This window comes from Rhinolophus ferrumequinum, chromosome 14, assembly GCF_004115265.2.
Source record: "Rhinolophus ferrumequinum isolate MPI-CBG mRhiFer1 chromosome 14, mRhiFer1_v1.p, whole genome shotgun sequence".
In the NCBI taxonomy this organism is placed as follows: Eukaryota; Metazoa; Chordata; class Mammalia; order Chiroptera; family Rhinolophidae; genus Rhinolophus; species Rhinolophus ferrumequinum.
In genome coordinates this window covers 60,518,231-60,662,409 of record NC_046297.1, presented here as the reverse complement: position 1 = coordinate 60,662,409, position 144,179 = coordinate 60,518,231, and the positions used below count along the sequence as shown (strand labels likewise).

Below are 144,179 nucleotides of genomic sequence, written 5' to 3'. Positions count from 1 at the left end.
GACACTAGAGGCAAGAGGCGGGGTGACGGTTGACAGGTCGTGAGGTTTGGGGCTAGAATCGAGACGGGCCTCAGGAAGGCGGGGCTTCTATTGACAGAGGGCGGGGCTTCCGTTGAAACAGGGCGGGGTTTGGACAGAACTGCCACCTGGAAATGGGGCTTACGATGAGAAGGGGCATTTCTCAAGACCCGGCGGTGACAATAAGAAGGCGGAGCGCTCAATGGGCGGGGCCACAGTGACAGAAGGCGGAGCTGCCTTCAGGATAGACCTGAGTGAAGACTAGGCTTCTGTTGGTAGAGGGCGGAGCTATCGCCCGCAAGGGGCGGGACCGCTCTGAGACTTGGAGAAGGCGGGGCTTCGGTTGATGGGGGCGGGGCCTCCGTAAACAGAGGCGGGGCTTCTGTTGACAGCGGGGCGGGGCAGCTCCTTACCTCCCGCGGTGCGCCAATTCAGGGGGTAGAGGCCGCGGTCGAACCCCACCGCAGCAGCAGGGTCCGGGAGTGAAGAACCCGGCGCGCAGCGGGGTGGGGGCGCGCAGAGGGCGCGCGCGCGGGCGGGCCCCGCCTCGGCCGGCACTTCTAGCTCCACACCCGCAGCCGGCCGCTGGGGCGCGCGCCTCGCCTCGCCCCCCACCCCCGACCCCCGACCCTCCGGTTCCACGGGGCCCGCTGAGCTCGGAGGCCGTGTGCTGGCCCGCCGAGCGGTTCCGGGTGTAAGGTTCACAGGTCAGAGTTGACTCCCTGAAAAGTGCAGCCGCTTTGAAATGCAAGATGGCGGCGGCGGGGCGCTGAGAGGCGCGGCGGCCCCTGCAGGTAGCCGGCTCGGCGACGAGTCGGCCGGGGTTCACCGGGGCTGCGGGTGGGAACCGGAAGCTCAGAGCCCTCGGCCGGCACGGCGGCCGGGGAAAGCGAGTGGCGCGCGGACCGGATGGAGGAGGGCGGCCCCAGGGTAGAGACCCCGGGGGGACTGAGCGTGCTCCGGGCTGCGCGTGGCGGGGCGGACCCGGCGCTGGGCGTCCGAAGGGGAGGGACCGGGCCTGCCTGGGCCGGGCATCGCCACCGGCCGCAGACCCTGAGCTTCCTTCGCATATGCGGGGTCTCTGCGGCCGGGGAAGGAGCTGGGGAGTGGGCTCTGTAAGGGAAAATCTCAGCCTCCCCCAGCCTACGAGAGGGCTGAGCAACTTGGGATTGCTGAGGAGTGTGAAGACTGGGTCTCCCGGGGGGAGGACGCCGCAGGGATGGAGGACCCCAGTAATGTTTAGGGTCCTAAGGGAGATCGGGAGCCCTGCACTGCTGGGGGGCGTGTGGCCTGGTGAGGACTCAGTCTCCCTGAAAGTAAGGAGAGATTCTCTTGCTGGAGCTGAGCGCACTGGCATTTGGGTTGGAGCCCTGGGAAACAATTCGGGGAAAGCTGTACCCGACTCTGGGGCCAGACCGTGCCCCCGCTTTGGGGCAAGACTCAGAGTTGAGTCCTTAAGAACTGTATTGCGTTTTAAGGAAGCCCTGGGACTTAGGGTGAAGTTAATTACAGAGAATGGAATTGTTACCGGTCCCTTTCAGGAGGGAAACAAGGAGGCTGACCAAGGACTGCTCCAAGCTTAGGGCCTAAAGGAAACAATCGCCTCATCCTTGCGGGGAATGAAGGGCTGGGAAGGAGATAGGAGAGGAAACTGGTTTAATGGCAGGAAAGAAGAGCCCCGAGGGATGCCCTGTCCCCGTGTATTTCCACCAAAGTTCTTGGTACAAGAGACTTGAAATTCTTTGTTTCATGCGTGTCCCCCCCCTCTCCCCTCTTTGGCTAACGGTAAGGAAAAAGCAAAACCCCAGAGAAAGAACGGGTACCCCTTAATATCCTTAGCTTAGGTTAGTGAAGGATGAAGCTCTGGCAAGGATTCCATGCGAGACTCGGGTAGGAGTATTAGGAAGCGGGAAAGGGGATGGATAGAGGAGGGATATAGGGAAGAGATTGGTCAGAGCGGGAATTCACAGAGGTGCCCTCTCATCTCTCGCCCCAGCTCTAAAGAAAAACAAGAGAAGAGGCTAATCTTGGCGGGGTGGGGTGGGGTGGGGGGCGATGATGTAAGCAAAGGCTCATTGATCGAGAAATCGTAATGTGATTAGGTTGGGATTCCATGTAACTTGAAAGGAAGAAGCAGTTCCCTTGGAGGTGAAGAGGATAGCAGCAGAAAAGGGAAAATCACAGGACTGGGAAATAGAATGGTTCACAGTTAGGGAGGAAGAAGCAGCTTTCCCCCAGGAATGGTGACTGCTTGGAGTGTATGTGTGTAGGTACCTACACAAATGCACGTTTAGATTTGTTGGTATTGGTCATTGCTTCTCAGTCTTTGTCTGAAAGCTTTAAATTAACTTGTGTTATGTGGTGCTACGTGAATGATCTTAGCTTTTGACAAATTATCCTGCAGACGTTTGTTTTTATGCCAACAGTGAGGATGAACAGAAGTTGGTTCTAACAGGGATATTGGCCTTAGTATATCCATAGATTTTTTGAAATTTCTCAAGTAGCAGTTTGGACTCTTGATTATAAGCAAAAGCAATGTTGAGTTCTGCCAAAGACAATAATGCGGTAACAGGATGTATAAAAGAGAAAGGGCTGTCATGAATATTTTTCCTCTCACTTTTTCTCTGCTTACTCTAAGCATTTTAGGGCTAAGCTGACTAATTTTATGCAAGATAAAATGTAAATTCTTGGATCCTTTCAACACAGAAGTGATAGCATTTCATGTATCAATGAATCTTTTTGTAAAAGAACCTCTTCAAATGCTTTATTTAATAATCAGGATGAAAATGAGAAAAAAAGAATTAAGACTTGGGTAACTGATGACAGCTATGATTCATGCAGATTTCTTGAACCATTCTACTATTTTTAAGAGCGCTTTAACATCTTCAATGGAAATTTTTTTAAAAACACATTTCAAGTATAAACTAGTTTCGAGCTGCACATTTGGAACATTATTTTACATGTGTGCTGTTCTTTGGTTTCCCCAAAGTGCATGTAGCTTTAGTTTTATATTCAATTCTGAACAGATTAGGCTGGGTGATCCAGAGTGGTATTGATGCCAGATGGTTTGAAAATATGCTAAGGCTGAAAACATAAATGTGCCTGTGCTGGGAACACTCATTAGTAGGTGTCTTTCCCTTATAGCAAGTTGATTATTTCCTTGAATTTGGAGGACAGCTCATGAATGATGTAGCAATTATTTTTTACCTTTAATGATACTCATATTTCAATAAATGCGAATTAAGTTTTATAATTATTTTATTAATGAACTTAATAGAATAGGTGAGGTAGTTTATTTTGGAAATTTTCTCCCCTTTTGTATTATATTTCACATTAAGACTGAAAGTTGATGTTATGATGTATTATACATTTTCTTTCTTGTAATGTTAGTTGGGCACAATAATGTGATATTTGGGACTAGTTTGCTTTAAATTATAGCTTTGTACTTAAACGGAAGTACTCTTAAAGTTGTTAAAATGATTACAAATGTAGCAGAGGAAATAATCTTTTTATGTACATTGTGGCATTGTGGATTTGTGCTCAAAAGACTTTACTTATTTGAATATTAACAGTGTTGAAAGCTCAGTGCCTAAGCTGGTTTCCAATCATACATCATTTCAATACATTCAGGGAAGTGTTTGGAAATATCTATTGCACTATTTATGGTAATAGCCAGTATACCACAGTCACTTTTACATCTAAGTTTTTTCTAAATTAAAATCCTTTAAATCATCCTATAGCATTTCAAAAGTAATTTAAATTACATTTCTTTGAAGGGAAAAAACTGTGATACCAGTCTTGAATAATAGCCAATGTTTCCATAATATTACTGATATACTTTATTATATCCTTTGATATATTTGTAGCTGTGACTAACCAGATTTGCATGACGGAAGCTGCTGATTTAAATTACTAATCAGGATATATACATACTTGAGTTTACATTTTTGATATCTGTATTTTACACAGTTAATTTTTAAAGTAAATAGTTATGTTTTTTTTGGTTTGTTTTTGGTTTTTTTTGCGTTTTTTTTTAATGTAGTTGCCAGGTTTTGGTCTTAAAGAATACTTAATCTTTGTAGTTTGTATCATCAGTATCCCCTAAGGTATTTAAGAGGTATAAAGATGGTCTTATATACATTTGGCCTAAACAACTATGATGATATACTTTGGAAAAGAAGTATATGTGAGCAGGTTAAGAATGACATTTACTCAAGGGAGTCAAAATTGAGTAACTCATTTTTTTATGCAGGATTTTTGTTTTCAGTTTTTAGATTTTGATTTTTAAAAAATCATCTTATCAAAGCTTATCTAAGAAAATTGAAACATTAAAGTGGTAGGCATATCCTATACATATTTATAATTTTAAATAACAACTTTGTCCTTAAATTTTAGTGATTTTTGTATTTCTCATAGGATTTCTGACTCCCTTTTCCCCCTTCCTAAAAGTCTTTCTCTTTTCGATTGTTGTGAAGAATGAAAGAAGACAGAAAGACTGATGTTTCTAAGCATTTCACTCACAATTGTGTTTTTCTTCTATGTGAGTCTGTTTCCTTTTACCTTCTATTATTGTCAAAAAGAAGTTTGTTAAAACTTTGCTGGGCATGGACTGTACTTGGGAGTGGGGAGTATGGTGAGAAGAGAACAACTTCTCTCCGTTATTATGACAAGGTTATTTATATCAGAGGTTTTTTAGTTCTATGATCCACCCCTTAAAATGTGTCATAGATAAATGATTCATCTTGAAGCTCAGGTCAGAGAAAGTATGTGCATTTTGGAGTAGGGGGTGTAAAGTGTGATTGATTAATGTCTACCTGTTAAAGCCAATGTGTTCTACCATTGCTTAATACTAGGGGTGCCAAAACAATATATACAAGTGGACACTTTGGTCAACGTTGCTCAAGTGGTAGTTCGCTGTCATCAGAAGTGTCTGGACGCTGACGGTAACCACTTTGAGCATCTCTTCTAATTGCAGAAGGCAAACGTGACTTGTATTCATTTTTTGTTATCGGTATATATTGCGTATTCCAATTTTAATACAGTTTTCCTTTCTTAAAATGTGTATACATTTTTTGGCACCCTCTGTATATATACTCAAGGGTATGAAATGGAAAATAAAATTGCTTATTGCCTGAACTTTTAAAATATTTTATATTGTTTCAATATTTAGCAAATTTTAAACAAAGACTTCATTTGTTGTATAGCTTAAAGTTGATACCTTAAATGAAAGTCAGTAAAATCCAGTGTGGACTTACTAAGTGCTAGGAAATAGTCTAAACACTTTACATGTGTTATTTTCTTTCAATCCTCATAGCAACCCTATTAAACAGGTACTATCATTAGCCCCATTTTAACGATGAGGGGGCTATAGCACAGATAGGCTAAGTCACTTGTCTGGGGTCACACAGCTAGTAAATGACAGCTGGAATTTGAACCCATGCAGTCTAGTTCCAGAGCCCAAGCTCTGCACCTTTATTTACAATCCATCTTCTGCCAAAACAACACGTTTGTTTTATTATAGAATCTAAATGGTTAAGATGACTTCTGTAATTTTTGCAATTCACTTTAATCCTAAATTTTAAAAAGATACTGTGAATTAGAGAGAAGTGTTCTAAATTACTCCTGATAATACCAGTATCAGGAACTGAAATAACATCAGGCAAGTATGCTTTTCATCCAGAAGTTATTGAGGAGCTCATTTGTTGCTCATCTAGTTGCCTCGTGCCTTTGCATGTCTTAGTGGCTCTTCTCAGGAGACTCTCATTTAGGTAAAACGTCTTGCAATTACTGTGCAATTTCAGAATGGATTCAAATAGGTTACGATTTTCCTGTAATATTAATAATTCATTTTGGAAAATAATCTCCCCTCCTTGGCAGCTGTTTGCTGTCTTCTCTTCTAGTCCACATCCTGTAGATGGGTGGCTAGGGGGTGGCGGAACAAGGAGATACCAGGAAATGAAATTGTAGAATCCCAGGCCGCAAACATAACAGGATGCTCCACTGAGCCTACAGAAAATGCTCTTTTGCTTTTCGTGAAAGTAGTGTAACTATTCAGCCCAAGCTTTAGTTTAACCTAGAAGCATTTTACTAAAGGATTGGTGCATTTATATTATTTCTTGACTTAAGAGCGCTCTTTGTAAACTTGTATATAATAATATACAAGTAATTCCTATAATAATAACAGGAATCAAAGGACACAGTTTTTGGGGGGAATGATCTTCCTTAATATTCATTCACTCTGATTTACAGAGTTTCAGGGCTTCAAGAACAACAACAAAAATGACTCAACCCTTCAAAAAAATCCCATTATTTACTGTTATTTAATAAGAGAAACAATTAGTTTTTATTAAATTCTTCTGATTGGTTTAACTCTGAGTAATATACCACAACATTTTTGGACACAAATCTGAGTTTTCAGAGAATGCTTGTCAGTTTGATTGTATAGTTTAATGTTTCCAAGTGCACTGATTGAAAAGCCATTTGGTAGTACCGTAAGGTACTTTCTTGCAAAAACGAAAATAGTTACACACCAGTCATTCTATTAGATACCATGTGTTCAGGGGTAGAATACTGCTAGTTTAGTTAAGTAGTATTGACTTGTCGCCAGCATTAATAATCCACTCCATTCTAATTAATACATAGTAAATTAGGATACAAATATCAGTAGGTTTATGTGTAAACATAGAAACACACACCTCTTCCCAACTCTTAGTTTAACTAAGTTATCTTTCGTAATTTTTGTGTAGTAATTTTTTACAATTCCCAATATCTTCATCTTAGCTTTCCTATGATATTCTGCATATATTCACATTTTGAACATTTTTATTGAAAATAGTGTAATAGTGATTTGGTTGTTTTACATAATATAAATAGAATTTTTTAAAGTGTAGTTTTCAATTTTTGTGTTTCTTACTAATACTGGGTTTGGCATTTAGATGATTCTTTTAAAGTTGTTTTCTAAATGACATTTATTTTTAAAAAGCCAAAGCATAAACTTTGAAGTTTCCTGACTAACACTGAATCATATCTAGAATAATAAAGTGCTTTTCCTTTTTTTTTTTTTTTTATAGGAGATGGCAGATAGGTACTTGAGACCTGTTGGCAATGATGGCCTGAGCTAAACACCTCCTAATTTGAAGGAACACCCTTCAGTCTCAAAGGACAGAATGCTGAGAAAGCTATGGCAGGTATGTGTGTGTTGTTCTGCTAAGGTAAAACTCAGATACTGAATGTGCTCACTTTAGATCTCCTGATACTATATTTAGCTACAGTTTTAAAACCTTTTGTTTGAAAAGCAGCGGATATATTCCTAACACTTTTTAAAGAAATGTACTTTCAAACTCTAAAAATATAGGAGTATTGGCTGCTTTAATGTTAAAGGAAACACCATCACACTTCATAGTAAATCTATGAGGTATATTTATAATTGATTTTTCAATGGATACTTGCTGAAATCCTTTATGTGTCAGGTACTATATACCAGGTGCTATGGTAACAGTGGTAAACAAGACAAATGAAGGTCACGACGAGGAGACCTTTAGTGTAGGGAAACTGATCGAGAAATCTTACTCTTCTTTTGCCTATATCCAGAAAGACGCTTCCAGAACAATTCCTGAAAATATATTTTCAATATATAGTCTACTATATATTGTAGAACTATAATAGTAGTTCATTATAATTATAAAATTAAGGTGTTAATAATGAAATACTTTGATTTAGGTTAAGCATACCATTATTTAAATATCTGAATATATTTTTACGTAATCGCTTTTATATTTTATTTACCTGATATCTATTGGCTTTTATAAGAAGCATTAGATTACATCCTATAGTGTTTGAAATATTTATACTTTAGTCCAATTGTTATTTTAGATGATTCCAGAAAGTAGTCAGCAAGATTACATAACAATTAATATGGTGATTCACTTTTTTAAAAAAAGTTTTCCTTACAACTTGACATTACCAATCTAATTACTATTATCTTTCAAAGTATTTAACATTTTAAAAAAATGAGTATATCCTGAGTAAAATAGGTAATAATTACTTCATTTTATAAAGGGGGAAGATGAATGGTTTTTCAGTGTCTCAGTGATAATCTCACTTGGAATCAAGAATAGCTTTCTTGCGTTAGACTGTGAAAGACTTACCACAGCTCCTTGAGAAAAGTCGGGGAAAACTATTTTCAGCAGAAAATTACTTTTGGATCATAAAAACTTTAATAACAAATAGTAGTACTATTCTCTGTGTCACTCAATGTGTTACATACCTACTGACGTATGCCAGCAGAAGGTAGAAAACCAGGATGTTAGTGTCCTAGAGACCTTTCAAAGACATTTCACTCCTCAAATCTGGGGGCAGAGCTTGCCAGGAGAAATCTGTCCAACTTGGATTCTTCTTTTAATCTTCAGCAGTATTAAGGTCAGCTTTCTCAGGTGGAAAAAAACAGGAGAGAGGATAGAGTTTCTAAACCTTTAAGCCTTAATTAGCATTAACAAAGGGATCTTCTGAAATTAGATTATCTTTGGCCGGAGTTTCCTAGATGCTTTCACTTGCATCACATTCATTCCTGTCTGTAGTCACCTTAATACTTGAAGTTTGTTTTGAGACCACTTGGGCAATTTTCTTGAGATTTATCTCTCAGGTAATGATCCTAGGTTACAGTCATTTTTAAAAATATTTGTCGTGGGTACAAATTTGGGTTGTCAAATTTCTCATTTAATGTTTTTCAAGAACTTGACTGTTGTTTCGAAATATTTTCACATTTTAGCTTTGAAAAATGCCTCAAGTGTGTAAAGGCCAAAATGGTTTTGTTTGTTTTTTAATTTAAAAAGTACCCTCTTGGGCATCTTTGTTTATTTTTTTACATAGTGGATATCCTTTGTTTTAATTTGATCCTTTGTTCCTACATACTATTTCGGGCAGTCTGTGATTTTGGTGGATTTGTAACTTTTAGTTTGAATACAAACATGTAAAAATAAATATTTTCAGCTGGCTAAACAGAACTCTGACTCAGAGAGGGAGAAGTGAAACTAAAAAGAATACAGAGTGCAAAGAATTCTCAGTATATGTATGAATACATATTCCGAAGGAGTCTCAGTTCATATTTTACCTACCCGAAGAACAGTTTTATTTAGTTGGTACTAGGTCAACGCTAACATGATCCGTAAAAATTATCGTTATCTTCTAAACGCTCTTATTTGACCCAGAATTGGTGTAAAAAACAAAGTTTGTTTTATTCACATAAAATCTTACCAAAATAACATGCTTTTGTGGCTAGCTAGGCCAATACACTGCTATCTGTTAATCATTTAATTTGAAATATAAGACAGCCAAAAAATAGAGGCTTGGAAATTCAGTGTAGTTATGGCTCTGCTTAAGTATAAAACTTATTTGGACCTTTTTTTTTTTTCCCCTAGCACTAAGCATAGAAATTGAAACAATCTACTAAATTTCAAAGTGCATTACATTGAGAACTTTATTTTAATCGCTTTAAAAATGTTATACCATTAAAATATAGTTCTCTCTTGGAACAGAGAAATAATAATTATAAGTTCAAATTTGCATTTGCGATCCTTTCAAGAACTATGCCCTTTTCTCCGGAATTTCATTGCAGGACTAATCTTGGGATGAATTTGTCTCCCTTGTTTCATTCTTATGTACTCTACAAATCTAGATATACACTGTTCATACATAAAGCTGATTTGTTACAACAGAATTATAGATGTTGGTCAATATTTGTTGAATGCTGTATTTTAAGAAGTAGAATGTTTTCTATTCAAGGATATTTTAATATTCTAATGATTAAGGTAATTTTATTAGTAAGGATTTTACCACTGAAAGTAATCTACCATAAAGCAAGCACAGTTCTTTATAGCTCCTCTATAAATGAGTGTTTAATGAAGTAAAGTGTACGTTATAATACACAACACAGATATATTTTAAAGTTTTGTTTTTGTTTTTTTTTCCAGCAGATATTTCTGGGGCCTTAATAGGCACTGTGTTGGGCCCTGGGGAAAGCTAAACAGACATTCTTTCTGACCATGTAAGAAGAACTGCTATTAGAACTGTCCCCAATTTTTATACTGTGATGAAATAAATTTTGCTTTCATTAAATGCTTTTCTGGAGAGAAACTTTGTGGTAATTATTTTGATGAGTTAAGAATCATGAATTCATTGAGATGCAACCTACCGTGAAGGAGAAGAGTCAGCATGCAGGTAGAACCATGGCTTGGTCTAGATCTACACCATGGAGATTATGGAGGCTCTTGAGTGTTCTTAGAACCAGTCTGACTTCTGAAACCTTGGAGCAGCAGCTCCAAAAACGTCTCTGCAACACTCCCGAATGCTACGCATTCTCAGGGATTCCTGCTCCCTCTGAGAAAACCTTTATGTAGCACCTGTTCTTATCTTAACAATAGAAAGCAAACTTTGTTTCCAGCTTGAGACAAATGACCATAGAAATATTTTAGTCTATTTGCAATCTTAAGGCCTTGAAACTATTGTTTGTTGTATTTTATACTAAAGCAATGTTATAACAATATTAAAGAAAACTTGTAAATACCATACAAAAATTTCACTCACGTGAAAAATTCATTTTTTTATATTCTCATCTAGTCTTTGTCCACATGCATACATATTCTCCCATAATTACTTTATTTTTATAATTATTCAAATTCTGTTTTGATTTTTAAAAATTCAACAGTAAATGGATATTTTGCATAATCCTAATTACTCTTTTAATATAAAAATTATCATTTTAATAGCGGTATAACAGTTGATTTGGTCAGTTATTTTTTTAAACAAATTTCTTTACTGAAAGATTAACTGAATTACAGTGCTGATGCATTTAGAGCATATTTTTTCCTTTACTGGCAGACTTTACTTTAATTTTAATTGCAAAGCCACTTCGCTACTCAGTTGTGCAATTGAACTCTAACCCCCTTTTATAGGTAAATAGTGCAAGGTTCCCCAGATTGATTTTGAGCTTTGTTTCTAGCTGACTTTCAAATAGAGGACAAGATGTCTGTCAGCTAACAGGGATTTCTGTATGGCAGTTTTCCTGTGCCAGCCCCACTGCACTTTATTGACAAAGAAGATGAATTGGAACCACACCATAGCAATTCTTATTCTGTATTTTTACCCCTTCTGCTTTTTCATTCAACTTGTGTCTTGTCAGCTGATTAAGTTTCTTGAGAGAGAAAATTGTATAAATAATATTTCTAAATATTATTTATTAGTAAATAATATTTCTTCACCTCCTAAAAGAATTTTACAGGGACTGGACAACACCATCAATTAATTACCTACTGTGTATCAGAGTGTATGAAGCATTTTAATTGGAACACCCTCTAAGGTAGATACCACTATTCTTAATTTCTCCAAGACAGTCTTCTTTTCTAGAAGCCCCTGCAATGTGCTCATATAGTTCCCGGTAACTTCCTCTCATTGCATTGATCATAGTATTCTAAGTAATTGCTTACTGCCTGTTTTCCTTGCTCAACTGCTAGTACCTGACAGACTAGGGAGAATTTGTCTTGGTCACTGCTGTTATCTCTAGTGCCTAAAACAGTGCCTGGCATGTGGTTGACATTCAACGAATAGTTGTTGAATGAAATTGTTGAATTGTAGAATCTTGGTTTTATAGGTGCAAAAACTGAAGTTGACATTGAGAAACTTTTTCGATCATCTAACTACCAACTGCCAGAGGAGACTCCAAAACCTGTAGTTTTGCCCTATATTTGGGTCTGGGTCTCTTCTTCCATTAAAAACGGGGTGATTGTACTTGAGGTCCTTGCTTCCCTCCAAATTATGATTATAAGAATGCCGAGGATGTCTTTGTTAGTGCTTTGGTCTACTTTTAGGCTATATACTATATATTAGAGTAGAATTGAGCCATTGGACCAAATCTTGAGGCTCTTTGGGGAATTCTCAGTATCCCTTTCGAAATCTGTTAAATAATATACTGACTCTGGTTTTGTTAGCAAAATGTGAGCAACAGTTTTAGGAGTAAAGAGGAAAGAGTCTATAGAGTTGGGTATAGAAGTAACCTGAGGTTGAGGCAATCACATTTTTAGGCTTTTACATTACTGAAGATATTTTTTTTTAAAGCCTCTCTTTTAAGGAGCTTATTTAAATTTAATTATATTGCCAAGACCAATGCTTTCAGCAGAAAAAGCACAATTGCATGTATGCATCATTAGATTGTAATATAACATATGGATGTTTTGTAATTTTCATGACTTTAGCAAAAAATATTTAAGCTTTTAAATTTTGTTTATATCTGCTTAAATTCTTATGAACTGACCAATTCTGAGTTAGTGAGCTATAAGGAAGAGGAATAAAATTAATAATTTGGTAGCACATTCTTATTTTTATGCTAGATAAGATTAGCCCGAGCTAGAGAACCAGGATAATAAAGAGCTCTTAGCTCCTCAAGCGTCTCTTGTCTATCTCTTGTTAGTACTGGCTTCTCAGTACTACCCCTGGGTACCCCAGGCCTGCCTTCTGTAGTGACATAACCTGAAAGGACACATTAAATTCACTTTAGTTTTCAAGATTTCATGGCTCGGCAGTGGCAAGTTGAGAAGGGTTTTGATGAAACTGATATTTTGTCTTGAAAGTGTTTACATTTTTAAGGCAAAGGCTTTCAAACATATCTCAGATCCCATCGGAGGTAGAAGTAGGGATTGTGGGATCCATGGGATGGGATCAGGAAGTCGTTCAGACTCTTTACTTCTCCAACCAGACAGCTATTTTATCTGTTTTGCAGCAGGGCTTCTCATAGAATTTTGTTAGCAGAAAAGGCTCCCCGGCTTACAATAAAAAGTTTGAAAACCACCACTTTCAGGAAAAGTAGTTTCAGGAAAAAACCCTCTATCTTTGACTTTTAGCTACTAGTATACTCATATTAAATAGAACCTAAGATTCTAGGAGAATAACAGTCATAAAATAGCTTAGTCCCCTGTCTTTCAGCAGTTCTCCTTCACTGTCAAAGATGTGGATTCCGCTCATTTGTACTCCAATTACTTATAGCTGTTTGAGGAATTCCCTGTTTTTAATGACAAAAAATTATCAAACAGCTACTCATATGCTAATCCTTCAACAAAACAGTAGTGTCCCTGTTGAATTGAATAAGAGAAATGGCATTAGCTTATTAGTTTATAACATTTAAACAGTTTTCAATGTCAGATTTCTTTATATTCCCTTAGAAATCAAAGACATTTTATAGAAGAAAAAGTAACCCATCTTTGAGAGTGGGGTTTGGACTATTAACACACTTATTACTAAGCTGATGGTCTTTATTTTATAATAGGGGAAATCGGGAAACAAGGGTCATTTAGTCCGGCTTTCCATCTGTTGCTTGGAGCCATCAAATGGGTATGTAGTATGTATTTGAATAATCCCAGTGAGGGGGCTATCCTACCACCTTCAAAGGCAGGGCATTCTCCTTTTACTGAGAATCAATGTATCTTCCCATAGACACCCGGTTTTGCTTTATAATCTTTGAAGTGAACTTTTTCTCCTTAGTTCAGCTACGACAAGGATTATGCTAGTAAATGAGTAGTTCTAATTTGTGGTAGAGAATAAGTGAGACCACTTAGTAATTGTAGTTATTTTTACTTCATTTAGAAACACATCAACTTTAACTGACTTAGCATCAAAATTTTATTTTAAATATTTTACGTATAAAATTATTAAAATGTATTTGTATGAATATAATGCACTTTTTCTTGGTGATTCAAGGTCATACTTATGAATTTCAGCTATGGTTCCCTATAGTGATGCCCTTAGGGCATGTTGAGTTTTGTAGGACTGTTTTCCTGTACGTTCTAGTTCAAGTTAATAAACATTTAGTGAGTCCCTACTTCCAGGCTTCTTGTATGCAAAGGGAATAGAGAAATGAATGAGAAGTCAACCAAGAGCTCAGCTAGGAGAGCGTTTGGTTAAAGATATAAAGGTCCTTGGTCCGATCCAGAGTTTCGGGAGCTTTGCTATATATCTCAGAACGCTATTACTTAAAAAAAGAAGAGGAAAAAGAATGAAACACACACCTGCAATGAGGAGACCTGGGGTTTGGATAAGTTATGGGACAGGAATGTAACTGTACTACAATATATTCTAGTCAATACTAGACTAGAAAATAAACCGGGGAGGAGGCCAGGCCACGTTAAAGGGAGAAGGAGAAGGTGACCTGTAAGGCAGACAGAGAGGTCATCACACCAAGTGCTCAAACACGTGCCCTGGCCTAAGAAATGGCATGCATTGCGTGTCTCATTTCTGCTGTGTTAAAGCATAAGGAAATAGGAGTCAGGAGAGAGGTGGTAGGAAATGCAAGTGAGGGCTAGGTTGTGAAGGGAACTACCGTATGTATGGCTGTAGGAGATGGGACTTGATTCTTTCAGCATTGGTGACTCATCATACACTTTTAAGTCAGGAGACTGATGTGATCAGGTATGTTTTGTAAATTCTGGTAGCATTATAGAAAACGATTAAGAATAATGTTTCCGAAACTTGGCTCATTCTTATTCCATCTTTGCTGTTTTTGCCATATTTGGGCATGCTTTTGGGATGAAAACATAGACTAGTAGGAAGAAGCGGGCATAACTGATGGATTGAATTTCTTATACGCTTAATGGCCATGGTCTCTAAGTATCCGTTACTGCTTTTTATAGTTTTAAAGTTCCTCCCTTGTTAACAGATTAGCATTTCAATACTGATAAGAGTGTGCTTTCCAGAGCAGACTCTTTCCCCCACTTCCCTTCCAACATAGAACTGACTGAAAAATCCAAATAAACTGAGCCATCCAACAACTGCATATAAGTGAAATATAACTGTAATAGGTTTAAAAGACCATAATCATTTAAAAACATTTTTAAATTTATTTTAATGTAGGTGACTGGAGTTGTGCTTCAAAAACTTCAGCAGTTCAACAGTATTTTATCTGCCAACAATAAGCTCTTTACTTGATTGCACCATGAAAAAGCTGCTAATGAGACTTGTGGAGCACAAAAATGAACTTGAACCAAAAGCCATTGTTTTCAAATGAAGAACACTGACCGGTTTTAAGCCTCAATGCTCTTTAGTCACCACTGAGCGTTCCCCATAAGATCAGAATGGCCAGCAGGCGAAAATCAACAATACCCTGCATGGTCCTTGCCAGCGAACAGGTTGCAGACCTCGAGGTGATATCAGATTTAGATGAAGGTCCTCCGGTACTTACGCCTGTAGAAAACCCCAGAGCAGAGAGCATCTCAAGTGATGAAGAAGTTCATGAATCTGTGGACTCTGACAATCAGCAAAGTAAAAAAGTTGAAGGTGGCTATGAATGTAAATACTGTACTTTTCAAACTCCAGACCTAAATATGTTTACTTTTCACGTGGATTCAGAACATCCCAATGTAGTGCTAAATTCATCCTATGTGTGTGTCGAATGCAATTTTCTTACCAAAAGGTATGATGCACTTTCCGAGCATAATCTGAAATACCACCCAGGAGAAGAGAATTTTAAGTTGACTATGGTGAAACGAAATAACCAGACAATCTTTGAACAAACCATAAACGATCTGACTTTTGATGGTAGTTTTGTGAAAGAGGAGAATTCAGAACCAGCTGAATCTACTGAAGCTTCTTCTTCAGGAATATCTATCAGTAAAACTCCTATCATGAAAATGATGAAAACTAAAGTGGAGAACAAACGGATTACAGTTCACCATAACTCAGCTGAGGATGTTCCTGAAGAGAAAGAGAATGAAATCAAACCAGACCATGAAGAAACTGTGGAAAGTCCAAGTTCTTCAGCTTCTGAATCTCATACCAGTACTTCCATTGTCAACAGAATACATCCAAATACCGCCAGCACAGTGGTGACCCCGGCAGCAGTTATCCCTGGCTTAGCGCAGGTGATAACCGCTGTGTCAGCTCAGCAGAATTCCAATTTGATTCCCAAAGTCTTAATCCCTGTTAATAGCATTCCGACCTACAATGCTGCATTGGACAACAACCCCCTTTTGCTAAACACCTACAACAAATTTCCTTACCCAACGATGTCAGAAATTACTGTTCTTTCTGCCCAAGCAAAATATACAGAGGAACAGATCAAGATATGGTTTTCAGCCCAACGTCTCAAACATGGTGTGAGCTGGACTCCCGAGGAAGTAGAGGAGGCAAGAAGAAAGCAATTCAACGGAACAGTACACACTGTACCTCAGACCATAACTGTTATTCCCACACACATTTCCACAGGCAGTAATGGCTTACCATCCATTTTACAGACATGCCAAATAGTCGGTCAGCCGGGCCTGGTTCTTACCCAAGTAGCTGGGACAAACACTTTGCCGGTAACAGCACCTATAGCCTTGACAGTGGCAGGGGTGCCAGGTCAAAGCAGTGTACAGAAAAGTCAGGCACCTGCTGCCCAGCCGACTGCAGAGACGAAACCAGCCACACCAGCAGTTCCAGCTCCCCAGCTTGTCAAACATGAAACCGCACTGGCAAACCCCGATTCATTTGGCATTCGGGCAAAAAAGACTAAAGAGCAACTGGCAGAATTAAAAGTTAGCTACCTTAAAAATCAGTTTCCCCATGATTCAGAGATTATCAGACTGATGAAAACCACAGGCCTGACAAAAGGAGAGATTAAAAAATGGTTTAGTGACACGAGGTACAACCAGAGAAATTCAAAGAGTAACCAGTGCTTACACCTCAACGATTCCTCCACCACGATTATTATAGACTCCAGTGATGAAACCACGGAATCCCCAACTACTGTTACTTCACAGCATAAACAATCCTGGAATCCCTTTCCTGACTTTACTCCCCAAAAGTTTAAAGAGAAGACAGCAGAGCAGCTTCGGGCCCTTCAGGCAAGTTTTCTCAACAGCTCCGTACTTACTGATGAAGAATTAAATAGGCTAAGAGCGCAAACCAAACTTACCAGAAGGGAAATTGATGCTTGGTTTACAGAGAGGAAGAAATCAAAAGCTTTAAAGGAAGAGAAAATGGAAATCAATGAAAGTAATGCAGGTAGTTCCAAAGAAGAAGCTGGAGAAACTTCTCCCGGAGATGAGTCTGCTGCTCCTAAGACAGGGAGTACAGGAAAGATATGTAAAAAAACACCCGAGCAGTTGCATATGCTCAAAAGCGCATTTGTCCGAACACAGTGGCCGTCGCCGGAAGAGTATGACAAACTGGCCAAAGAAAGTGGGCTTGCTAGAACAGACATAGTTAGTTGGTTTGGTGACACCCGTTATGCTTGGAAAAACGGAAACTTAAAATGGTACTACTATTACCAAAGCGCCAACTCGAGTGGTATGAATGGTCTGTCGTCCTTTAGGAGAAGGGGGAGGGGGAGACCCAAAGGCCGGGGACGGGGAAGGCCGCGCGGGCGGCCGAGAGGAGGCAAAAGGATGAACAACTGGGACAGGGGGCCGTCACTCATAAAATTTAAAACTGGAACTGCAATACTTAAGGATTATTACCTGAAGCACAAATTTCTTAACGAGCAAGACCTTGATGAACTTGTTAACAAATCACATATGGGCTATGAGCAGGTCAGAGAGTGGTTTGCAGAAAGACAGAGAAGATCTGAGTTAGGTCTAGAATTATTTGAGGAAAACGAGGAGGAGGATGAAGTTATTGATGATCAGGAAGAGGATGAAGAGGAAACAGATGATAGTGACACTTGGGAACCCCCACGACATGTGAAGCGGAAGCTTTCTAAATCAGATGACTGAAATGTAAGTTTTTAATTTGAGCATATATTCATCAACTACATACATTTAGAACAGTCACCTGTATCTCTCATCTTCATTTTTGACAGTTTTTTTTTCTAAAATAGTCTCTCTTTTACCTAATAAGAAGACTAGGTGCCACGAGTATAGCCAAGAAATACATGATTATCATGTGTAGTCTGATTACTATGATTGTTTATGTTTATTATGTAGAGTTTAATGTTGCTTATTTTTTATATGAAATGATTTACACTTTGTTTTAAGGGAAAGTTACCCATGCTCTAAGAAGGGAGACTGGTGGGCAGGGGGGAATTCACAAACACTAAAGATAACTAAAATGTATTTTTTGCAACCCTCCTTCACTAAAGCTTCATTTTTTGCCTATTTAAGGAAAGAATTCAAAAATGAAATCTAAAAAGAAGGGGAAAAGTATACCGAAGGACAGACTTGCCACAGGGGTGAGGATTGCTCAGTTTTAGGAAACTAGGTGAAAATGGGTATTATTTTTATTCATTGTATTACCCCCAAAACTATTAGATTTTAAATGAAGAGTTTAAAATGTTTTATGTATTAAAATTATTAGTATTTTTCTATTAAAAGCCAAAGGTCTGTTTTAGGCTATAGTATATAAATACGTTTGCTTAGGTGGCATCTGTTTTTGAAAAGTGGGATATAATTTATTTCTGTCTTAGAGATCAAAGGGTCAAGAACAGATTTAATATTAAATTGCCTTAAATGCCTTTTCATCTTTTGATATAAAACCTGCTACCAGCAGAAACACTGTATTTGGTTAAAAATACTTTCTGTAGTCATACAAATGCAAGTAAATATGCTTTAAATTTGATAGGTTTGGCATATTCTTTAAGTCTTAATTCTTTTATAGATTGGATTAATTAAAATTTCACTATAGTTGCAAATCAGAAATCTGATTTGGAGGACTTCAATTCTTAATATTTTGGAAATTCAGTAGCATAGTTTTATTCTTTACTGTCGGTTTTGGAGTATTCCAGGATAAAACTATACTTTCTTGAAAACAGTGCAGTTGTCATGAAATGTTTGTATATGTCTATCAGTAGCATCTTGTTATCAGAAATTACTGCAGTGTTGTCAGACTGTAGGGGAGGAAACAAGGTAGAGACCTTTATTATCATCTGAACATATTAATTTATTTCCTTAGCTTTTTGCATCCCTGCTCTGTCCTCTCCTTTGATGCTCTCTTACTCTGCAGTATTTCCTTAATTCCCCCACATCTTCCTCCCTGGTTTTGTTTATTTTGTTATAAGTTATTTATAGAGAACTTAATATGTACCAGACTATTCTTATTGCTTAGGAATCCTTTTCCAGGTTTTCTTTCAATCAACTTTTTTTTTTCAGGCAGAAAAACAGATGAAACTAAAAATGCACCTACTTTCAAATAAATCTCATTCAAGGTTATAGAGCCTAGTGTATCATTGTAAGTCACTAGAAGTTAAACAGTTTGTACAGCTTTATCCTGACGCATATCCCTCCATTTCCTAGTGTCACAAATCTTCAGGACAGGGTTTCTTCTGACCAGATGCATAACATATTTTTAACAGGCATTTTTTTTTTTTATTGCTAAACACAAGAATGTGCACTCAGCCAAGATTAAATCAACAATTTTTTTTTTTGCCACAATGAATTGTTGTTGTTGTAACTTCTGCAGTGATTGTGTAGGGAATTGCAGTCTTCTAAAAATAATGTGAAGTTTTTTGTACAGTTTAATTTGACCTTACTTTAAGTTTGTGTGGGTAATTCTTACATTATATATTAATACTCTAATGGATACTACGGTCAGAAAATGGTCAGAAAATTCACATAAAGCCACAGTTTTCAAAACATTGTATCATATATTATACATGGACTTTTGTGATACATATACAGGCTTGCCTTGCTTTTAAAATATACAAAAGTCTAAAATTATAAAACACATTGATTAGCAAGTTATCATTGACTTAACAAAATATTTTTTCATCTTACAAAATGATTCACCATAAGTTTCCTTGAAATAGTTACTTTTTCATTTAAATATGGTTTAACTTACAAAAAGAGTAACCAAAATCTTTCCAAAATTGTTACTGCAAAAAGTGAGATATGGTAGTCCACCCTTATCCTCGGGGATACATTCCAAGACCCCCCAGTGGATGCTTGAAACTGCGGATAGTACCAAACCCTATATATACTATGTTTTTTCTTATACAAACATGCTTACGATAAAATTTAATTTGTAAGTTAGGCATAGTAAGAGATTAACAGCAACAGCTAATAATAAAATAGAACAATTATGACAATATGCTGTAATAAAAGTTATGTGAATGTGGTGTCTTCTCTCTCTCATAATCAGTCTGATAATCCGGAAGGCTACTAAGTGACAAATAGGCAGGTAGTAGATACAGCATGGATTCTCTGGTCAGAGGGATGATTCACATCCTAGCTGGGATGTAGCAAGATGGCGCAAGATTTCATCATGCTGCTCAGAATGGCATACAATTTAAAACTTATGTATTATTTCTGGGATTGCCCATTTAATATTTTTGGACTGTGGTTGACCATAGCTACCTAATACCAGAGAAAGTGAAACCGCAGATAAGGGGAGGACTACTGTACATATATATCTTTTGCACAAGTCAGCCTTATACAGTAAGTCTTCACTTAACATTGCCAGTTAGGTTCTGCGACTTTAAGCGAAATGATGTATAAGGAAACCGATTTTACCACTGGCTAATTGATATAAACAGTAGTTAAGTTCCTACAATATCTCATCAATGTTAAAACGATGTTGAACAAATCAGTGTTAATTCGAGGATCTGCTGTATATAAATCACAAAAAATACGAGCCTTTAGATTTCATGGTTTGTTTATTACAAATACAGACAATGAAATACATACTTCCTACTACTAATTTCTTAATAAATTATTACATATAGGTGAAAATGTCTATAAACATATCTGGTATATGTAGAACATATACGTAGGCATTGCACACAAATCTAGTGTGTTACGTAAAATGTGGCAAGTGATCTCAGCCTTACTGAGTGAATAGAGGGTGTGTTTTCCTTGCTAATTCATATCACTTTTGATTCTAAAAGTAGTAAGCCCTGAAATATGATTTTCTTTAAAATGTTAGTTTTTCAGTTTTTTTTTTTTTTTTTTTTTTTTTTTTTTGCAGCTGCCTAAAACATTGGAGGAGAATCAATTCTTCAACTCAAGATTTCTGATTTACTGTGAATGGGCTCAATCTTTGATGACACTGAAAATGTTTGGGGGCATATACATTCTCAAAAAATAGGATCCCATGCCCAAAAGGAATGGAACTCAATGTTGTGCCAAAGTTAAACTACTGCAGTTGGTGGAAGTCCTGCAATGTAAATAGAATACTAATTAAAAAACAACTTGTAAAAATTCAAATTTTAATACAGTACATTTTTATTCTGATACAATGGAGACATTCTGATTCTTAGACTTTCGGAGGGGGTTTAATGACCACTAGAGCTTGTCCTCATATTTTGTCCAGCTTAATACTGTATGTCTAGTAAGATGGGCCTTACTGTCGGTATTCTTTGATATGTGATTAAGATTCTAGCTTCGAGTGACCAAACATTTTCCAGAGTAAAAATTGTTAGAAACAGGAAAAAAAAAAACCCACCTGATTTACTTCTGTCTTATTTGTCAGGTCCTGTACGAAGATTAAAAGTTGTGCAAGGGCTTATACATTTTCAGTGTAAGTGAAAAAATAGCCTATTGACACATTGGAAGAATAAGATTTTGTGGTATCACCTGCCCTTCATGATTGGTTCTTTTGTTAAATACATTTATGGATACCACTATTACTACTTGTAATGCTTCTGTTACTTTTTTTCATTAGAAGCTGAATTTAGTTTTTATTAAACTGAAGATAATATACTGAAGAAGGAAAAGAAACTGGATTAGGAATTTGGATAGGGTGAAACTCTGAAATACTGTACCAAAAATGTGAAAAAGAACTATGTAGTAAATATATACTTAGTGTTTTCTTACAATCATATGGAAATCAGAAATGTTGTACAGGTGTCAGATCAGAATTTTCAAGAATTATCTGTCGGTGAAATTTTGTGTAACAATTTCAGTGAATAGAGAAGAAATTCTGAACTGATCATAATGAGTTAAAAGTTAGCTTTTTCACTTACGAATTGTGGGAGTGTTAACTGTTAACTCTTGCCATATCAGGAGACCGAAAGTTCATACTAACTTATAAACTTTATAAAGACTGGTGCTGTTCATTCATGCTGAGAAGGACCCTTTCTTTTGTGACTATAGGACCATTTTTCAAAATGTGCTTTCTTCATAGAAGAAATGTTCAGTTCCTTTAGCTTTGGATTTTTAAATGTTTTTGTTTTTTTTTTTCTGAATGACCAGATGTAGTGGGCTTGGCCAGTTTATCTAATTTAATGAAAAATAAATATTAAGCTCTTGTTTTTACCTAAATGTTCGTCGGCTAATGAAAATGTTATGAAAAAGCCTTGAATATGCATGCTGCTTTTCATTTTCATAAACTTTTTATTTTTTAACTATAGCTTTATTAGTAATTCCAAAATGCTGGAATTTAGCTGATTTCTTCACTCAGACAGCTGGCGTTGTGGGTGGCTTTTTCATACTACTGTTAACTTTTTTTAAAAGAGGCAATGTAAAGACTATAACAATTTAATGCACTAAACTGTTCTTTCTTTTACATGTTTAAAAACTTCTTAAAGCTCTCTGTATTATAATGATTAAATTGCTCCCTTTTTTAAACCATTGCTAATGTGGTCTGAGTTTTGTTTGGCAATAATTTTCATGTTTTCAAAATGTGAAATGTCAAGTATTGGACAAGTATGAAGCCTGTGAATATATATTGTTTCCCTTATAATGTGTTAACTTTGAATAGCTGTAAGTAACTATTAGTAATGTCCCCCCCCCACGTCTCTTTTATAGACTTGGCACTTAATTCTGATCTCATATGTGCTAGCTTTTAAATATATTTATTTGACAGAGCAAAAGAACCCTCTCCTGGTTGATTGTGTCCTGAATATGAAATAAAAGTTAGCAGTGATTAGTAGTTTTCAGTGATTTTTTCCCCCCTATTTTATTAACTGTTTTTTTAATGTGGTAAAATATACATAACAAAATTTACCATTACATCTGTTTTTAAGTCAGTTCAATGACCTTAATTATATTCACAATGTTGGGCAACCATCATCATTATTTCCAAAACTTTTTCATCATTCCAAACAGAAACCCTGTAACGGTTATGCAATAACTCTTCATGCCCCCTCCCCCCAGCCCCTGGTAACCTTTACTCTACTTTCTGTTTCTATGAATTTGCCTATTTTTGATAACTTAAATAAGTGGAATCATACCATACCTGTCCTTTTGTAGCTGGCTTTTTTTCATTTAGCATAATGTTTTTTAAGGTTCATTCATGGAGCATATATCAGAACTGAGTAATGTGTGTGTGTGTGTGTGTGTGTGTGTGTGTGTGTGTGTGTGTGTACCACATTTTGTTTATTCATCTGTGGGTGGATGAACACAGGTTATTTCTACCTTTTGGCTAGAAAACTGCTGCAGTGAACATGGCATACAATTATCTGAGTTCCTATTTTCAGTTCTTTTGGGTATATATCTAGGAGTAGAATTGCTGAGTCATGGTAATTCTATGTTTAACTTTTTGAAGAACCATCAAACTATTTTCCACAGTCTATGAGTAGTATATGGTTGTTGACCATTTGTATTCTTCTTTGAAGAAATGTCTATTCAAGTCCTTTAGCAAGTTTTTAAGTGGGTTGCCTTTTTGTGGTCCAGTTTTAGGAGTTCTTTGTATATTCTGGATATTATACCTTTATCAGATACATGATTTACAAATACAGTTAATTCTCATTATTCACAGATTTTGTATATGCAAATTTGACTGCTCACTAAAATTTATTTAAGTCCAAAATCAGTATTCACGGTCCTATCATTGCTCATTCACACACATGTACATAGTGCATAAATCCCCCACAACTTCAGCAAAAACTAACTGAAAGTGTTCTTAGTGGTAAAATGGCTGGAAACCCCTGAGTTCATGAAGCCTGAGTTCAAAGGGCAAACAACTCTCTTTTACCCCTATGGCTGCCCTTGCAGGGCTTCCCAACTATTTCAGCAGAATATCTAGCTCAGTTAGTTGTTGGGCCAGCAGAAGGCTAGACCTGGAGGGGCCACAGAACAGGAGAGGGTGGAAGTTCCAAAACCAGCCTTCAAAAAGAAAATGCTCTCCCTGCCTGCCTTTGTTTTGCTCTTACTTTGCACCTGGAACAGGAATTTTGAATGAATATGTATTACTCACTGACAGGCACTTTACACACATTGTTTTAATCAATGCCCATTTCACAAATTGGGTCACACAGCTAGTGAATAACTGAACCAGGATCACGAATCCAGACACATCTGGTGCTTGAGGACCTTCAACACTATACTGTATTTCCTTTTCTGTTCAGACAGGGCATATCAGGATTCGGACATCTATTTCTACCTGCTTTAGACTCCATTATTTTGCGGTGATGATATGGATACCTTTTCTTCTATTTTGCTATAATTTCTAAATTTTTCTTAATAAGGACTATACAACTGATGGGAAAACAATTTTTTTTTTTTTAATGGCCCTTCTCTGGATGAACTCCTTAGTAGCTAATGCCTGGAGGCTGTCCTGGTAGAGTATTCCACCAGGACTGTTGGACGTATGGGCTGATACCTGATTTGGGGAGTCACCAGCAAAGAGATGAATTTTGAAACCTTGGGGAGTGGATTAGTTTCCCCTAGAGTGAGTGTGTAGAGTAGAAAATTGTGTTGAAGAAAGAAACCTGGGAGACAAATGGGGGAAGAGGAACTGGTGAGAGTGAGGACCAATAGGAGGAAAACCATAGAAAACTTCCATGTCTATTAAGTGCAATACTGGCTGGTGTTTTGTCAACGGTCCCTGTTTTCTAGTCTTAAGGAACATCCTGAAAGTATACGAATGCTAGTAAATATTAGTCTTAGAGTTCTGGGATTTGGTGTTTTCTTCAGGCGGAATTAATGCTCCCCGATGGAGCCCCCAGAGAAAATCTCTAAGTTCTCTGTTTTATAAATGAGTGAATTACTCTGGTCCTTGTTATTGGTGGTGTCTCTTCTCTGGTGACATGGAGAATACTGACTTTTGTTTTCCTGCTCTTAGACACGTAAACAAGTGACTTAATCTCTCTAAACCATAATATCTTAATCTGCAAAATGAGAATCACTGTGCCTTTCATAAGGAAAGGGCATAAAGTGCAAAAAAAAAAAGTGCTTAACACAATGTCAGGAATGTTGTTAGTGGTGAAAAAATGGTACCTACCGGTTTTAAACAGCTGCCCTGGGGCCAGTGCTTTCTGACGCGTGCATGTAAGGATTGCTCTGTAGATCTCCTGAAAGGGATAAGTCAAACTCTGTCCCCGAGTTCGGTCAGTTTGTGAGTCAGATAAAAATCCCAGCTCAACGACTCCCAACCTGCAGCCGGCCAGCTCTCGATTTAGTCCCCCCAGCATGGGACTACAAGTCCCAGCATGCCGCGCTCTGGGCCTTGGCGACCCCGCCTCTTCCGCGTCGGCTCGCGTGTGGGTGCCGCTGTAGACACCGCCTCCTCGCTGTGCTCCCACCTTGGGCTCGCAATGGAGACTGATTGCTGGCTGCTGGGCGGAGAGTTCGAGGATTCCGTGTTTGAAGAGAGGCCGGAGCGGCGGACCGGACCGCCTGTTTCCTACCACGCCAAGCGCTGCGAGCCGCAGGTAAGAAGGCGGGGCCTCTCGGCCTCGCCCCGGCCCCCGGGCCTCGTCCTTCGCGGGTACCTGCACGAGCGCCTGCCTCCTCCCCGGTCGCCCCTGTTGCCATCTGGTCACCCCCTTCTCCCTTCCCCCAGGAGGAACGGGCGTCTCCGGAGCCCCACCTGGGTGGGCTTGGCCCACTCTGCTCCCGAGAGCGCGAGGAATCCCCTGAGCTGTCGGCAGCTAACTTGCACCTGGCGTTTGGCAGGTTGCGCTATGGCTCTCTGGTTTTACCTATGCCCCTGCTCTAAAATCTGCAATAACTCCCATGTACCTTCAGTGATTCTGCAGTCAGTGCCCCCAGAAATCCTCCTTTCAGCTTAATTATTCATTATCTCCTTTTTGCTTAGCTTCTACTTTTTGCTTTTACAACATTTTCGTAATAGAACTATAATGATAATTCTTTCCTATGTCCTTTACTTACAGAGGTGTCAATCCCTATTCCATCCACTGTAGAATTTCTCTACAAGAAAGGATCTGTCGGTCTAAAGAACCACTGGGAACTGTGGTAGTTAAATGTAGGTTCCCAGGTACCACAACCCATATTGAAAATGCTATGCATGAAACAAACCATATATATTTTTGTGCTGCTTTTTTCATTAGGTTGGTGCAAAAGTAATTGCGGTTTTTGCAATTTTTTTTTTAACCTTTTAAACTGCAATTACTTTTGCACCAACCTAATAGTTGAGAGGTATCATATTATTGATGTTTATTAATTGCGACAATTTTTATAAAAACTGGACCGTCATTTAAATTTGTCACGCATCGATGATTTCCTCTTGAGTGCCATCCTGAAGAAGTATGTCTTTTTTGAGATTTAATCAATTATATATGGGATGTTGCTTCTGAGTACGAGGTGGAAGAGCATAGCTTCTTTCTCTGCTATCTTCACAATTTCTAGTGGTTTTATGAAGAGGTGGGGAGCAATGATGATGGTGAAGTTCTAACAATCAAGAAATTCAAAGGGGACCTGGCCTACAGACGGCAGGAGTATCAGGTAGACTTCAGCGTATGTAAGATTGCAGTGCTTGACGCGGGCTCCTATCAGTTACAGCATATTTAAATGACAGGCCACTAAGTTATGAGTGTGTTGTTTGTGAAGATGAGTTTAGTCTTTTGCTATGTGTTTGTAACTTTGAATCCCAAGTTTCTGTCCTTTTTTAAGAGGCTCTGTGTAATTTGTTTCGTTCCTTGTAACTGCAATGTAGGGTCTTGTGGGATCCTTATAGGTCGGTTTCCACAGGCTCTGAATTTCCTCATTATGTGGGAGCCTCCAGCACAGATACCTCAAGGTGCCACAGGAGCAAAGCACCCCAAAATGTGTAAGAAAAAGGAGGAACTGAGAACTAGATACCAGCTTGCTTTACATATAGATCTCATTTCATCTCACCAGAGTCCTGTTGTTGTTTTGCTGATGAAAAGATTATATAGCAAGGTAGTGGCAAAACCAGAATTCAAACCCTGGTCTGTTTGGCTCCAGAATGTTCTTCCTGCTATGCTGCATTGTTTTCCATGGTAGTAGTGGTTATATTCTCCAACCGTTTCTTCTGTGCCTTTTAGAAAAATAGTACTGACTGAAATACTCAAGTCTTCCTTAGCTCATTGTAGGGCCGGTTATAACATTATCTTCTGCCTAGGAAAAAAAATCATCCCTGTAACTGAATCCTTTTCTTCTATGTTTTTTGCCTTTTCATCCCATATTTTCATGTCTTCTATTTAACAAATAATTGCCAGAAAGCACTACAGGAATATTCCAGTATCTCTGAAAAATTACCTCCTACGAATTTTGCCATGAAAAGGGATGTGGAAGAAGGGCAGGCCCGGTGCCTTGTTCGTCTGGGAAGGCACGCAGAAGCACTGGCGCTGGCTGCAAACTTGGTGAGTAGTTTCATTGCTCATTTTCATTTGTTTCCATAGGAGGGTTGAATATTTTCTAAAAAACAAAACAACGCAAAAAAACAACAACTTGCCAGCAGCAAAATCTGTGGATTTGAATAAGCAGAAGAAAATTGCCAGTGGTGTAAGAACTTTATTAGGATGAACAGTTTGGAGCTCGAGACATAATCACATCCTTGTCATATTTGTTCCTGTGTCATGCTCAGAATTTTTCATTGCCTGAAAAATCTCATTCGCAATGGTTTTACTCTCGTTAGGTGTAAGTACTGAGTGGAAGGATTATCAGTGATCTGTTTTCTTCTTTAGATTTTTTTTTTTTTTTTTTTACATATAGTACTTTTGTAAACCGGGAAAAAAAAAAATTACAAAAAAATGACGAAATATCGTACTAAGCCAAGCTTTGATAGTCCTTTTTTTCTTCAATGGAAGTTGCAGATTCTCTTTTAAGGGATAAAGAAAAACAGTTGTTTGCAATTCTAGATTCTGCTTGTTTTTGTTTTCAGATTAAGGCATCTGTGGTTTACTTTGGTTATTTGTGTAAGTTTTATATGAGGATTGGCCTTCAATTGACCAATCCTAGTTTATAGATGACCAGTTTTCTTTCTCAGAGGGAATTAATGAGGTGCCAAGACCCTGATCTCGAACCCTATGGATCTAGTTGACCTGAGGTCAGCCAAAAATATGCCTGCACTTGAGCTGTGCTCCCTCTCATTAACTAAGAGAAATCCCTACATTCGCTTGCTGAGGGGTTCATTTCACAGGACCCCAGCTTCTTGCAGTGAGAGGAAACCTTCGTGGTCATTGTCTTCAGAACATGAGGTATAGCTGTGTTTTGTTCTTTCGTTTTCTCCCCTCTAAGTGGGGGTTAATTCTTAAGCTGGAAGACAAGATTCCCTTATTAAGGAAGCACATGGGCACAAACAGTGCACTTGGTGGGATTTAACAGTGTTCATCCTCAGTCTCCCTGGTCTGCAAATGAACCACAGTGTCGGCCCTGTCGGTACCTTGTTCTAGACTTCAGTCACCCATCCTTTGTTACTGTTTGCTCTCCTGTCACCTCTCTCTCCCTAGCATCTCTTGCACATCAGTCACTGTTATGCTTTGTCCTCCCTGACTAGACCCGTAGCCGCTAGATGAGTGTCGGGCTGGATGAGCTCTGTGCTTCCTTCTAGCTTGTAAGTCTCCATTTCTGTGGCTCAGAGAGAGATGTGTTGCCGGTCGGCAAGGGCCAGGTCTCCGTAGCTCGGGGTGGTCACCAGGCAGGAGGAAGGCCAGTCAGAAGACCTTCAGCTCCCGTCAGGACTTTGAGAACTAGTCTTCAAGTTCTGCGCACCCCACTGGGGAAGACTTTTGGGGAAGGAAAGGGGCAGCATAGGCCAGTGGGCCTCGCCCCTTCCTTTGGGTCTCTTCACGTCATCTCAGTGGATGCTACCTATTTGCACGGTTTGCTTATTTCCTGGACCCTGTGTTGTGTTTTATATTTGGTTTTAAATTTTTTCCCCTCCTTGCAGATCTTTTGTTATTAGCTCTGGCCCGTTTCTGTTTTTCTGTCTCAGTAATTATTGTCCCCTCGTGTTCTGTAGGGGGACAGGTCAATTTGCAGAATTGAACGAAAGAGATAACTAGTCCTGGAATGCCTCTCACGATATGGACATTTGATGCTCACAGCTTCTGTTGAACTTTATTCACCTTTCTTCTTAATGATTTTTGGATAAAATTTGTAATAAACTTTACTTCTTAAACAAATAATTTAAACACCTGATCGTGGCTGTGTGCTCATGTGATGAACTGTGCGAAGGAAACTGCTTTCTGACAGTAAATGTCTCTTTTTTTCATTTATGCACCCCGCAAACATTTATTTCAGTCCTCCCGTGTGCCCAATTCTGGGTTCAGTGCTAAGGAGACAGATAGGCCATATCTTTACCCCGCACATACATCATTCATCTAGTGTGTAGAGGGAGACTCCTAAACCAGCCAACGTGCATCCGCTCTTCTGAAGTCCCCTTTATCCGGTGACTCCTAGTATGACTGTAGCGGTGACTCATTTGCCTCATCTGTAGAATGGGGATAATAATAGACTCTGTTTTAAAGGATTGTCATGAGGACTAAATGAGTAAAGCACTTAGAATAGTGCCTGGCTCACGGTAAGCACTCCATAAATATTAGCCACTGTCGTCGTCATCACGTTACAGAAGGAGTTGCGACATTCTGGAAAAATCACACAAACGCATTTAAGTGGAATTGAGTTTCCACCGTTATTTACTAGTTATGCTATCAAAACCCTTGCATGAAGATGACGGTTTGTGTGTAACAACCTCTCCCCTAACACACACTTGCTTTCTCAGTATGAAAACGTTTTTAGCATATAAAGCACTACAGACCGGTTGTAAAAGAAAGGTCGCCTTTGTTATAGGTTATCTATACATGCTGCTTTCCTTAAAAATAAAAGACATGATGATGTATTACTCAACAGGTATTAACCTTACCTCTTATGGTCAAGGTACTATACTCCTGGTAGAATTTCAGCATTGAATGAAACCACTTTTGGCCCTTACTGGTCTGTTGAGAAGGACAGAATACGAAATAATAGTCATAAAACCAGAAAAGTCCTGTCACTGGAAATGTACATTGTGGCCAAGTAGGTTGTAGGGGGCCTCACTTCCTTTTTTCACTCAATACATGACTGTTGAGAATCCTCCCCAGGCTTTCACTCACTGGTCTGCCAGTGTCTTTGGGCTGCATACTGGGTAGTTTTACTCGTGTTTCTTACTCAGTGTAGTTCTCTCTGGCGGCTTGACACAGGTACTAGGCCAGGTTTCCCTTACACGTAAAGTCAACTGAGAGGTCATTTTAGTCTGCTGTCTGCTCCGCACAACCTTTACGTTAGAAAAAGAAGGCTTGTTTTTTCTAACCCAGCAGGGCTTTTGCCATATGACAAGTTAGGCAAGAGGTGGTAGCTCTGCTTAAGGAGACTTGAAAAGGATTTTCTGATCAGAAGGAAACCATGTAAACCCCTCTGGCCAAAACTAACTGGCCTTGGTCACAGTGAGCAGGGAAAGCATTTGGATTCAATTATGATGCAGCATGAGACACTTAGAGCTTCAGGGGCCGTCCTGCTTAAGATGTCTAAGCCAAGGACAATTTGGAAATAGAGTTCATTTGAATCCTCAAGAAATTACCATGTGGATTTTTAGAAAGCCTGGAATATTAAAATGGAACCATTAGCCCAGAGTATAAAAAGTTGGCTTGCGTCTCTCAGCTGTCTGGCTGAAGACAATAAAGATTATAATAAAAATTGGAAATAAACTGACATTTATGGTGTTGGTACTGTACTTTGTCAGGCCACTATCACGTGATGTTATTGTTCTGACATTAGGATGTTTGGGAATGACTGGTGCATATTTTGCTAGGTGGTATTTATTTCTCTAGGTTTATGGTTTCAAACTGACCTGTTGAAAAATATTTCATTTACTCTGCCTGTGTTGCTGTTGAAAAATACTTTTGATTTTAAACATACACAACTTGGGTTTTTAGGAATCTCCATTTTTGCATGGAAAACATTCTGCAGTTTAAAGTTTTTGACCTTTTTGTTTTCTCCCTAGGAAAATAAAGCAACCAACACAGACCATTTAACCACTGTGCTCTGCCTTGAGCTTGCTATTTGTTCAAGTTTGCATAACGTGGAGAAAACCATTTTCTGCCTACAGAAACTGATTTCTTTGCATCCTTTTAATCCTTGGAACTGGGGCCAATTGGCAGAGGCTTACCTGAATCTGGAGCCGGCTCTCTCAGCACCGTGTGCGTCATCTTACAAACAGAACAGTTTCACCTCGAGTGACAGAAGTATCAGATCCTCCTTTCCACATTCAGGAAGAGGCTGCCTTTTGTGTTTCCCTGAAACGTTGCCTGAGAGCTCTGTGTTTTCTATGGAAGCAAGCAGTGGTAATAACCAGGAGAATGAGAAAGGCCCTGATAATATTCAGAACTCTGTGGCAGAAAAGAGAGAAGCAGTATTGCTAGAGACTCAGATGAAAGCCTGTGCCTCTTTTATACGAACCAGGTAAACGGACAGTGGATTGAACAATACATGGTACTAAGCTCAGAGTAAAGGTTTTATTTTTCTAACTTGAAATTTCAACAAGTTCTAGGCTAGACACTGGTACCATGTTTCCCCGAAAATAAGACCGGGTCTTATACCGTATTTCCTTGAAAATAAGACTGGGTCTTATATTAATTTTTGCTCCAAAAGACACATTAGGGCGTATTTTCAGGGGATGTCTTATTTTTTCATGTACAACAATCCACATTTATTAAAATCCAATCATGTCATCTTCTTCTGGAACACTGTCATAACGTACTAAATGCACTAAATGCGTCCGTCTGGCTGACGATCTTAACGGGGGCTTATTTTTGGGGTAGGCCTTATTTTCGGGGAAACATGGTATATGTTTTTGAGATTTTTCCTGTGGTCTAGATGGAATCCTTTGAACGTGTCCTTTTAATACGTAAGATTTAGAAACAAAACTATATTTGCTCAAGAATACAACCCGTATTATTACTCAAGATAAAAAATTAAAATTGGAAACCATTAAAATTATGAAAAGAAAATTAAATGTATAAAACATTAACAAAGAGGGAAGAGATATTTTAGACAAGGAATTTTTCACTCATATGTTCCCCAGAAATCTGAAGGAGAAAATCTCTTCTTTTAAATCATTATTAATAATATGAATAAACAGTGTTTATTCTACAGAGAATTCCCATGGTTCAGGGACTCCAAATACTTTGAATCTATAGTATATAAGGGAAAGGGGGAATACACTTGACCAATTCTGTAATTTATGAGAGAAACAGACTCTCTTAGGTCTCAAATGATACCAAAAACACAGAGTTGTTGTTTTCCTTTTTTAACTCAGGAGAATTCAAGAAATACTGGTTAGCAGTGAGGCTTACTGAGAATGATACCTATTTGGCAGATTTTACACTATTCAGGTGTTTGTTTAGTGTTGCATGTGTCACTTTAATTCAGAAGTACATTGAGTGACACCTGTATGCCAGGCACATGCTGGGTACTGGGTCCTAAAGACCATTAAAAAAGCGGGCCTTTCCTTACACTGCTCACTGTATTGAAGAGAATCTCCGTGGAGCCAGTGACTGGCAGCACGGGCCCAGAACTGTGTACTAGTGTGAGCAGAACTCTGCGAGGCCCAGCGTGCGTTGGCTGGTGGGTGTAGCAGGAAGAAGGAAGCCTTTACGGGGGAACGATGCCTCTGCTGAATGTTCCGGGAACATCTGTTAGTTGCATAGATAAATGTGTACTAGATGCTTTGTGTGCATGATTTCGTCTTAGTCCTCACTGTGGGCTGGATGCTGGGATCCTCCTATAGAGATGAGAAAACTAACGTAGCGTCATGCCCAGAGTGGCACACCCAGGTCTTTGTTGACTCCAGAGCCCGTGTTCTTTCCAGGACATCTTGCCGACACCATGGAATAGTCCCCATGGAGAGCCATGCTAGTTAAAGAAAGCACAGCCCAAGGGGCAAACGGCGGCCTGGCAGCATAGTGTGGTGGTGAGAGCAGCGCTGGTGGTGGGAGCGCGACAGGTAGGCTGCAGACCACAAGGCCAGGGTGGCAAGGTCACGTAGGAGGCAGGACTTTGGGGTCAGATCTGATTTTAAGGAACCTAATAAATTGTTGTCATTGACTAAAGAGTCTGGCCTGCTCCACGTGCTAGCTGTCTGACCTTGCACAAATGACCTAAACTCTCTGACCTCCAGTTTCCTCATCTTGACAGAGGGAGAAATGGGGGGAAATGCCTCCTTCGTGGGATTGTGGGAATTACAGCACCTGAAGCCCTCCCTGTAGTGCGCAGTGTGTGGTGAGCATTTGGTAAATGTCGTACTTGTTGTTTATATTATTAGCACAGGACATGAACTGTCCTAAAGAGTTTGGTCCTCATGCTGAAGACCGAAAGAGTATTTGAAGGTTTTAAATGCTGAAGTGCTGTGCCAGGAGCTGTGATCCCCAAGAGGGAGATCTGGTGGTCAGGAGGAAGTGTTGGCAGAAGGAGTTTGGAGCTAGGGACACTAGCGAAGGGGTTGTGGGATCATCGTGGATGGTGACGAGGACCCAACCTGGGAAAGATAGTGCAGTGGTAATCAGGAAATGGGTGTCACTGCACGATGGAATAGACAGGACTTGGTGACCAGCCGAGTGTGGGGGAAGGGCGGGGTGAGGAGGGAGAACAGACGGCACAGCCGGCTCTGGATAGTGCCCTGGGTGGCCGGGTGGAGGTGGTGCCTTCCACTGAGAGGGCGGACACACGGGAGGAAGGATAGAGCAGATGTGGGGTGCACGTCACGAATGTGGGTTTAGTGTGCTGGGATTCAGGGGCCTGTGGGACATCCAATCCAGCTGGAGCTTTTCATTGGGAAATGCAAGCTAAGCTCAAAAGGAATCAGAGATTAAGGAGTTTGGGGAAAGAGTCCAGCAGTTAGACGGCCGTGAGAAGTCGGGTAGGATCAATTCTGAGAAGAGGATTTGAAAGCTAGAGGTGACCTGTGACCTTTGAGAAGGCATTTCAGTAGCGATGGGGCGACAGGCAGATTGCAGAAAGTCGAGGAATACATGCACATGAAATAGAAGGAGCGAGTGTAAACTGTGTTTTCAAGTAATTTCAGGAGGAAGAGGGAGAAAGCGAGTACAGAAAAAGGATCACAAGTGTAAATGCTTCCAGAAGCCAGGGACGTAATGTGAACAGTTAGAATGAAGCGGTGAATGTGAACCGGGTCGGATTCCTGTACAAAACTCTGCAGTGACTTCCCACGGCACTCACATAAATTCCACATTCCTGTCCACGGCCGGTGAGGTCTTACGTGGTTTGACCCGACCTTTCTGTTTCTCCTCGTTTACTACAGTGTTTTTCTCCCTGGCTGTGTTCCTCCCACAGTGATCGTCATGATTTTCAAACACTTCAAGCGAGTTCTTGTGTCAGGACCCCTTCCCCTCTTGGCAAGCCCTCTTCCCGCAGATATTCCTGCGGCGGGATCCGCATTGTTTAGATCTTGGCTGGAGTGGTGTCCCAGCAAAGGCTTCTGCCATGGCCCCTTCGCAGGACACATTTCGTCCACCCTGTCTTGGATTTTTATTTTCATAGCACTCATCACTACCTGAAATCACCTGACTATTTGTACTCTCTCTCCTTCCATTCCGTGAAGTAGGAACCTGTCTGTTTTGCTCACCAGTGTGTCCCTATGCCTAGAGTCGTGTGTGGTACATTTCTCAACACATGACATGAGTGGACAGGAGAGCTGAGTGCTCCTGGGTAGAGCAGTAGGGACCAGTGAGGCCTGAGGGAAACTGGAAAAATCTATACACTCAGTGTTTTAAAAACCAATGAAGGAGCCACGTGGGGAGGACAGGCGGGAGGAGGAATGAGGACACCTGGTTGTGATCAGGATGGGGAAGATAGTGGGGTGGCCGTTGCACAGTGGTCCTCAGAGGGTCCCCAAAGATTTGGCCCTGCTTTGGGTCATTGAAGTGAGCCCGAGAATCTCCTGAGTCGTTGAGGTCAAGATGCTGTGGGTTCAGGGACAGGGAAAGGTCATAGGGCACTGATTTCAAAGGGACACATCCCAAGGATTCTGGAGGCCGAGCCTTTGACTGGGAAGTTTGTTCTTTTCACTCCACATCACTTATGCTTTCAGTCACTTACTTCCCTTGTACAGGAAGCCTTATTGAAGCCTTGCTCTCTAGAGATTTTTTTGAGAAGCTCTGACCTCTGAATTTTAGAATAGACGACTCGCGTATAAATATGGGCCGTTTGTTCAGAGTGAGAAGCTTTTGGGATTCCGATGAGCCCGAGAGAACCTTCTGTTGAGCCTGGCGACCTGTGCACGCTTCCTCACTGCTCTCCTTCTGTGGGGCCTGCACATTGGGACTTTGCTGTTTTTCAGGCTTTTGCTTCAGCTCACCCAATCTCAGCAAACATCGTTTGCTTTGGAGAGGAACTTAAGGACTCAGCAGGAAATTGAAGATAAAATGAAGGCGTTCAGCTTCAAAGAAGACACTTTGCTGTTCATAGCCGAGGTGAGTATATCCCCTAGGGTTTATGTGAAACGAGGCGTCGTAGATCTTTTTCCTGGCTCCGATACCATTTTTTAAAAAATGATCGAATCTCATCCGCTGAAGGGTTTCTGTCTCCCTCCTTTACGTGCCTTTTGATGACTTCGTCCCCCAAAGCGGCCTCCTCATCATCTTTCTCCTGCAGCGTGCTAGAAGGCAGGGTTCCGTGTCATTGGCTTGTCAGGGCTTGTGAGCAGCTGCCTGCTTGAACATCAGAAATGCCCAGTAATTGTTTTTTTTTTCAGTGCTGAATAAATGGGTGAAAGAAGGTTGGCATTTGTGCAGCACTCTTGGCTATTTTCCCTCCGTTCTTCCTTGTGACAGCCTGTGGGACGGGTAGCACTGGGAGTGAGCCTCTTGCCTGAGGTCAGATTTGAAGTGGCAGAGCTGCACTGGAACCCATCCAGCCCCAAGTCCGTTTTCTGTCCGCTCCACCCTGTTACTGCTTGGATGGTTGCAGAGAAATTCTAATGTTAAATTTTTTAAAACTTTATTTGCTTTTTAAGAAACAGGCTGTTGAAATGTCTTAAGATGGCACTCTAGTTTTTCACACTAGTTCCTTCTAGTATATGTTAAATTGGTGCCCACGTAATTGCAGGTTAAAAATAATTGCAGAAACTGCAATTACATTGGCACCAACCTAATAATAATTGAAACGTGACAGCTCAGGGACTTTTCCCATAAGAGTACCTCTCTCTATTCATATCCGTCCTAACGCCACTAAGAAATACTTTCTGCATTTCTATGATTGCCAGGCTCCTTTCTTCCTTCCCCAAGCTAAGCTCCCATTTTGACTCCTTTTCTCTATCCCTGTCTATTCTCACACTCGCCTGTCTATTCTCTTTGAGCCTTTCTCGGCCTTCCCCCGTCTATTCTCTTTGAGCCTTTCTCGGCCTTCCCCCATCTGTGGGTTCTTTCCCTTGACGTACGCAGATACCACACGTCTCCTAAGTTTACCGCAGCCTTTCCTCAGTCTGTTTTCCTTCATCTTTCTCTAACATTGTAGCTACTGACCACTCACTTTTGCTTCCTTCTTCCCTTTACGGCTGAGAAGTTACACCAGTCTGGTTTTCTCCTCTGTTGCTTAATATATCTCTGCCTCTTGGGACGCCACTGGTTTCCTCTGTGTCCTAAGTAATGACGTTCTCTGACATTTCACGTAGGTTCTCTGTTCCCACTACCTTTCTCCCGCAGAAATCATAACCACGCTCAGAGTTTCAGTTGTCACCTCTGGGCTGGTTATCCTCCAGTCTGTATCTAGTCCATTCTCTGGAATACTTGTTTCGCATCTCAGATTCATTACCTACAGGGTGATTAATAGGAGATGATTATTGATTATTCTACTGTCACTTCACATACAGAATGTTTAAAATGGACCCAGTCCTCAAAACCCTTTTCACCCCTTCTTCTGTCCATGCCCAGCGTAGTGGAGTACCTTCCACAGACTTGGCCGTCAGTGACTGTTTGTAGAGAGGAGTTGGAGAGAACCTCTTCGTTCTAGACTTACTTTGTTTCCATTGATCCGTCTGTCATTCTTCTATCGAGACCTGGAAGCTCACTATGCGTGGGCCTCTTTTTCTCTAGTCTCACCTCTAGCCAAACACCAAGCCCACCCTTCCTTCAGGGTCCACCTTGTCGCCTCGTGAGTAACTCACTGTGACCTCCCGGCTTGTCTGTCCTTGCTTCCTTGCTTCCTCCCTTCAGATCTGTCTTGAATGTTGCTGCTGGGTTCAGACATTGCCTTGACCATGTTACTTGCTTGCTTAAAAACTGAAATATGTCACCATGAGCTCAGAAGGCAGGTCTAGGTGAAAGGCCTTGATAACCATGTCCTTCCAGAGGGTAACCCCCAGCTCACGACTGCGTAATTCCTTACACAAATCTTGCTTTCCCTAGACTGATCTGCCCATGTCTAACAAGCTTGTCGTGGGTTTTCCCATCTCCCAGCTGAAGTTCCACATCCTCTAGGAAGTTTTCCCTGAATATCCTGGTTGGTGGCAATTTCTCTCTCATCTGAGCTCAGAGTGATTCTTAAATACATGGGTCTGTGGGCCCTGAAAGAAAGTACAAGAATATGTCATCTTTTCCACTCGCTTTGAGGTTCCTTATAAGGAAGACGTCCTTACAAGATGTCTTAAAACATCTTCACGCCCCTCACCCAGCACCGCTCTCGACTGATTAGAACAATGCATGTGAAATACCAATGGAGCTTTTAAAAAAGACAAGTGTCTGGGCCCTTGTTGGGGTCATGATGTACATTTCATTTTGTGCTCTGTTAATTTTATTGGACATTGTGACATGAGCATTGACCCTTGTCCTTAAATATTCCTCGATTGCATACTTTTTCCTTTTGTTTCTTTATAGTTGTTTTATTTGAATACGGAGCCATGTAAGGTCCATACACTGTATTGAGTTCTTTTGTCTCTTACATCCCTTCTATTCTGTCAGTTCCCCTTCCCCGTCTTTCTTTGTGATAAAAAATATAGTATAAAATGTACCATCTTGACCATTGTTTAGTGTACAGGTCAGTGGCATTAATTACACTTACAATGTTGTACAACCATCACCATTATCTATTTCCAAAGTTTTTTCATCACATCACACAGAAACTCTGTAACCATTGAATAATCCCCTCCACCCCCCAACCCCAGGTAACCTCTAATCTACTTTCTGTGTCTGAATTTGCCTGTTCTCCATACCTCCAATAGTGGAATCATGATAGCATTTGTACTTTTAGTTCACTTAGCGTTATGTTTTTGAGGTTCATCCATTTTGTGGCATGTGTCAGAACTTCATTCTTTTTTGTGGCTGAAATACAACTATTCCGTTGTATTTACCTGTATACTATACACACACCACGTTTTGCTTATCCATTCATCTGTTGATGGACACTGGCATTGTTTCCATTTTTTGGCTCTTGTGAATAATGTTGCTGTGAACACTGGCGTACGAATATGTATTTGAGTTCCGTTCTTTTGGGTGTATGCCTAGAAATGGAATTGCTGGGTCACATGGTAGTTCTTTGTTTAACTTTTTGAGGAACTATCAAACTGTACATTTCATTTTATACTTTGTGTTTTGTTTTTTTTCTTAACCTAACACTGTGTTATGATCGTGACCCTATATCCTTCAATATTCATTTGAGTCCATAACTTTTAATGGCTGGATAGTAGTCCAGTTATAGCTTTTGATGAGCTATCATTTATTTACTTAAGTCCTCTATATTGAACATTTAACAAATATAGTACCTATTTTAATAAGTCTTTGCAAAAAAGTAAATGTATGTATTTCTCCCTTTTAAACTAGATTACTAGAAATAGAATCACTGGGTTAAAGTGTATTAACATTTTAAAGACTTGAAGCAGATTTCCAAGTTGTCATTCAGAAAGGTTGGTTAATTTACATATTTTTCAGCAGTGTCTGAGAATCCTGATTTTCCTTCTCTAATCCTAGATATTAGGTTGAACCATATGAAATTGTCAATATTCAATCATTTGGACCTATAAAAACAATTTTATATTGATCAACTAAATATTACTTTTTGAAATCTGCAATTTGGTTGGTAGAAAGAGCTATTTTTAGTATTAATGTTTGTTTATTTGATTGTATTATGATGAACAATTTTTTCATATATTTATTGGCCATTTATATTTTGTGAAATACCTAGTCGTGTTTTTTCTTCATTATTCTATTTGTATGTTTCTGTTTTTGTTAGTAATTTTGAAGAGCACTCTCTCTATGTCAGGCTAACTAACCTTTTATATGTTACAGTATTTTCTGAAGTTTATGATATTTTTTGGTATAGAAATTTTAAATTTTTATATAGCCAAATGTTTTTGCAGATTTTTGGACACCTGTGAGTGGTGTACCTGCTGATCCCTCGTTTTGGAATGTTGCATTGTTTGAGTATTACTGTTTTTCAGTTCTCTTTTTATATTAAAAAAAAAGACTTTTGGTGTTATATTCCAGATTTTAATACACTACATTTTATTGAGTCTAAGACATTATCAATTGTAGACACATCATTATTTGATGTGACTCTAAAAGAAAAATAAAATGCTATTTACATTATGACAGCCTGTGGTTATAAGATACACCTTGATTTCAGAAATGTTAAAATATGAAAACTTTTATCTTATAATTGATAAAAAATACTACGCTTTAATAAATGCTGACAGTTGCCTGGTTAAGCTCCTCATCTCATTGGCTCTTGCCTCAAACACTATATAGTCTTTGAAGATTTAAAGCCAATGGAAACTTTTCTTGAAGTGCTTCTTCTAATCCATTGTAATTTGAGTTTTCACAAACACATTGGCTCTCAGAGTTTGCAGGAAACTTAGATCATCTAGTCCAGATCCCTGTGACTTGAATTCCTTCTATGATATCCCTGTCAAACGGTCTATGAAATGTCTTGGGGCTTAATTTGAGTTCACTGTCCTTACCAAAGGTGGGCTGATCACCTAGTGGGCTCAGGTGCCAGCTTTTCCTGCAACTTAACTTTGGGGGTGTTTTATCAAAGAGAAACTAGCCCAGAATCCGGGCCTGCTCTGACCAGTAGGGAGCAGCATTGGGCCCTGAGAGGCCGAGCACATTCCTAAAGGGCCTGCGCTTCTCTGGGTCAGGAAAGGTGGGCCCAGCTACTTGCTGTGCAACTGTTGGCTGCCTTTGGCTTCTTTGGAGAATTCCTAAGAGAAAGAATCTGTGCACACCTCCCCACCCTCGGAGCAGTTCTATCCTGCCCAAATTCTGTTTTTCAGTCGTTTTACAAGGAGGGAGAATCACTTTTGTTGGTTCTTGCCAACAAAAGATGCTCTTTGATTGGAGAAGGTCGATTTGGCTCTCCCTGTAGGCTGAATAGAACAGCTGCCACATCAGCACTTCAGTGACCTGGTGGTCACTCAGGGAAGGATGAGACTAGAAATACAGTCTATTTTCCCATGTGGGCCTTGGATCGCTACTGCTCAGCCAACGTCTTTTCAGTATGTCGGAACTGTCAGGCTTGTCCCCTGGCTGCTAACGTAGTTCTGCTTTTGGATAAAATCCTTTATAAGTGATGAAGGTCATATTCTTGCGTCCTGTGTCTGCTGCCCCTTTTATTGGGTCAGGGTTTTTTCCCCTCTGACTGCAGGTTATGGGAGAAGATATTGTCCCAGAAAAAATAAAAGACGAGGTTCACACCGAGGTGAAGTGCGTCGGCTGTGCACCCCTGACCTCCTTGGTGATGGCGTCTTCGAAAGAATTTGAAGACAGGTGGTTCGGAAAGATCAAAGACCACTTCTGTTCCTTTGAAAACCAGTTGCACACAGAGATACACATCTTGGCTTAGTAGTCCCTTTAAAAACAAACAGAACGTCTTGCCCTGTATTACTTGCCCTTGTTTACTTCAGAGAGAATCCACGACTAATCATGTACTACGGTGAATTAAAAATGATTATGTTTGATAAAAATGGCTTATCTCCCAGGTTATTTCTACTGTGTTCACTGTCTTGATGTTTGTTCTTTTTAGATTTCCGCCGTTCACTTATCTTAGGCCTCCTACCCCTTTTAGAAGATAGCTGTTGGGAAAGGACATTAAAGAGCCTTTTAGATTTTATAGTCTTTTAAAAAACAGTTACTGTATCATAACCAACAGCATAAGTAGCCACACCGTTTAGGTAAATTCGGCAGGAATGACCAAGAATGTTGAAATGTAATGGTAACCATTTCTAAGAAGGGCGTGCCAAGGTCCGAAGGCTCTGAGATTTTACCATACCTGTCGGCAAGCACGTTAGCCTGCCAGTTTCCTGAATGCTGCAGGAGACTTTGTGACTTTGTGATTTGGCCAGCAAGTGTATCAGCTTCAGCATATTTGCATCAGTTCCTTGTACCTCCAAGTCCCAAGGGAGTGATGCATGTGGGCCCAAACTAATGAGTGCACATGCAGTGGGGTGCATGACAGGAGGGGGACCCTGGGCTTAGGAACTCCAGTCTTTTCGTAGCGGGCGGTAAACGAGCTCGATCTGCGTGCCAGAGGACGCTGTCTCTTTTTTAAGGCTGTTTGCCATGCAGAGCTCATTGAAAGGATAGTCTGAAACGGAGGGCGGTTCACAAGGGGTACAGAAACGCGAGAGCCACAGAGCGCTGTCTCTCAGGGTGAGTGTTCTGTCTTTTCAGCCACACCAGTTATAATCACACTCTTACGACATCACCTTCACAGACAGAGGGCCATTTCCTTACTCAAATTATCTGGGCTGGAAGAGCTCCCTTAGGAGAAGTGGAATTTAACCATAAACCGCACACTTCCGTCAGATGGGGTCCCACACAGCTTTGCATTTTGTTTTTCTTAGGAGACGGAAGAGAATTCCAGCCCTGGGCCAAAAGGTGACATCATCAGGATTTCCCTTCCACCTCACCTGCTCATTCACTCTTTCCCAGGCCCCTTCCAAAGCAGACAAAGGTCTGATTTTGTTTATATTTTGACTACGCTGTTAGGATGAGTGAGTGATAGCATGACTAGCAAGTGTACGTTTAGTCATTTATCTCTAATGTGAGACAAGTCTATGACTAATAGACGTGTCAATTTTGAGGAACCATTAAAAGTTATGGAAACCCCTCCGCAGGTCCCCGTTGCCCTCCCTCCATTCATTGAGTCATTAACAGTCAGTGAGCTCCTGTTACGTGACAGGCATGGCACGGTTGCCATGGAGACAGGTTATCCTGGAGGTTATGGTCCGCGGCCCTCAAAGGAGAGCCCCAACTGAAACGTGGCTTCACCATCGAGCCTTGGTCTCCCTAGGGCTTCACGTTCCCCTGCTCCCGCCTTTAAATTTCACCTTTAGGCTTTCACAGCTCTAGGCGACTCGGTCTGGCCCCTCTCCCCTGCCCCATCAAAGGGCTCACCCATAGTTAGCTCCCAGGTGTCGACTTAGCTTCCCAGAAGTCTTGCTCCCCACGTTGTGGTCGGTTTCCCGCCCTGTGTTCCTTCACTATTTCACTCCCATGTTGGTCTGTAGTGCTCTGTAATCCCTGTTTGTTTTCCGTGACAGACTTTAAGCTTGGTAAAATCGGGGACGAGGACTGTCTTGTTCACATTTGTATCTGCAAGGCAGAATACCTGGCATCTCATTAAATATTGGTTGAAAAGAATCGCTGAATGAATTGGCCAGCATCTTTGCGCATGAGGCTAGTACCCGAAGCTCTAACAGTACCGAGGCAGTCTGTGCACTCTGCCTATTTGTGTTTCTGTAGCCAAAACCCTTTCCTCCTGTTCGTGTAGGTCTAGAAATGCCCTCTTTCTCCTCTACCCTCACTTGGCGTCCCCTCTCCATCCTAGTCCCCATCTAACTTTGCCCGGGCTTCTAACTTTCAGCCCTCTGGCTTTCCTCCCAGACCCACTGCCTGAACTGCCTGAGTGGTCACTCTTCATGAAGCTGCTCGTGTCCTCGTGCCCGCCCCACCTGGCTGTCCTGGCAGCGGCCTGTCTGTGCAGGTGAGAACCGAGCCTCCTGCGCTGATAGCAGCTTCGGCAGTAATGGGTGGGAAAGAGCACCCAGGAAGACTGGGCATCCCTGGGTTTCATCACACCAAGTCTTGATCACTCCAGGAGAGAGAGTACAGGTAATTAACTGAGCAGTGATTCTTAAAGAAAAACCTCAGGCCAGCCTACTTAGCCACCCCACCCTCTTGTCAATGAGTGAATCACTCAGGTGGTGAATGTGACCGACAGAGCTGATTGTCTGCAATCCAGGTGGGTGGACTGGGACCCAAGGGCAAGTCTTGCCTCTTGTGACCCAGAAGGCTGGTCTTCAACTCTTTCTCAGCAGTGGGGGTTGGGTCTATGCCTGGTATTTGAGCTGGTGAGAGTCTTTCGTCCTTTATACTCCTACACCCCTGCAATCTTCATACTGTAGCCAACGGGATCTTATAAAAATCAAAGATCGTTCTCAGTCCTTCAGTGATTTCCCAAATCCCTCAAGCGCCCTGAGAGGGCCTGCACAGTCCAGCCCAGGCCCATGCCACCCCAGCTTCCTCTGCGCTCCTCTCTTGTCCTTGGGTTCTTCACGCTTTCTGCCACCTGAGCCCTTTACCTATCCAGTTCCCTCCCTTGGCACATCCTTCCCTACAATCTTCCAGCCCTGCCTTAAACGTCCCCTTCCTGAGGATCTTAGGTCAAAGGTCACTCTCAGACAAGATGGTCCTGATCCCAGGCTGTAAGTGTTGTCATCTTGCCTGTGCTTTAGTTTTTCCCCCAAATGCTTGCTGGAATCACAATTGAGGATTCATGGTGGGAGGCCTCCTTGCTAAAGCGTAGGCTCTCGGACTGTCTCTGGTTTGCCCCTTTATGGCTGGGCTCACCTTCCTGAATGTGCCATGATGTCTGCCCATTGCTGCCTTCCTGGAGCCCCCGGCCATTGCAGAGGCCACCTGAAGGCTGGTGAGCTAGCAGCTCCTGGGCTCGTCCCTACTGAGCCCCACTGCCAGCGCCAAAGGTGACCCTGCCTGCCTGAGGGATACCACATCACAAAGATATGCTTCATTTTAGAAAAACCTTGGGTAACAATCTCTGTGAAACCAATCCAAGGCCACCGTTTGCAAAAAAGATTGTTCTAAATAGCAGCTTTCTTGTGCTTTTGAAATTTCATCTGTAAAGGGAATTTACACACTACATTCCAAGGTCTTAATCATAAAAACCAACAAGCCAACACAAACCAGAGAGGATGAGACAAAAGTATGCAAATCTCTGATTCTCAAGGTGCGACCATGCGTGCTCCCTTCCCCCTACCTGGCCCTGTCCCCTTGCTAACCCGGCCTGGGGTAGTGCTGTGGGCCTGGCTGAGCTCCGCTGCCCAGCCAGAGCTGAACTGAATGCCCCCGACGGTCCTCATGAGGGGGCGCCCAGGCCTGGTTCCTCCCGTCTTCCTAATAGAACTGTGTCCACCGGGAGACTTCGCCACAGCAGTCAGGAGAAATGCAGGACACGCATTTCTCTCCTTGGGGCTCAGCCTTCTTTATCCTTTTCTCCCTCCTCCACACAGAGTGGCTTTGTCACCTAAAGCTTCAGCGTTGTGTCTGCTCAGTCCTTGAGCTAACGACCCCCTGGCCCCCATCCCTTGGAACTGCCCTGTCATCCACACAGGTACGTACTTGGCAGCCATGTGTGTACTCAGGAACCCTAACTGATTGGAGAGAGGAAGGAGGGTTTCCCTGACCTACGCTGGGCCAATCAGAATCTCCCCTAGAGACGGAGAAAGGAAAGATTCTTCTCATGTGTCTGAAACTTGGTCAAAACCCAGGGGTGGTTGTGTGCTGCCAAGTGGACTGAGGAGCAGACAGAACAGCTTGGTCTTCAGAGAAAGAGAGAAAATGAAAGAGATGCCCAGAAAGGGATGAGGGACAGGTCTCTGCTTTGCCGCTTCCCAATTACAGGCCCTTCCTGTTCTCTAGGCCCAGCCACACTCTTGGCTGCGCCTCCATTTGCCTGGAATGTGTAGGGAAATAATGGCCCCACAAAGACGTCCACGTCGTAACCCCCAGGACCTATGGATGAGGGATATTTTGTACTGATCTCAGCCTATCAATAACCGGTGTCGTGGCTGGACCTGCCCTTGTAGTTCTTACTATGATCGCAGGATGGCTGTCAGCAGTAACCATCAGGAAACTGTCGACGGAAGAAACATCCAAACCTGTAGAGAATTTTTATGAGTTTATTTGAAGCAAAACTGACGACAATTGCCCGGCAGCAAGATCTGAAACACTCAGCAGAGTGGCAACTTGCAGTTTCTTTTTATACATTTGGAATTAAGGATGGAATTTAAGGAAGAGTCCATGAAGGTGGGAGAAAACAAGGCAGGGGTTGATTTGCAAGAATATGTGCTTGCTTAAGGGTGGTTACCTTCGGGAATATTATTTCTGGCATCTCAAAGGTGTGTTAACCCAGACGCACAAGAACAATGGACAAGGCTGGCTTAAAAACCCTTTACTAAAGAAGTTCTAGACCTGGAGCGTGACTATCCACCTAATCTGCCCAGTTAGGAATTTCTGATTTATTACAGCACCCCTTTTTCATCCACAAAACTTGGAAAAGATACAGGTTTATTACTTACAAGACCTGGAAGTTACACAGCACACCTGCAGCCACACAGTCCTGGGGTTCTACTTTTATTGGGGTCGAAGGTGGAGGCCTAGGGTTTGGCTAGCTCACTCTTCAATTCACTTATTGGTGAATTGAAAACACAAGTACTGGAATTTAATACATGGGAAGAGAGGGGGAGAAAAAGCAAGTAGCCCAAATGGTCAGTTATTGAAATCAACCAAGGGGCCTCAGTGGTTGCCGTATAAGCTGAGAGCTAGGGCCACAACTCTTCCCACCAACCCTGGCAGTCCAGCCCCTAGCACATGGTCGGGAGGGGGAGGGCGGAAACTGGTGATGAAATACATGAATTCAGGCCCCTGGAGCGGAAGCCACAGGGGGCCTCCCAGGACTTGGGATAGAACAGTTCAGCTGGGAGACGAGGACCTGGACGTGTCTTCACGCTGTGCTCGCAGAGCGGGTTCCCAGGACAGCATGGCCGGTCTGCCTCTCAGTGCCAGGCTGCACTGCCCAGGCCTGTGAGGAGAGCACATGTGTGGATGTTTGGAAGAAAGGTCAGGAAGCAGCCCTGAGGCCCTTCCACTAGAGGACCGCCATTCCCAAAGAGCAGCCCCAGGGCAAGCCGCTGACTGCTGGCAGAGACACAGTCTCAATCAAGAAACGCCATCTCCGGAGGCCTAGCTGAGGTGACTCGGTGGTCCGCTGTCCTGCAGCAGAGCAGACAGCTTGGGGGTTGGTTCTTCACTAGTGACCATTTCAGTGGGAAGGTCTAGAAATCTCCATTCTCAAAGCCCAGCCCACCAGCCTGGAAGGTGTCTTTGTGTGAATTTGCCTGACATGGTGAGTGGACAGTGGCGGGAGCACAGCTACAGGCTGGGTTCCAGCCTCCCCTCGCCCTCGGCCCTGTGCACACACTGTCCCCCTCGCGCGCTGTGGCCACCTCCTTTGGGCCTCTGTCCGCTCAGCATGGCTCATCATCACGTGGACACCGCCACACCCTGCAGAGGACGGAGCATGGAGTAGTATCTTGCGAAGCAACAGGTCTGTCTCAGTCAAAATGCTGTGAACTCCAAGGAAGAGGAGGTTGTGTTTATGCTTGTTCACGTGCGTCTGCAATATTTACATTCTCTAACAACAGTTTTTCTGACACGCTTTTCAGGAGGAAGCTGAGAAAGTGAGTGACAGTTTCTCTGCGTCCAACAGCTTCTTGGACCAAGCCCAGACAGTGAAGCATTTAAAGATGCGTCTCTGCCACTCCTGTGACAGCCAGCAGAGCAAGCAGAATGGAGGCGGGGAGCCCAGGTAGGTGAGGGCGGGACAGAGCCACCATAAAGGTAGCCAGGGGTGTCTGAATGATTGTCCCTGCTGTGGGAGCAAAGCATCTCAGCCGCTCAGTTAGCACTGATTGTGCACGGCCACCTCCAGTGCAGACGGGGAGACGCATCGCTGCCGGGTGAGGACCAAATGAATCAGTCCTACAGATAATTTCTAGGAGAGAGGCTTAGGAGGCAGGGCTGATCATTAGCTATCAATACCTCCCGGTGGTCCTGGCGGATAATCCTGCAGGTGGGTAACGTGCTCTCTGATCCCTGGTGTGGGGTGTGTGTTTGGCCATAAGTGAAACCCCCTTTCCATGCACCCCCTAACACGAGTATCAGACGATTTCTTTCATTCTGTTCTCATGGCAATTGTTCTCGAGGATGTCGCCGTCAGCTGGCTTTGGAGTCCTCCAGGAAAGGTGTGACTCTAGGTCTCAGCCTGGCACATGGTGGGGGTCTCACTGCTGTTGTTGAGTTTCCCATCGTAGTAGAGACTCTGTGTGTTGCAGGATGACCCCCAGGGAGCCCGCCTGCCATGGCAGGTGCACATGTGACTCTAGCCCAAGCTGAACTAAAGATGGGTTTGGGAGGATTGCAAACTTGGATAAGGACGTGCTTTGGCCTTCAGCCTCCCCCGCAGCAGGTGTGTAAAACCTTCCTGGTGGAAATGGTTTCTTGGGACGAGAGCCCAAGGCTGGAGGCCCTTGGAAATCCGGTCCCACAAGGGAATGGCCCTGCCTCGTGTCAGTGGGTTGTATCAGTCAGACGCTGGATCGTGATGCAGTAAAAAACAGCCCCAATCTCAGTGGCTTAAACAACAAAGGTTTATTTCTTGCTCACACTACTTGGTGTTTGCAGGTCGGTGGGGTGGGAGTAGGCAGTCCTGCTCACCAGAGTCTCAGGAACCCAGACTCCTGGATGGAGGGCTCCACCTTGAGGTGTGGCTCCCACGAGGCCAACTGCACCTGGCTCTTACAGCAACTGCCTGGAAATGATCCTGAACTCTTCCTCTCACCTTCCATTGGCCACAGCAAACCACACTACCTTCCCCACAGGCTGGGATCACACAGGACAAGGTGCCCAGCAGAGGAGAGGCAGTGTTTGTGAACCCCTAAGATGACGGCAGAGGGGAACTGGAAGCCGGAGGGTTTGTTCCAGCTGCCAGGACTGAGTCGGACACAGGCAGAGGTAGAGCGGGCCTTTGGGGTTCTTGACACCCCAGCGAGCTTTACCTTCCTGAAGCCTTCTTGGCAGCTTATGAGATCTAATTTAGGATGCCCTGCAACCCGGGTCATTCTAACCTCATCCCAGCGGTCAGCGGGGAAAACAGCAGCATTGGGACTGGGGTTTTAAAAAACCTTCAGGAACCAAAGCGTTTTTTGTTGTTGTTGGACTTAAGGAACTAAGGAGGGAAAAAGTCAAGTGAGGACAGGAATACAATTTAAAAGAAAACAGAAGCAAAGACGCCTCCACCTTTGCCAGGAATACGGGACAAATACAAACAGGGATGGGCTGAAGGGAGATGCCCTCTACAGAGCGTGTCTTGGGTTGCCGCGTGCTGTCAGGTTCAGAGGCCACTAGCGGACTCAGCCCTCCACAGCAAAGGCAAAGCTTCAGAGACGGAAATGGGCAACCGGAAGACATTTGCTAAGATGAGTTGGTAACAGGGGGAGGACATGGAAACAGGAAGGGGTGTGGGCTTTTCACCTGCTTCTTTGAGGCTGGAGCAGCCTGGCTCACATCCCTGCGCCCAGCCGTCACACCCTTGTTCTTAGGTCTCTGGTTAACTGTTACTTCTCTGGGAAGTGTCCAGACCTCCCCACGTGGGTTGTCCAGCCCCTGTCTGTGCTCCCAAAGCACCCTGTGTCCTCAGAGTCTAGTTCCATCCTAGAGCACACTGTGAATCTGAGAATGAATGAATGATGGGCTTGTGGAAGCCCCTGCTCAGCCTTCCTGCTTCACAATGGCAACGAGCCAGACAGAGGCACCTGGATCTGCACACAGCTGGCAGCCCCCGGGGGCTGCAAGGTCAATGCTGAACCCTCCCTAGTTGCTCAAGACTGCTGGATCCCAACAATTCAAGCCGTTGGGACCTGCCCAGACTCAGGCACCTCCAGGCTAGCCCAAGGCTCTTAGAAGCAAGAACCTGAGCTGTTAAGCTGTCTTGTCCAACCATCCCCTAGACGCCTTGGCTTGCCCAATCTTTGGTGGCTACGATTTCAACTGGCCCCACACAACTTACAGCAGCAGGTTCCAGGGCCTCCTCCCTAACTCATCGGGCCCAGGGACACCCAGTATTACACCTTTCAGAGGGCGAGTTGTCCCACCTCTCCCAGAAACATCCAGACTGTTCCCACACATTCTTCCGAATCTGTGAGGAGTGGACCGCTTCTAGGCACTGGGAAACGGAACTACCTTGGTTTCATCAACGCTCTGTCTTTCGGTGCCTCCGTTTACCCACAGGTAAAACATGGGCTGTATCTGCCCCTTTTTACATTACAGAGATTCAAAGAATGTTCAAGTGCTGGCTGCTCTTTGGAAGAAAGGGGCTCTATTTTCACAATTTTGTCCTCTAGCTCCACCCCCCCCCACACACACACAGCTCCCTGGAACCTTCTGGAATGTGCTGCATAGGTCAAATTAGAGAGGGGAACCCAGGGCAGTGGGGGTCTCAGGCCCAGGAACATTGAAATACAGGCAATGAGGTTGTCCCAGTGCCTTTAGTTCAAAAGGAAGAAGGGTCAAAGCTGCTAGTCATTGAGGTGGGTACCATGGGCCAGAGAGCCCAGAAATGCCTGGCGCTGGCCCTGAGATGGCAGCTGGTAGACGGAGCCCTTCAGAAATGGGGGGAGACCTGTAGAAAGGGCCTCCAGATGTGGGTTGCCCTGGGCACCAGGCCAAGCTGCTCGAGCTGCAGCCTCGTGGACCTGTAGGCGTTGAGGTTGCTGCAGAGAGCAGGCGGGCCGTCGTGGGGCCTCGGGGAGAAGTGGACCTGTGGGGTCAGGGCCCCCCAAAGGCCATGGTAGGGCTGAAACCTGGGAGGCAGAGGCGGGTTTGGGGCTAGGGGACTGCTGGGCCCTGAGGACTTGGACAGACTCAGGTTCTGGGGGTTGCTTCCTGTTGGGCTGCTGAAGGGGTCGGCAGACGTGTGGTCACTGTGGGAGCAGCTACTGCCACTGAGGCGGCCGGGTGAGGGGCTGCGGCTTGCTCGGGGCTGAAGGGGTGTGACCAGCCTGGGGGACCTCAGGCCCATCACAGGCTTGGAGGAGGTGTAGAGGTGGCGAAACTCCTCGTCGAACAGCTCCACCGCCTGGCCCGTGAACTTGGACAGGATATTCCGGTGGACGTGCCCGCAGAGCCAGGTGAAGCTGGGGGAGGAGGAGAGAGAGTGAGGGGTGGGAACTGGGGGCCGTGGCTCCAGGCCTCTGCGACCTTCCTTGGGGGGACGTGGAGCAACCGGCAGGGCTGGTAGGACGGGGTTAATGTGACCACCGCCCCTCTGTGCTGGCAGAACCCCTGGACGGTGACACTGGTGTCCCGCTTTCACAGATGGCAAAGCGAAGCTCAGAGACCCGCAAATGTCTGCAGGTGAATGATGAAGTTGCCAGACTGAATCCCTGGCTTCAGGTCAGGGTTCCCTCCGGGTGCTCAGACGACAGCCCCTTAGATGGTCCCTGAGGAAGCACAAAGGGGCTGAGGGCCAGCTGAGTCCCAGTGTCCCCAACTGTGTGCTCATATGAGTCACCTAGCCACTGGGGCCTCAGTGGCTCCACCTGTGAAGTGTGGGGACACCTGCCTCTTTTAACCAAACAGGCTTGAGGAAGCCCTCTGCAGAAACACGGCTGCTCCTTGGAAGGCAGGGGCTGTTTGTGAAAATCTAAAGGGCGTAGCTCCATTTTCAGGCATGTGGACCCAGAAGGAGTGTGAGGGGAGGGAGAATCCTATGCTCTTTATGAGATGGAAAGGAGAATGCAGGGCGAGCCCCAGGAGCCGGGTGTAAGTGTGGTTTGCCTAGATACCCACGAGAGAACACCCTCAGGCAGGGGTCTTGTTCTTCTCTCCACTTACATGTTGTAAGTGAAAACAAAATGCTCAAGGTGCTTATGTATTACCTTTTATAATTCCCTGATTTCACCAGCTTCCCCTCTCTTTCTGATGGAAAACTTCCTTTTTCACGCCACCCCCGACCCCCCCTCAAAAAAAAACAGCCTTGAAAATGGTGACGGCACAGAAGACCCATCAAGGACATCAGGATAGAGTCCTGCCCCCTAATAATGTGAACCTAGGCATGGAGAGGAACGGGGACAGGATGGTCAGAGGGGGACAGGTCACGCTGAGGGACAGCACCCGAGATGAGCAGAGACAGTCCCCACCGAGGGTCTCAGTTTCCATTCCCCCGCTCCACCTGTCTTGCCACCAAAGAGCAGGGCCCAGCCTGCAGGTTCCCCACTGTGAGGCAGGGCAGCGTCCACGCGCGATGGGATGGAGCAATCGTGGGAAGAACAAGGAGGCTTTGTTTAAACCTCATGTCCCGCCCAGGAGCCACCCATGCAGCCCCAGATCGAGTAGCTGATGCTGAGCCTGGGGCCAGCCAGGTGGCAGGGAAGGCAGTAGACACAGGGTCAGTGGGACTCCCGGCTACACTAAGATAGCAAGAGCCCTGTGTTGTTTGGAACCAGGCTAAATTAGGCCAACAACTGCATGCTTTGCTCAACAAAACAGGTCCAAAGCCGCCCTGGCAACTTTTCAGGCCCCCACCCGTAAGGCCCTTGCGTACCTCCCAGTCCTCGGTGCGTCCCTGCAGAATTGGAACACCCCCTCCCTGTGCACCACGCAGGGACTCCCCCTACCTACACCCCGCAGGCCCATGCATCCTGCGCTCTACCTTTTACGCTTCATTTTATCACCACCTATTGTACGAAATACATTTTATTGGTTTTTGTCCCTTAAGTACATATAATTGACTTAATCATAATTTGTGGCTCCAGACCCACTGTCTCTGGGGTCTGTCTATTCATGGCCCATTTGAATGTATGGAGCTATTTATTTTGTTATTTTAAATATTTTAATAAGCACTGTGAAGCCACCACCTAAAGTAAAAAGCTGGCATCTTGACAATAACTGACATCTAACCATATGGTCCCTTCCATAACCCATTCTTCCTGATCCCCAAATTAGAGGAAATAATCAGCCTGAATCCTGTGTCATACTTCTCATAGTTTCCTTTCTCCATAACTTAAAAAAAAAAAAAAGTTTTGTGTATTCTGGAAAGTAAATATTTCACTTCAGTTGTTTTTAATATGACAATCGTTGGGGATTTTTTTCACTTCATATATTGCTAAGATTTATCCATGTTATCTCTTGTTGCTGTACTTCATTCATTTTTAACTGCTGTATAATATTCCACTGGTGGCTCGATTATGGTTTATTCATCTACTCTCCCCTTGGTAGGAATTGGGGTTACCTCCACAATTTTTCTTTCATGACCAGTGCTGCTACGAATGTGCTTGTATTTGTCTTCTACTGTACTGTGAACCAGTTTTTCTTGGAAGTACATTAGGAGTAGAATGACTGGGTTATAAACTAGGTAAATATTCAGCTTTAGGAGAAAATGCCAAACTCTTTCCAAAGTCACTGCACTGATTTGCTGTCCCAATAGCAATGTATAAAAGACCCCGTAAATCTAACACTTAGTATTGTCAGACATTGTTTTCTTTGCTGGTTGAAAAGGTATAAGACGCTAACTCATTCTAGCCTGGATTTGCCTTTTCTCGATCACTATTGCAGAAACATCTGTTCATGTGTTTTCACACGCGCGTCCTTCCACCTGGCTGACTGCATGCCCACATACCTCACCCACACTCTGTTGCCCTATTGTGACTCACAGGAGTTCTTTGTGATTCTTGACACTAATCCTGTCAAGGCATCATGAAAACCTGCTCCCGGTTTATAATCTGACTTTTCACTTTCCTTAAGATGCCTTTTGAGGAGCCAAGGTTCTTAACTGCAATATAAACAGATTTAGCAATCTTTTATAGTCAATGCATTTCTGTGTTCTGTTTAGCACAGAGGGGTGTCTGTGTTAAGACACCCAATCCCCATACTACAGATGAGGAAAGTAATGCTAAAAAAGAATGGCATGCACATGTTAAATGGGTGACTGATTTGGCATGGGAATGATATATCAATGAATTTGTTATATTAAAATAATAAAACATTTTGAAAATAAAATGGAGCATGCACACACACAGACATACACACCCCAAAACAAATTGCGTGCTTTATAATCACTCCTGAGAAGGCTGAGGAGGGAAAAAGAGGATTCCACGTCCTATTGCAATATCAAGGGAAACTGAGGCACCTGGAAGTGCCTCTCTACCCTGTAGTCCTCCCAGCAAGGTCTCAGGTGTCCCCTTTTGTCCCAGGCCAGTCCTGCCTCCAGCCTTGTGTATGAGAAGCCGGAGATCTGGGCAAAGGAGCAGTGTCCTGGGAGCTGCTGGTGTGTGTGGTGGGCGGGGTATGCCCGAGCCACTCAGCCTTGGCCTCTATGAACCTGCGACAGGTGAAACCCAGTGCTCACCTGTACGATCCAGACAGGACGTATCTCCAGTCCGAGATGATGAACTTCTCCTGGATTTGGCCGGCGAACTTCCTGCCGGATTTGGCACAGTACACCTCTGCTTCCACACTCCGGATGGAAATGTTCTGTAGAGATGGAAGTGAAGGTGTCATGCACGTATTATGTATTTATAGATACGTGTTTGCTTAGGAAAAATCCTGGAAGGATGTTCATCAATACTTTAATAGGAGTTGTTGGGATTATGGGCCAGTTTTATTTTTTCCTTGGCTGAATTTTCTAAATTGTCTTCATCGTCCTGACATTATTTGAGTAATGGGAGAAAAGGGGGGAAGGGGAGATGGTAGAATTTATAAAAGCAGGAAATAGAAGACAGACGAGGGCCCGATGCCCATAGAGCCTTCAGTCTAGGTTCCCACAGACCATAGAGGACTGGCAGGCCCAGCCTTGCCTGGTAAGTGGCTTTAGTGACATAAGTCCCTGACCTCATGTTGGTCAGAAGGAAGGCTCAGTACAGCCGGAGGGGGCAGCTCTGTGGTGACCTCAATGGACCCTCAATTGTCCTGTCTACAAAAAGGTGTTTCCACAACCCAGATGGTGGCCCTGTTTGTCCTTTTCCTCCCCAGCAGCGCCTGCTGCCCCAGCCCTCAAGCTGGATCCCTTGGAAGGCTAGAGAAATGAAAGGGCAGGTGAAGCATGGGGGTCTCAGGCGAAGGCAGAATACTGCTGGGACCCTGAGAACACCTGCCAGTTGCTGGGCCGGCTTTGGGAAGAGGATGTGCAAAGCCTCCAACAGCTCCTCTCAGCCTCTCCGTAAGCTCTGAGAAGGCGGGAGGGGCACATCCCACTGCCTTTTGGTGAGCACAGGATGGTCAGTGTCGCCGGTGTGAGCCATGACGGCAAAGCCTGTGCTGACTGCCTGGACCTGCCTCGATGGCCTCATGTCGAGGAAGTGTGATCTAGGTAATGGCAGGCAGACCCAGTAATCACAGGACCTGAGACCCGTGGCACCAGGAGGTGCCTGCACTCCACTGCATGCTGGTCAGTGTGGAGGGGAAAGGAAGGAGGAAGGGAGGAGGGTGGACCTCCTGGAGGCTGGCCTGCCTGAGCCAGAGGGGAGTCACCAAGGGAACCCTGTGGACCATGCATCGGTTGTTCAACTGGGCCTGCTCAGGAAAGCTATGGATACTTTGACATTTGACCTTTGACATTTGACATTTGAATTAGCTGCCCAACATTTGCCATGACTAAATGAACCCTTATCTCTGGGTTTCTTTTCTCCTTGCCAGAAGAAGAAAGTAGGTTGTTTGGTCACGTCTAAGAGGATCAGCTTCCTGTTGGGGTTGTGGAGTCCTAAATACGTATCAAACTGGTTCTGGATGTGGTCCTGCCCGGTGAAGCACGTCCACAGGGTTTGCTCCTCTGGGAGGAGGAAAGGCGGATGCAGCAGCCTGTTGCTCGCCAGTTAGCCACAGGCCCTTTACACTTCCCAAGGGCGATGAGCAGAAGTGATGAAAATCTCTTCCAGGTCAGGTCCTAAAAACATCCTGCGAAATCCTCTGGGCCCTGTTTCCCTGCTCACTGCTCTCTCGGAGACTATGCATTCCTTGTGGCATAGCTATAAGATGGGGGTGGCGGTCTGACCGCCACTGGACAGCGAAGGCTCACAAGATGGACACCTTCATTATGTAGAGCCATTGAGATGGGGGCACTGGCTACCACGCACAGCCTATCTTGTCTTAACACAGAATACCCTTGGGACTCTCCCTGGGGGGCCCTACCTTGAGGTGCTTGTCAGAGATCTGGACTTTGTCGCACATCTCCTGGAAGAGCTTCACACCTCCCTGGTCCAGGAGCACACAGACGAACACTCCACGCTTGTTGGCCGCCTCTAGGATGTCACAGAAAATCTCCACGTCTGTGAACTCATCCATCAGGATGGCCAGCACCTGGGCCAGAGCAGAGAGGTCAAATAGTAGAGTCAGGGTCAGGTGCTAACTGGTTTCAGCCGACTGTCCTAAGTCCCAGTGGGTCTGGGAGAGCTGGTCCCATTGGTGCTGTGTTAGAGGGGAAGGCGGGGGCGGCGGAGGGTCTGCCAGGGCCGGATTCAAGGAGGGAAAGGAAGAGCCAGCGGGCAGGCCCCTGCCTCTGTCCTGACTCCTCCTCTCCAGCCCTCCCACAAATCCTCTGGCCCAGTGTTGGAGTGGAGAACGCAGAGGAGGAAGGAGAGAAAAGCAAAAAAAAAAAAAAAAAAGGAGAGCAGAGAGGGGAAGAGGAGAAGAGGGGGTGGCTGGGCAGGTTCAGAGGAAAGGGACAGATTTAATGTCAAGGAGTCTCAGCCTTCTGGAGCTCCAAGGCTCTCCGTGGCTGCGGGTTTTCAAATGCTTTTAAGCCGTGGAATCCTTGCCTCTAACAGAATCCCTGTAGAGACCCCACATGGTCTAGGTGGGGCTACTGCCATACCTTGGATTGGATGTGGGGAGGACACATCCCCAGCGCCAGACCAATGAGAACACTGTATCCCTCACTGGCCACGGAGATTGGCCCAAGGGTGGGCACATGACCTAAAGTATGCTAATGAGAGTCAGCCCAGGACTTCTGCTAGGACTCTTGGGGGAAGGAGGCATTCTTTCCGCTGGGGTTGCTTAGCTAGTAGATTATAAACTATAGCTGCTGGTAACCATCTTGCCACCACGTGGGGACAGCCTGCCTGAAAATGACACCAACCTTGGGGGGAAGCAGGGCCAAGAGGCGGAGACACGTTGCCAGCATCATCATTTGAACATCTGGTTTCAGTCGTGCCTGAGTCCAATCCTACTATTGACTCTTCCATTGGGGGTGTCAATGCATGTTCCTTTTCTTAAACTTATTTGGGGTTACTTTTTGTGATATTGTAATTTATAATAAAAAAAATGTATATTTGGTCTTTCTCCTGTTTCTGGCACCAAACTCTGAAAACCCTTGGAATTTTCTAGGTGATGAGAGCAATAAAAGTGTCTTTTGTTATGTTAATGAGATTGCTTTTGGACCAAACCTAAGGATGGGGGCTGGTTGCCAAGAGAACCAACCCTGTGATTAGAGGCTTAGAACTTTCAGTCCCCTGGCCCCTGGGGAAGGGAAAGGGGCTGGAGGGTGGATCAATCACCAATGGTCCATGCTGTAATCAACCATACTGACGTAATGAAGCCTCCATAAAAACCCAAAAGGATGGGTTTGGAGAGCTTCCACATGGGTGAACAAGCAAAGACTTGGAGAGAGTGGTGTACTCAGGGAGGGCGTGGAAGCTCAGAGCCCTTTCCTCATACCTTGCTCTGTGAATCTTTTACATCTGGCTCTTCCTGAGTTGTATCCTTGTGGAGACAGAGCCAGGAGAGCAGTTTCCGGGCTCTCGGCCTCACGTGGAAAGGTGCTGGCTCGGGTAGTAGATGGCCATCAGCTGTGACTAGTTGGCCGTCAGCTGTAACCAGTTAGCCAGTAGCCACTAATATAACTGCCGTGGCTATGCTAGGGGGTTGGTTGGTGGGTTGGTTGGCAGAGAAGTAGACGGTGGATTGTGCATTGTGTGGAGCCTGCTTCCTGTGTCACCAAACCAGCCGCCAGGGAGACTGTAGTGGTATGACTCCCCTACCTATGGCTCCGTGGGTGTTCCTTTTTGGTCTGCGTTCTTGTGCGGGGAGCGGGACCAGAGTCCCTGCCTGACAATCCTTTTATAATAAACAGATGATCCCCGTAAGTAAAACATTTCTCTGAGTTCTATGAGCTATTCTAGCAAGTTAATCGAACCTAAGGAGAGGGTTAGACTCTTCAATCTATAGCTGGTTGGTCAGAAACACAGGTGTCAACCTGGGCTTTCATTGGTGTGAGTTCAGTTGTAGAATACGCAGCTGGTGTTCGAGAATTGCTTGGTGGTGTAGGGGAAACTCCCACACAGCAGAAGCAGAGCAGAATTAGACTTTTTTGTCACCCACTGAAGAGTCCTTCTTAATACTCAAATTGTAGTATACTGACAAGTAGAGTATTATGATAGTTATAATGGTTATATAGAAACTATAAGATCCGGTGAAATGTTATAGTAAAACTTGCAATATAATATGTGCTCAGCAAATATGTATTTAAATTTAACGGATTAAATGAAAAAAGAAAACAGCACAAAATGGTAGTATGTCCATGTGGGGACAGAGCCCCAAAACGCAGTTTCCAGGCTCTCGGCCTCACATAGAAAGGTGCTGGCTCAGGTAGTAAATGGCCATCGACTGTGATCAAATGGCCATCAGCTGTGGCTAGTTGGCCGTCAGCTGTAACCAGTGAGCCATTAGCCATGAATATAACAGCCGTGGCTAGGCTAGCAGAAAATGGGGGCTAGCAAGGAGATGGTGGCTGAGCCTGCAAGCGGCACAGTGAGGGTTGAGAATTGTGTGGCTCCTGGTTCCTGTGTCTCCAACCCAGCTGCCAGTGACAGTATAGTGGTGTGACTCCCCTACCTATGGCTCCGTGGGTGTTCCTTTTTGGCCTCACCATGTCCTGAGTTCTTGTGCGGGGAGCGGGAGCAAAGACCCCGCATGACACCCTGCATGACAAATGGCGCAGCGAGCAGGGTATGGTGTCGGCCAAGGCTCTCCAAAGGACGAAGGACGGTGGAGCAGTTTGTGCATATGAACACTCAGTCTCAGGAAGACCAGGAGGAGCAGCTGCCTGAGAGCTGGACCCCGTGGAGGGGTGGGAAGACATGGACGGTTCCCCAACCAGCAGAGGCCGGAGAAAGCGAAGGTCCTTGCGGCCCTGTGAGCTGGGAAGTGCTTGCTGAGGCAGCCCGGATGCAAGACTTGTAGTCCCAGGAGGAAAGGCTTGCTGAGTCCTCCGTGGGAGCTGAGGGTGAGGTCAAGGTCATCCGTCACCCCCAGGACAGCCCTGGCAAATGACTATGGACTATGGGGAATTGCCTTCCATCCCTAATTTAATGGACAGCTTGACTGTTTGGGAACATCCACCATGTAGTGGAACTGGCAGATGTTTGCTTTTGTGTCTTGACCGGCCACCATCGAGAATATGTAAGCACCTTGACTGTGAGCCACTGTTGTTCCAGCACGGTACCCTGAGAGCCCAGAGAGAGTGGCAATGCCCTGAGAACCCTGGCTGAGTCCAGGAGGTCTGGCTGTGCCCAGAGAGAGTGGCAGTGCTCTGAGAGCCCTGGCTGAGCCCAGGAAGTCTGGCTGTGTCCAGAGAGAGTGGCAGTGCCCTGAGAGCCCTGGCTGAGTCCAGGAAGTCTGGCTGTGCCCAGAGAGAGTGGCAGTGCCCGGGAGACTGGTGGTACCCTAAGAAGTCCAGGAAGTCTGGCTGTGCCCAGAAGTACTGGTGGTGCCCTGAGAAACCCTGGCTGTGACCAGAGAGCTTGATTGTGTCCAGGAAATAGCATTCACCTCCAGGGTCCTCGCACAGGGCCCCTCGCGGAAGACGCTTGTCGCGTAGATTGTGAGGCGAGACCCTGTAGGAGTGGAGTGTGGGGACAGAGCCCCAAAAAGCAGTTTCCAGGCTCTCGGCCTCACATAGAAAGGTGCTGGCTCAGGTAGTAAATGGCCATCAACTGTGATCAAATGGCCATCAGCTGTGGCTAGTTGGCTGTCAGCTGTAACCAGTGAGCCATTGGGCACTAATATAACTGCCATGGCTAGGCTAGCAAAAAAAGGGGAGCTAGCAAGAAAATGGTGGCTGAGCCTGCAAGTGGAGCAGTGAGGGGTGAGAATTGTGTGGCTCCTGCTTCCTGTGTCTCCAACCCAGCTGCCAGTGACAGTATAGTGGTGTGACTCCCCTACCTATGGCTCCGTGGGTGTTCCTTTTTGGCCTCACCATGTCCTGAGTTCTTGTGCGGGGAGTGGGTCCAGAGACCCCGCCTGACACCCTGCGCGACAAATGGCTCTGTGAGCAGGATACGGTGCCGGCCAAAGCTCTCCGAAAGGCATGGAGCAGTTTGTGCCTATGAACACTCAGTCTCAGGAAGACCAGGAGGAGCAGCTGCCTGAGAGCTGGACCCCTGTGGAGGGGTGGGAAGACGTGGACGGTTCCCCAACCAGCAGAGGCCGGAGAAAGCGAGGGTCCTTGCGGCCCTGTGAGCTGGGAAGTGCTTGCTGAGGCAGCCCGGATGCAGGACTTGTAGTCCCAGGAGGAAACGCTTGCTGAGTCCTCCGTGGGAGCTGAGGGTGAGGTCAAAGTCATCCCTCACCCCCAGGACAGCCCTGGCGAATGACTATGGACTATGGGGAATTGCCTTCCATCCCTAATTTAATGGACAGCTTGACTGTTTGGGAACATCCCACCATGTAGTGGAACTGGCGGATGTTTGCTTTTGTGTCTTGACCGGCCACCATTGAGAATATGTAAGCACCTTGACTGTGAGCCACTGTTGTTCCAGCACGGTACCCTGAGAGCCCAGAGAGAGTGGCAATGCCCTGAGAGCCCTGGCTGAGTCCAGGAAGTCTGGCTGTGCCCAGAGAGAGTGGCAGTGCCCTGAGAGCCCTGGCTGAGTCCAGGAAGTCTGGCTGTGTCCAGAGAGAGTGGCAGTGCCCTGAGAGCCCTGGCTGAGTCCAGGAGGTCTGGCTGTGCCCAGAGAGAGTGGCAGTGGCCTGAGAGCCGTGGCTGAGTCCAGGAGGTCTGGCTGTGTCCAGAGAGAGTGGCAGTGCCCTGAGAGCCCTGGCTGAGTCCAGGAGGTCTGGCTGTGCCCAGAGAGAGTGGCAGTGGCCTGAGAGCCGTGGCTGAGTCCAGGAGGTCTGGCTGTGCCCAGAGAGAGTGGCAGTGCCCTGAGAGCCCTGGCTGTGCCCGGGGAGACTGGTGGTATCCTAAGAAGTCCAGGAAGTCTGGCTGTGCCCAGAAGTACTGGTGGTGCCCTGGCTGTAACCAGAGAGCTTGATTGTGTCCAGGAAATAGTATTCACCTCCAGGGTCCTCGCACAGGGCCTCTCCCGGAAGACGTTTGTCGCGTAGATTGTGAGGCGAGACCCTGTAGGGGTAGAGTGTGGGGACAGAGCCCCAAAAAGCAGTTTCCAGGCTCTCGGCCTCACATAGAAAGGTGCTGGCTTAGGTAGTAAATGGCCATCAACTGTGATCAAATGGCCAGCAGCTGTGGCTAGTTGGCCGTCAGCTGTAACCAGTGAGCCATTGGGCACTAATATAACTGCCGTGGCCAGGCTAGCAAAAAAAGGGGAGCTAGCAAGAAGATGGTGGCTGAGCCTGCAAGCGGCACAGTGAGGGTTGAGAATTGTGTGGCTCCTGGTTCCTGTGTCTCCAACCCAGCTGCCAGTGACAGTATAGTGGTGTGACTCCCCTACCTATAGCTCCTTGGGTGTCCCTTTTTGGCCTCACCATGTCCTGAGTTCTTGTGTGGGGAGTGGGACCAGAGACCCCGCATGACACCCTGCACGACAGTCCACTATGACTGCCAGTGAGGGAAAGCAGTGAGTGTGCAGACAGATAGGCACAAAGCCCAAGCTAGCAGACATGTTTTCATGGGGATCTGTGGCCTTTTTTTTTTTTTTCCCCAACAGTATGGGCACAGAGACAGGCGAAGGAGATAGCTGGTACCCACTTGGAGTTGACTTTCTTCTCAGTTGATATGGGTGTCTGGACAAGGGAAGGAAGTGCTGATAAATTATTCACTCTGAGCTAGCAGTCACAAAAGATGTTCTAATCCTGAGATCCGTGATCCTTTAGAACCATGTCCTGTTATCACATGATTAAATCTCCACATTTAAGCTTATAGCACCAATAACACTGAGGTCCTTATTTTTCTGCTGAAAAATAAATGCCTCCTCATCTAAGGTATTGACAAAAGAGACAATTCTCTCTCCCCAGGAGGTCAGTAAATCCTCCCAGTTGCTTTCCAGTGAGTCCTTTCCCTGACACAAGTCTGGTGAGCAGATGACCAACTGACAGAGAAGGAGGGCCGGTTTGCAAATAACCCAATGTCCAGATTTAAGGGATGCTTGCAAATACAGGCTAATTAGGTCTGGTTCTATTTTTGCCTCCTGCTGGGATTGTCTCCCAGCTGGATTGCTTCAAGAGCAGTAACTTCTTCAGTCTCCTGATTGGGTGTGCTACCTTACAGAGTGTAGAAGTTTGAATGATGATATCCTAAAAGATATGCCCTCGTCCTAACCACCAGAAGCTATGTATGTGACCTCATTTGGAAAAAGGACTTTTGCAGATGTAATTAAGACTCTCAAGATGAGATTATCCTGGATTATCCCTAAATCCAATGACAAGTGTCTTTATGAAAGATACCCAGAGGACAGAGAGAGAGAGGAAAAGGCAGTGTGAAAGTGGAAGCAGAGACTGGAGTTATGCAGCCACAAGCCAAGAAAGGCTTAGAGTCACCGGAAGCTGGGAAAGGAAGGAATGATCCTCCTCTAGTGACTTCAGAGAGGAGCATGGCCCAGGTGACATCTTAATTTTGGGTTTCTGGTCCCCAGAACCGTGAAAGAATAGATTTCTGTTGATTTAAATCACCAAAGGTGTGATGATTTGTTACAGTGTTTCTTTGAAATGAACACAGAGAGATAGCAGGTAATCCAGGTCTCCTGGGAGTTAGGGAATTTGGCTCCAGTCTTGGTGCTACTGGAAAATAGCTGAGTGCCTTTGCACAAATCACTTACCCTCTCTGAGCCCCAGTTTCTTTACCTATAAAACGCTGCACAATAATAGAGCATTAGCTATTGTGCAAGGTGGGCCTAACTGTAAACCCAGATAATATAAACGTAAGCATGTGCAAGAGTAAAGGTTGTTACTCTAGTGTGTAGTTAAAATACGACTATGAGTTTTATATGCGTTGCTCATAAGCAAGTGTGGATAATATTAGGATAACACTGTGCAAGAATGTTGTTTTAATCCAGGTCACGGAAGAGGATTACAATGAGTGCCCACACCGCTATGGGCATAAAAACAAAAGAGTGGGGTTCTTGTTAACGCCAATCAGATGGACCAGCACAGAGAGTGGGGTTGGCTGAGATATCTTGGGGTTTTCCGTGACAGCTTGCTCAAGAAGGAAGTTGGCCTGGAAGCATAGCCTGGCAGATTGGCTCTGGGAATTTGGAGCTTCAGCGAGACAGAAGAGCCCCATCCAGGGGCAATCCTGTGGGAACCTCAAGTCCTGGCCGAGAATCCCTACCTGCCAGGCGGATGTGAGTCCTTAATGGCTGGAAATCCTCCTGCTTCAGGAAGGGCAGGGGGTGAGAGAGGAATGGGATTTGGGTCCTGGTGGGCCACCAACCATGTTGGGGACAGTTCTTGGGGGGCACTTAGTACCCCCATCACCCGCTCTGTGCTTCTATTTCTACTCTTTCTCTTCCCCTATGCACTGATGCTCGTTTTTGAGCTTGCTTTGGACATATGAGTGCAATTATAGCAGCAACGATCTGCGAAGCACTTACTCTCAGCCATATGTTCACCTTCTATAACCTTCGCAACACTGTTTCCCGGCCTCCCCAGGTGAGGAGCTGGAGGTACAGAGAAGTTAAATAGCTTTCCAAAAGCCTCATGGCTAGAACCCAGGGAAGATGCCCCAAGCCACAAGGCAGAGCCATGCCCCCCACCCCCTTCATTCTACTTCAGGCCTAGGAAAAGGACTCCAATGTCCATCTATCTGTTTTCACTGGATCCAGCCTGAGGGACAAAGCGCGTCCTCAGCGTGTGGGTCAGGGGTGGGCCAGGGAAGGAAAGTCAAGCCTTGGGCGGGTTGGGGGACCCCAGAGCAGAGCTCACAGAGAATGTGGACAGAGAAAAGGAAGGAGGCCCAGGCGGACCCTCCACCAGCACCGCTCTGCTCACCACAGAGCAATGTGGTCAACAGCCCTCGAAAAGGCAGCTGTGGGCTAGACCACCGGGGACCACCCACGTCAATCACAGGCCCCCCATCTGGGTGTGTTGTGCCTGGCTGTGCCAGGTGCTCCCCGGCTACTCCCTGCCCCCACAGCCCAATCTGGAGTAGTGATAATATGCCAGTACTCAGCCACAGCCAGGACACCCAGAGCAGAGAGCAACTTCCTCTAAGAAACTCCACTGAAAGCCTGTCACAGACCTAGGAGGATGGTGTGAGCCTATGGACCCTCGCTGGTCCTCGGGGGCTGCCCCACCCTGGCGGACCTTGGGCTCCCATACTGGTTAGGAGTGCCCTGTGCCCTGGCAGGGACCCCACGTGCCTGGGGAACTGGATTCCTCTCCCAGGTCTGGTCCTTTCTTCAGAGGCCCTTGTCAGAGGTATGACCTTTGTCCTGACCTGGGACCCTGGATGAAAGCCCTGGAATCCTGGGTCTCAGGTGTGGGGAGGAGGACCTGCTCATCAGCTCCTTGCAGGGGATTGTGCAGTTTCTGCTCAGGTGGCTTCACTCTGTCCCTGTCCTGATCCTAGACCCTCCTCCCTTGTCCCCCTGCCCACTTTCCTCGCAATGAGCCAGTGGCCTGTGGTGGGGATGGGGAACAGCCCCTCCCAAGGTGGGGGCTCAGCCTAAAAGTTGGAAGTTGGCACCTGGGGTGGGGGGAGTAAGCGGGGAGCTTCTTCCTTCTGGCTCCTCTGTTAGCCCCTCTCCACCCACCCCGACTCCCAGAGAGCTGGTTAGATTTTTTTTTCTTTTTCAAGGAATCTGTGTTATTTGTCGAGAGAAAGAAAGGGGCAGAGGTAGAGGGAGTCCAGTGAGGAGATGGGGCTTGCCTGCTAAAGTTCTCCAACTTTCTGGTCTTAGGACCCCTTTACATTCTTAAAAATTACTGAGGATTCCAGAGAGCTTCAGTCTCTGTGGATTGTGGCGATTCATATGTATCATATGAGAAACGGAAATTGAGGAAATCTTTAAATGTTTATTAGTTATTTTAAAATAACTAATACTGTTACTCAAAACAATATTAAGCCTACTACCTGTTAACCTAAATAATGGTTTTCATGAAAAGTTGCTATATTTTCCAAAACAACAATAATAACAGAATGTAGTGAGCAGAGTGACATCGTTTTACAGTTTGCAAATCTCCGAGGTATCTGGCTTAGCAGAAGGCAGCTGGCTTTTCACGTCTGCTTCTGCAGCAATCGGTTGGGCTATGTTGTTTGGGTGGAAGGGTATGAAGATAATCTGGCCTCACACAGATGAGTGGTTAACAAGGGCAGGACCTCACAGACCCCCTGAAAGGGCCACAGTATCCTGAGCCATACTTGGTTGATGTGTTAACCACACTTTGGTTGTCCGTATTTTATGATGCTTTGACATCCCAGAGCTAACCGTTCCTAGAGATAGCAAACACCTTCCCTATGAGCACACCTTTGATATGCAAACCAAGCAACCACCTTCGTCATCTAACTCACACACCAAGCCAATAGTCCCCCTGCCCTAAATCACCCAGGGCCAGGTCCTGGACAACTGGGGACCAGCCATAGCCCAGAGCCTGCCAAAATGACTCAAACTAGCCAGTCCTAAACTGTTCAGCCTGCCCTGCTCTGTCTTCCTGCAAAATCACAGTGAAGGCTTGTGTCCATGCTTTTCGCTTGCCCTTTCTGCCTCCAGACCAACTTGGTGCTTCCTGTGTGGCCCTGCCTGGCATGCTGTGCCTTCTGCTTCTAGGAATGTGAGTAAAAACTTCTTTCTTCGTGACAGTCATTGCCATGGCTGTGTGGCTTACTGCACCTGGTTCAAACAAATCCCAGGCACGTTTAAGAACAGAGAACCGTTGCTCACTCTTTGTTTGGCCCAAAGTATAAGGCACAGCGGCTCCTAGGCTCCGATCCTTCTCCCCACCCTCACTCCACATCAAGAAGGTCTGTCTCACCAGAGGGATGACCGTGTCTCCCCACCTCTAGGACACCCCGAGCCCTCTCACACCTCCTGAGCTCTGTGTCTGACACTGCCTGGGCCAGGAAGTCTTTCCCTCATCTCTCTGTCTGGCAAATTCTTACTCAGCCTATGAGACTCACCTCTTCCATGAAGCCTGCCTTAGTCACCCTCCCTAGACTTCCAGGCACAGAGGGTTGCTCAAGCCCAGGGCTGCCACCCACCAGTGTTCGCCTCCCCTCCCCTCCTTTCTCGTCTCCTCTCCTCCCTTCACCTTTCCTCTCCTGCCCTCTCTCCTCTCCTCCCCTCTTCTGCTCTCCTCTCCTCTCCCTTCCATTCTTCCCCTCCCCTCCCCTCCCCTTCCCTTCCCTCTGCTCTCTAGCAGGGAGCTCCCCAAAAGGAAGGAGGCCTCTTGCTCTGCTCTGCCATCCTTGCTTGATTGACAGAATTTCAGGCACCATAACTGGCATTTAGTCAGGAATTGTCACAACGTCCTGGAGTCACAGGCTATCAGTAGCTGCCTGCTGTCAACTGCTGCTCTTACCCCAGGTGCACAAAATGACTATTCAGCACAGGTCTATGGGGGCCTACTCCACCCTCCCGAAGATACAGAGGGACGAGGCAAGAACTTTGTCATCTGTAGAGATTTCTCTCTCTATCTCTCTCTCTCTCTCTCTCTCTCTCTCTCTCTCTCTCCCTCCCCACTATAATTTTCAAATTTGGTTACATTTAAAAGAACTCAAAAAGCCCAAGCTGATATGTAAGCTCCTTTTTTTCATGGGGTCCCAGTCTCTTGACTGAATCCCCTCCCAAGTTCAATACTGCATGACATCTTATGGCTCCAGAAAAGCCAGCGTGAGTGGCGAGGCTGTGTGTGGAAGGGGCGGGAGAAAGGGAGCCGAGTTCTGGAAAATTAACTAGAAGGTAAGAACGGGTGGAGTGGAGCTGGTGGCATGCCTGCTTTTCATGTCGCTGGGCTGCTTCGAGCGGTACTTCACGTTTCTGTGACAGGGTGGCAATAGGAGCTGACAGATGGGCCCAGGCAGGAAAGCAGGAGCGTGGGCCCTGCCTGGGGCTGGCTGCACAGCTGAGGCAAGTCCCTTAGCCTCCCCGGTCTCAGCTTCCACGCTGAACAAAGTCCCTCCCAGCTCCAAGGGCCTGTTTCTAAGTGTGTAGCTCTAGGATCTCTGTGCATTTAATTCATTGTGCTCCTGAGGGCTGGGGGCCCATGGTATCCGGGAAATTCTCACTTGCAGCTGCGGCTCAAAGGGTGAGTGACACTCCCTGGAAAGAAGCCAGGTTAGGGCTTGTGAAACATGATCTCCTGGCGGAGTCCCTCTTCTTCCCTTATTTCTCAGCAAGGCTTCTTCTCTTGCCTGTGTGGCCCTCAGGCCTGCTGATGTCTTTTCTGTCACCAATACAGCGTGTTACGAATTTAGCACAACACTTACACCTCAGAAGATTTCACCTAAAAGTAAGACTCGCCCGCTCCTCCGAGCAGGTAGGAAGACCTGGCTCTGCTGGTGCTGAGTTGTGGCCAGCCCTTTGAGTGGGTCTCCTTTGCCCAAATCCCCACCACAAACTTGTCCCAGGCCCTCATGAGTTTCACCCATTTTGTTGCCCGTCAGGCTTTTGCAGGCAGAGTTTGTGACATCTCTCACGTGTGTGCACGCACACACGAGGCCTCAGGGCTGGGCTGTGCCCACAGAGATACCAAGGGGGCTGGATCCCCAGCCACAGGCTACCCATGGAAGTGGGCTGTGGCTCTGTCTCTGCTGAGAGCCTTCCGTGGCTCCCAGCTGCCCCAGGGGAAGAGCACACGCCTTTGCCTGGCCCACAGCCTGTCCAGTGCCTTTCCCACCTCCTGCCACTCAATCCTGAGTGACCTGCACACTCTGCTTAGACCAGTCTGTGCGAGTGACTGTGCAGCACCTGAATCCAGCTGGTGGTCAGGCAACAGGGAAGGGACCAAGTTAGAGTTGAAGTACAGAAAAAGTGTCTGCAGCCGTGTAGAGAATGGTTGGTTGGGGACCAAGATGAAAGAGGAGGGCCAGGCAGAAAGCTATTGTAGGAGTCCCGGGAATGGAGGGTGGTGGCGGGGACCCAGACTACGACACATGGAATCAGGAAGCCAGTGACCCAGGGCAAGGCAGAGAGTAACATCCCTGACTCCACCTTAAGCCCCAGTCATCTGGACTCTGTCCCTCAGAGCAGGACGTACCCCACTCTTCCTCCTCTACCAGCCCCCATTCCTCCCACCCATGGCGCAGGAGACACAGGCTCCGCCATCACTACCTGGCTGGTCCGGGAGATGCAGCGGCGAATAAGGTCTCTTATGTTGTTGTGCTTGTCCGTCTGGAAGTACACGGTGGCACTGGACTTTTCCTTCAGGTAGGGCTTCTCAGCCGAGGCCCAGGTGTGCAGCAGGGTGGGCTCGCTACCCTCTGAGGCCACGGGGAAGTAGGTACCTGATTGCAGGGAGCAGGAGTCGAGTCCTTTGGTTCCTGCCTCGGCCCCTCCTGGGTTGTCCGGAGCACAGGGCGGCTCCTTGGCCTGGGCCTGGATGTATTGGGCTTCTACCGAGGACAAGAAGTCCACCTCTCCCTCCTGGCTGAGTGTCTGCCAGTAGGCTTCAGGCCCCCCATCCAACAGAGCGTCTGTGGCCAGCCGGGCACTCTCATTGTCACTGAAGTCAGTCCTGGCCGGCCGGACCCACTGGCTTTTGACATCTTCCAGGCGTTTCCAGATCTTGCCCATGTGCCTTGACCGGCTCATGCTGCCCTGTCCCTGAGTCGTGGAGGGGAGGCTGGCACTTTAACTGTTCTTGGTGTCAGAGGCAAGCAGGCCACAACACCGAGAAGGAGTAGAGCTCCCGGCACTCCTGGACAGCACCCAGCATCCAGGGCTACCTGCCACCCCTCGCACCCGCTCCAAGGAAGTGATTTCCCGCTGTCCTGAGCAATGCTTCACGGAGATCATAACTGCAGCCAGGGGTTGGCTTATCTCTGAGTGACACCTACCCTGCCCGCAGGCCAGGGGGCTGGCTCAATCATGCCTTGGCACACTCAGCCCTGGGAGATTTCCTCTCCTCCCAGCAGCAGTGGGAGGTCAAGGTGAGCCAGTTTCCCGCTTGCCTGTTGCACAACTCTCCCCCAGACCCTCGGGGCTTTGCTACAAAGCAGGGAGGCTCTCTTAGCATCGTCACCCCCGTGCCTTGGGGTTCCCCTCCTGTGCGCCTCAGCTGCAGCTCTGGTTGCTGAGAAGACCAGACTTTCCTTGTGGGGGACGCTGCTGCCCCTGAGATCTGTGTTCCCACCCAGGTGAACGGGGAAGCTGGAATCACGCCAGGTGCTCCTCCTTTCTCTTGGAAACACCCAAGTTCCCAGACCTCCCTATCCTCTGAAAACGCTCTTCTCTCCTGTCTCTCTCCCGTATTGTGATCGTCATTGTCATATTTGAACAGAGCCCCCAGAGAGGTTACTGTTCTGGGGCCAGCGCCGGTCTGGTGGAAGAGGCTGATTGAAATAACATCTTGAGAAGACTCTGTGGCTGTGTCTGAGCCCTTGGACCGGTGGGATCTGTCGGTCTCACTTCTGGAGGCGTAGGTGACAGCAGGAGTGTTTGAAGTATAGGAACTACCAAGGGAGAAGCCACATTTTTTTTTCCGGATCAAGTCATGGTCAATTCTATGTCAGTACAATGCAATATCTAGAATCCAGACTGTCTTTGATTGGGTTCTGCCAGAAAGAGACTCTGAGACTTGGATTCAAGCGCAGTCATTCCTCAGTATCCATGGGAGTTGGTTCCAGGACCCCTGTGGATAGCAAATCTGTGGATGCTCAAGTCCCTTATATAAAAATGGCACAGTATTTGCATATAACCTACTCATATCCTCCTGTATACTTTAAATCATATCTAGATTTCTTATAATACCCCATACAATGGAAATGCTATGTAAATAGTCGTTATCCTGCAGTGTTTAGGGAACAATGACAAGAAAAAAGTCTGTACATGTTCAATACAGACGCATCCATCATAGGCCTCACTACATAGTTAGTACATGTCAACAGCAACATACTCTTTTCTTTTTTAATTTCTATCTGAGAGTGTTGAGTTCATGGATGCAGAACACACGGATGCGAAACCCGTGGATACGGAAGGCCGACTGCACAAGCAGCTAATTGGGAGATGATTCCCAAGAAGGACTGATTGGGGAGGGGAGAGTGAGATGGGAAGGGAAGGGAGCCACAGTCAGGTATGATGAAGAGCATGTCACCACTGTGGACATCTGGGGTTATGAACATCTGTGGGAACATCTGGCATTCAGTCCTGCCAGGACCTCTGGGAGAACACATCTCAGATTATTCCTACCCAATGGCCAATGGGTGAGTAAGCCGAGGAATTTATCTACCAACCTCCATGTGTCATTGGTGGAGGGCTGTTCCCGGGGCCACATTAATTCCCCAGCACTGCTGGCCTGCCCCATTGTTCACAAAACCTTCGGGCAGAGTCGCAGGTGCGTGCAGTGAGAGGGAAGGATGAGTGCCAACGGGATAAAAGCAGGGCCCTGCCAATATCTGCTAGGAGAACTATGCTAGAAACCTAGGATTGGGTGGCCTTCCAATAGTTAGTACAGTAGGAGCCAGACTCTCTGGAGGAGATTGCTAGAACCAATCTGTAACTCCATGGAAGCTGTGGCCCAGGTGGCTCAGTCCAGTGGTAGAATAGTATTTCTTTGTTAAAGCACAGTCCAAAGAAGAGAAAAAGAGTTTAAAAGGAATTTCTTCTCCTCTTTTGAAGAACAGTCAAGGAACCCAACTCACGACCTTGGATAACCCTCCCTCTGACCCCATGTTGTCTCCTCCCCACAATCCTTGGGACCTTGAAGAGGAGAGACCTAATAAACCATCTTTCCCTATTGCCCCCTTGACACCAAGATTCTAGTTGAAACCTCTTAGAATAGACAGCAAATACACTCAATCAATCAATACTTATTGGTGAATAGATGGGTAAGAGCCTCTGGGGCAGAGACCGGCTTACACAGGTAGAATATACTCACATAGGATTCCAGAGCTTGTCTGGGGGGCAGCCAAGGGCTGAGAGCCTGGGCTGTGGGCCCAGGAACCTGGAGGAACAGGGTGTCTGTTTGCCCTTAACCAGCAGTTGCCACTCTTTTCCTACTACTTCCCCCATCAAGGCCTGCAGCAGCACGAAAATTGTACAGTCTCATTACCCAGTGACCTGAAAAGTGCAATTAAGTTGAAAATCAGTTGGCATAATTAATCAGACAGGAAAATAGCTTTCCGTCAACACCGATCAATCCATTCTGTATATATAATCAGCTCAGCACAGGCAGGCACGGGGCTCCAGCAGCTGCTGTCTTCTGTTGGCAGGCGAAGGCATAGTGTGGGGAGCGAAAACGGGCCAGGGTGTCCAGCCAGGTACCCCAAACCCCACCCACCCACCCACAGGTCCTTCTACAGTTGCTTTTCATGGGAGCATCCTTCCTACAGCCGGCTTCCGTGAGTCCATTCTCGGCACCCAGCAAAACCACAGCTTAATTCCCAGGGGCCCACAGCGGCAAAGTCTCTTTGCTCTTTCAAGTTTCCTACTTTAGAGTTCCCAGTCCATTCCTCAAAATTTCTGACATGCCGTGAAGTCATAGGAGCTCCCATTTGGGGGCTAGCAAATTTGCAGAAGCTTTTTAAAATTAAGGTGTAACTTAGACGCAGTCAAATTTACCCGCGTTAGTGTACAGCTCCATGAGTTTTGAGAAATGCATACAGTCATGTAACCACCACCATGATCAAGGTACAGACTATTTCCAGCACTGCAAAAATTTGCCATGGCCTCCTGTATGTAGTCAACCATTTCCCCCACCCCCAGCTCCTGGCAGCCGCTGATCTGTGATCTCTCCCTAAAGTTTTGCCCTGTGTGACTTGCCCTTGTGGGATAGGAAGGTTGAGGACATCAGATGGTAAAGTAAGGAATATATGTGAGTAAACAGCTCATCTCAGGAACACCTGAGCTAGAGACAATTCTTAGGAATTTTATGTAGCTCTGGGTACAGGTCTCCAAATGGTCAGAACCTCTTTGTCTCTGTGGCCATCAGGTTGGAGGGGGTAACCAGAAGGACCGTCCCTCCAAGTTGGGCTGGGAAACTCTTCCTTGATAGGAGTCCACTCTGTCTCCTTTCTTCAGAGTCCCTTTCTTCTGAAAAGAGCTCTATTGGCTTTTGCCTTTTGTTTTGTGAATATTGCATGTTCATTATAAAAAATTGAGGAAAAAAACCCAAAAGTAAATAAAATACACTAAAATGAAAGAAAAAAGCGAACATGTCTCATAGTCACACCACGAGACGTCATCATTTTTAACATTTCCTTGTGTGTTGTGGCCACAATACAGGTTAGATCCCTTACGAAGCCCTGCAGCCTCCCTCTAGTGTGCTTTTCCGTGGCATCTGGGAAGCTCAAAACTCCTTTTCCCAGACCTTCCCAAATCCAGAGCTCTGCATGGGCCCCAGGCTCTGACTGGGTCTGAGTATCCTCTCCCGACTTGGATGGTGCTTGTGAGTAATCAGCAGGCCCCAACCAAGGATGTGGTTGTTTTGCTGCAGCAGCTTAGGCAGCAATGATGTCAGAGGTAGACAGAAGTGGCAGCAGGAAGGTTTCCATTGGAACCGTCCACGGTGTGGCTGCACATCTTCCTGTCTGGGTTGCTCGTGTCTCGGTGGCATCTAAATGTGGTCCCCTGGGCCTCCTGGAAATTCTGTAATACTCCGTAATAAACCCCTTTCTGCTTAGCCAGCTAGAGTGGATTCTGTTGTCTGCAACAAAGAACTCATCCTTTGGGCCTCAGCTTAACTCTTCTTACCTCCTTCGTAGCACTTACCACAATATGGAATTTCCTTGCTTATGTATTTGTTTACTCACTATCTCAATGAGGGAGGAACCAATTCTGTCTTGTTCACCACTTTGATCCCAGGGGCTATCCCACAGCAGCACTTGGTAAATACCTGTTGAGTGAAATAATCGGTCGCCTTCCAGCAACCCCTACCCCAAGGGAGAGGAAATACCAGCTTCAGCCACTTCTGTGGACCAAGTGGGATGTATTCCTTCTACATGGTCCCCCACCCCTGCCAACATTTGCTGATTATCTCTTTTTGCAGAGAAAAACAATGCTCTAGAAGATTCTGGCTTGCACCCCTTTTTGGTTCTAGTGACTTAAAGATTGTAATGGTGAATCAGCTGACTGTGGCCAACGCCCTTCTTCCATTCCATGAGAAAAGACCTGCTATGCGGTGAGAGTCTGTGTGTGATAACTGGGGACAGATTTCTTAATAAAAAAGACTCACAGACACAGGATAGCAAACTTTATATCATTCATTCATTCAACAAACACTTACTGAGTACCTACTATGTATTTATGTGTGAGGTGCTGGAGGGATCCCAGACCTCCGAGTAAATGCCACTTTGTAATCAGACTTTCCCTCTTTAGCCGTCACATTGTCACTTAAATCAGTTGAAGCCTTTTAAGTCTTAAATTATGAGTCAAATGATGCAACTCTGCCATAATGTAGTTGTGCAACTTCAGGTACAAACGCTATGTTTGTAATACAGGTGCAGGAGTAGATTTTAGTGATATGATTTGAAAGAATGAATGGTTAAGCAGCCCAGCCCCTGGATGCCTGGCCAGGGCAGGTAAGAACCACGATACCCATTACCTCTGTGAAGAATGGGGTCTCATGACTCTATGTCCCCACAAAGAGTGGGGAGTCAGGACTTACACTGTGACCCCTGCCACAGCCGTTACACCTGTTGGAACTGCAGGCAAAACCACTGTCCTGTTCCAGGTATGAACTTGGAAGGGATAGGCCCAGCTCCCTGGGGCCCCAGGGCTGCTGGGATCACACCCACCACCATCTGTCTCACCTGTCAAAGGGGGTGGAGTGGGAAGGCCTGAGAAGTGAATGCTGTAACCCTTTCCTCTCTTCTGGCTAGAGGACCTCACCGTCCTCTCCACCTGTGTGTATGGAGGTGGGCAATTGACCTTAGAGTTTGTCCCTATCCTGCTGATGGAAAGCCCCTCTTGGTTCCTGGAATCAGAACCTGTATAGTTGTATCTTTGGAACAAGGAAATAGGTCTTTGATGAGACTAAAAATTGGGAATATAGAAATGAACCACCTGCAGTCTCTACCTTCCAGGAAAGACAAGCAATAACGGGTAGAGTGGGAGAAGCGAGCACTTCCTTTTCTCATCAAATGCTGGAGGGCCCATCATGGACTCTGAACAGCCTACAGCATGGCCGGTGCTGTGGTGGTGCTTACAGCAAATGAGAAATTGTGACACTGAACTGGGATAAGCATTAAGGTCAGGGGAACAAAAGCTATGAGAATACAGAGCAGAGAGGCTGACCTAGCCCAGGGGTCAGGAGGCCTCTCTGAGGTCATGACAGGTAGGTGCAGTAGGAATTAGCTGGGGGAGGCAGGAGGGAATGGCTGCCCAAGGAATGTCGGGGTGGTGAGGAGTGGGAAGAGATGACCTCAAGAGGTCATATGTCAGGGGGCACATGAGGACTTTGGCCTTTATCTCAGGGACTGTGGGAGCCATTGAAGCTATTAAGCAGGACCCAGACAAGGCCAGATTAGCATCTGCAATGGCTTCCTCTGGCCTTGGTGTGGAGGAAGAGCCGAGCACCTCAGGGAACGTCCGGACTGTCAGGGCGAGGCCTTCCTTCTCAGTGCTCTGTCAGCACAACTCAGAAGCTTCCAGCAACAACAGGCTGACTTTCATTACCGTCCACACGTCCAGTTAAAAATGGAGCTGGGAGGACGTGGCCTTCTATTGCCCTGGACAGATGACAAAAGAACCACTGGTTGTTTCCCACAGGGCGTGTCTGAGGAAAATCTCCCTTCCTACACTCGGCCTCTCTCAGCCTCCCTTGACTTGCTCAGCTGGCTGCGCCCTGACTTCTGGCTTGTTACAGCCAGAATAATGAGATGAGACACGTGGGCCCACAGCCAAGTCCTACCATGTGACCACGTCCTGGTTGGGAAAGGGCCAGGCCTGGGAAACCTATGCCAACTCCCAACGTACCACAGGTGAACTTACGCCCCCAATGGGGCCCTTTTCCCTGGCCTCCTTCTGTCCCTGATAACGTTTCCCCTCATCCAGGCTCTTCACCCTCTCCCTATTTCTTATTTATGTTATTTTATTTTTAAAGCAGAGAGAGCTGGAAAGGAGACCGAGAGTCACAGTGAGCATGGGTTCTGGAACCCACCCGCCCTCACTTTCCCTCCAAATGAAGCAGTGACTGCAAAGAACTATTTGAGGAAAGATAGGCTGTGGGATGTGATCAGGGCAGATGCCACCCACAGTCTGGTTGTGATCCCTGCGAAGCAGATGGAGCAGTGACCTGTGGGTGGGATGGAGGTACAGGGAGAGGTCAGGGGTGACAAGAAAAGTCCTGGCTTTTAACAACTGTGAAGCTGCAGTACCGACAAATCCCGCAGTTTGAAATGGTTTAAGGAATTGAGTTTTAGTGTTGAAACAAAATTCCTCTCATCTTTTTTTACTTCTTTGTGTGAACAAAGTTTCTCAACATTTCCCTCTGTGAATATGAAAAATACGAATAGAATTAATGCTGAACCTCATCTCATTCCAGCAAAAAGTAATAGCTGGCCATGCGTACATAAACTAAATGGGATTTAAAAGATGTATTTATTTAATGGATATTTGTTTTTGATAAAATTTTACATTTAGTAATTATTCTTCACGTCTATAAATAGATTTATGAGTTTTCATTAATTGGGTGCTAATAAAAATAATACGTCAATTTAGAAGAACATGGTGACAGAGCCTTATGGTCACAGGAAACACAAAAATTTCAATTTATGTATATATTTTTGTTGTGAGATCAATAACACAACAAGGGTTAGTTAGGGTGATCAATAATAGGTTTTGAAACATAAAATATGTATTAATATGAGGATAAAATTCTGTAGAAGTAGAGTGGAAATATGAGTTTTGGGGAAAATAAGTGTAAACTTGACAAGTGTTAAAGAGGAGTTTCTTCATGTATATTTAAAATAGATTGTAGTTTGTATGGAAGCCATAGGATATTTCGATTTCATTGAATGCATGTATGCTGTTTTATTATTATTTTTTAATCATCATATGCAATCTACTGGATATTCCATCCTTTGTCACTGTTCGAACTTACAATGAGAAAGGTTCGGTTATCAACTTATTTTGCAAGGAGGTGCATAGATGTTTTTCAAAATTATTTTAGGGGGTGCCAAAATGAGGAAACACTTTTGGAAAATGCTGCTGGGGTAGATGGAGTGATGGTGAAGGGCCCAGCGTAGTTGTGTGACTCAGGATGGAATCCTGCCTCCCCTGCTACCAGCGGTTTGAACTTGGCCAGGTCGCCCAAGGCTTCGAGTTTGCGCGTCTGTATACGGAGGGCGGTCGTAATACTGACCCCTTCAGTTTGTTCCTGAAGTAAATGTGCGGGGAGGAAGGCGCACCTTCAGTCACCCAAGGAAGGTGGAGGAGAGGCAAATGAGGGAGGAAATGGAGATCAGGTTTTAGCAGAGGAGGGGACCTTGGACCTGGCTGAAGAAAGACAAGGAAGGGATCCCCATAACAAAAAAAGGGGCTTGACGGTGGAGAATGCATATCAGGTGGAGAGAACTCCGGTGCAAAGGCCTGAAGGTGCGAAGGACTTTTTCCGGGAATTTCTCCCCAGTCTCAGCAAGCACCCCCTGAAGTCCTTTCCCTGCCCGCGCGCCCACCAGTCCTCGGCCATCAGTCACTGCTAGCCAGGCCAGGAGGTCACTTCCTGCGGGAGCCTCTGCGCTTGCGACCCTGGTGGGCATGGAGCACTGACCACCCTTTACTCTGGACTCGATTAGGGTGCGACCTGCGGATTCCTCCGCAGTAATCTACCTGAGCAGTGAGGAAGCACGTGTGTGTTTCATGACACTGACATGTTCAGATAAGCCTTTGAAAACTGGAGGCACAGGTATTCAAAGATGGAAACACTTTAGTGGAATATTTGCACTGCTCCTCCGCTCAACTTGTCTACCTTCCATAAACTGCTGGGTGAGGACGGTGGTCAAAAAGCAGGTACCCAGCTTGGTACCTGGCACACGGGTGTGTCCGAGTGGCAGCCTCCCCCGCTCCCCCTACCCTCTCCCCAGCCCTAGCCTGGGGCTTTGGACCTCCGCCTCCCTTCTTCCCCCTCCCAGAGCAGGGACAAACTGAAGCCCATGGGGGATGAGGGGGTGGCGGAGACCCCATGGCCCAGCGCCCCTGCACACTAATTTAGAGATTTAGTGTGCAAATACTAGCAAATGTGAATATACCGGCCCCCCCTTTTACAGAAATGGTGGCACACACCACACCCAGCTCTGCTCTGCTCGCTTCACTCATTTCGTGCCCATTGTTCTTGTTTGCAGCTGGGACGGACAGTCATTCCTGTGGCCACTTTCTTGTTGATGACACCTGAGCTGTTTCCAATTATTTGCAGTCCTGACACGGAATAACCATGAGGGAATAACCGCGAATTTATCCGTTGGACACTTTCCAGTCGTGGGCCTGCGGACCCGCGAGTTTGTAATTGTGGGACACAGGGCTATTGGACAATCCACACGTCAGTCAGCACTTCTTGGGCCTGGAAATCTGGGTGAAACTGCCGTGACACCCAAAGTGTGCAGTCCACAGGGGTTCAGGGACCCTGCAAGGATTCCTGTGAGTGTTTGTGTGTGTGTGGGGTCCCCTTTCAGGCCCCGTCTGTCTGCCCTCCTGCATCCGCGGGGTGGGCCTGGGACCCTGGTAACCTAATCCCCAGCCTGCCCCTCTGTAGGGTTCCTATTGCCAGGGAGCGTGGGTGGCAGTTTCCCGAGCATTGGGAGGTCGTGGGGTTCCCACTGGGGCCCGTGAGGGTGGGAAGTGCCACCCAATCCTCGAGGTCTGGGCCCTGGGGTCAGGACAACCGGCCCCCATCCTTTACTCCTCCTAAGGAGACAGGAGGATGCCCTAAGGAGCCCCACCTGGCCTGTCGGCTACCTGCCGGGCCTCACCTGTCCTGGAGCTCTCAATCTTGCCTTGTCTGATCCTCACCCCAATCCACCATTGCTCTCTCCCCCCAACTTGCAGGAATTCTGGTGCCTGTTCTTAAGATGTTATTTTCTTCTTCTCACGCTCATATTACCACTTGCCCCCTTAACATTCCACCTTATCTCCCAAATTCTGAGTGATTTAAAAAATTCTTCCAACATTTTATAATTCAAAATTTCAGATAAACAGACGTGGAAAGAATCGTACACTGAATATCCATACAGCCTCCACCTAAATCTATATTAACATCTTACGACTCGCAGGCTCCGGAATCTGTCCACCTCTCTGTCCTTAGGTCCGTGGGCCCATCAAACAGCTTTATCTGTGGAAGCCCTTCAAACTTGTAGACGTCACTCCACTCCCCAAACCTTTCTGTGTGCTTGCCGTTGGCTGGAACCAGTTTTAACTTACCTTTTTTTTAAAGGTAAAATTTACATATAGCGAAATGTACAAATCGTAAATTTGAGGCAGTCTGGCTGATTTTAGATGGTACGTGGACGAGTATTTTTTATTTAATAGTTATGTGTTTATTTTAACATGTATTACGCGGGGAAAAAACCCGTTTTCTATTTATGATAGTGACGTGAAGCTTCCTTTAGCAATGAATGTATTTCAGTGAGCTTCTGGGGGAAAGGGTTGGGGGAAGTGGAGGGGACAGGTGGCGGGGGTCTCCTAAGATGTTGAGGCTGTGGCTCCGGGTTTCGCTTCCGTGGACGCCCATAAGAAGACGGGCCTCGGCCCGGCTGGAGCGGGTTCTGCAGGGGGGGGGCAGGAATAGTGTGCACCTGCGCGTTTTCAAGTCACTGCATCTGAGCTCCCCGCTCCCACTCTTCGAGGCTGGCAATGTCCCTCTGAACGCAGCGCGGAGCATAGGGCTGGGAAAACAGGAGGTGCCTATTAAGTGTTTCCTGAGATCACAAATGTGCAACTGCTTTGTAAGCATTATACAAACCTAAGAGTTTACAACAACACCAAGAATCCAACTCCCGGGGGTCCCCCGACTCAGCACAGTGCTGGCAAACTAGGTGCCGTGTTTGTTGATTGACAAACACCTGCAGGAGGAGGACGACCAGAGCGCAGAGAGGGCGGTTCCGCCGGGGCGCCCTCCCAAGTGGGCCCTGAGGCGGAGAACTTTGGTTATCCTCGCGCAGGACCCAGAAAAAAGTAGAAATGAAGCTGCAGTTTTTTGAGCATGCGCATGGGGCCGCAGTGTAAGCCTCATTACCCTACGGTCGGGTCCCCTTCGTAGGTGCCTCGTTAGCGCAGTAGGTAGCGCGTCAGTCTCATAATCTGAAGGTCGTGAGTTCGATCCTCACACGGGGCACAATACTTTTGTTCGTTGTAGGCCTGTACTCGGGCGGGAAAGAGGGGTTTTGTTTGCTTGTCTGTGGACCTGGAGACCCGTACTCTTCCACTCTGGAGTCACCGCTGTGTCGGCCAACGCTCGGCTCGGTCTGTCATTCCCGAAGTACCCGTGGAGTTTTAACTGGCCCCAAATCTCCCGATTCTGCCCGATTGTCCCGTCGACTCCCGGCGTTCTGTCCCCTGATCGGAAGACGGGACCGAGGGCCGCGGTATGACGGTAAGGGGGGACACCTGCGGAAGACTGGAGTGCGCCGGGCGGGCGGGAGCCGCGGGAGCCTCTTAGGAAGAACCCCGTCCTCCCCACCTCCGCGCTGCTGCGGGGTGTTGCCGGGAGGGGCACCCCTACTGTTCCACCTTCCACCAGTGGTCCTGCCCTTGCCCTTGAGCAGTGGCCGTCGCTGGGGACGTGCACAGCGGAGGGTTAGGCCGGAGCCCGCGGGTCCTCCCGGCCCAGGAGGGCGCTGCCAGCGCCGCTGGGTGCAAGGCGCTTGTGGGGACAGAGTCCCGGAGAGCAGTTTCCAGGCTCTCGGCCTCACGGGGAAAGGTGCTGGCTCCGGTAGTACATGGCCATCAACTGCTACCAGTTAGCCATTAGCCACTGATATAACTGCTGTGGCTGAGCGAGCAAGGGCGGATTGCAGTTAGCAAGGGGTTGGTTGATTGGCAGGAAAGGACGGCAGATTTGCAGATGGTGTGGCTCCTGCTCCCTGTGTCTCTAACCCAGCCATCAGCGAGAAATACTGGTATGAACCCCCTATCTGTGGCTCCCTTGGGGTTCCTTTTTGGCCACACCATATCCTGCGTTCTTGTGTGGGGAGCGGCACCAGAGTCCCTGCATGACAGCCCACTAATGGAGGTTCCAGAGGAGTGGCTGGCACAGAAGGGCTCCGGGAGGGGTCTGATTCTTGACACCGGACACCAGGGAAGTGTCCAGGGGGCTGTGGGAAGTGGGTGGCGTGTGATGAGAGTCCAGGAGCTGGAGTGCGCTGAACACCATCCTGGGGAGTTTGGGCCGGGGAGCTGAGAAGGGGCAGGACGTGATAGGATATGGAGGCGGGGTCTCAAGGTCCTGAAGCACCTCCTGGGACAGAACCAGACAGGCCTGTGCTGTTACTGCATTTGAAACCGTGGCTCAATTGCAGTCATCGCGGATTAAGTTTCTGATAATTCAGTCATTCCACAGAGAAGTGAGAGCGCTAACCACCCCCTTCATCTTTCAAGTTTTTGATGGTGGCACTAATCTCTGCAATTCTCTCATCAGGGATGTGACAGTACTTTTGTTTTACTATCTTGGTAAGGAGGCCCTTGCAGAGGCTTTCACTTGCCTCTTTCTACCATAATGAATTTTACTCAGTGGGACATAGTGCCAGTGTGGAGATTTGGCTCTTTGTCAAATTATTCAATTATACATTTAGGTACTCAGAAAATAACCGCAGTTGGTCTCATGGCCTCACTGCGTCCACTGCAATTCAAACTTGGTCCACGACTCCTTCCTCACCTGACCACCGCTGGCCGTGACCTGGGTGGGCCACAGTCATTAGTGTCAATTTAGAGCCCAAACACCTGAAAGGTCTGGTGTTTTCTTTTTCATTTTACACAGTCATTCAAGTAAATGGCAGCAGGTCCCTTTGGAAAGGCTTGGGGGATTCCTCAAGAGGATCTGACCTCCCCTTCACTCAGGAGGCTTTGGATTTGGAAATGAGTTTAAGTCTGGAAAATGGGTGACAGGCATGGCTCTCCATTGTGGTGACTCAAGGCAGGATTTTGGCCACCAGATATGGTTTTTCCTGTTACATGTATCGAGCAACATTTTAGTGGGCTGTCTATCTATTTCATTCTTAGGGACAACATACTCAATTAGCAATAGCCCCAAATTCCTTACTACTTCTACTTCTCTGCTGCCCTTTCCTGGAAACAGTTGTCTTTGGTAGTTAAATGATGCCCTTTGGCCTCTGCTACTATGGAATCCCACCATCCCCATGGAAATCAGGGAGCACAACGGTGGCATCTCACCATCACTCGTCCCCAACAGAGAGCCACCACAGAGCTTTTCAAGTCTTGACACTCCCTTCACTCAGTGCCTTAACAAAGGGAGTGTCTTTGGGGCTGAGCATGTAGTTGGGAGGTGAGTGAGACGTTGGTATGTGATAAATCCACGGCTACTTTCCTCCTTTCCAAAGCCTTTGCGTAAGTTCATCTACATCCTATCAGGTTAATTGTGGCATGCCAGTCTGATTACACAGGGGCCGACGCTGAGTCCACATTTCTGTCAAGCAACCAAGTCAACTGTCAGAGCCACATCCAATGGCACGAGTGTGACAGTTATCAACATACTGCCTTTCAGCTCTAGTGCACTCTTCAGTACCCGCTCCCCATTAAGGGAGCGAAGCTTCAGGCCTTTCTCCTCACTGTGTGCGTCATGTTCAGCAGTCAGTAGGAGGTGCTGGAGGACATGGTAGGAGGCATGGGTGTCTCTTCCTAGCTCCAAGTGGTGGTGTGCTTATTCTTGTTCCCGCTTCATGGTCCATCAGCCGTGTGTGTGTGTGTGTGTGTGTGTGTGGACAACCAGGAGTGCTCTGCCCTAGCCGTGTGCCCAGAGCGCACATTCTTAGTGACTTTGCTGCAGTTGTCCCAACATGGACATGGCATGTTCCAGTAGCAGTGTCCTGACGCTTTGAGCACATACCTGCCTTCCAGCTTCGGTTTGCCTGTGCCCCAGAGGGTGGATTCCTATGGCCCTCCCAACATGGCCAGTGTACACACCACCCTGACAACACTCAGGGGCCCGATGCCCTGACTCCCTGTGCTTTTACCCAGAGCCTTGGACTGCCTGCACCCCAGAGACTGGCGTCTTGAGGCCTGGGGATTGTGGGCCAGCTCTAACCTAGGCAACCCAGCAACCGCGTCCACTATCCAGTGGTCTGCAACCACTCCTTCTCCAACGAGGTCTGAACCTGAGCCTTGGGGCGGGGGCAGAGGGAAGGAGCTCCCTTCCAAAGTGCCCTTTCTTTCCCTCAGTACTACATACCCTTTAGAATTCTTTACACCTTTATAGTTATTCTCCTATCATAGTCTAATAACTCTTTACATTTAACTTTCCTTGTTCAAATTATCATGTGGTTTGTCTCCTGATTGGACACATTAAGTCCAGACTCTGATAAGTGCGCCCATACTTAACTTATTAGTGAAGCCTTTGGCGGTTCGCCATTACGGCAGTCATCATGACTGCTGTGATGGTGAACATGGACTCACTGTGCAAAGGCCTGTAGCAAATGCTCAGATCTTGCTCAACATCAGAGGATGCAAACCAGAGAAAAACCGCATGAATGTATGTGAAAAGGCCTTTACCCAAGTCAATAACTGATTCAACACCCCTGAATTCACACAGGAGAGAAACTCCTTAAAGGTAGTTGATGTGGAGAGGGATTTAGCTAAAGCCGCAAAGTTATTCAACACTGTACAATTCACACCCAGGAGCCCTTATGAATATAAGAAATACGAAAAGGCTTTAGGAACTGCTCTGCTTTAACAAACTCAAGGGAGTACTTGAGAGAAGCTTTTGAATGTCGCCAGTGTGGGGAGAATTGTAGCCAAGTTCCACCTTCATTCAGTTCCCAGAGAATTTACATTGTACAGAAACGGGGGTATGGTTGAGGCTGTAATGTCAAGAACCACGAGGAGATAATCAGAAATGTATTTCACATATCTCATTAAATGTGATAACCTCTGAAATGCCAACCAAGCACGTATGACCGAAGCGATTCAGTCCACTATCTGAAATCTGCTAAGTCAGTGACTTTATGAAGATTATTATTGACAGAACTATAGGCTCAGAGAAAATGGAATGGGATAAAAAGAACTTCATTTGGTGGAGAGAATACATTAACTCACTGGATGAACAGAAACGCTTTGTGAAAATGAAATATTGTAACACTATAAAAGAGGTGTGTGTAGCTGCAAAACCAATCTGAGTAAGTATAAATCCTGGTAAAAGAGGTGAACGAGACAGAGGTCAGAAGCTGGCAACAGACAGCTGATTCCAGATGGCGGAATCACAGTATTTTAGAATTTGAAAGCTTTTAGGTGAGCAAGCAAATTCTGGTTCAGCAAAGTTCCCATCAGACCCTCTGCATTTTATATCCTGGACTTCCTGTTTCCAAACATAGCAGCCCGACCCAGGAAGGCATGTTTGCAACTACCTGAAAATGAACAGAAAATCAGGCTGAGGAAAAGTGCTCTTGGGGAAACAACGCCTCACATAGTGATGGGATATTATTTTAGAACGCTGACTGTTGGGCCAAAGAGAGCACTCTGCTTACTGAAAATATCTGGTTTACCGTAAGATTGTGTTTTGTGACCCTGGAGAAAAGAATTCCTACTCCGCATTGCACGTTACCGTATGTCAGGCACATTACCAGGAACTGTATGTATGTTTTCTTATTTCATTCTTACGTCAAATCCATGAGCTACTTCTACCCTCCTTTTGGAACTGGCCTCAGAGAAGTAATTTGCCCAAGATAATGAAACAGCCCCGATGTGGAGCTAAGAGCCAGAGGTGGGGAGAGTGGTTGGTGCTGTCAGAAGCAGACAAGACACGGATGTCATGTACGGTGTGACTGTTCGCGGGACAGAGGTCTGTAATTCAGGCCACTCCACTGTCACTGCCGAGTTCTCTCTCAGTCCTGGTCGGACAGGTGTTGAGATGGTTTCCTGCTCTTTCTCTCTCGGTTTATCTTTAAAATAAATCCTTATCAACTAGTTACTGAGGTTTATGCTGGCTTTCACAACCTGAAAGGGCCTAACAAGTTTTAATAGCTTCAAATTTTTTTTTTATTGTGAAAAGTACAAGAAGCCATTTACAAGCTAAAAAGCATCAGAATTAAATAGAACACATAATTTTTATACCCACAGTTTTCTATACAAACGGTGGATCTTTATAGGAATTTAAAATAAATAATCTAAAAATCAGTGTCATTGATTGTGAAATAGGTATCGCTCTCTCTGACTTTCAAGGTGACCAGCCTCCTATGTGGCCAAAAGATGAGGCGTCTGACAGCTGTTACGAGCCTGGGCGGTGAGTCTCTGGCGAAGATTTCTCACTCTCTCCAGAAGATCCTGTTCCATGGTGTCCCACTGTATTTTTCTTTGGTTTAAAGAAACTTGAAAACAAAATTTAAAATTAATAGTTTAATTTTCTGATGTTAGCAATGACACAGAATTTATTTTAAAGGTAAACTGTTATAAAAATCAACAATGAAATGAGTATTCTAAAAACCAAATTTCTTGAACAAAAGCCTGACATATTACCTGGCCCTATGAGGTTCCATTAAAAAGCCAAATATTTATTTAATCAATTGAATGAATGCTATCAGAGAATTTATCTGCTTTCGGTTATTTAGCACTTTTTTGATTTGAGGATATAGACAATCTTTTAAATTAGGAACAAGTTTCTCCCAGGAGAATCTGAGTTCTTTGTAACAGTAAGTTTCCTCACTAGGATGCTTAATGTAATGAGAAAAGGCATCTCAACTTGACAAAATTAATAATGTACCCACCATGACTACTTCCCAATGATTAAATAAAAATAAATTAAATGCTTTTAATAGTGGCTAGCACAGGGAGAGTCTAGAATTAAGATTAAAAAATATTACAATATATCTAAGCATAAGAGCCATTTCATATTGATTTAGAGAGGCTAGTAAAAACTGGAATTTGAAAAAGAAGCACCTTAAAAATAGACTTCTCATTCAAACTGCTTCAATTTCTGAAAACTATTTTCCAAGGAATACAGCTTTTATGCTTTGTTTTTGTTTTGCTGCCAAATGACCTAAACTTGCTAAATGTCCGTTAGTCAATTTTCAAATTTAGAATTATCTAGTTAAAAAGTTCTGATGTGTCAGAATAGAGAACAGTTGAGAATCTCTTGTACTTTTATTTGACTTATGCATGACTTTTGGTTTAATTCCTATTCTAACACAGAATTTATAATGCATGTAAAAGTGTGAGTTAGCAAAAATATTCTACACAACGCTGGATTCTTACGACTCTCATGACTTGTTATTAGGTGTATTTCTTATAAAGCTGGTCGTTAGGGGACATTAATAGAAATTTATTCTTCTAAAAGAACTCAAAAGACTTTGTTAAATCCGCTTCATCTATATGATAGTCTATTGGAAAAGTCAATGGAAATAAAGTCTAACAGTTTCTTGCGCCCTCTCTCCCCTCCTTTAAAAAACAAATTAAGTACTTCACAGGGGAAATTGTTAGCTTCTTTACGGGATGGTGCCTTGACTACATTCCTGTAAGATGTTTCCATCCCACCCCTTCCAAAAATGACCAAAAGCCTCTGTGAGTCAAGTCAAGGGATCGAAAGTCAGCTAACCAGCATGAAGCCATTACAGCGCCCACAGCAAACACGTTTTCAGTGGCTGGCGAAGGGGGCCCAGCCGGGAACAGAGTGCAGAAAACTCAAATATGTAATAGGCTTGAAAACGAATGCTGAGGTTTTCTTTTCACTAGGCTGTAAAACAATTATGAATACCATTAATGGAGTTAGTGACAGACTTCTGTGGCAGCCTCTGACCAGGTTTTGGGCAGCAGTGCTGGTGCTGAAGAAATGGAGACGCATTAATGAAGTACACTCGGCAAACGTCCTTTGCTCGACTCTAGGTCTGATCCAGTCCCCCCACCCTGGCTGGAAACCTGAGAATGTCGCTGCCTGCACTTGAGGATTTCCCTTATCAGTGCCCTGGGAAAAGGGTACCAGCATGCTATAAATGTAATTTAAGTCACACTCTTGCTTAGAGATTGCTAATTGAAATAACAGAAGAAATCTTTGTTGTGCATCAACTTACGCCAAGTCGAGGCGTCCACTTCAGAAACGTCGCTTACTGGCGAGGTTCTAGGCAAGCAGCTGGAGGCGACCTGTTCATACTGGCATCTGGGCCCTACAGTTATACAAGTGAAGCGGTAAAAGGGGATGTGTGGGCATGAGTAGAAAGCCGTTATTAACTCCAAATGGCCCCTTGTATCTGAAAATTGCTAAGGATAAAAAGCCCCTCACTGTTCGATTCTGCGAAAGCTCAGAAGAATGTGACACCATTGAAACGGCAAGGAAAATACAGTGAGTGAGAATTTTAAGAGCGGAGCCGAAGTTTTGGTAAAGTACTTTATAAACACCTTTAGCTAAAATACAAAGCCAACAAACAAACAACTCATACATGTAGATGTTAGGATAGAGAGAGCCTGAACATTTGTATGGATGGGAGCATGAAATGTGGTTGGCCAGCCTTCCCTGTGGGCTGCTCACTGGCTGCACCCAGGCAGGGCCTCGTCACAGCAATACACAGCCAGTCAGAGCAAGCGAGGCACGTTTCACCTAGAGAGCAGAGCAGTGCTCTACATCCAACTGGTGCCTCGCCCTGTTTTCTAAGCAACCCCTCCCCTTATTTCAAAGTGTATACTCACCCTTCAGCTGTGTTTTTACTGTTCCCTAACTCCTACAGCTTTGCATGCAATGAGACACCAAGGTCTTTTCAAGTTTTCATTCCAATGTCACTTATAACTGTTCCTTTCCTTTCTACTTCCATCCCCAGGGTTCAAACCTCCATGAGTAAGGCCCAGACTGTTTGGGTCACGCTGACTCATGACACTGCCTGCTTTTACCTGATGCAAGAGCTTTAGCTAATAATGGTTTTCACTCAGTTTTAGCTCAATGAGTCAGTAAGACAATTTGACTAATTACCAAATGACTAATTTGAACTGGTGTGGGGGATGGAATAGGAGAGTCATCTTCAAATATTTGAAGGGCTGTCAGGTGGCAAAGGTATTAAATGTAATCTGCATTGCTCCGCAGAACAGTTTCTAATGAGAGAATTAAAAATAAAAAGAAAGAAAAGCAGATTCAACTTTACATAAGGAAAAAAATAACTTGTAAGTGAGATACTGGCAGAAAATGGGATAAGGTAATGAGCTTGCCAGCTCTGTAAGTATTCTGGAATAGGCTGGCTGGCCGCGTCTGCAGAGATGATTCATTTGTCACATACCGGTTCTTCAGATCCTTCCCAATCTGAGATCTCACAGCTCTTTGTCTCTAAATGTGTCCTCCTAAATCCATCCTGCCCACGGCTGTTTAACTCATCTTCCCAAAGAGCTATGTTGTGACTATTATCTCTGTTCAAACAGCTAACGGTAACCCTGGCCTGCAGCAATGTGTCAGTATGTCCTCGGCACACGCTCCTGTTTCCTACCTCTCGGTGCCTCCCTTCTAGGCCCTGAGAGACGAACCAATGCTGAGCAGCTCCAATCAAAAGGCCGTTTTCCTAATTGTAGTTGATTATCTCCTAGTTTTAGGATTAAATGACTCTGGTTTAATTTATACAACCTGATTAAGGAAATGACAAACCCTTACATGTTTCCCTTTTGAAAACTGGATGATTATTTGTGATATTTAGGAAAGTTGAAAACAATTTTGGTAGCAGGGCAGGAGGACAGCACGGAGGCAGAAGGGCCAACATGTACGAAGACTACTGATGAGAGCAGTGTTTTGCGGTTTCGTCCCGTTTTCTGTTTCTAAATCCGTCCATTCTCTAAAAGCCTCAAAATTTTTTTTCTTTCTAAGGAGAGGTAAGTGTAACAGGACTAGAGAGAAGTGGCAGCTCCAGTTAATATCTTTTGTAAACCAATTTTAAATAATTTGTGCAGACAGGGACATTCCCCACTCTCCCCAAGTGCTCTGGTTGCTATTTGGGACCTAAATCTGAAGTATGAGAGATAACGAGGGGTTTCAAAAGGAGGCATAATTAAATGATGATAGCATCTAACCTATAATTTTACTTTTCAAATTTATGAATTGTTAAAGTAATGCACATAGTAGCATTTTTATAATAGCCAAAACAGTGGACTCCAGCCAAATGTCCCTCAACTGACGAATGGATAAATGTGGAATATTCATACAACAGAATTTTATTTGGCAATAAAAAGAAATGTACTGATCCATGTTATGACATGGATGAACCTCAAAACATTATGCTAGGTGAAAGAAGTTAAACACAAAGGACTGTATACTGTACGATTCTATTTTTATGAAATTTCCTGAATAGGCAAATCAGAGACAGAAAGTAGATTAGTGGTTGCCAGGGGTGGGGAATGGGACAGTGACAGGAAATGGGGAATGACTGCAAATGAGTACAGGGTTTATTCTGGGGTGCTGAAAATTTTCTAAAATTGATTGTGGTGATGGTTGCATAGCTGAATATACTTTTTAATGTATGATACAACGTACAATACCATTGAATTGTACACTTTCAATAGGTGAATGGTATGGCGTGCGAATTATGTATCAATAAGGCTGTTATTAACAAAAGTAATATATACATTACAAAAGACTGAAATAATACAAAATATAGGGATATAAAAGTTCCCTGTATCTGCACTCTATTTCACAGTTTTAAATTATAATTTTGATTTTTCAGTTGATGTCATTATAAACCTTGCATCAAAACCTAATGTTTGATTAGATCCCATGGTAAGTTTTCTTGTGCTACTTTCATATATTATTGTTCTGAGGACCAGCTATTGGTAAAGCAGAAATTTTTATTAAAATAAACTAGAAGTAGTACTTTGGGCACAAATCGTATTCTATCTAATACATTAAGGGGACGCCAAGACCCATGGAACCATGGACTCAAACAGAAGTCTACAGGATGGCTGAGAACATTTTCTTGACTGGAGTTTTTAGCAGCTTAACCTTCTCAGCCCCACTCTCTGACCAAAAAAAACGGTGGCTAGTGATTACATTTTAGCTGAGCAATAATTTGAATACAAGTACCAAAATACACCTCAAGGATTTATCCACCATAACAGACCGCATGAAATGAATGAAGAGAGAAAGGCCTTCACGGGTACTCACCGTCATGATATGGATGTTCAGCGTGCTCTAACGCAGCATTTATCTCCTTCTCTAGAAACCACTGTCTAGAGGCATCTGAAAGAGCAGAAACTTTCTTTTCGGATTTCAAACGAAAGTCTTTTTCTTCAGCTTCCTCCCACTAAATACAAATAAGTGAAAAAAATAAAACACATAAAAATTGCAGTAATGCAACTTCTTACAGTGGAAGAAGCCCTTCTGTTACCTCTGCTCCACTTCCTTTTATACTTTCAGTCACGTAGGGTCTGTTTGGTATTCGGGTGAGCGGGGAGCCTGCCTCGGCCCAAGGCCGTTGAAGAACCTTAAAGCAGAGGCACTTCTGATGTACCGCTCTGGACCTAATGCCACGTGCACACCTGTAGGTCCCAACTGTCACCGAAATAAGAATTCGTTTCACTGCATTCCAAATCTCAAATCTTATGGGATTAAGTTAGCTTTTAAAAATTAATGGCAACTGTTTCATTTAATTTGAATGCTATGTCTTAATAATAAAGTCTACAAAATTCAGAGAATGAATTCTTTTTTTCTTCCAGTTTTATTGAGAAATAACTGACATACCTTGCTGTATAAGTTTAAGGCATACAGCATGATGGTTTGGTTTACACATATTGTGAAATGATACAACAGGTTCAGCTAACATCCATCTTTTCTCATATACCATGTTTTCCCGAAAATAAGACCGGGTCTTAATTTTTGCTCCAAAAGACGCATTAGGGCTTATGCTCAGGGTATGTCATCCTGAAGTCAAGCTAGGGCTTATTTTCCAGTTAGGTCTTATTTTCCGTTTAAGTCTTATTTTCAGGGAAAAAAAAGAATAAAAGGAAAAATTGTTTTCCTTGTGATGAGAACTCTTAGGATTTACTCTCTTAACAACTTTCCTATATATCACACAGCAGTGTTAGCTATAGTTATCATGTTGTAGAGAATGAATTCTTTGTCCAGCTCTGGTACACATAACGACTATAGGGAATCAAGTAATGTTTATTAGCCCTTGTTCCTACCGTGTTTCCCCCAAAATAAGACCTAGCTGGACCATCAGCTCTAATGCATCTTTTGAAGCAAAAATTAATATAAGACCCAGTTATCTAGACTAGGTCTTCTATTATATGATATGATACGATATGATATGATGTAATATAATACTGGGTCTTATATTAATTTTTGCTCCAAAAGACACATCAGAGCTGATGGTCCAACAAGGTCTCATTTTCGGGGAAACACGGTAGTAAGAAAACAATAATCTTAAAATTAGCTCCAAGGGTAACTAAAAGAATCAATCTAAAATACTGTATAACTCCTATTACCAATGTTCTAAGGATGCTGTAGTTTTTTGTATATGCAAACACACATACAATTTTTATGTTACAGAAAAGCTAATGAATTAAATATGCATTATGTAACAAAAATTTTAAAGAATCATTAGGGCCAGAGGGGACCATAGAGAGTCATCCTTTTCAGGTTACTGATGAGGGGACTGAGCCTGTGTGACCCTCCAAAGCCACAGAGCAGTCAAGCCAGCTTTAGAACCAGGACACTAGACACAAAGGAGGATTTCACATACCATGAAAAGCCTTTATGACGATTCTCAGCCTACTGTCAAATATACCGCTTTACCCAAAGGAGAGTACACCTAAGTTTACACAGTCCAGCCCCAGTATCAGCAATCCTTACCGTGAAGATGTGGGCTTCCACCACAGTTTTCCTGAGGAGAATAGTCTCAGTGATTCGGCCTCACTCCCACCCCTCCCTGTCCTTGAATGAAAGGGTTATAACGATGGCCCCGTACCCCTGGGATGGGGTAGGAGGAAAACGAATCTGGAATACTGACTTGAAGGACATACATTCTGAAAAGCTTTCGGAATAGACAGTATGATATAGCAGCAGAAAGAAGAATGAACAAAAGCCAGTTATCTAGTTCCTGATCGCTCCCTAGCTCTTCAGGGTCCTCAGGGAAGGCGTCTGTGTCAGTGGTGTGTACAGAGCACAGCTCCAGAGTTGTCCAGGGAGAACTCTTAGGATTTACTCTCTTAACAACTTTCCTATATATCGCACAGCAGTGTTAGCTATAGTTATCATATTGTAGAGAATGAATTCTTCTCTACAGTTATGCATGGGTGATAGACACCCTTACGTTGTCTCCTCAAAATCCATTTTCTGGTTCTTCTTTAGGAATAGAATTCTGATTTTATTTGGGATGATAATGCTCCCTGCTAAAAATACTCCATTTCCAACATCCTCTGCAGCCAATAGATTGCAGAAATGTGACACAGGACTTCTGGAAAGGAGTTCAAAAGGAATTGTCCAAGCTGGGAGGTGGAACCTTCTGCCCTACTTAAAAAGTTAAGTACTTTAACTTTAACTTAACTTAAAAGTTAAGTACCCTTCTGCCCTACTTTCTTCCTGCTGAATATGTAATGGCTGGAACTCCAGCCATGTTGGATGGTAAGGCATCCTTGAGAATGAAAGACATATACCCGGAAATACTGCAAAAATGTTGAAGGAGGCAGTTTCCCTGATGACCTTGGAGTCAGGATACCACCAGCCAAGACGGCCTACCTCCAGATTTCTTTCATCTTGCTTATAGTCATTGTTATTTTGGTTTTTGTTACTAGCAACTACAGTAATTCTTAACTGCTCAAAATCTTTTATACTATAAAGAATTAGATAAGCAAACAGCCAGAACAAATCCAGGAAGCTGAGAAGTTGAGACACACACTCATGTGAATAAGAAAGACACTTAGTCATTTTTAGAGGGCATCAATATTGCACTTCTCTGAGCAATACCTGTTAAAATCAGATCATCTTTAAGATATTTTCCAACAATAAAATGATTTGGTTTGATGCTTTTATCATTTGATTATGTAATATTTACGTAAAATGTAAATGATTAATAATAAGAAGTTTAAAACACCATTCTTACCTTTGTAGCGTCCTTCTCCATCATTGCATTTAATACTTCTATTTCTTTCCTTCTGTTTTTCCGAAGGAGTTTGGCCACTTCCTGGTAACATTCGTTCCGCTGTAGATCATCACATCTTTGTTTATGTAAAGCTTGAAGTCGCCAGTCCGTATTTAGACACGCTTGTTCAGCTTTTGCCAAGTTTTCTTCAATTAACTAAGAAAAATTGTAAATTTCAGAAACAAGGTCACACTATATATAATTATGGTATATCCATATATGTATCCAAGTGTCTAGGGCAGCTGTTCGTAACCATGGGTGCGTATGAGAATCGCCTCAGTGTCTAAAACAAACTGATGTCCAGGCCCCACCACAAGTCAATTACTTTGATCTCTGGGGTGGCTGGATATTGGTACTTTCAGAAAGCTCTTTAGGTGATTCGAATGGATAGCCACAGCTGAGAACTTCTAGACTAAGGGACAGGTGGGATTAAACAATTTCCACATTTCAACCTTTTGAAAAGGAGTCAGAAGAGCACACTCTTATAGACAGCACAAGTCTTTCAGGAAACAAAAAAAGGTGGGATATTCTGGGGGTATCAGCCATGGAACTGTTGCAGAACAGGAGGAAGGGAACCCGTACACCATTCCTGGCTTTTGGACCAGGGCCAGGCCCTGCCACAGGCCCACTTAATTCTGTTTAGGGGATAATAGAGAAAGATCTTTCTCGGAGGTCTCAAGTTCTATTTCAATTCATTTAAGACAGAATTTCTCCACAAGAAATTCTGTAAAATAGGTTTGGGAATTTTTCTTGAAGATGCACAATGTACCACCATATCCTCAAATTTGGCACGAAAAAAACCTAACTTTAACACAGCATTTCCAACACTTATTTGTCATCTCCCATTCTATTGAAAAATAGTTACTAGTATTTCACAGAATACACTTTGGAAATGCTGGCTTACATGCCAGTTCCAATTAGTACCCTGGAACTAATCTACTCAGTGACAATTTCTGAGACATAACAAGTAGATACTAAAATTTATAAAGTTACTACTTCCTTTGTATTTTCTTTTAAGTCTTAAAATTCTCAGAGTATAAAAGACAGGTGTATGGCTGTCAATGAAGTAAGTTACCTGTAAATATAATGATGTGAAATTCTAGGAACTGTGATAATGCAGCAAAGAAATGGGTTAACTCTATGGAGTTCGATTTTGAATTCCTTCTTTTAAAACGATGACGGATGGAAATTTCCCTCTCGATATATACACTCAATTTACTGTATTTTTACCTTCTGGGTTTTTTGGTTCTGAGTTTGATCCGTTTCTATCAGTCTATGAAACGTGCGTTCTTCAAGATTCACTTTTCGTCTATAGGCATCGGCATCTTCTCTCATTTCTTTTGCAACAGTTTCTTGATCTCTAGTAAGATTCTGTTAAAAAAATCATTTTTTAATTAAAAAATCCCAGGTCTATATAATAATAATGCTAGAACACAAAAATGACTTTTTTTTTTCAGAATACTGATATGCACACAAATAAAAACTGTAAATCACCGAATTCGTGAAGTAGGAAGCAAATGCAGGGACGTCAGTGAAAATAAGAGTAAGGACCTCTGAAAATTCTCTCATTCATAAACTGAGAACCCTGGCAAAACCAACTTTTTCAGAAGTCTGGAAATTAACTGAAGGCTTGAAGCAATCTGGGGAGCATTTACTCATACAAGTGGCCGAATCGTGGGAAGAATATCAATCTTTATGGCACTTTTAACTTGCATTATTCCTGTGCCACCCACCCCTAAGCTCTGCATTGGCCTAGAAAACTAGGTGCCTGGCATCCAATGGGGCGGGGGGCGGGGGAGCGGCAAAATGGAGTTGGTGTTCCTTCAAACACCCATTCCCAAAGAACTGTCATTTGACCTAATGGTTCTGGAAGAACACACTCGCAAGGCAGTTTTTATTCACCTGAGTCAGAACTCATCTACTTCCAACAGCCTTTTCCCTGGGGGACCTTGGCTGCTAACAATCAGAGGGAACTGTGGAATATATCGGCCGCCTGAGGCAGTGGATCACAGAACAAACAACAGGCTAATCAGAAAGCTGTATAAGGAGAGCTGGGGAATTAGAAGTCCACAGGGGGCTTTGACAAGCTCCGCTAGATTCCTGGGACTCTGGAAGGCCACGTGCCTGCGTAAGGATGTACACAAGCCAGGGCTGTGAGAGTGCAGACCTGAGGAGGTACTAAGCTCTCACCTCTGGTGAACTGAGGTTCTGCACAATTAGGACGTGAAATGAGAGTTGTGAAACTACCGAGCTGAGTGTTCCAGGCATGGCCCGAGCGTGAAGCACATGGAACCCCGTGGCAGAGACCAGAGGCTTACAGGTTCAAGGAAAGGTTCTAAGGAAATCTCTGTCCAATCACTAAGCTACCTGAACGGAGACTTCAGTGGCTACACATGAGAAAGACTAGAAACTTTATAGAATTAATTCAGAAAAGTCACTAAGCAAAGAAGCAACAAGAAACTCCGGGGAGAAAGGAGAATCTGATTTCTAGAATTGCCACATCACGTTATTGAAAATGTCTAGATTTTAACAAAAAATTATATGACATAGACATATCAAAAACCAAGAAAATATGGCCTACAAACTTTGAATAGACATTTACCACATGATCTCCAAAGAAGGTATAAAAATGGACAATAAACATATGGAAAGATGCTTGACATCACTAGTCATGAGGGAAATATCAATCAAAACCACAATATCAGTTCACAACCACTAGAATGGCTCTCATCAAAAGGACACACAATAACAAATGCTCACGAGAATGTAGAGAAATTGGGACTCTGTATTTCTAGGAATATATCTAAGAGAATTGAAAATACATGACTAAACAAAAAAAAGTTGCATGAGAATGTTTCTAGCAGCACTACTCAGCATAGCCCAATAAGGAAAACAATACAAATATCCACCAGCTGATGAATGGAGACACAAAATGGGGTCTATCTATATAATGGAATATTTATTGTTCAGCCACAAAAAAAAAAAAGTACTGACTCAAGTTACAACATGGATGAACCTTGAAACATTCTACATGAAAGAAGCCAATCATAAAAGACCACATATGGTATGATTTCATTTATATAAAATGTCCAGAATAGACAAATCTATAGAGACAGAAAGCAAATTAGCGGTTACCAGGGGCAGGGAAATGGGGAGTGCTAATGGGTAGGATAGCGAACAATATACATGAAGATTTAAGTTATAAAAGCAAAATAGCAATTGTATGTCCCAAATGATCTCACTTATCCTTATTGATGACATTAGCAGTTATTTCCTGAGGGATTTTTTCCACTTTTTTAACTAGTATCTGTTGGTAGCATAATTACCTTTATAACTAGTTAAAAATTAAAATGTTTTTCAATTACATGCAGAGAAGATATATGTATGTGAATAAGTTTATTGCCCAAAATTGTAAATCACTTAAACATTCAATGATAGAAAAAGAGTTTAAGCCACGGTTTATCAATAGCCACTACAAATGACAAGTAGGAAGAAATGGAGCCATTTAGGAAAAGGATTTTATTAAGTGAGAAAGAAAAGCAGAATATAGAATTTTAGCTACTACATAAAGACGTGCATGATGTATGTTTAGAGATTAAGGAGGAAAACAATGGAGATCTAGAAATAGTGTAGAGGAATGGAGATAGTGTGGTGGTTTGAAGAGGCAGACTGGGGAAGGAAATTGTCAATTCATTTTGTAAAATGGTAGAGCATTTTATGCCAAGTGGGGAGGGGGGAAACTAATACCTATCCAGTGCCATCTATCAGACACTGCAGGAAACGGTACCCCAGTAGCCTGAGTTATTCAACTCCCACACATTCCAAAGAAAAGATTAGCCCCTGACAGCTCTATGCCCTTGGAATATCCCGTCTGATAAGAGTATCTCGTTTAGCTGGGGCCCTGGGCCAGGTCAGATAGTTGGTGCTAACAATGTGATTTATGGTGGGAGCCCTGCACCACACTCTATCAGTATGACCTCTACCGAGTAAGGAACTAAGGTCTGCCACGTGCAGCTTCACAGTCTACATGACCGACTCCAGTAAAACCCTGGACACCAAGGTTCAGGTGAGCTTGCCTGGTTGGCAATACTCTATATGTGTTGCCACACATCTTTGCTGGCAAAATTAAGGGCTATCTATAGGACTCCACTGGGAGAGAACACTCGGAAGCTTGTGCCGGTCTCTACTGCACTTCACCCTATGTGCCTTTTACCTTTGCTGAGTTTAATCTGTATCCTTCTATTGTAGTAAACCGTAACCACGAGTTTAACACAGTTTTCCTGAGTTCTGTGAGTCCTAGCAAATCACTGAACGTGAGGGTAGCCTTGGGGACTCCTGACACAGAAATATACATCATTCACTCATTTGATCCTCATAGCAATGTTTGCAACGCTGGGATTATACCATAGAGAAGGTACATGCACGTGAGAGACAGACAGAGACAGAGGGACAGAAAAAGGACTTGATGAAACAAGGTCCCTAAAGATGAAGAAGAGGATGGGATCTGGATCATAGGTCTGTACTTGCTTGTTTGTGCTTAGTTTTATTCTTTTGTTAAACAAATTTTTATTCAAATTAGGTACATGTGCAATGTTGACCTCATATTTTCAATGGAGGTAATCCCAATATTGTCTCTTTTCTGGGATATAATTTGCTTAAAATAGACATATTTAATCAACCTAATGGAAAATAACTTTGGCAGATAGTGTTAATCAATCACTAATGTCAATTTGACAAAGGCAGTAGCAGCACTTTTGTATCTAACTGACCAAATAAAGTTCGTGATTTTGTGAGTTTTGTTGAATAGATTAAGACTTCTCTAATTCTACCGTGTTTCCCTGAAAATAAGACCTAGCTGGACAATCAGCTCTAATGCATCTTTCAGAGCAAAAATTAATATAAGACCCAGTCTTATTTTACTATAATATAAGACCAGGTCTTATACTATACTATGATATAATATAGTATAATACAATACAATACTGGGTCTTATATTAATTTTTGCTCCAAAAGACGCATTAGAGCTGATTGTCTGGCTAGGTCTTATTTTCGGGGAAACAGCGTATTAGTTTGCTTAAATAAACACTTCCTTCAAAAGGTAACAAAAATGATACAATACACAGAAAGAGACTTGGCATCATTTCTGTGGCATTCCTGCCAAAAGTGCATAAATTGAATCTTATGAGGAAACAACAGACAAATGCTGAGGCACGTTCTATGAAATACTGGCCTATATGCTTCAAAAAATATCAATGTCATAAAACATAAAGACAGACTCGAGAATGATTCCAATTTAAAGGAGACTAAAGAGACACGATAACTGAAAAGATAGATTATCTTAGATTTTTGTTAGCTCTAAAGGGTATTTTTAGGACAACCGATGAAATGTGAATAAGGTTTATACAACAGATAATATGTTAATTTCCTGACTTTGATAACTGTACTATGGTTATGTAATAAGGATTCTTTGGTTTTAGTAAATATACCATAAAGTATTTAGGGGTAAAGAGGCATCATTTCTGCAACTTAGTCTTCTTCAACAGTTCAGAAAAATGTGTGCACGTGTACATGTGTGTGCATAGGTAGAGAAAGACAATGCAAATTTAGCAAAATGTTAATATCAGAGAATATAGAAGAAAAATATTTGGAAATTCTTAGTATTTTTCTTGCAACTTTTCTGTTAATTCTAAAATCATACGCCCTACTGCCACCATCCTAATTTCAGAGTGAAAACTCAAAAAGTGTACATATGAAGGATGCTATATGTTTTAAATTTTATTTAATGTGAATGACATATGTATATTACCTGTTATGTATTTGCAGTTACTGCTAATTTCAAACTCAAAATCTTACTTTAAGAGGGCTGAAGGAATTAAGAACTTAGATTTCAACACTAAATAAATAACAAAATGCTTTTCCCAAATAATACATATTTATATTAACAAAGTTCCTTTTTTCCAGTGTCTTGGAAACTGAATTATATATACTATGTAGATACTTGCTGATTTGATTCCAGAAAATACAAATTTAAAGTACTTTACAGCTCTTACCTGATTTACCTTATAAGGTCCCTGTGAAGTATTAAGATAATTTTGTAGTCACTATTACACAGATACAGGAAAATCATTAAATTGGTAGAAGATTCTGAGGCAAAATCTGGTGCTTCAGACACTAAACTAAGTTGCTACTAAGAGAAACATGAATTAAAGAATTACAACAAACTGTATATTCAGACATTTTGTCTCCCTTACAATCCTGGATGACACAATTTTCTGTTTAAAAAAAGAAATAAAATGAACATTCAATAACCATGAGTAAATATAGTCTAAAAAGAGTTTGTACAAACCCTGCTTTTCTTATATTGAAAATAGCTGATTTATACCTTCTCATAAAGTCGTTTTTGTGATTCAAGCTCCAGATGTCTCATTTCTAGGTCTTTGACTGTGGTAGCAATTTCTTGATCTCTCATATGTATCTAGGGCCAAACAACAAACTGTGAATACCGACAAGAATTTACAAAATAATTTTTGTTTAATAGACGTAGTAATCTTGTAATCTGAACAACCCATGAAACGGATTGTATTTAAAATAATAGGTATTGGGTTTTTGAAATCAGAGTAATTGACAATGTGTTAGCATTCACTATGGAGTCTAGGACTAAAGTCTGAGTTACAGTTAGCTTAATTTTCTTAAAAAAAAAAAAAAAAAAAAGCACAATTACCATATGCTCCTCTACCCAGAATGGGAGGACAGATGGTAGTTCTTACCATATTGCATTAGCCAATATTATGAGTTGGAAAAACTTGAGCAATTTAAATTTGCAGTGGATGAAAATATAGAATGTTTAATCTAATTAAATATAACATTCATTTAATGTTCTTTTTGATTAAGCTTCTATACTTTTATAAAGTTGGCTTGGCAAGTAGTAACTCCAAGTTTAACTGGCATATGCCCTGTTTGGACTTATTTAAAGTTCACCTTTCTCCAAAATTTGATTACTTGGAAGCTTTTCACTCCTCTACACTAGAGGGTTTGGATAAGGCATTCTTTAGATAGAAAAATCTTCGGAACTGTCTTCAATATTCGGCTGCCTAAAGTCTCCATTTTTTCAGGAGTTAAAATAACACAGATACGTGTTTGAGAAAAAAACCAAACTATAACCCATCAGCCATCTGACCTCTGTATTACTACTTGCATTCACAAGGCAATATGTTAGACACTGTAAAGGGAAGAGCACACCATCAAATACGTACAATAGGAGAAGTAAAGTGTAATAAGGGGACTAACTACAGTGGGATGTGTAAGAAGGACATACATCCAAGGAGCAAAAAACCATGGACTGGCAACCAGTTCAATTCAATGAAGAAGGTCACTGGGAAAGCAGCCAGCTCAGAGGTGGGGGTGACACTTGAGTTTATAAAGCAAGAGTAGTAATAATGCCAATCGGTGGAGGAGAGGTTTGGCATAACAAATGATGCTTTTCAGGAATTCCAATGACAGTTCTTTTGCTTCTGCATTTTCAGAGACACAAACAGCTATGTGCCAGAGCAAAAACAGATCGATCACCTTTGCTTGCTGCTAACAGACGTCTGCCATCTCTTGTATGTGTCACTTTGGACTCAAACAGTTTTTCCTGCTGGTACCTGAACTGTGAGTAGAGAAGCTTTTGCAGTTCAGCAGGGTCAAAGCTCACTGTGGGAATAACAGATGGAAGGACAGGAGGCTGGAAGGGTAGGCAGAGGCCATATCACACCACTGAAAGGACTTTACAGGATTCTTTGACCAAAAAATTACCTTCCACTATCTCAAAGGGGTTTGGAATAGAGGTTAGAGTTCTAAACCTGTACTACTTTTAGAAAAGAACACATACTTTTCTAGAATAATGAATTATCAACCTCATTTACTAGATGAGATAATTAAAAGGAATCACAGATTTATAGAACCAATTTAAAATTAATTGGCTTTAAACAAAAAAGTATACTCATGCTATAAAAAGAGAATAGATTTCTAAAACAGATGCATTAACAACACTTTAAAATGTATGAAACTCCCTAAAGTAGTCTATAAAGTCAATGCAATCCTAATAAAATTCCAATAAGTTGGGGGTAGTAGGGGATTGAGAGAGAGGGAGAGAGAGAGAGAAAGAGAAAGAATTTTCAAAGTCCATTTGAAATGATGAACATTTGAGAATACTGACGAAAACTCTGAAAAGGCAGACTAATAGTGGGAATTAGGCCTCCTGCTTGGTAAAATATGACAAAGCTGCCATTTGAACAGTGGGGTACTTCTCAGGAACAGACAAAGCAATGGAAGAGATGATGTACGTCTGGGAATTTAACAGTGGTCTTGGGACAACTGACTTGCCTTTGCAAGGAAGTAAGCTTGGTCCCTATCTCATTCATTCCATTCCATTTGTGGACATTATGGGATGAGTAACTTTTTCTGCACAGGGTCATAGTAACATATTAGGCTTTGTGGGTTGTCGTTTCTACCACGACATTCACCTCTGCCATCAGTGCAGAAGCAGAAATAGACAGTATGTAAATAAACGGGTGTGACTATTCCAGTAAAACTGTATTTATGGACACAAACTTGAATTTCATGTTTTTAGAAATTTGATATAAGTTTCACATTATGAAATATTCTTTGATGTTTTAAACCATTTAATATGTTAAAACCATGCTAACTCACAAGCCTCACAAAATAGGTGGCAGGCCAGCGGTGTCGGTACACTGTACTTTGTGGACCCTTGAGATACAGCAAAGATTTAAAAAACAACAGAAAAACATAAAGCTAGAAGAAAATATGCAAAAGTGCTAATATAACCTTAGAATGGGAAGGTCTTTCTAAATATGACACAAAAACCTAGAAGTCATAAAAAGCTAATACCGTTGCTTATCCAAAAATTAAAATATTGCATGATTTAAAAAAAGGACATTATAGATATTCTTAAGAGACAAGCAACACAAACCAGAAGAAAACATTTATAATAGACAGAAGGGTGAATGCCCCAGCCCTATGCTGTGTGGCAACCACTAGCCACATGTGCCTGTTGAGCCCTGAAAAGGTGACTAGTTCAAAGTGAGGGTGTGCTGTAAATATAAACTGACTACTAGATTTCAGAGATTTAGTATAAATAAAAGCTAAAACATTAACCATATCTTTATACCAATTACATATTGAAACGATTGTTTGCAAATATATTGAGTTAAATAAAATGTTACGAAAATTAATTTCACTTTTTCTTCTAACTTTCTTAATGCGGCTGTTAGAAAACTTAAAATTCCTTCTGTGGCTCATATCCTTTAACTACTGGACACTGCTGCCCCAAATTATCCCAGCAGCCCAAGTAAACTCATAAGAAAATGACTAACTTGATAGGAAATGGACAAATGACCTAGACATGCAATTTACGTTTCATCTACAAATGGAAGACAAGTAACTGAAGAGATATTTCACCTCACAGCAAAAAAAACAACAAAGAACAAATTAAAACATACCATTTTTCACCTATCAGATTGGCGAATACTAAGATGAATGCACTCCAAATCGACTAGGGTATGGGTTCTTTCATACACTTAAAATAGCTTAAAGGGGTTCTTTTTTGGAGGACAATTTGGCATATCTTGGGATTTACTTTAGCAAAACTATATGTGCAAGTACTCAAAAGATTTGTATTGAGAATGTACAACCCAGCACTATTTTGGATTGCAAAACTACTGCAAACAATGTAAATGTCAAACAGGAAAGGATTAATTAAATAAACTATGACACATTCATGCAATGGAATACTATAAAAACATATATGACCATTTTTTAAATAGTTTATCTCTTGGGATAAAATGAGAGAAGAGTAAAGGTGGCCCATTTTTAACTCCATATATTTCATAATGGAAAAATGTTTATATTGGCCACGTATAAATTTTTATATTGAAGAAGAGTATTTCCCCTACTTCACAATTAACTTAGTGGTTAATTAGTCCTTCTATTTTTAGAGAAATAATCACCAAAGACATTAGTCAACTTGACTAATTTTCCTGGCATTTCTAAAATATTTAACCCTTAATGAAATACAAAAGAGAGTAAGAACAGCCAATGGAAAAAGTAAATAAAATTAAAAGGGCTATTTAGCATTCACTGTAAACTCGAGGAGTAATATTGAACTTGAAGGTGCTGGTTCCATTTAAGTGAGAATAAATGGCACTAATACACGAGTACTAAGGTAAGAATAATAAACCTTTCTCTCAATTTCATCCTCCAGTCTTCTTAGTTCCATTTCACGTTGATCTTGCTGAAGCTTCAGAAAACGCCTTCTTGCAGCTTCTTGTAAGTGCATTTCCTTTACTTTTAGCTCCCTTTTCACAGCAGCTAGTCTTAAATACAAAACACACCAAGAGGAACAAATGAAAACTCTGCCCAATGTAGATTTAAAAGGAAAAATATTGTGTTTCAAAACAGTGAAAGGCCTGCCACCTATTTTAGTCCACTTTCCCAATTTAACTGGTACCATTATAACACAGCTGTATTTATAATATATAAATGAAAGATGCCCAATTACAAAACTAGTCTACACTTAGGAAAATGACAAGTGGTCACATGCTATTAGCTCTCCTTTTGACATTGAAAGCTCTTAACAGGTTCACTATGCAGAGCACCTCAATAAAATTGATATCCTTCATCTGAAGGAAGAATGCCAAAAATGCTCCAACATTACCAAAGATTATGTATGTTTATTCTTTTAGAATTTTAGTAGAAGGCTAATGGGTCAGTTCAGTAATTCTTTTTTATTTCCTGGATAAAATAATTTTATTATATTTTTCAAACCAAATATAAATGAGACTATATTAAGGTTTAGTAAAAATATGATTAACCTTCCTTTTAATTATTTTCTTTTTAAATTAAAATTTATTGGGGTGACAATGGTTAGTAAAATTACCGTGTTTCCCTGAAAATAAGACCTAGCCGGACCATCAGCTCTAATGCGTCTTTTGGAGCAAAAATTAATATAAGACCCAGTCTTATTTTAATATAAGACCAGGTATAATATAATATAATATAATATCGGGTCTTATATTAATTTTTGCTCCAAAAGATGCATTAGAGTTGATGGTCCAGCTAGGTCTTATTTTCGGGGAAACACAGTACATGGGTTTCAAGTGTACAATTCTGTAGTACATCATCTATAATTTTTTTTTAATTAAAGTTTATTGGGGACATCATCTATAATTTTTAACCCACACTAGAAATCTGTTTCACAAAGTCCCACCCAAGAATAAGAATCAATAAACACACAGAGAAGTGAGTTTCCCCAAAATTAGGCTTAGTCTGAATGCTCATTTCTTAATCTTAATTAAACATTTTACCTTATTAGCATACTTTTTTTTTATTATATTAGTTTCAGGAGTATAAAACAATGTAATAGACGTTTCACCTCTCACAAAGTGATAACCCCCTCCCCCAATCTACTACCCCTCTGACACTGTATATAGCTGTTACAGTTCCATTGACTCTGTTCCCTGTGCTGTATTCCATATCCTGTGACTATATATATATATATACATATATATATATATATATACATATACATATATATATATATATACATATATATATACATATATATATATACATATATATATATATATACATATATATATATATATATATATATATATATACATTAAATTATAGTTGAAATTTGGTATTATTCAGCTTCAGCCTCAGATATACCGTGCAGTGGTCAGGCATCTACATCATCCATGAAGTGGACTCCCTAATAAGACAAGTGTCCATTGATACCCTATCTCAAAAAACTGGGAATGGAACTACCTTATGACCCAGCAATTCCACTATTAGGTATCTATCCAGAGAAATCCAAAATGCTAATTAGAAAAAATATCTGCACCCCTATGTTTATTGCAGCGCTATTCACAATAGCCAAGACATGGAAACAACCGAAATGCGCATTGGTAGATGACTGGATTAAGAAACTGGTATATTTATTTATACGATGGAGTATTACTTGGCCATAAAGAAGAATGAAATCTTAACCATTTGCAGTGATATGGATGGATCTAGAGAACATTAGCATACTTTTTGAATAAGCATTTAATACTTCTTCCACTGTCCTCCAAAGTAGGAAATGTATAATGAGATAATTGTTTTATGTTTCAATTTTCAGGTCACACAGATATGTTTGAAACACAATTTAAAAAATTATGCTCCACTAAAAGTGATTTATGCAGCACTGTAGTCGTATTACATAGCATTTCTGCCCACTGTACAATGTTTCTACTAATGTCCTCCACGGTACATTACATCTTGTGTTACTTCTGAATAATCAGTGCAAAGTTACATCATATTCAGCATAGCTTTAGAATTATATTTTACTATACCCCAATCTTTTGAAAAGTGGTATATATACAAATTTCTTTTTATCAACTTAAATATTTGTTTGGTGGAAATTCCACATCTGGGTAATGCTATATATAGTGTTGTTCCTATAATAAAAAATAAAAAAATAAAAATTCAACTAACTCGTACGTTCATATGTTTCTGAAAATGATAAAACATACTTCTGTCTCTGTTGTATCATCTTCTCCTCCTCTTGTAACAGCATTTCTCTCCTTGTTTCTTCAGCTTTCCGAAGTAGTTCTTGTTTCTGATACCAAGCTTCATCTTCTACTCTTTGCTGGTCTACTTCAGCTTGCATGTTTTCAACTGTCTGCCTTAAGTAGGTAACATTTATTGTTACATGACAATGCAAACAGGAAAATTGAGTCATTTAATTCCCAGAACAACCAACCAAAACACAAATTGTATATCTGACTAGTATATAATTGTTTCACTTCTGTATGTAAGAATTAAGTATCTTTAAAGACATTTCCAGTCTTCAAAATCTGATTTTACACAAATACTTAAAAATTTACATGTATTTTTCATAAAAACTTGTTTATATTTACAACAGATTTTTGTTTCTACCGAAGAACAACTATTCCATGATTACCTCTCTCTTAAGTAATCCAATTCATCATTCCTTATTCTCTCTCGTTCCTGTGTCTGATAGTCCACAATAAACTTCGGATATTGATTAAATACTGGATATTGTCCTTTTGTTAGTGCCACAAAAACATCGAGCATGTTGTCTGGATGAATATCACCAGGCGTGGTGTCCATGAGATGATAAACTTCTCTAATCACAACACTTATATCCAGGTTATTCCGATGGTGAAAAAAGTACTGTAAGAAAACTTTGTGTTTAAATCGAGATTTACCTAACAAAGCAGTTATAGATAGAATTAAAACAGGAGTTGAAAAATGTAAATGTGCATTTATCCTCAAGAGATTTTTCAAATTTACTGAAGCTTTTCTTAGCCCAAGTTTTCAAATGAAGATCCAATTTCCTGTTTTCAAAATGTAAAAAAATTTCGCAACTGTATTATGAACTTTTGAAATAACACTTTTAAATTTTTAACTCAAAACGAAGGCTTCCTTTATAATAGCAGAAGAATGCTTCTCAACAATGGAACAAATTCTTCTACTTGGATTTTTTCCCTTCAAAATCCAAAATAAATAAATTAAAAATAAATTAGCCTTTGAAAATAAATTAGCTTGATTTTTTAAAAATATCTGAAATGTTTCAATGTTATCTTGTTCTGCTGGCAGATCCAAATTCTAATATGTATATATATTAATTCTAATATGTATACCTATTATAGTATATATAACGCAAGATATATATATATCTTCTATCTGATGAACATGAAGTAAAAATAAAGTTTAATTTGAGAGGAACCACAAAATAAGCAACAAACAAAAAATCCAACTTAATTCATCCTATCTACCAAAAGAATCTCTCCTTTTAAAAACTACCTCTAATGCTTTTTCAGTCACTTTCCCACTAAGTCTCAAAATTCTGTTACCATTGAACATGTGTAATAAGCATCCAGATTATCACAGACCAGGTGGGTCACTGCTAAGATCATGCACAGAATAAACAACTACCTAATTGTTAAACATCCTATAAAGACAAAACTCCAATATTATGATGATTCTTTTCTGAAGCTATGATTTTTAAGACTAACAGTCAACTGTAATTGCTTACGGAATTGTCTACAAACCATGCAAGGGCACGGATGGGGTATAACTGTTTCTACTATATTCGTACCTCTTAGCACAAGTAGCTGACATACAACAGGTACTCCATAAAGAAATGGATTTTTCAATTGAAACAGGAACTTTGAGGACCACTACTTCAGAACAAGGATATTTACCTCGAAATCATCTTTAAGACTACAGTTGAGCAAAGGAGCTCTAGAACATATGTTGTAGGCCACGACGGTCAGCAGGAGGAAGGAAGGGTGGTTGGAAAAGACATTATCAAACAATTTTAGCCACTCCTCTCTCGTCAGTACTTCTGAGAACACAGTTTCAAGAAGGGGCCATGCATATACCTAAAATAAAGGAGAAAAAATTTATTAGGTTTCTAGGGAAAAGTTGTAACAGAGTTATTGCTCATACTGTCTTACGTTTGGTTTAGCTACGAAAACCATTATGTTAAAAACATGATTATGAAAAGAACTACCTTGATTTGGACCCTTCTTTAGACTTTCAGGAAAGCAGTTTAATGAGGGAAAAAGAATGCAATACTGTTAAAAACACAGTGGTTGTATTTTTGTTTGCTTTTACATTATTATGTTGTTTTTTTTAATCATACTCCTTCAAGAAAATACTGTTTAATTTATACCAGAACTAATGTTAGCTTCCAAAATAAGTTGTTATTCTAAAAGCATGATTCTTCTTACCTGGGATGTTATATCATGATCTCTGAAGTGTTGTAGCAGTTCCTTGTCATGAAATGCCAAAATATTTTCTATCATACTTAGAATATTGATGGGAGGATTAGGAAAATATTCAAACCAGTGTTGACACCAATTGACTATGAAGGAAAAAATGGAAAATGTATCTTTACCTTTCTATATTATCAAAGGACTTTGCAATTCTTAAACGTATCCACTCTTCATGTCCTCCCCATGCCCATTAATAAAGAAAAAATACAAGTCTTTAAATTCTAGATAACCCTTTTAAAGTCCATGTTAATATAGTATTTTAGTTTAATAGAAATTTGCCAATTTCTTCAGAGCAGTCAATGAGAAACAAACAAATAATTAAACAAAGAAACATTTCCAAAGCATTCCTGATCCTAGCTATAGGGCATTTGTGTGGGTTATTTCCTTTCCTTTTATAACTCTTAGTGTTATTGGCAGGGCAAACTAGTACAACCCTTTTGGGGAATCAATCAGGATATTCATATTTTAGGAACTAATAATACCAATTCTGGGAATGTACCTCAAATAAATTATTATAAATATCTGCATGTGAAGGTAGTTATAACATTGTCACTTTTTATAGGTAAAAATTAGAAACAACCTAAACGTCCAAGAATAGATTAAACTAGTACATACACATTATGGAATAGTACAGTCAATAAAATGTTTGTAAAGTTTATAAAAATAAGGGAAGTGTAAATAACACATTAAAGTAATATGATTATAAAAATAAAAAGCAGCCTTAAAGTGTGAAAAAATTAGGAAAAAACCCAGAGATATAGCAGTTGGGGAATAGATAAGTTATAGCATACTTACAAGATGAAATATTATATTACACAGGCAATACATTATGATTTTCAAGAATATTTAATGATTTGGGGGAAAATGCTCTTAAAAGAAACTCACTAATATATTATAAAAGATTATCTCTGAAGAGAAATACTGGTAAATTTTCTTTTCTTTGATAAAATTTCCTATTATTTTCTCTGATGATCAGTAAAAATTTATCATAGCAAATACAATGTAATACAATGAATGAAAAAATGTAAAGAGAAACATAGTAAAATATTCACAGTGTGTATGTTTGGATCTTTTTATGTTTCTACTTTTCAGAATTGTATTGTTATAATTAAGTGCGTACCTCCTTTCTCCTTTGTACAAGAAAAACATCTTAAGTAATTAATAAAGGGAACACACTGTGAATGGTACCTGGCACACAGGGTTCCCAATAAATGTTAGCTACAGATGATGAGAATGAGGAGAGTAGCCGGTACTTGCCGCGACAGGTGTTGTGTGCTAAATGCTTTACACTCTTACTACCATCCAATGAATAATAACTGGCTTTCAGTCAGTAAAGCATCTGCTTCCTTCTTACTAACAAAATCTAGCCTGTAACAGTATCTTTTTCTAAGATGCAACTATTCAAATTTTCTTATAAATAAAAAGGTTTATGTATAAATGTCCCAATTGTCCATTTTTGCTCTCTGATTGTTTCACACTGGAATTGTTGTTAAATGTTGCAAGGGTGCAAAGACAGAAGGAAAATGTACAAGGATCCACTCTTGGTTGCATTATTTAATGCTTATTTACTTACTTATGAGAGTAGCGACAACTTCAAAACAGATGAGTTGGTTGTTCTGGAATAATTTTACAAATGGAAATGCTAAGAGTGGAAGATACGGTGTGTCACTAAAGATGGCAGACCAGTGAGCTAATGCAGATAGGGTTCTGTAAATTAATAAGGAAATAAAGACCAGAAAACAGTTTACTATTAAAACGTATTTGAATAAACAAGACATTCACATGATAAAAAGTTTGATACAAAAGGTGTATTTGTAATCTGGGGAACGTAATTTAGTGGTTACCAGAGGGTAAGGGGGTTGGGGGGTGGGAGATGAGGGTAAGGGGGATCAAATATATGGTGATGGAAGGAACTGACTCTGGGTGGTGAACACACAATGTAATTTATAGATGATGTGATACAGAACTGCACACCTGAAATCTATGTAATTTTACTACTAATTGTCACCCCAATAAATTAAAAAAAAATTAAAAAAATAAAAAAAATAAAAAACAAACAAACAAACAAACAAAAACACAAAAGGTGTATTTGATGAAAATTTTCCCTCCTACTCCTATCATCTAGCTCACCTCCCCAGAACTGCTGTTGAAAGTATAAATCCTTTTTTAAAAAAAATCACAAATGGTGGTATATTATAAACACTGTTCTGCATCTTTCATTTTTAACTTAATAGTATCTTGGAAAGAGTTCACATCAGTCTATGTAGAGCTTCTTCGTGGTATTTTACAGATCCACAAGGTAACTTTGTATAGATACACCTTAATTTCTTTAACTTGGCCCTACTGGGCATTTAAGTTGTTTCCAATCTTTAATAAACAATGCTACACTTAGCGTCATTGTATGTACATCATTCTTCATGTTGGAATATAGAGCTTGATAAATTCCTACAAGTGGAATTGCTGAGTCATAGGCGATGTGCATTAGTAATTTCTATAGCCAGCACCAAGCTGTGCTCACGACAGCGGTGTCCATTTACTCTGCCCATTAGCAGCAGTCAGAGGGACGCCGATTTCCTCACTCGTGCCAACATATTTTATTATCAACCTTCTTTTTGAACCTTTAATCTAGGTGAGAAATGATAGTTCCATATAGTTTTTTAAATATACATATATCTTTCACGGTAGTTTGAGTTGGCATTTCTTTTATTATGAGGGAAGTTAAGCATCTTTTCATATTTAAGAACCATTTCTACTGCTATGAACTATATGTTCAATCCTTTTATGATTTTTTTATTGGTTGGTCCTTTTCATGCTTAGTTGCGCCTACCACTTCGTATGTTAAAGAAATCAGTCTTTTATTTGTTGTATGTTTTGCATATATTTCCTTAGTTTTACATATGTTTATGTTTTGGGAATTTTTTTACACATAGAGATTTCTTTTCTATTTAAATATTTATTTATTTATGGAGATTTTAATTCATATCGGTCTCTTCTGGATATGTCAAGCTTAGAAAGGAATATGTCATGCCTTACTCTGGAATTATAATTCTCCCACATTTACTTTTAATACTTTTAAGATTTCCTTCTTTTTTCTAACTTTTTGTTTTGTAACTTACAAAAGCTGCAAAAATAGTAGAGTTCTTTTATACCTTTTACTCAAGTTACTCTGTTAACATCTTATACAAATGTAGTACAATTGTCAATACTAAGAAGTTAACATGGAACAGTGCTATTAACTCAATTACACTTTATTCAGATTTTACCCTTTTTTTCACTAATGTCATTTTTTCATTTCACCAATCTAGGATGCAACACTGCATTTATTTGTTATATCACCATAGTTTCTTCCAATGTCAGAGTTCCTCAGGCTCTTAGCTGTTACAACGCTGACATTTTTGAGGAATACCAGAGTTACTTTAGAGATTGTCCCTCTGTTTGGGTTTGTCTGATGTTTTCTCACGACTAGACGGAGATTATAAATTTTTGGCAAGAACACCACAAAAGTGATGTGCTTCGTATTGATATGTTTTATCACTGGTGATTTTACATTTGTTAAGATAGTGTCTGCCGAGTCTCTCCTACAAAATTCTCTGCTATTTTCCCATTTGTGTATGATACACATTGCTGCAATATACTGAACATACCTCTGTAATACTCTGAGTAGTTTCCTACTTTTGATGGGGTATTTCTTCTGTAGGTTGAGAAATGCCATGTGAATCCCCTTATCGATCAGGCTACTAAATGCAGTATGATTTTCAGGCAGTTGGAGCAGAGAGCGCCAGATGAACATTCTGAAATGAAGATACAATTTTAACCAAGAAAAATCTGGGGGGGTAAAATTGATTTAACATGAAAGAATTTAAAGTTTACCTGTATTTTGTTGGATATTCACCATAGCCTTTTAATAAGATTTGTAAACGCTTTTTGTTTAAGCCATCTGATAATTCATTCTATAAAGAAAAAAATATCAATGACATAATCATAAAACTAAAACGATAATCTAGTCCACGGTGGCTTTCCAATTTTAGAACACAACACACAGTAAGAAATGTGTCTACATCATTGGATTCCCTTCTTTTTCCCCCTGCCACCCTAAAGAACTACTCAAATGTAACTACCAAGACTAATGTAACTACTTAATCTTTCTTATGGGATTTTCAAAACGAATACATAGGTACTTATATCCTTTTTAAATCAAATTGATATCCAAGTACATAGTTCTTGCAGCTTGCTTTTATGTTTAACATACCAGAATTATTTCCTTTTCCTCCTAAACATTCTTCTATTACTGGTGTATAGTTCTACCACATTTATATGACTAGTTACCTACTATTGGACATTTTGGTTGCTTCTAAGTTTTTCTTGAATGAATCTCTCACACAAACGCAGGGTAACAGCCTCTCAAACAAGCCAAAAAGTCGAACTGGTATACTTTTTCTGAAAAATAATGTGGCTACTACTATCAAAATTTGTATGCACACACTCCGACTTAAAAATACTACTTCTACAGATACATTAATGCAAATGTTCAAAGGTAATTGCACCAGGATATCCATTGCGTCACAGACTGTATTAACAAAAGACTGACAATACAACCTATATGCCAGTCAGCAGAGCATGTTAGGTAAATTAATGTATATCATAAATGCAATATATGAAAATATTTTTTTAAATGGTGTAGCACTGTATACATTAATATAAACAGATATTCAATCTGTTAAATGATTCAAAGTGGGTTATTGAACAGTGCTCAAGTATTACACTGATGTAAAAAAATAAAAATATATTCATATGTATATATGTGTATATATATGCACAGAAAACTTCTGACGGGTTATCAACAACTATTAACAATGGTTACCTCTGGGGAGTGAGAGGAAGAGTGGGCTAGGGAACAGGGAAGAAGAAAAGTATGCTTTAATTTTTTTCTCCTTAGAATCTTCTATGCTAGCATTGCCTAACAGATAATGCAAGCCACAAAAGTAATTAAGTTTTCTAGGAACCACATTAAAAAAGTAGAAAGCAGCAGGTAAAATTAAGCTTATTAATGTATTTTATTTAACCCAATGTAATCAAACCATTATCATTTCAACATATAATCAACATAAAATTATTAATTAGTAAGCTATTTTACATTCTCGTATTCATACTAAGTTTTCAGTATCAGATGCGCATTTCACACGAACAACTGGCCCCGGCTCAGGTACTCATCAGCCACGTGTAGCTAGTGAACAGCACGTTGGACAGAGCAATTCTATACTGTTTGACACTTCCCTTTAATTCCGAAGAGAGGGAAGAGTGGTGATGGCCTAGAAAGCATGAGACTTGTCTCCAGAAGAGTCCCAACAAACCAACGTTTAATTATAATCGATTCTTACCTCTTTATTTTCAAAATGGCCAGTCAAGTCTTGTTTTAATATTCTAGTTTGTATTTGGTTTTCCCTTGGTTTTGCTGGCCGCTGTACTCTTCCTGATGTTACTTTCATCTTTAGGTCACCAGAAGTCAGTTTACTCTTAGGCAAATCTTCAATCACCTTCACTAGAGGAGGAGGTGGCTAAAGGGGGTGAGAAAAAACCAATTCAGTAGCTATCCTTGGAAAAACAGACCTGTTAATATATGATTTACAATATTTGTCTTGATCAATTTAATAATATGTCTTGATATACCAGAGTTGCCTAAAAAAACATACACAAGTGGACACTTTGGTCAACGTTGCTCAAGCAGTAGTTCGCCGTCATCAGAAGTGTCTGGACACTGATGGTAACCACTTTGAGCACCTCTTATAATTGCAGAAGTCAAACGTGACTTGTAGTCATCTTTTGTTATCGGTGTATAAATCAATCAATCTATATATATATTTTTGTTGTTGTTGTTGTTATTGGTATATATTGAGTACTACAATTTTAATACCGTTTTCCTTTCTTAAAATGTGTATACATTTTTTTGGCACCCTCTGTATATAATTATTCTTCAGGCAAAAAGTGTAAACAAAATATCCAAGAATGTTTCTTAGTTGGCTAACGAATCAAAGTAAATTCCTGCCAAATTCCTTTGAAGAACACAATAAAGATACACGACTCACAAAAACAAATAGAATTTAATTATTCCACGAAAGCAGGCCTTCAATCATAGGATACCAACCACTGTTTGCACTTGCACGATAAAGTTAGAGGCCTGGTGAAAAACCTGCAGAGAAGGCACAGTTAGACATAGAGCCCTCTAGCATGCTGAGAGAAGCACCTTAATATTCTTCGGGCTCAAGTGAAATTTCTCTGAGGGCAACTGCCAGATGGCTTTCCTCGGGAAGCCTGGGCCCCCTGCCACTCTATCCTTGATTACATTTTTTTAAATTGCATAGAAATGGCTGTTAGTCCCTTACTGTGTCAAAGGCTTAAGAGACAGTTCAGATGGCACAGCTTAGATTCCAAACCCTCATTTTTATGGGGCCTAACGAACAGAATGATAAACCCCAACAACTCCAATTTAAGGTAAAATGATTCACTGAAACATTTTCTCCACAAACAATACTCTCTTTGAAATTAAAAGATCTTCCTTGTTCAAAGGAAATGAGCAGATAAGATATCTCAGGCTTTCTGAGTTCTAACTGTGGTTACAATGACTTTCAAAGGGTATTTAAATATTTGAAACCATTTTTGTTTTCAAACATTTGACCGTTTCCTTAGTAATTAGCCTAGACCCAAATCAAAGACAAAGTGAATGTGTGAGTAAAAAGAAAAAAATTTTTTGAAGCTAAAGTGACAATGCCTCTCATGAGAACAAGAACACAAGGCATACCCCAGATGTCCAAATGAACACATTAGATTTCAGAAGGACACATATTACACACATTGCCTTGAATTCAAACTGTCATGAAATCCACAAGAGTGTTTTTCCATGATGTATAATGAAAGCAAATCTCCGCTCTTCAGGAAAGCTCTCTGAAGCAGAAACCAAACTTTTTCACCTCCTCCCCTCTCACCCCCAATAGAAATAAATAGAGCAAAGAAAACATCTTGATTTTTTGTGGGTTTCTTTATGTATGTGTATATATATATATATACACACACACACACACACATATATACACTATAGACTACTAAAAGACTACTTTGAGGTTTCAAACAAAATTTTTCTCCCGCTGCCTTCAGAGGTTCAGGACTTCTGCTTTTGAAACCTGCAGTCCACTACAGGAGACCATATAAGTATTCCCTATTGTCAACTGCAGTGTGTATGAATACCTAACATTGTGAAATGTGTAGAGTAGGTAATGTGATAATATACATGGCATAGATATTGCATTTTTATGTTGTTAAATTAGTATGAAAAGTATTTAAAGTTTTAACTTTATAAAGTTTTTAAAATAGTGTTTTTCTTGGATACGCTGTTATTTACTCACACCTAGAGAGATTATAAGGATAATACAGAATAGTACAAAAAAATAGGACCAAAAAAATAGTACAATGACCACTTATTCTATGATTTAATTTTTCAATTCTTCACCTATGAAATGAAATTAACAGTGGTCTGTCTTCTGAATATTGCCCATCTTCAATATCCTTGAACTGTCTTCTCTCTAACCTCAATCCATTCTTCTAAATCTTTATTAAAATTTCTATTCTAGTGTTGCACTGCCTGAGCCCATGCTCTTCCATGAAATATAATCTCCCAAAAGTTAGAGCCTGAGATATGACCTAAATTGTCATACCTTCGTAGTGTCAAAACTTCAACACACATGTGGGAATTAGCTTACTGTCTTGGTACAATACCAGAAATTCTCCAGTGGCAAGAAAACAGGACTTGAAGGAATGGGGTACAGGTAAGATGAGTTTTGTAGTGACTATGGACCCGGGCATTGGTGTGGGCCTGAGATAGCCGTAGACACTGGTGGTGCTGGTCATGTCCCCCCAAAAAGAGATGATCCCACTTCTGTTATAAGCTTGCTTCTCTGGCCAATTTGCTGAACATTTAAACAGCTGAGAGGAAGTCAATAAATCACTCCTATCTTAGTGTTTCTCAGCCCTCTCCTCGCTTCTATTGGTAACATTTTCCTAGCTCTCATAAAATTCAGGTAGGCCGAAACCTCTTTCATTAGAAGCAAATAATAATGTATTATTAAAATTTTTAAAGCTTACACCACAGAAGAGTACAATCGCATAGGCTTAAAGAAAATGCAGGCACCCACACAGCAGATTCTTGTTATTCGCAGCAGTTGTGTTCTGGAGTCACTGCAAACACGGAGTGAGCGAGCACTGAATTGTCACTCCCGGGGAAGGTACAGTTAGGTCCCTGTGAGCCTCTCTGGTCACGCCATTTTTGTCCACCAATCAATATACACCCTTGCTTTGTGTGTTTCTGTTTAAAGACATTTGTATAACACATACTATTGATTTGTTAACATTGCAGTCATACCCACAGCATCGTAACTTGTGCCTCAACAACTTTATCTTTCACCGCTTTCTGTGCAGAGGAAGCCTAGATAGCACTATGCTTGGAGGCTATTTCAAGGATCAAAACCACCAACAAAAAGCACAAAAATGTGAAAAATGCGGCACTCAATAGACCACGGAAAGGAAATGGTTTATAATATGAGAGCTGAAATAGGGCAGTGTTGTCTTGTTTGACCTTAGCCGGGAACCTGCGTGTTGGGCAACTCCAAATTTTTTGCTGTTCTGCACATCACATGTGAATGTAGGTGGATATGCAATGGGTACTGCCTTCTGAGTTACAGATTCATTTTCACAAGCAGGTGGATTCACAAATACAAATCTGTGAATAATAAGGATTGACGGTATACACATTGAAAAAAGACTGAGAATGTATATATTTCAGAATCACCTGAGAATGGTGAGATTGTGAGTGATTCTTTTTTATCTATCTGCTTCTCTGTATCTTGATTTTTCTCTGTGATAAGACACTTATTACTTGTCTAATTAAAAAAAAAAAAGATGAAAAAGACAGAAAGGAGCAGGCACAGTAAAAAGATGACATGAATAGAACATCTGAGCCTGCTAACAACTAAGCTGTGTGGTTAGGCTGGCGCATTAGCTTCTTCCTCTGTAAGACAAAATGGTTAGACTAAGTACTCACCAGATCCCTCCACGAGACAATTCCGCGATACAATTACCGTGTCTCCACGACAGCCAATTCTAGACCTGAAAAGGCTGCACTAGGCAATCAGACTTGGCAACGAGCTGGGGAAATTTTAGATAACCGCAGAAGAGGAGTGAGAAGTCTATTTTAGATGAAATAAATAATGTAGATAACAGATACGGAGATAAGAATGATATCTATGGGGGGACAAGGAGGGAAGTTACAAGTATAGAAGGTGGAGGAGACGAGATTAGAGAGGACTCTGAGACCAGGCGGAAGAGTCTGGACTTACTGCAATAGGCAAAAGAAAGGAAGCCACTAATGCAGCACACTTTTAGAAATGATGATGAAAGTATTGTTTTAGAAAATGTTATATAAAGGATGGACTGGAGGGCAGGGGCAGGCACCGAGTTTTGGGATACTTGTTTAAATTACTGTTATTCAAGCGCAGTTAATGCGGACCAATATAAGGATGGCTAAGATGGATGGAGAACCGGCAGCACATAGTACATATTTCAAACTTACAAAATCACCTGACTTAGTATTGACCAGATGTGGGAAATAAAGGAATAGGGACAGAGTGTTCCAAGGTTTCTAGCCTGTAAGATGGGAAGGAAGAGTGAGACAGAAATGGACAGACTGGAACTGATGGCCTCTTTTGGAAAGCAGATTATGAGGGGCTCCCTGAATGGGATAGGGACACCAAACAGGGACCCTTAGGAAGGCAGAAATTTAAGAATGGAGGACAAGTGGGAGAAATCAAGTTTGGAGATACGGCTTTCGGAGTAAGAGCAAAAAAATATATCCAGAAAAAAGGATAAGGTCCAAGGAAATTAGAAGATCGTAGCATAAAGATTTGATGATACAATATGTAAATCTTTTAAAAAAGATGTTCTTTACTTGATAAGATACCTTATTTATTTCTTGCGTTAAAGCCTGAACTGAATATATGTTCAGACTTCCGTTTTCCATAATAGAGGCAATGTACCGTCCATGTGGGCTAATTACTGAGGAGCTAATTCCTTCATCAAGGCTCCCAATTTCAAAGAGAAGTTTACAAGTCTGTACATTGATAAATCTCATAATGCCATCTTGACTTAGCACTCCAAGAACCTAAGGGTAGAGAAAAACAATATGAGTTCCTAAACACATTTTAAAATCAGATGTCTGCAAGTCAAACTACACACACATACAATATTCACAGAGAGCCATTACATATTTTGAAATCCCTAATTATGGCTCATGGAGATGTGCCCTGTGCAGGTCCAGATATGCCTGGCCTTAACCAGAACCATCAAGGAGCCCATCCTGGGGACCTACGGAAAGGTCACCTAAGAATCTTCCCCTCCCATGGGCAGACCACATCTCCACTAATCCCCACAAAGGGAAGAGAGATGATTAGACAGTCCTCAACTTTGACCTCTACACTGGCTGTCAGAATCGAGGTGGGTGGAGGGTTTGTATTCCTTCAGCGTCCCCCCCAGTTTGATCAGAACTAACATCCATCCTGCGGTCCCCACACAAACCTGTGACTCGCAGTGAGGTTCCCCATGGTCCACCTGCTCTCAGCTATTATAACTAACATTGGAGGGGTAGTGAGAGACAGTCTGTGAGTTACAGGGATAGTGAAGGGGTAAGAGGACTTAATTGGTGAACAATTAATTTGAGCTCATGTAATTTGCAAAATTAAAAGTGTCCTAACAGAGACTAAGCAAATAAATCCATCTGCTGTCTTGTGTACGCACAGGTTCTTTCCCCAAAGCCAGTGGCTGGTGCTCCCGTGTGACTGCTTGAAATGCTGAGGTCACATGTTATATGAAAGACTAGTCTGGAGGTAGTTGGAGGCAGTTTGAATGTGACAATCTAAAAAGCACATTATTCTGTTGATCAGGTTGTAGGAAACCCCCTCATTTATAGTTGAAGCAACCTCTCTGAAGGGCAATTTGGCAAGATCTAACAAAATTACAGCTGCATATAACCCTGACAACAACTATTGGAATTCTGGAATTTTATCCTACAGAAAGGACGTATGCAAAGAGTTATTCAGCGCAGCATTATGTGTAATAGAAAAGGACTAAAAACAAGTTAAGTGCCCATAGTAAAGGACTAGTTAAAAAGCTATAGAATACTATGTAGGTGTAAAAAATGAAGTTCTATAGTGACATAGTACTATCTTCAAGGTAAATTAAGTGAAGAAAAGCAAGGTGCAAAGCTGTATGAAAACGTGGAATCAACATAAAACTATCACAACAGTGGTTATGGAATGTGAATATTGGGCAAACGGGAGAGGAGTAAAGATTTCACTGTATGCCTTTATGTATTTTTTGTTTTCAACAATGAGAAGGTATTACCTATTAATAAAACTTAAAATAGATATGATACACACCATATATATATATATATATACACACACACACACACATATATATATAAAACACGTATATAAAATTTGTTGAAGTAAAAGATCATAAATAGCCAATTTAAAATAAAAAAGTTGAGGTCTGACTGTACTTAACTATTAAAAGAAAGGGTGTGTGTGGGGGGCAGATGGGAGAAGCACTTTGTAAAACTAAGGCAAGATACAAAGAAAGCATGTTTCATAGGTAGCAGTTATGGTAGATCAAACACAGCACAACAAAGTGAGAAAATTTTAGGGGTAGTCCCACCTTTAATCCTTACATTTAAAAGGAGTACGGAAAAGTCATTCAACGTTTCTACGCCTTAGTGTCATAATCTGCAGAATGGTGAGAAGACCTTCCTCGCCCATACTCAAAGAAAGGATCAAATAAAAAACAACATGCTCAAGCATCCTGTAAACCATGAAGTATGACACACATTTAAAATATACTGACTTTAGAAAAAGGGTATACTGTCAGTAACATACAGAACCCTAAGATTAACTTTTTTTTTCAATTTAGACTCTTCACAAAAATAACATATAAGCAATCTGAAATCCTTGTAACAATTGGGGTGCACGTTAAATGACAGAGCTATTATGGTTCAGAAATTGATATGATTCTTCTCAACAGGTAGAATGTCCTGCTTTTACATGACTAACCTGGTTCGAACCCGCATCAAAACTGTCGGGAAGAAATTCTAGGTAGCGAATGGCTCGAACTTTAGTCGGCATCTGGATAATCCTAAATAGCTGCTTAGCTTCCAAGCACCACAAATGAAGATGATTTGATTTGCCTCCAGCGGCCAGGATTCGACCATCTCTATAGAACAAAAACGTGAGAAAGTAAGACCAGCTGAAGTGATTATTGCAGCACTGTCCAGTATGATCCAATACGAGCATGGAAATATTCTATATTTACGCTGTCTGATAGTCACTATTAGCCACATGTGACGGAGAACTTAAATGTGGCCAGTGCTTCTAAGGAAATTAATTCTTAATTTTATTTAATTTTTATTAATTTAAATGGTCCCATGTACCCAGTGACAATCATATAGGAAAACTCAGGTTTAGAGTATGTTATTTTTCACCTAATGTGCTAAGACACCAGCTTAACAAATATTTGTTTGATGACTGGATTGGGGGTTTCTGAGTAGCATTTAGATTTTATCACATAATCTCAAAGTCACTTACCACTATCCAACTTTCTACATTTCACATTATCACTATATTGAATTGGTACAGCATTGCTATGTGAAAAACCAAAAAGCCCAAACTTTTTTCCTACTCAGAGAAAGCTACTTTATGTTATAAGGTACAAAAAGAATAAGTTGTATTGATTATTCTTTGGTTGTTGATCATTCATTCACCAGACTTGTAAAGTGTCCACTATAAGCCAGGTTTCATTCCAGGTGCCAGGGACACAGCGGTGAATCAGACATGTAAGATCCCTGCTCTTACAGGATTTTTAGTCTAGAGAAAAGCAAACAAATAAATGAACTTGATCTCAGCTGGTAAGTTTCATAAAGAAATATAAAATCAGGTGATGCTATGGAGCTGGGAAAGGAGAAAGATCTGCCACCTAAGGGGTGTCAATGGACCATTTGGGGGATGATTTGGAGGAAGAACTCCATGCTGGTCAGCACTGCAGGCTGGCCCGTACAAGAGCACTGAGGAAGGAATGAGGTAGTTATAAAGGAGTGAGAAGTCACACTCAAGTGCAGCAGGAACAGTGTAAGGGGAAGGAAATACGATGAGGAAAGGGAGGGAAGCCCTAGGCCAGAGGACAAAAGACCTCAGGGGATATGGTGGGCCGTTTGGATTTTATTCTAAGAGCAGTGGAAAGCCTTTCAACGGGGTTCAATAGGGATGTGACATGATCTGACTTAATGGTCTAAAAAGACCACTCTACCTGCTTTATAGAGACTGACTTTAGGAAATGAGACTGAAAACAGGAAGACCAAATAAAGGGCCTATTATAGTAGTCTGAAAGAGACTAGGGGAGCTTGGACTAGGGTAACAGCTGTGGCAACGGATAAAAAAGTAGACCAATTCAAGATATACTGTGGTAGAATTGATGGGATTTACTGATGACAGACAAAAAGGATGAGAAAAAGAGGAAATAATACCTATTTCCTAGCTCTTCCCACTGAAAAAGCCTGGAGACAATGACCAACCCAATGAGTACCCATAGCATCCAGATTAGGTCTCCAAATATCATTTCCCACTAAAATGAACCCGGCTCCTTAGAGAAATGACCAATTCCAGGTTTGTGACAGAAAATGTACAAAGTAAGCCTGGAACATCTTGTCAGACCACAAAGAATGAAAGCTTTCACAGACAACTGGGGTTCCATCAAAAGGGTTCAAAGCCAACTTGAAGAGGACCCCAATGGTCAATGATGAGAGAACTAGAGCATCACTAAGAATAACAACTTTTTAAAAAGATTTGGTAAATTTGATGTTATAATTTATAAATTTAAGGTTCATCGAGGGTACCTTTGATACATTTATATATTGTAATATGACTGGTATTGAAGCAGCATTTATCACATTACCTGGTTATAGTCCAGTGGCACTGACTGTATTACACTGTGCATTAAGTCTCTATGGCTTATTTGCTACTCATTAGAAGTGTGGACTACCAATCAAACCCTCCATCCCCATCCCAGACAACCGCCATTTTACTCTGTTTTTTAACAGGTTTGATTTTTTTTAGATTCCAAATATAGGTGATATCATACCGTACTTGTCTTTAAGAACAGCTTTAATGGATTAAATCATGCCAACTATGTTTAAATTCATGAGTTTATAAAGATTAAAGACAAAAAAAATCTTTACTGGCCATTTTGGGAAGATGCCAATAAACCAACTCATTATTTTGAAAAAAAAAAAAATTAAAAAGAGGGGGAAATCAAGCATTTATCCTGCGTTTCCTTTACTAACTATAAAGTAACCAGAGTCGATGAGAGAAATTTTATTTCTATAGAAGGTTTCTAATTAATAAGGGAAGAAGAGATGACAGAATTAGAACAGGACCATTTTGCTAACTTCTAACAAATACTGGATCTATGTAATGATCATCAATGACCACAGCATCACAAAAGAAAGACCTCTATGTTCCTCCTGAGGAAAGTACACAAACCACCTATAATGTCTTCGTGACCCCAAATCAAACCTGAATCAGACCGAGCCTGCAATGGATAGGAAATGTAGGTGCAACCATTTTATAGGAAAGATAGATGAGAACAGATCACATTAAACACACCACGGGGATGCAAAGAACAAAACCCAGAATACAGAACATTCTGTAGAACAACCAGTTCTTTAACAAATAAACTGCAAGGAAAAAATAGACAAAATAACCAAGACAATGTGTGAATCTTGCTTTGTTCCTAATTTGAACAAACCACGCATAAAAAACAATTAGATCAGGGAAATTTGAATAGTGACTAGATATATGGCAATATTCACAAAAGATTAATTTTTAAAAAGTGTGATAATAGTACTATGGTTACGTTTCAAAAAGGACCCTTATCCATTAGAGACACACATTGAAATATTTATGGATAAAATGGATAAAATGATATGCTTGGGCTTTGCTTTAAGATGATGCAGCAGAGAAGCAGGAGCTGGGGTTTTAGATAAAATAGGAGAGCCCGTTAGTTGATGATCAGAGCTAATGAGAGTGCTCTAATTAGGACTTCATGTACTTTTATATTTTTTATGTATAGTTGAAATTTTCCACAATAAAGTAAAAAAAAAAAAAAAAAGCAAACAAAAAACCCCCACAAAGTTCTACACACCATATCTAAGTTTAAAAGAAACTTTTCCTCATATGACAATAAAATAGTCAATGAAAATTTGTAAAATTTTACTGGAAGTTAAATTTCTTAAAAATTTTCAATGTCTTAAAATACACATTACCTGGTCACAGCAAACACTTTGTATAATATACTAGAGCTTTCAGGTGGAGGCGGCAATTGATATTTGCAAAACAGCGTATCACATTCCCAGGCAAAGATGGAATTATCTTTAAAACAGCTGAGGATGGTATTACTTAATGGTAGAAAGAAAACCTGAAGAGTGAGAAAAAAAGTTATTGTTTATATAAGGATCACACAGTCCTATTTAAATTTAAAATTATACAAGTAGCCAACTGTTCTTTTTTGAAAGTTATTTTTTCTTAAACTAGAGAAAAAATGTATTTACGATATTTGATGGGATAAGACTGATATTTCACATACGCTAAAAAGAATAAAAAATAAAAGACAGGTGATTATAATGACTATGCAATTCATAAAATACTAAGTGACAATTGAAAATATTTAAACTTATAAAAAATTCAAATGAAACTAATGACACACCATTTTATGTGCATCAAATGTACTTAAAAATAACACAGATACATATATACAAACTATATACTGACATATGTATTATAAAGTATATGCTAATATAAACTATATTAAAACCAAACTACTGAAAAATGTTAAACACATGAAATGTTAGTGAAAGTAGAGGAAAAGGGCACTGTCATACACTGCTGTTGGTATTAAAAACCAGTTAAAAATATTTTACAACATATCTCAACAGCCTTAAAAACACGTATCTCTTCTCAATTAGTCAATCTGCTTCTAAAAGTAAAAAATAAATGTATATAAATGTTTGTTGAGCAATATTTATAAAAAATTAAAAAGCTGAAAACAAATACATGATCATATTTTACTAGAGATTAATTTATTTAATGGACAAATGAGACTGAAATTGATAGCAAAATTGAAAATATCATTCTCCTCATTTCTACTTTTTATTACATAAGCACTAAACAATGTTTACTTTTGATAAATTAAATTTTAATTAAAATTGACCGACATTTTCTCATGAGAGTTCCAGTGGCCTCAAATATAATTTTGCATGTCATCTGTGTAAAACACACAAAGGTAGGGAGGCAAGGAAAAGAAAGGAGAGTAAATGGAAGAAACCAATGCCTTCAGAACAAATATTCTGGCCCATCCTCTCAAAATAAACCCCCTCAAATAGCTTGAGCCATCTCACGTGGTTTGATCCTTAGTTACATCTCTCGGGATTTATTCATTCCCATCTAGAACAGCCTCCGTAAGTGCATTACAGCTTACTGTAACACTCTGTCATTGTTTCTTCTGGTGTGTCTTGACAAGCTTTATTACTTTTTAAAACACACGACTGTGTCTGTGTTGGAAAGAGGAGCAGGGACTGAGTAGGTGGAGCACCTGTAAGAGCTCCTGGCCTCTCATTCTGATCCCTGACTCGTCAGGCACCTTCACAATTTCAGTAGTGTCAGAAGGAAGCCTGTTTTCTTTCGGAATGCTGCATTATTTAGCGGTGAAGTGTTCAGCATCTTTAACACTGGACTGGAGTGTCTACTGAGTATTTAGAATCTGGATATGGCCATCATCACAGTTAATGAGAGAGAGCAGGCCAGAAGGTCTCTGTCCTGGGGAAAAGCAGGATCAACACCAAATCTACCATGGCTTTTCCCCAGGGTTCATAAGGCACCTATAGAAAATACCTCTGCGACTTTGCATCTAATTTGTGTTATTGTCACCCAGCCTATTATATACATACAGTTAAGAAATGCTTCTAATAGTTAATGATGGTACCATAAAAATTTGAGAAGATGTGTAAGTCACAATTTTGGTAACAATAGCTGCAGGCTGTTATCATAAACTCTTGTTTTTCTCAATAATGTAGAGTGCTAAAAAAAACATACCCATAATACACACATACATAATGCCCTATGGGACCTACTGGTTAAAACAATCTACTCAGGATTAAGGCTAATAAGACATAATAAAAAATGCTAACTCAACTACTACCCTTGCCTGACCCAGCTTCTCACTTTTGTCCTTGGCTCATTTCGCAAAGACAATCTCTGGAAAATCTTTTGCCAAAAGATTCAGGAAGACATTTACAGCATGAAGGTCATATAGAAAGAATTTGCAATGAATACATTACGATTTATAATGAAGGCATTAAAACATTGTTTCAAAACCGATGTCAAAAAAGTGACAAGATTTTTATTATAATTAGCAATATTTTTCTGGAAAAGAAAGAAAGTTTATTCCTACCAGGAGAAGCAAAAGCATAAAAGTTAATGAGCATCAACTGCTATTTTAGGGGAATGGCTGTCACAGATTATTGCCTACATGATTATTCATTACTAGATTTGTGATTTTAATTGCCAGATTTTAATGATTATAAAATTGTTCCTAATGAATCATGTCATTATTTAGATAGTGTCATCTCTTGACAAACATAAAATGCTTAGAAAAAACTTCAAAAGCATTAACAAAATGTACTTTTCAGAGGGCTGAGTTACAAGGATGGGGGCTGTAGTTTCTCCTTATACGGTGTGAAAATCCTATGCTTTCCAGTTCATTTTTGAAAGGTATGTGAACTCTTTTCCAAGTTTATAAAGAGTTCAGGATCGTAACAAGAGCAAGTTAAGGTCAAATGTATAATTCAGTAAAAGTTTTACTGAATGTCCATTGTATACAGAGACTGAATTAAGCTCAGTAACACACTCTTTGTTAAAACATTTTGATATCCATCATAAAAGTTTTTCTGATACATAGTGAATCACAGTAATCAGAAATCCTAGGATTTATTCCAAAATCCCTAACAAAGAGCTAAATAATCTACCTTCAAGCATCAACAAAAGAATAAAAATTTACCAATATAAAGAGGAGTAATTGGTTTACCTGAGAGGCAGTGCGGGTGTAATGGAATGGCTTTGTAGTTAAGACAGGTTTGGATTCAAATTGCAACTCTCGTAAGTTATGAGATGCTGGGCAAGGTACTTAATGTTTCCGAACTTCAGTTTCCCCATTTGTACAATGAGGATAATAGTATCTATCTTTTAGGATTATTTAAGATTAAAAATAACAAAGCGTACATACCAGGTCTGACCATTAAGTTCAAAAACTTGTTGCAATGATGTTGCTAAACTTTTTTTTGATATCAGAGGGATTATTCATTATGAATTTGTACCAACTGGACACAGTTAACCAAGTTTACTATTTGGAAGTGCTGAAAAGGCTGCATGAAAAGTTAGATGAAAACGTTAGATGAAAAGTTAGACCTGAACTTTTCGCCAACAATTCATGGCTCTTGCATCATGACAATGCACCAGCTCACATGGCACTGTCTGTGAGGGGGTTTTTAGCCAGTAAACAAATGACTGTATTGGAACCCTACTCACCTGATCTGTCCCCCAATGACTTCTTTCTTTAACTGAAGATAAAGGAAATATTGAAAGGAAGACATTTTGATGACATTCGGGACATCAAGGGTAATACGACAACAGGTCTTATGGCCATTCCAGAGAGAGAGAATTCCAAAATTGCTTTGAAGGGTGGACTAGGCTCTGGCATCGGTGCATAGCTTCCCAAGAGGAGTGCTTCAAAGGTGACCATAGTGATATTCAGCAATGAGATATGTAGCACTTTTTCTAGGATGAGTTCGTGAACTTAATTGTCATATCTCATAGTAAGTACTCAACAACTGGTCTCTATTACTATTAGTATTAATAACTGCCATTGCTAGGTACAAAAATCAGTGGGAAGATGTTGGAGTGGTAGGTTCTTTAAAAACATTTTGAAATCAAAGGTCCACAGTTCTTTATCTGGAACCCTTGGGACCTGGTGTGCTCCAGAATTCAGAATTATTTCCGATTTGAGAAAGGTAATATGATACATATTCTGTAGTGTTATGTGGAACCCCTACGTGACCCGGAGCGATATACCCCATACTCAAACATATTCATATTTCAGCCTCATGTCAATTCAGTTCAGGCTTTGCTGCTAAATGAATTCAGGTAAGACCAGATTGTGCCCAAGTGAGTTACTTAAAAAGTTTTGGGTTTTTGAATTACTAACAAGGAATTGTGCATCTGTTTAATGTAGTTAAAAAAATAGTTACATTGTGGCTTTTTAAGAAGATATCTAATTGCACTGAGCGAGAGAATCCCATAACAGAGCTAAATAGTTAATAATAATAGATAACAACAGTAGAAATCCCAGCACCTGCAGCTAACTTTTACCAAGCACTTACTATACAACAAGCATTCTGCTGAGTGTCTTCGGAGTATCAGTCAATCCTGAAACCAACCATGAGGTGTTATTACTATTTCCATTTTACACAAACAGGAAATAGCTTGCCAAAAATGTTTAACATGCATTTACTCAAGCCTTTATACTTCCTAGGTTACAACAAATATAAGTGAGAGAAGGAGTTAAATGTTAAATGACATACTGATGAAATAGTTAAGACAAATCCAGAATGTGGGGCATTTTTCAAGATAATTGGCCTGGTCTCTCTCTCTCAAAAAAAAAAAAAAAAATTAATGTTACGGGAAAAAAATGTTGGGAGATTGTTTTAGATTAAAAGAGCCACCATAAAATGAGACCCATAATATCATGTCACCATGCATCATCAAAAAAAAAAATTATGAAAGTTCTATTTAAAATATACAATCAGAACCTAGAATAAAAATTTAGGTTTAGTAAAAACTTGATAAGAATAAAAGTTTTGCTTTAAAATTAGTTTACAATTATCTCCTATTTCCAACAGAATAAGCCAGGAGTGGCAACTATCTGAATCACCTCCAGTTTTTGTATTGCACAGGAGCTAAGATGAGTTTTTATATTTTCCAATTATTTCATTTTAGATGGTGATATAAGTAGACACATAATATCCTCAATTTCGTTTCTGGCCTGCAAAACCAAAAACATTTACTAGCTGGTCTTTTGAGAAAAAGTTGCTGGTAACTTATAAACTATGCTGTTATATTACTTTAGAACAATATACTTATATACATACTGCATATTAGACACACATTTTCTACACTTAATTTCATTCTATCACTAAAAGTAGGTGAGTCCTACTTTTCAAACTAAAATGTCTACGTGTCCAAGCAAGGTTAAAATGGGCAACTAGCCAGTGCATATTCATTTTACCTTCATGGTAAAAAGAACAGATGGTTTCTGTGTCCTTGTTTCATAACTCTGTGTCCATGGTGGGTTCAACTCCCAATGCTCCCTTCTTTAGAATTTAAAATTCAATTTAAGAACTAAGGCAATTCAAGAAGAAACAACCTACTAAGACAGTTGGCCTAAATCTCTGATGAATAATCAGGCTATATCTTTTCTCTTTTTTTAATCTTTTTAAAATTATAACAGGCAAACTAAAGAACTCGGAGATTTCCATGGAGACTACAAAATAAATTTTTGGTTGACATGCACTGCTAGCTGCTCATGCTAATAATCAAGAAATTAAAAGCAATACTGCGTGTATCATATAACCTGAAGCAAAATAATTAATCACACAGGAGACTCAGACAACCCTGAAAACAGGATTTAGCTAATCAAATGGAAAAATAAATTAAACCTTAAAGGCAAAAGAAATGGATTTTTTTTTAAAGTGACATGTATACAACAGAATACCCATTAGTAATAAGAAGGAACAAACTACTGATACATACGACATGGATAAAAATAAAAAATATTATGCTCAATGAAAATAGCTTTACACATACCATTATTGACTAGCTCTATTTATGTGAAATTTTAGAACAGGTAAGACTAATCCTGGTGGAAAAGCATCACAGTAGTGCCTACCTGGGAAGGGACATGATGCAACTTTCTGGGATGATGGTAAAGACAGTAGGTGTGCACAGGTTACAAAGGTGTACGTATTTGTCAAAACTTGACAAATGAATACTTAAGATTTGTGCATTTCATTATATATAAATTTTACATCAACAAATACTGAACCCTAGTCAATTAAATGCAAGTTTAAGTATTTATGGGCAACATGGGCAAGTATACTAATATCTGCAATTTCCTTTAAAATGCAAAAAAAAAAGATAAATTAATGAACAGAGGGAGAGAAAGATGGCTAGACCCATAATTTAGTATAGTAACATAAAGGAAAGTCTAGAACAGGAACCGCTAATGGTAGAATCTAGATGGTGGCTATACATGTACTCACAGGAAATTCTTACAAATCTGCTGCATGTTTGAAATTTTTCGTAACAAAATATTGGGGGGTTAAAATCTAAAAACCAATCAGCTAAATAAAACCTATCAAGTTGCTAAAGTTGAAGTTACACACTATACTAACAGTTGAAAAACAAAACTCAGTAAGTTATAAATTGTAACCACAGGCACCATCTTCAACTCTTCAGGCCACGTTGCTTTGCTTCGGGCTAAGTTAGGAGATCGCAGGTAAGTGGGACAAAGAGCATCCTGGCTCCTACGTCATCTACACATCCTGCTGACCATGAAACTCGCCTGAGAAACACAACAGACTAAGATGTCCCCGCCACTGACCTTTTGTATGCCCACAGACTGGAGAATATTCAGCTTTCTTTTTCTCTGAAAGGTATCCAAGTCCCATAGCTGTGCTGTATCAGAAGAAGTAGTGATGGCATATCTCCCTGACGCATGCACAGAGATCGAAAATACTGATGATTCGTGGCCTCTCATCCAGCTAATTAGCTCCTTGGTGACTGTGGTAAAAAGTGAAATAGTTATCCGGGTAGAACACTATATATCATGCAAGAGTTAATTCAACTGAGGGCCAGGTGTTATGAGGCACCTCCATTAACAGCTACAAAAATGGAAGCCTGTGGCTAGTTAATCAAGCGCATTATGGGACACGTTAGTGACATGTGTACCATGGAGGTATGAGCAGATAAGGCCAAAAAAGGGTTTAAGAACAGCCTTAAGGGTGGTGCTAGGGAGCTTGGGCTTTCTCTTGTGTAGTTTCACAGTAGAGAGTACCACATCTGGTCTGTGTTTTAGGAAGACCATTTTTAAAGTATATGGTGGATGTGTTGGAAAGAGGGAAGAGATGAAAAAAGACGACTAGTTTATTTGTTGCTGTAATAATCCAGGACGGAGATGAGGAGGATCTAAACTAAGGATGTGGCAATGGAGAAAGGAACAAATTCAAGAGTGATGATGGAGAAAATCAAAAGGCTTGGTGATCAAATGGATGTACTGAGATAAAAAGGAGTTAAGACTCCAGCGGTTCTGGTTTAGTTATATAAACAGATAGTGATACTATTAACTGACATAAGAAATACACAAGGAGGAACAGTTAGCAGTGTGGGAAGAAGAGATAATGAAATTGATTTTTAAAATTGATTCTGAGGTGCGTGCATGTAACATACAAGCAGAGAAAACGGTCTGGTAGGAAAAATAATTGTCACTGAGTAGTAAAATCATAAGTGATTTTTATTTTCTCTTTACATTTTTGTATTTCCCAGTTTTCTATGGTAGGCATGCTTTAATATTATGATCAGAAATGTTTTCCTCCAGAAAGATGGAACTGAGGAAGAGTCAGAAAGCAAGATGTAAATCTGGGAAACATTAGGATACAAAGTAGGCCAAAAACAGAGGAACAGATAAACCCTTAGGGAGAGAGCAATGATTTCCAAACACCAGCCTAAAGTCTGACATTAGTTAATAATCAAATTTTTACTGGTCTTCAGTGAAATGAGAAAAATAAGGATAATGTAATGAATTTTTCATAATGCTAAATTTACAGAACTACTTTTTAATCTAGTATTATATCCTTCTAAGTTTCTTTATGTTAAAAAAAAAAATCCCTTGTTTTATGTAACGAAGTTATATTGGGTTTTTTTCCCCCTCTAATGACAAATAGTAAAATGGGTTCTTCTACTTTTTCGTTTTAATTGGGTCAAAAATCCAGAAGTCCAGGAAGCATTAAAATTAGCCAGGAGAGACTACTAAGAAGCAGTCAGAAAGGTAGGAGCAGGACCAAAAGACAGAAAACAGTATGAAAACAGACTCTTAAAGTAACCCAAAGTGTTAAATGCTACTGAGAAGTAGGAGGAAAGTATAAAGACCTAAACAATCAGAGGTTACTCATGAGCTTGGAGACAGAAGCCTCCGTAGTGCGCAATAGCACGGTCAAGAGTTATTAACAGAATCCATCGATGGACTTGGCAGTGAAGAAAGAGGGAGGTAGTTGGGGAGGTGGAGACAACATCTAAAGAAGGGGCTTCACTGGGGAAGGGGCTCAATAAGACAGAAGAAACTGTAAAAGATGGAACTCAAGACACAAGAGAGTGAGCAGAATCCAAGGTAAGCAATCACAGATGAGAATAAAAACTTAGTTTTTCAGAATTTCTGTGACAGTAGTGTTTGTAATACCAAAACCGGAAACAGTTTAAAAGTCCATCAGTAAGTAATGGGTTAAATAATTATGGTACTGCAAACATTCAGAGTAGACTATTACATACTGATGGTAAATATACCGTATGAACTTTCAATAAGGTATGAAAATAACTGCACAAAACAATACTGATAGGATGATCGTGTATTTGTTAGACTACTATGAAGAAGGTATATGCATAGAAAACAGACCGGAAAGATAGGTCCCTGTTATGAAAACACTGCGTCTGTGGCTATCCCTGAAGGATGAATGCTTTTTCTCTCACTTGCCAGTGAGAACGCAGTAGTGATTAAGAGCAGGGACCCTGCAGCTAGAACACCAGATCAGGAATCCTGGCTCCACTGTTTATAAGCTGTGCGATCTTGGTCAACTTACTTCTATGACTCAGTTTCCTCATCTGCAAAATGGGAATAATAACAGCATCCATCTCCGGGGTTATCATGATAATTAAAATTAATTAATATGTATAAAGTCACAGAACAATACTTGGCAGAGAGTAAACACTGTTAGCTATCACTATTATTATTATTATTATTGCTATTATTGTTTATATAGCTTTCTAAATATGATAACATATTGATTACTTTAATAACAAGAAAAAAAACAACACAGTTGAGATAGCTTTTTTCTAAATAAGAGGTTCAGCTTCCAGAACTCTCAGTTCTCTATCGGCATTTTCCCAGTGAAAGGAGGGTCTCTGTTATTCGAGGCAGGTCCCTCAGACAACAGCAGATGGTTTAGGTAAGGAGAGAACCTCCGAGTGGGGGCTGGCCGTACCAGAAAGACCAACCATGGGAGTGATTAGAAGGCTGGGGCTTTGGGCCACATGATATCAGCCCGACCTGACAGAGAGGAGGGCTAGAAAGTGAGTTCAACCACATGGGCAATCATGCCTCCACCATGGAGCCTCCACAGGAACTCTGGACGCCAGGCTTGGGTGAATGTCTTGGCTGGGCGATACTCAGTGTGGAGAGCCACACATCGATGCTGGGAGGAGGATATATCTCTGAGGACAATGGAAGCCTCCCATACTCCACCCTGTGCGCCTCTTCTTTGGCTGGTTCTAGTTTGCATCCTTTTGCTACATGAAAACTATAATCATAAGCATAGTGCTTTCCTGAGTTTTGTGAGTTATCCTGGTGAATTATCAAACCTGAGGGTAGTTGTGGGGAACCCGGAATCTGTAGCCAGCTGATCTGACGTGAGGACAGTCCTGGGACCCCTGAACTTACGGCTCATGTCCGAAGTGAGGGGTGGCCTGTGAGGACTGTTCCCTCAGACTGTACAGATTGGCAAACTCCTTGCAATATTTCAGTCTATATTTTACTCTGCTTTGAAAGAGAAATAGGAGGACTTCTTACCTGTATCGAAACATTTAATAGAATAATCAGCTAATGCCACAAGGAATTCAGACTTCCTACGAAGATTAAAGGCCAGGGCTGTGCAAGCTTGTGCTGTTCGCTGAACAAGATTAAACCTATTAAGAGATCACCGCGTTAGTACCAGAAATTCTCCCAACAGCCAAAACATTATGTCGGCGGCGTCCTTAGAGATGAAGACAAAGAAACCCAGAAAAATGAGCTCCCATTTTGACAGGCCAAAATTAGACGACGAAGAGTGCTATGTGCCGTGTAAAGGAGTTTCGATTTTACTTACACAGAGTGGGAAGCCAGCAGAACTCTCATCAGACATGTCTTTCAGGAAGAGGATTCTGGCAGCAATGGCCAATGGACAGAGGGACAAGAAGAAGAGATCATTGAGAAAGCTATGCTAGAGAATCTCCCCAGAGTTCTGGGGAGACAGTGGAAAGGACAAACAGGACAGATGTCAGAGGTCAAGTGCACAGAGGCGGAGAGATGCATCTAACATGGGGTGAAGAGGGAGAAAGCAGGCATGTGTGAGATGGAGGTAAGACATGCCCCAAGGTTGTTGTATGATTAACTATAGGATGATTCAATGTAGTGACATACGTTAAGCGCTTAGCACAGAGCGAAGAGTTTAATTTACAAAAACAATTACATTTTCAAGCTTGGGCAAAAGAAGAACAAGTTTGGGGGTAGGAAATAATAAGTCTGATTTTAAACATGTTGAGTTTGAGGCCCTTGCAAAATATCGAGAGTTGTGCTGTCCAAAACAAATACAATGCAGGCCACCTGTATGATTTAAAATGTTCTAGAAACCACATTTAAAAAGTAAAAAGAGAAGGGTCAAATGAATAACATATTTTACTTTAATTCAATATGTATCTAAAAGATTATCATTTCAACATTGAATTAAAAAATTAATGAGATATTTTACTTTTTTTTTTTCCACACTAAGTCTCAAAACCCAGTGTATATTTTATGCTAACAATACATCTTAATTTGGACTAGCCACCGTTCAAGGGCCCAAGAGCTACACACAGCTGGTGGCTACCACACTGGACAGCCACTCTAGAAGCCAGCCATCAGGCAGGAGGAGTAGATCCAAGCCTACAGTAGCTACATGGCAGCCGAATGAAGCCCGTGGTTGTGGTGATGAGATGATCAAAGCAAATACCCGGAATGTGGAAGGAAGCAGGCCAAGGCCAGATGCTATAGTAACACAACCATAAAGGGTACACACTGGAAGAAGAGTCAGCAAAACAAGGGGAAAAAATCATCGGAGAGGCAGAAAACCCGGAAAACATTGTACCTTGAAGCAGAAGAAAACAATTTCAGGGAGGAGGGAAAGACAAAAGTATTTAATAAAGTGAGAATGGAAGAGACCATTGGATTAGGCAAAAAGGCAGGTTTTGAGGAAGTCCAGTCTAGTGGATTTTAGAATCAGATGGGCCTGACTTCAAGTCTCTACTTACTCCTCTCTGCTCAGCTGTCAATAGTTGTAGAGGACAGTGGACAAAATAAAAGAGAGGAACTCTCAAGGCGCAAAGTCCTGGGGGGGGGGTGGGCAAAGACGGGGTGAGGAGGGGATTTGGCTATAGAAGACAGATTAGCACGAGAAGGCAGGATCACCGATTTTTATGAATAAAGCGGCAAAGAAGTATGGAAGGCTGAACTTACAGATAAGTTTGAAGTTGTGGTTGGGGAGGAAGGGAAGCTTGAAGGTGTCTATTTTCTCATGAATTAGGAGGCGAGGCAGTCAGAGTAAGAGCAGGGGTGAACAAACCCAAGGAGACAAGGAAACTGGCAAAGGTTGGGGATACTCGAGAACCAGAGAAGCAAGTTAACAATAGATAAGGAAATGAAGCACTGTTAATGTTGAAGTTCGTTATTCTGTAAATCAACAATTATTTTTATTTCATTTAGCAGTGACAGCAAAGAAGAGAGTTGTATTGATTTCAGTTTGAGAATTGGCAGGGTAGGTCAGGCAAAAGTAAAGGGTGGGAGAATTGTGATCGTTACTTTTTTGGTAAAGACAGAAACATGATGAACAGATTTCTACCTAGCTAAACAGATAAATAAGTCACACATGACCTCTTTTTTTCCCTGAACTTTTTGAGAATAAGCTACCAAGATCACGCTCCCTACAAACAATACAACCATCAAAATCAGAAAATTACATTGATATATTACCACCATCTAATTAATCCTCACCGCCCATTCAATTGTGCCAGTTATCCCAAGAATGTCCTTTAGAGCAAAAGGATCAGTCTAGATTCATGCCTTTACTTGTCATGTGTCTAGTCTCCCTCAGCCTGGAATAGTTCTTCAGTCTTCCCATAACTTTCATGACCTTGACTCTTTGGAAGATTACAGGCCAGCTTTGTTATACAATGCCCTTAAATTAGCTTTGTCTGATGAGTCCACTGTTTAGATTCAGATTACATGTCCTTGGCAAGAATATCACAGAAACGACACCGTGTGCTTTCCACTGCCCCCTATCAGGAGGCACACAAATTCTGATCTGTCCCACCACTGGTTAATTTAACTGTAGTCATTGGATAAAGTGGTGTTGGCCCAGCTTCTTCGCTGTAAAATTACTCTTTCTTCTTCTGTAATTAATACATATTTTGTGGGGAGGTACTTTGTTGACTACGCAAATATTCGCTCTCATTAAACTGTTCGTTGATTGCAGCATGAACGCCTGGGTTTCTGTTTTATTCAATGGACTATGACCCATCATTATCATTATTTATTCTGATACTCAAACTGTCTCCAATGTGGCCAGAGGGAGCTCCTTCAAGCTGACCTTTATGTCCTTGTGAAACATCCTCATCATTCTTTAAACAATTCCTTCTTTCTGGCCACAAAACGTTTCAGGCTCATCTTGTGCTTTCCCTGCCTCCATCCTGAAGGGGCCATTTCTGCAAGAATCCCTGACTCCTTTTAGTGGAGAGTGGTATTTAGAAAAGAGCCAGGCACTGGGTATTGTTGCTCCCAGGTCCTGTGACTGGACAAAGCTAGGAAATACGTATATATATAATTCTTTCACTCTTTTATACACATACCTCTACTTATTTCTATGTCTGTCTATACACATGCAAAACCAGAAGCTCACACAGATACATCCAACTGCAATCTGGTACCACAGGGTTCATTCTAGTTTTCTCCCTTTCTGTATCTATAACTCCCCTTTCTAACAGGAACCCGGCTCCCATTATCCTCAATATATTGACTCATTTGATCAAAGCCCCATCTTTCCCCTGGTTGCTCCGTCCCTCCCCCCACAGACACCTGACTTTCTGGCTGGGTGGACACAGGTCTCTCCCACCTAACCCCACTGCACAGGTGCCTACCTTGATCGGTCTCACTTAATCGCTTTTGTACTACATTGTTCAGCAAAGGAAGAGGAGAAGGCGAAGAAGCGTGAGCATCAGTACTTTAAGATTCCTAGATCTAGTATACTGTGACGACATTGTACAAAGAAACTGTGTTCTTTCTAAATTGCCCACTGAAGTACCACACATTAACTGATAAACTAGCAATAATAAATTTTTTTAATTTAAGGAAAAACAAGCTACTAGAGATATGGTTAAAACCAGAACTTTCATTCTCTAAAAAAGTCTAACCATATTATCTTTTTATCCTTTCCCACTTTCTTCCATCAGCACTTATGACAGTTTTTTACAAGGTTAATAAGAACTTAAACCTTGCTATGAATAGTAGCAGGGACTAAAACAGTCAGTGAGTGAATTAATAACATTAAATAAGGTTAAGTATTAAAAGTATCACTCACCTGTTCCCAGACAAGTCAAAAACATAGATATTTCCTTGATGGTCCCCAGCAATTAAGCAATCACCCGAGCTATCAAAAGCCACATTCAAAAATCGCAAAACTTTGGGAAGATAATCGGAAGTGGTGTGAATGATGTTCACTATAATTCTATAAAAAACAAAACAAAACAAACACATTAAATTCTGTCAGGTGTTACTTTTTATCATACAAACTATGGCTTTTATAGTATACTTCCCTAATTTTGGAATTTTTTTGCCTGCCCTTTCTTCCCTCCCCTACTGCTGCTGCTCTTTATTCTCTCTCCTAGAAGCAATCCTACAATGATTTCTGAAAACAGTTCAGAAAGTTTTTCATTATCAAAGTAGCTACTGTTCATGTATTCGTCAAATACCTGAAAACTCACTATGTGTCAGATACTGAACAAGCCAGGAACCAAGAATAATTGATGGACGTGGGTTCTGACTGCAAGGAGCTTTCAGTTTAGTGATAAAGACAGACATTAAAAAAATATACATATATATGAACAGATTTATAAACTGTGACCAAGTGATAGACAACCAAAGGATATGATAAGAGAATGTATTTCTGATTGAGTAGTTGTTAAATTGTTACATGAAGCAATTGCCACAAACAATTATACAACGATGTAATTAGTGTGAAGTACTGAGTTTTATACAAATCACAGCTACCATCGATCAGGAAAATTTCAATTCAATCTCCCAATTTTAACATATTCTAATGAGATTTTGTTTCTGTTATAGTGTTCCAAAGTGAAAGTGTACATAAGTTTTATTTTCAGCTGTATTTGTCTAAAGTGACTAATTTTTTTGTGTTTTTTGAAGATCATGTATCTGCTGAAAAAAGGATGCTATAAAACTTGCAGCACAAAATAACTAACTCCTTAAAATAATATAGGTGTGTATATTTGGGTCACGAAGATCAGAATAACCCCATTCTTTATGGTAACAATAGTTTTCAAATCATGAAAATTTTTATCTTAATTGACTTTTTGTGAATTTTTGAATTTGAATATGAAAAACATCCATCTTCCTCATTATCACTTCATTAAAAAGTACTAAATTTAATTAAGTATATTCCACATTTTCTTCGGTTTATCTAAACAAGGCTTTTCCGACTCATTGGGTGAAATGGCAAAATTCTTATAATGCTCATTTTTACCTAGTACCTGACAAAGATGCATTGCTTGACCAAACTTTAGTCAGGCTCCTGCCCCTCTCCTAGGCCCCACTCCTTGTAAAATCCAATTTCAGCAAGAACCCTGCTCTGTCAGTTTAACCAGAATCCCCTGCTCTCAATACCTGATTATCTTCCATATGTGATCACGTTGCTCCTGCTCGTCTCTTACGTCATTACACTGGCCTGTCTTCAGCAAGAATCCTGTTAGGTCGGTTTAGCCAGAACTCCCTTACCCCAGATGTTTCCTCTTCATACTGTTCCTTTCACTGACGCCCACCCTGCTCTCTGGCTATAAATTCCCACTTGCCCAGGCTATATTCGAAATTAAGCCCGGTTCTACACTGAACTGAGTTGAATTTCAGCTCCTTTTCCCTACTGCGATCGTCCTGAATAAAATCTGTTTTTACCACTTTAACTACTGTCCAGCTCTGGTGGTTTTTTTTGTTTTGTTTTGTTTTTTGACATCCCCGTACGTGAGAGGGGAGGAATAAATTCACTGAAATGACAAGTAATAACATAAAAATGTTCCCTGGCAATGAGGCAGATCAATCGACTTTTCCCTCCAGTCTTTTTTGGGTAACATTTATTATGTATTATGATTACAAATTTATATGATCATTGTTGAAAACATAGAAAATACAGAAAACCATTAACACACAAATAAAATTGATTATAACCCTACTATCTAGATGTAATAATAATAGCAACATTCTGTCCTTCTGATTTTTCATATAAATCACACACGTAAGTATTTATTTTAGAATTGCCTTTCAACTGTTCACAGGTTGCCTGACAGAGTTCCTCCGTCCTTAAACATAATAAAAACATCAAATATTTACTGGACCCCAGGATGCATGAGACAGTATTTTAAAGTCTTCCTAACACCCTATGGCAACCCTGTCTGGGAGATGTGGTTATCTTCACTTACAGTCTTAGGGATTGATTTGCCCAAGGTTATAGAGCTAGTAAATGGACATTTATTTCAACTAAAGTCTATCTGACTCCATAGTCAGTGCTCCTTGCTTTCCCAACATCATAACGATGGGTTTTAATGAACAAAAAGAAAGGTACGTCTTAGTGAAAGAGCAAGTAAGGACATCTGCACAAGAACTTGTTTCTTTCATTTTTGGAATCTTGCATGCATATCTAGATATTTTATAACCGCAAGAGAGTTATTGTGGGTTGGCCATAACGTTTAGTCTATTTACAGAACATCGGAAGTCGGGTGGTAGTTATATAAACTCCAAATTTGAAAAGAAAAATCCCTATTGAAGAATCCCAACTCTAGACAAAAATTTTATTCAGTGGAGTTGATGGGACAGCAGAACTTTAGGGGACTGACAGCAACCAGCAACCAAACAAGGTGCTAGCAGAGAGACTAGCACCATGCTTTGGGCATGCATAGTTGGCACTTAAAAACCTGTCGATTTGTTGAGGAGCAACCACAGATCAACAGAAAAATTACTAGAACAAGAAACACATTGAAACATGAATTCAAGCGATGCAGCAAAGTCCACGAAACCCTAGGGAATTGGAAGCAATAAGATCCATCTGTGTGCAGCAACTGGAACCAAGATGGCACCATTCTGGGGCAAAGGCTTCCATTAAATTCACATAGAAGAGGCTGAACCTTGAACAGGACAGGTATCTGGGAACAGAATGAAAAAAGGGCTGGGGCGGGAGGATTTATAGGTCAGTGAAACTACTTTGTACGGTACTGTCGTGGTGGATACATTCTTGTTATATATTTGTCCAAATCCACAGAATGAACAACATCAAAAGTGAATCCTAATGTAAACTGTGGACTTTGGGTGATAATGATGTGTCAAGGTCAGTGTAGGTTCATCAGTCGCACAAACGTACCCTTCTGGTGGGGGATGAAAATGGGGAGAGTATGCATGCGTGAGGGCAGGGGGTATATGGGAAATCTATGTAACTTCAGCTCAATTTTGCTGTAAACCTAAAACTGTCCTCAAAAACAACAGTCTCTAAGAAAAAGCAGCAGCAGCAGCGTTGGCCTATCTAAGCCGTCCTGCACTGTAGAGTGTAAATCCTGCTTACCCCGCCCTATACACGCTAATACGGAAACTCCAGAGAACCGAGTTTGTTTTGTTCCACTACTGTCCCCCAGTGCTTAGAAGCTTGGCACATCCCAGGTGCTCAACAAATAGTTGATGAATGCCTGCTTGCCTGAATCCGTACAATGATTTAAGGATGGATAAACTGCAGCATTTGAAAGGGGTGGAAATGCCTGTTCTCCTTCCCCCTCATCCGTTCCTTCTCTTGAGTTCTTTTCCAGCTGCAATAGTTAACCAATATTTCCTGAGCACCTACTATGTGCCAGGAGGACTATAGGGATGCTATAATAATTATTAAGGGGGCAGAGTCCCGGAACTCACCAGAAGCGCAAATTCTCACTTATTTCTGACGACCACCTGCCTCCTGCTCCACGAGCATCCTGGTCAGACCCTGCCCCCCAGGACTGGGAAGGGGTCTTTGAGAATCGTGGCATTGGAGCGCACCGAGACTCGGGCTACCTGCGTTTCCAAGGACCTGTGGCATCAGAGCCAGGACCTGGATCTCCCCCGGCCCTCTGTACCCCTTCCTGCGATCGTCTCCAATAGCCCCTCGAGCGCCTCTCCAAAGACGCGGACCCGCCCCTCACCGGCTTCCATCCCTCTCTACAGCCCGCGCCCTCCCGCCGCGGCCTTTACCCGTCCCGAGTGGCCGGGGATGGCTTGCGGTGCCATATCTTGCCGCTCTCCTTGTTGCCTAAGTCTGTGCTCTGCATGTCGAAGCCCACTCGCAGCCGCCACCCGCCTGCTGACAACCGTCCCAGCGACTTCCGGGCAGATACACGCTCCCGGCCCGGGAAATTTGAGCGCCAGCAGCCGCCGCTAGGATCCCCGGCCGACAGTACCAACCGCACGCACCACGCCCACCTTTGTATTTACAACCAATCGGAAGGCGGTTTCCTCCCAAACTCCGCTCAGGCAACCCCTCCCTCTTTGGACGATGGAATCGGCCAACGACCTTAGACTCCGCCGCCTACCGTGGTCCGCTCCCTGGGACCCAAAGCCTTCTGGGAATCGTAGTTTTCTGCAGGTGGAACGTGGGTGCGAGGAATAGGCTAGGGAATTCTGCATTCCGGGGCCCTCGCGGGGTTTTAGGCTCCCATTGGAGGCAATAAAAGTAGTATTCTCCTGTGGTCCCTACATTTTGTTTTACATTGAGTTTAGGGATTAAGGGGTTGTAGAGACAACTAATAGGGAAGTACCCAGATACATTGAGAATTGAAGGGTCTCTTTCAGAGAATATTCGGACTCAAAAGAAGCTTTATAGAGTCCACTCTTCTTGTCCTTTTCACCATCGTCATGATTCCTTTTCAATTCGGTAACCTAACAAGAGGCTCCATTGTTATAGTGTCCAATACATCAGTCACAGACCAGAAAAGCAATGTCATCAACAACCAGTTGCATTGACGTCAGAGAGGTAGATGTGTGTGTGTGTGTGTGTGTGTGTGTGTGTGTGTGTGTAAAAATTTACTTAACATTTATATAGTGCTTACTAGGCATCAAGCACTCTTTTAAGTGATTTTGAAAATATTAACTCACTTAATTTATTTAATACCTCATAGCAAACTTACAAGGTCGTTGGTACTCTTATTCTCATGTTTAGAGCTCTAGGAGGGAGTGTATTGGTTTCCTGAGAATGAAGTTAATAAGTTACAATAAAATTTAGTGACTAAGATGACAGAAATTTATTCTTTCACAGTAAAGAAGGCCAGAATCTGAAATCAAGGTGCTGGCAGGGTCGCTCCTTTCGGAGGCCCTAGGGGAGATTCCATTCCTTTCCTTTCCAGCTTTTGATGGTTGCTGGCTTCCTTAACTTGTGACCACGTCACACTGATCTCTGCCTCCATCTTCCCATCATTTTTTTCCTCTTCTATCTCAAATCTTCCTTTGCTTGTCTGTCGCTTGATTTAGGGCTCACCTGGATAATCCAGGATGATCTCCTCATTTCAGGATCCCTAACTTAATTATACCTGCAAAGTCCCTTTTCCAAATAAAGTAACATTCATAGGTTCTGGGGATTAGGACGTGGATATATATTTTGGGAGCCCACCATTCAACCCATTACGGGTAGGTACTTCTATCATCCCCATTTTGCAGACAAGAAAATGATGTTTAGTAGGATAGCCAGGATTAGATCTTTAGTCTTTTCATTCTTGGCCCCCATGTTTTTCTACAACAGAAAATGACTTTTTAAAAAAAATTATATGGCTCTGATATCTGAAATGCTTTAACTCTATCAGAAAAGCAAAACTCTCACAAAAATTTACCAATGCAGATTTTATAACTTTTAATATTGTTACCAAAGGGTGGCTCTGAGAGACCAGACAACTTTTAATAGAAGAGACAACCACATTCCTCATTTTTATTCATCGGATTTGAGATGCTAATGAACTGTGTGTATAAATGTTTGCATTGTTATTTAGGAAACTTAGGGTGTTAAACTCATGGAGGCCTAAATTGAGACACAGATTATTCCTCACTTTTTTATCCCACACAGGTAACCAAATAGTTTTATCAGTAGCAGAGACAAACCTGCTGAATGATTTCCTTAACTACTCCGATTTAACCTGCCTGCAGCTGAGCTTATATGAGCTGTCACAGCGCATGGGACCATCCGGCTCAAGTTCATGTACATGATATGTATGCTTCCATATTACAGGTCTTCAGGACTCCCACTTTGCACTTATTTTTGGATTTAGTTGGGCCAAATCTGAAGGTCAGCTTGGCAACTGAAGAGATGTGTATCCGTGGCTGCCAAACTTCTACTCCTTATAATCTCCCAATTTTCATAACGCAAGTTGATAGACTATTTGCTAGTTCCTTCCTAAATCATTACTCAGTCAATAACTGATGCATCCTGTACATATATGTTTTCAGTTTTATTGAGGTGTAATTGACACTTAATAAACTGCACATATTTAAAGTGTTTAAGTTTTGACATAAGTATACCCCTGTGAAACCATCAGCATAATCAAGAAAATGAATATATCTATCACCCTCAAAAATTTCCTCCTGTATCTTTGCGATCTTTTTCTATCTCAATCCCACCTAGTCCATAGGCAACCACTGACCTGTATTCTGCCTCTTACATTAGTTAATATTTTCTAGAAATTTATATAAATGGGTCTTGAACTATGTACTCTTTAATTTAGTCTGGCTTCTTTCACTTGGCATAGTTATTTTGAGAGTCAGCTATGTTTGGACTCTCATACATAGAGTAACCATGGATGTATCAGTATTTCCATGTTTTTATTGCTGAGTAATAATAGTCCATGGTATTGATATAGTACAATTAGTTTATTCACCTGTTGATGAACATTAGGGTTACTTCCAGTTTTGAGCTCTTACAAAGAAAGCTGTTATGAACATTCCTGTGTAAGTCTTGGTATGAACATATGTTTTAATTTCTCTTGGGGAAATTCTTAGAAGTAGAACAGCTGGGCCATGTGGTAGGTGTAGGTTTAACTTTTTAAGAAGCTGTCAAACGTTTTCAAAATAGTTGAGCCAATTTACATCCCCACCAACAGTGTAAAAGACTTCCAGGTACTCCACATCCATGATGAGTCTTTGTAATTATAGCCATTCTAGGAATGTTGTGGTAACCTCATGGTGATTTTAATTTCCATTTCTGGAATGACAAATGGTGTTCAGCATCTTCTGTGATTATTTGCCAGTCTGTGGCTTGAGTTTTATTCTCTTAACAGTATCTTTCAATGAGTAGAAGATATTAATGTTGATGAAGACCAACCTATCAATGTTTTCTTTTATGGATTGTGTTTTGGGTGCCATACTAAGAAATCTGTACCTAAGTCAAGGTCACAAAGATTTCTTCCTTTGTTTCCTTCCTTGTATGTGCTTGAAATACATTCTCAGAGGAATGGAAAGATGTGTGTGTGTCTAAGGGGTTTTGGGTTTTGCTTTGCAAAGTCCTTTCTCCTTGCCCTCTCACCTACCCCACTTTCACCATTGAAGAATGCCTTCTTTTTGCTGTGACAATATATAATCTGGAGAGAGCAGGAGTACTGCCACTTTGTCTATTTCGTTAGCGGGAATTTAGTGGGCATTTGGATTGCTCAATATCTGAACACACTTTCTGTTTGGAAAAAGTTCAGATATTTGGAAGTCAAAGAAGGGCAGCTCGACTATTTCCTAATTCCTTGGCAACCAGCTCTATAATGTCCAAAAACAACAAAAACAAACAAATAAACAAAAACCTCTATGCTGGTCAAGGGATTAGTAAGCAATTTAAACTAGCACAATAACTGAAAACAACTGAAAATACAATGATATATTCACTGCAACATCTCAAAGAGCACTTAAGTAGAAAGTAATGAGTAACCTTTAGCAAACTTCTTAAAATGCCGTTTCCCACTTTATTCAGTCAGGTTAGATGAAGTTATGCCACAATAACAACTCCAGAATTTCAATGGCTTAAGAAAACTCCTTATGGCTGGGTGTTCAGCTCATCTTAGTGTCTAGTGTCATTAGCCAGACTAATGGAGCAGCCACCATTTCAAAAGTTTTTGGTTGCTGTGTCAAGGGAAAAGAGAGTTCTAGAGGGTCTCACATCAACAATTAAATGCTCCCGCCAAGACATGTCACTATTACTTTTATTCCCAACTCACTACCAGAACTATGGCCCCATCCAACACAAGGGGCCAAGAAATGCAATCCTACTAGTTATCTATAGCTGTAATAATTCTGTGAAAAAGCAACCACCAAAGCTCTGGGACATTTAGCAAGAAGCATTTATTGCTCAGGCATCTGCGATCAGCCAGGCAGCGCCACTGATCTTGGCTGGACTCACTCATATGTCTGGAGGTCAGCTGGCCATCAGTGTATAGACTGATCTTATCAGGTTATCAGGGCAATTGGGACAACTCAACTATGTTCCAAGTGTCTTTTATCCTCCTTTGGACTAAGCAAGGCATGTTCTCACAGAAATAGCCATGGCGCAAGTGAACAAGCGGCCCTGCAATGCCCTTGGGCTCGAGCTGGCACACCATCACTTTCATCTCCTCCTGTTGGCCACAGCAAATTACATGGCTGAGCCCAGGGGCAGAGAATTATATTCTGCTCCTAGTGGGACAGCATTCAAAACTTCCATGGAAGGCATGGACCCAGGGATGAGTGGAGAATGGGGACCAATTATGCAATATACAAAATCTAAAGGACATTTAAAGTCCTTTAAATGAAGGACATTTAAAATACTTGCTGAACAGCAAAATATTGGGTGACATTTGATCTAGGCCTGGAAGGATGAGTTGAAAGCTTTCTACACAAAAGAAAGAATGAGTTTTGGAGGCCATTTGTTACTGCTCCATAAAGTAGCCCATCCTGACTAATAGAGTAATTGTGTCCCCATTTTACAAATAAGGAAACGAAGGGTGGGAGTGGTTATTTCACTTGTCTAAGG

The 144,179-nt window shown here is 41.9% G+C and overlaps 4 protein-coding genes and 1 non-coding gene across 20 annotated transcripts; 3 read left to right on the top strand and 2 right to left on the bottom strand.

Annotated features, from left to right (window-relative positions):
• Positions 1-572: 572 nt before the first annotated feature.
• ZHX1 (zinc fingers and homeoboxes 1) lies at positions 573-22,850 on the top strand. 14 transcript variants are annotated; one of them, XM_033126423.1, is made up of 7 exons: positions 678-812; positions 7,089-7,205; positions 9,990-10,060; positions 11,284-11,371; positions 13,331-13,395; positions 14,911-17,753; positions 20,935-22,850. In XM_033126423.1, the coding sequence occupies exon 6, from the start codon at positions 15,132-15,134 to the stop codon at positions 17,748-17,750; it is 2,619 nt and encodes an 872-aa protein (XP_032982314.1). In that variant the 5' UTR covers positions 678-812; positions 7,089-7,205; positions 9,990-10,060; positions 11,284-11,371; positions 13,331-13,395; positions 14,911-15,131; the 3' UTR covers positions 17,751-17,753; positions 20,935-22,850. The 14 variants fall into 14 exon arrangements, with proteins under 14 accessions (XP_032982322.1, XP_032982324.1, XP_032982313.1 ...); XM_033126421.1 differs by having other exon boundaries at positions 9,987-10,060; XM_033126431.1 differs by lacking the exon at positions 9,990-10,060 and having other exon boundaries at positions 573-725.
• A 2,531-nt stretch (positions 22,851-25,381) lies between these two features.
• On the top strand, positions 25,382-47,001 carry C14H8orf76 (chromosome 14 C8orf76 homolog). Of its 3 annotated transcripts, XR_004424980.1 has the most exons (8): positions 25,382-25,561; positions 26,499-26,594; positions 27,332-27,475; positions 31,096-31,553; positions 35,449-35,581; positions 42,986-43,085; positions 44,632-44,732; positions 46,846-47,001. XR_004424980.1 is itself a non-coding variant. In XM_033126437.1 (6 exons), exons 1-6 carry the CDS (start codon positions 25,445-25,447, stop codon positions 43,022-43,024), a joined length of 987 nt encoding a protein of 328 aa, XP_032982328.1. In that variant the 5' UTR covers positions 25,382-25,444; the 3' UTR covers positions 43,025-43,090. The 3 variants fall into 3 exon arrangements, 2 of the variants coding, with proteins under 2 accessions (XP_032982328.1, XP_032982327.1); XM_033126437.1 differs by lacking the exons at positions 44,632-44,732; positions 46,846-47,001 and having other exon boundaries at positions 42,986-43,090; XM_033126436.1 differs by lacking the exons at positions 42,986-43,085; positions 44,632-44,732; positions 46,846-47,001 and adding an exon at positions 40,746-41,057.
• A 693-nt stretch (positions 47,002-47,694) lies between these two features.
• Positions 47,695-68,314, bottom strand: FAM83A (family with sequence similarity 83 member A). Its single transcript, XM_033126435.1, has 4 exons — positions 67,675-68,314; positions 55,364-55,531; positions 53,586-53,710; positions 47,695-50,373 (listed from the first exon to the last, which is right to left on the bottom strand). The coding sequence occupies exons 1-4, from the start codon at positions 68,152-68,154 to the stop codon at positions 49,842-49,844; spliced, it is 1,305 nt and encodes a 434-aa protein (XP_032982326.1). The 5' UTR covers positions 68,155-68,314; the 3' UTR covers positions 47,695-49,841.
• A 10,439-nt stretch (positions 68,315-78,753) lies between these two features.
• On the top strand, positions 78,754-78,826 carry TRNAM-CAU (transfer RNA methionine (anticodon CAU)). The gene has a single exon. It is a non-coding gene; the product is annotated as a tRNA-Met (tRNA).
• A 4,865-nt stretch (positions 78,827-83,691) lies between these two features.
• Positions 83,692-139,607, bottom strand: TBC1D31 (TBC1 domain family member 31). The gene is made up of 22 exons (XM_033126953.1): positions 139,403-139,607; positions 135,492-135,638; positions 131,696-131,811; positions 128,462-128,640; positions 122,016-122,167; positions 118,753-118,912; positions 116,607-116,807; positions 111,982-112,158; positions 110,474-110,553; positions 110,248-110,394; positions 108,177-108,310; positions 106,559-106,692; positions 106,028-106,207; positions 104,761-104,993; positions 104,330-104,482; positions 101,992-102,127; positions 98,137-98,229; positions 92,985-93,125; positions 91,716-91,910; positions 88,778-88,916; positions 85,722-85,814; positions 83,692-84,026 (listed from the first exon to the last, which is right to left on the bottom strand). Exons 1-22 carry the CDS (start codon positions 139,477-139,479, stop codon positions 83,893-83,895), a joined length of 3,201 nt encoding a protein of 1,066 aa, XP_032982844.1. The 5' UTR covers positions 139,480-139,607; the 3' UTR covers positions 83,692-83,892.
• Between the last annotated feature and the right edge of the window lie 4,572 nt (positions 139,608-144,179).

Coding starts and splice junctions, on each gene's coding strand:
- ZHX1 (XM_033126422.1), top strand. CDS start 15,132: ATGGCCAGCAGGCGAAAATCAACAATACCCTGCATGGTCCTTGCCAGC.
- C14H8orf76 (XM_033126436.1), top strand. CDS start 25,445: ATGGAGACTGATTGCTGGCTGCTGGGCGGAGAGTTCGAGGATTCCGTG. Junction 25,562..26,498: donor CCAAGCGCTGCGAGCCGCAG/GTAAGAAGGCGG, acceptor CACAATTTCTAG/TGGTTTTATGAAGAGGTGGG. Junction 31,554..35,448: donor GCCTCTTTTATACGAACCAG/GTAAACGGACAG, acceptor GCTGTTTTTCAG/GCTTTTGCTTCAGCTCACCC.
- FAM83A (XM_033126435.1), bottom strand. CDS start 68,154: ATGAGCCGGTCAAGGCACATGGGCAAGATCTGGAAACGCCTGGAAGAT. Junction 53,711..55,363: donor TCTCTGACAAGCACCTCAAG/GTAGGGCCCCCC, acceptor CCATCTCTACAG/AACATTTCCATCCGGAGTGT. Junction 50,374..53,585: donor GTCCTGTCTGGATCGTACAG/GTGAGCACTGGG, acceptor CTCCTCCCCCAG/CTTCACCTGGCTCTGCGGGC.
- TBC1D31 (XM_033126953.1), bottom strand. CDS start 139,479: ATGCAGAGCACAGACTTAGGCAACAAGGAGAGCGGCAAGATATGGCAC. Junction 128,641..131,695: donor TATTAAATGTTTCGATACAG/GTAAGAAGTCCT, acceptor TTTTTACCACAG/TCACCAAGGAGCTAATTAGC. Junction 91,911..92,984: donor AGAACCAAAAAACCCAGAAG/GTAAAAATACAG, acceptor AATTTTTCTTAG/TTAATTGAAGAAAACTTGGC.